At 35.6% G+C, this 141398-nt stretch overlaps 17 protein-coding genes across 20 annotated transcripts in view; 8 read left to right on the forward strand and 9 right to left on the reverse strand.

The window, feature by feature from the left end:
- The first annotated feature begins 7912 nt into the window (after positions 1–7912).
- Positions 7913–11352, forward strand: U2B'' (U2 small nuclear ribonucleoprotein B). Its single transcript, XM_012983710.2, has 5 exons — positions 7913–8100; positions 9438–9610; positions 10077–10161; positions 10627–10709; positions 10806–11352. Exons 1-5 carry the CDS (start codon positions 8028–8030, stop codon positions 11085–11087), a joined length of 696 nt encoding a protein of 231 aa, XP_012839164.1. The 5' UTR covers positions 7913–8027; the 3' UTR covers positions 11088–11352.
- Positions 11353–12634: 1282 nt separating this feature from the next.
- On the forward strand, positions 12635–16291 carry LOC105959576 (cation/H(+) antiporter 15). Of its 2 annotated transcripts, none has more exons than XM_012983722.2 (3): positions 12635–13039; positions 13364–14368; positions 14931–16291. In XM_012983722.2, the coding sequence occupies exons 1-3, from the start codon at positions 12827–12829 to the stop codon at positions 16098–16100; spliced, it is 2388 nt and encodes a 795-aa protein (XP_012839176.2). In that variant the 5' UTR covers positions 12635–12826; the 3' UTR covers positions 16101–16291. The 2 variants fall into 2 exon arrangements, with proteins under 2 accessions (XP_012839176.2, XP_088670101.1); XM_088813975.1 differs by having other exon boundaries at positions 12662–13039; positions 13380–14368.
- Positions 16292–16876: 585 nt separating this feature from the next.
- On the forward strand, positions 16877–20690 carry LOC105959587 (cation/H(+) antiporter 15). Its single transcript, XM_012983733.2, has 3 exons — positions 16877–17337; positions 17796–18797; positions 19294–20690. Exons 1-3 carry the CDS (start codon positions 17134–17136, stop codon positions 20536–20538), a joined length of 2451 nt encoding a protein of 816 aa, XP_012839187.2. The 5' UTR covers positions 16877–17133; the 3' UTR covers positions 20539–20690.
- Positions 20691–22602: 1912 nt separating this feature from the next.
- On the reverse strand, positions 22603–23256 carry LOC105960315 (uncharacterized). The gene has a single exon (XM_012984483.2). The coding sequence runs from the start codon at positions 23252–23254 to the stop codon at positions 22823–22825; it is 432 nt and encodes a 143-aa protein (XP_012839937.1). The 5' UTR covers positions 23255–23256; the 3' UTR covers positions 22603–22822.
- Positions 23257–33596: 10340 nt separating this feature from the next.
- EXO70B1 (exocyst subunit exo70 family protein B1) lies at positions 33597–36112 on the reverse strand. Its single transcript, XM_012983744.2, has one exon. It carries the CDS (start codon positions 35748–35750, stop codon positions 33885–33887), a length of 1866 nt encoding a protein of 621 aa, XP_012839198.2. The 5' UTR covers positions 35751–36112; the 3' UTR covers positions 33597–33884.
- Positions 36113–40023: 3911 nt separating this feature from the next.
- Positions 40024–45437, reverse strand: LOC105959607 (sorting nexin 2B). Its single transcript, XM_012983756.2, has 5 exons — positions 44163–45437; positions 43838–44047; positions 42711–42971; positions 40590–40676; positions 40024–40391 (listed from the first exon to the last, which is right to left on the reverse strand). The coding sequence occupies exons 1-5, from the start codon at positions 45270–45272 to the stop codon at positions 40311–40313; spliced, it is 1749 nt and encodes a 582-aa protein (XP_012839210.2). The 5' UTR covers positions 45273–45437; the 3' UTR covers positions 40024–40310.
- A 5258-nt stretch (positions 45438–50695) lies between these two features.
- Positions 50696–63206, forward strand: LOC105960062 (Tetratricopeptide repeat (TPR)-like superfamily protein). 2 transcript variants are annotated; one of them, XM_088814000.1, is made up of 19 exons: positions 50696–51198; positions 51312–51471; positions 51566–51684; positions 51802–51876; positions 53672–53765; positions 53880–53998; positions 54660–54730; positions 55191–55326; positions 55406–55578; positions 56027–56232; positions 56624–56754; positions 57763–57839; positions 58377–58451; positions 58625–58817; positions 59755–59874; positions 60217–60355; positions 60573–60613; positions 61324–61587; positions 62247–63206. In XM_088814000.1, the coding sequence occupies exons 1-19, from the start codon at positions 51052–51054 to the stop codon at positions 62928–62930; spliced, it is 3024 nt and encodes a 1007-aa protein (XP_088670126.1). In that variant the 5' UTR covers positions 50696–51051; the 3' UTR covers positions 62931–63206. The 2 variants fall into 2 exon arrangements, with proteins under 2 accessions (XP_088670126.1, XP_088670127.1); XM_088814001.1 differs by having other exon boundaries at positions 50790–51198; positions 53672–53802.
- Positions 63207–66046: 2840 nt separating this feature from the next.
- LAC3 (laccase 3) lies at positions 66047–68716 on the forward strand. The gene is made up of 6 exons (XM_012983776.2): positions 66047–66194; positions 66334–66485; positions 66567–66811; positions 66919–67047; positions 67368–68297; positions 68413–68716. The coding sequence occupies exons 1-6, from the start codon at positions 66072–66074 to the stop codon at positions 68541–68543; spliced, it is 1710 nt and encodes a 569-aa protein (XP_012839230.2). The 5' UTR covers positions 66047–66071; the 3' UTR covers positions 68544–68716.
- A 90-nt stretch (positions 68717–68806) lies between these two features.
- CHX25 (cation/H+ exchanger 25) lies at positions 68807–72119 on the reverse strand. The gene is made up of 3 exons (XM_088814002.1): positions 71734–72119; positions 70598–71602; positions 68807–70120 (listed from the first exon to the last, which is right to left on the reverse strand). The coding sequence occupies exons 1-3, from the start codon at positions 71929–71931 to the stop codon at positions 68948–68950; spliced, it is 2376 nt and encodes a 791-aa protein (XP_088670128.1). The 5' UTR covers positions 71932–72119; the 3' UTR covers positions 68807–68947.
- A 6304-nt stretch (positions 72120–78423) lies between these two features.
- On the reverse strand, positions 78424–81283 carry LOC148764962 (uncharacterized). The gene is made up of 2 exons (XM_088814575.1): positions 81026–81283; positions 78424–78911 (listed from the first exon to the last, which is right to left on the reverse strand). Exons 1-2 carry the CDS (start codon positions 81255–81257, stop codon positions 78424–78426), a joined length of 720 nt encoding a protein of 239 aa, XP_088670701.1. The 5' UTR covers positions 81258–81283.
- Positions 81284–90931: 9648 nt separating this feature from the next.
- On the forward strand, positions 90932–95086 carry EMB3147 (Acyl-carrier-protein S-malonyltransferase). Its single transcript, XM_012983788.2, has 10 exons — positions 90932–91617; positions 92148–92233; positions 92761–92827; positions 93332–93474; positions 93599–93647; positions 93754–93891; positions 94001–94081; positions 94170–94346; positions 94609–94695; positions 94782–95086. The coding sequence occupies exons 1-10, from the start codon at positions 91297–91299 to the stop codon at positions 94842–94844; spliced, it is 1212 nt and encodes a 403-aa protein (XP_012839242.1). The 5' UTR covers positions 90932–91296; the 3' UTR covers positions 94845–95086.
- A 212-nt stretch (positions 95087–95298) lies between these two features.
- On the reverse strand, positions 95299–95981 carry LOC105959638 (uncharacterized). The gene has a single exon (XM_012983783.2). The coding sequence runs from the start codon at positions 95921–95923 to the stop codon at positions 95456–95458; it is 468 nt and encodes a 155-aa protein (XP_012839237.2). The 5' UTR covers positions 95924–95981; the 3' UTR covers positions 95299–95455.
- A 9457-nt stretch (positions 95982–105438) lies between these two features.
- On the reverse strand, positions 105439–106721 carry ASL5 (Lateral organ boundaries (LOB) domain family protein). The gene is made up of 2 exons (XM_012988950.2): positions 106456–106721; positions 105439–105894 (listed from the first exon to the last, which is right to left on the reverse strand). The coding sequence occupies exons 1-2, from the start codon at positions 106612–106614 to the stop codon at positions 105439–105441; spliced, it is 615 nt and encodes a 204-aa protein (XP_012844404.2). The 5' UTR covers positions 106615–106721.
- Positions 106722–113568: 6847 nt separating this feature from the next.
- LOC105959652 (protein DOUBLE-STRAND BREAK FORMATION) lies at positions 113569–116773 on the reverse strand. Its single transcript, XM_088813078.1, has 5 exons — positions 116624–116773; positions 116326–116533; positions 115861–116004; positions 114982–115123; positions 113569–114196 (listed from the first exon to the last, which is right to left on the reverse strand). Exons 1-5 carry the CDS (start codon positions 116686–116688, stop codon positions 114024–114026), a joined length of 732 nt encoding a protein of 243 aa, XP_088669204.1. The 5' UTR covers positions 116689–116773; the 3' UTR covers positions 113569–114023.
- Positions 116774–121683: 4910 nt separating this feature from the next.
- TAF15B (TBP-associated factor 15B) lies at positions 121684–125991 on the forward strand. The gene is made up of 6 exons (XM_012983803.2): positions 121684–122075; positions 122208–122316; positions 123356–124007; positions 124205–124355; positions 124445–124523; positions 125516–125991. Exons 1-6 carry the CDS (start codon positions 121862–121864, stop codon positions 125625–125627), a joined length of 1317 nt encoding a protein of 438 aa, XP_012839257.2. The 5' UTR covers positions 121684–121861; the 3' UTR covers positions 125628–125991.
- A 2034-nt stretch (positions 125992–128025) lies between these two features.
- Positions 128026–130439, reverse strand: LOC105959666 (O-Glycosyl hydrolases family 17 protein). Its single transcript, XM_012983808.2, has 2 exons — positions 129910–130439; positions 128026–129220 (listed from the first exon to the last, which is right to left on the reverse strand). The coding sequence occupies exons 1-2, from the start codon at positions 130272–130274 to the stop codon at positions 128101–128103; spliced, it is 1485 nt and encodes a 494-aa protein (XP_012839262.2). The 5' UTR covers positions 130275–130439; the 3' UTR covers positions 128026–128100.
- Positions 130440–138556: 8117 nt separating this feature from the next.
- The window catches only part of UBA1 (ubiquitin-activating enzyme 1), a 6109-nt gene continuing 3267 nt past the window's right edge, over positions 138557–141398 (forward strand). The window contains exons 1-4 of one of the 2 annotated variants that reach the window (XM_012983815.2): positions 138557–138811; positions 139106–139452; positions 139881–140098; positions 140514–141308. In XM_012983815.2, the coding sequence (XP_012839269.2) occupies positions 139122–139452; positions 139881–140098; positions 140514–141308 (1344 nt within the window). In that variant the 5' untranslated portion in view covers positions 138557–138811; positions 139106–139121. Of the gene's footprint in view, positions 138812–139067; positions 139453–139880; positions 140099–140513; positions 141309–141398 lie in introns of those variants that run through there. The other variant, XM_088813077.1, reaches the window with a different exon arrangement.

Genomic DNA, 141398 nt, shown 5'->3' on the forward strand with positions numbered 1-141398 from the left:
AGAATATGTAGTTCTATGAAAGTATATATGTATTAATCTAGGAATGGCAACTTTGAGACTGTTATGAGAGGTTCTATTTATACTGGTACATTATGAGCCCCACGGGTCCCATCTGGCCACGTGGAAGGCTCGTAGTGGTTCACGATGTTGCCGCCCACCTATCATGTCTTGCCAGATGTCCCTTCCCACTAGTCTACGGTCCATTCGCTACCTTTAGATGAGATTAATGCCATTTAGCGAGGTTAAACAACGCACATCCTTTATATGGTGTTAAGTGTATATTTTTACACTTAATCGTACCTTTAAATTGGAGCTTTTGGTGTGTTTTATTGACAATTGGTGCTTAAAATGTTGATTTATTGTGTTTTAGGTACAAATTGAAGAATTGGATAAATGGGGGGTCAAAACTGCAATTTTGGACAAAATATGGGTGAAAAGAGAAGAACTCCGTCCGAGAAATACACAAGGATTTCGGACGGTCGTCCGAATGTTTTCATGAGAGAACAAAGTCTCTGAAATTGAGACTGGAAATCCAGACGGCCGTCCGAGAAGACGTAGAAACGCAGTAAAGGAATTCTAATTACACAAGGAAACTACCTTCTTCTCCAAGTTTTCCACCATATACAAGACCAAGTCAACCACACAATTATGGAGCTATCTTTTACGCAATTTCAAGAGCAAAGAAGCAATAACGAAGAATTCGAAGACTACAAGCATAATTTATCTTTTCATGAATTATTATTTTGTTTTGACTTTAATCATGAGTAGCTAACTCTTTTAATTGGATTTTATTTTGAACGCTATATGGGATTTATGAACCCAATTCTATGATTTTATGCAAGTTTTAATTCCGAATTATTTTTTCTACTTGTTTTATTAAGTGCATGAACTTGATCACCTTATGTGTTTTTATGTTATTGTTAATCGTATGAATCGGAAGATCGGGTTAACAATTAGAACTGTGGTAGAAGAGCCTTTGTGGTATTAACATAGGTATATAATTAATCTCTTAGGTAGCCATTATTGAGATTTGTGCTTAATGTTGTGTTCTAAATTAATTGCGTATGAGTACAATAATTGAATCTAGAGTATTAGAATCGTAATACACGTGGAGCGGGTTATGATTAATTTAGCATCTCAGGTTAATAATCCGAGTTAATTACTTGCATAATTGAAGGAATTGAGGAATTAATAATCACATAGGGGGAAGATTAGAATCCTAACCTTGCTTTCTCTAATTAAATCTTCGTTTTTAAATTGTTTCTTGCTTTTGTTCTTTTTAATTTGCTTTAATTAGTTTAGTTTAATTTAGTTTATTTCCACTAAAGTCTACTGTGTAGGGTGGGCTTGATAGTAATTGGTATAATTTAACATCTAAGATTAGATAAATAAATATTTTATGTGGGATCGATACTTGGACTTAAAAATCTACTTTATTACTTGTACGATCCGTGCACTTGCGTGTAAGTATTTACATCTAACATATGGCGAGGTTATTATACTCTTTCAAAGTTCTAGAGCGAGGTGACGAGGTGACCATGAGATGATTTGGTGGTCGTAGTCTGCAGACTTTCCACCTTATTCATGACACATCTCTTAGGTTGTCATGTTTGTTCCCCAAGTGGGCTCGTAGTCTGCAGACTTTCCACCTTATTCATGACACCTCTCTTAGGTTGTCATGTTTGTTCCCCACGTGTGCAATTACAAGTGGACTCTTTGTTGCTGCTTCTATATTAGTTGAGTCTTGTATTTGTTAAAGACAAACTGGTCCAGACTACTTGGGCCATGCATTTGTTAGAGCCAAACCAGCCTAGATTAAAGATAATAAAAAAGCACCCATACCCTAGCTAGCACTTATGCATCTAGCTAGCTAGCTGGGAGTTGTTGTGCATGATCTGTCTCTCCTTATTTATCTGACCAAAATGTTTAATTGTTTGGAAACAACCAGATATCGCGACGACAATATAAGGAATGAGATTTGGATATTATGCACCCACGTGCAACATACTTCTAACATGGTGGTAAAAAAACGCTCACTCCAAGGTCATCTAATCCATCAATAATGTTGGAAAACTACAATAAAATTACAATAAAATGAAGGCACACTAGGAGTCCTGCAGCCACCTCATAGGCACTCTGTAGCCAGTTCCCCACATATTGACACACAAATACAATTACTGTGTCACCTGCCCATTTACCCCATTCGGAGATTTTTATGGGCCTTAGGTTGCGAAAGAAGGTCAAATAGGAGATAGCTGAAGCATATTTACCCCAACAATCTTAACTTCTTCGGATTGTAAAAATTCAATTTGTGCAACTCTACTGCCGATTTCTCTGCTGACGTCTGTTTCTCTAAAAAACAAACAAATGTCGGTCGGCCACATTGATTGAAATTATAGCAACTAGGAACCAGAGAATATCTTAAAGAAACTGATGTCCTGTCTTTCCTATAAATAGCGTCTATGTTGTAGGGTTCGTCTCAAGCCTACTTTGTAGGTTTTATATGAAATGAAAAAACATATCGGTCCATGACCCAATGTTAAAGGATTCCTTAAGTCAAACTAGTTTCCAAATACATTTACAGTTTACCTTCTCTCTTGCCAGATCACGTGAGGCAATAGATCTTTATAATTAAGAGCATTCACTATCATTATGGGTTGGGTGCTCAGTAGGGGGTGTATGTACCTTACTCTCATTATACTGAGGGTTAGAGTTAGTTATTATACAATGTATACATAGTAATGCATTAAATCGTTATTGAATTATTTTATCAAAAGCCGTTACATATATACTCTAATAACTTTTGACATCATATTAATGAAATCCATGAACCGTGTACTTCAAATGAATATTTTTTGTTTCTTCATTTTTTTGTAGTTTTTATTATGCCCTCTACAATACTAAGTTATTTATATAATGTATACATATTAATGCATTAAGTCGTTATTGAATTGTTCTATAAAAAGCCGTTATGTACATACTCTAATAATTTTTGACGTCATATTAACAAAATTCATGAACCGTGTAATTCAAATGAATGTTTTTTACGTCTTAATTTTTTTTAGCTCCTATTATGCCCTCTATGATAATAAGTTATTATATGATGTAATTATATTAATGCATTAAATCGTTATTGAATTGTTCTATCAAAAGCCTTTACGTACATACTCTAATAACTTTTGACATTATATTAATGAAATTCATGAACCGTGTAATTCAATTGAACATGTTTGTCATTCCATATCATATTTTGAAAGATTAAAAATCAAACGTGAACCTTTCATTGAAATAAATAGTCGTTTCAGAAAGTCTTATTTGATATATTAAAATCCATTGCAAATAAATCATGTATATAATATTATTTTTAGGCAAATATCATCATTTTTAATTTCTCATTTTGCTATTAGAACTTCAAAAGAAAAAAAAAAGTGTGGGTGGAGAGGGGGTTAGAGGAGAAAGAGGAGGAGAAAAATGAATTGATCGTGGGATATAGAGCTATGAAGGCATAATTGTATTATCATAATTTAAGAATAATTATAGATTAAGATTTATCTGAAAATGGAAAACAAATAGACCTTCCTTAATTGTAAATGTCATACGAGGGTGTTTGTAAAATTTCTCTAAAAAAAGGCTAATATGAAGAGAGGTATTAATTATTACATTACTATTTAAATCTTAATTAACACTACGTCCTTAATTACTAGTGCTTTATAATAATTTTAAGGGCTCATTACAAATAAGCTCATCAATGGCTACTTATTTATAAAAGAGATCCAGACAAAAAACTTCTTTATCAATAAGTCCATACATGGTCCAAATTTTTATAAAAGACTAGAATAGCCCATCATACTTTAATATGCTCCAATTTCATCTTTAACTTAATTTAACCTCAATTTGACCCCAAATTTCACAAATTATTCAATTTTGACCCAATTTTTTTTGCCGCCGGTCTCCGGTGTTGACTTTTTAATTTTTTTTTTTCTTTTTTTCTTCTTTCTGTAACATTTTTTTCTTCGTTTAAACAGTAATATTGCTGTGATTGACAGTAATATTAACTATATTACTGTTAAACACAATTAAATTAACTAAACTAAAGTTTAACACAGTAATATTGCTATATTAATCTCTAGCACAGTAATATTAACACAACAAAACTCATTATTATTGTGTAATAGAGTAATATTACTATGTTGACCGTTCAACAAATGTAAACATAATAAAAAGCCAAAAGAATTAATATTACTGTGAGTGATAGTAATATTATTATAACAACGGTAATATTACCGTCAACCACAGTAATATTACAATAATAGACAGTAATATTATTACGTTACTCCGTGAATAACCCAAACGAACAAAAAAATCCAAACAAAATAATAATATTGATGTGATTGACAGCAATATTACTATAACAACATTAATATTACCGTCAACCACAGTAATATTATTGTGTTTACAGTAATATTACAATAATAAACAGTAATACGTTACTCCGTGAATAACTCAAACGAAAACAAAAAACCCAAAAAAATAATAATATTGATGTTGTTGACAGTAATATTATTGCGTTTACAGTTATTTTACTGTCAACGACAGTAATATAATTACGTTGACTTGTCAACAAATCAAACAAAATAAAAAAAATAACAAAAAATAAAAAAATAATAATAACAATACGTTAATTTAGTGTCAACGGCAGAACAATTACATAAATGTATTGTTAATGGCAGTACAATTACGTTAATTAACTGTCATTGACAGTATAATTACGTTAATTTACTGTCAGTGACAGCACAATTACGGTCAACGTTTACCGGCGGATGTAAAAAAAAAAGAATTACAAAAACACTAAACAAAGTCAACGCCGGAGACCGCCGGTCAACATCGGAAACCGGCGAAAAAATCCGGGAGAAAAGAAAAAAAGAAAAGAAAAAAAAATCGAAAAGTCAACGCTGGAATCCGGCGGCAAAAAAAAAAAGTTTGAAAAAAAAAGTTTTTGAAAAAAAAAAAGTCGAATTGAATTTTTGTGGTCAAAATGGGATTTTTGTGGACAAAATTGATTAAATTGGAGTTATAATTAAGAATTAGGTATAATGAATTGGGGGTGATATTGGCATATATATGAATATTTCTTTTATTTATAATAATAATAAATATTAAAGGAATGTACTTATTGGTGGAAGAGATATAACCCCCAAACCTAGAATAATAAAGATGCTTGGTTGAAGACTTATACACAAAAACCCCTAATTTTAATTGATTAGATTTTTACTGAATATTTTTCACATAGCTTGTAAAATATTGATTTTATTCAATAATGTTTTTGATAATATATAAATGACATTTTCAAATCATTATGAACCACGTCCAATGCACATGTCATTTACTAATAATAAATAAAAATAAATAATAATAATAATAATAATAATAATAATAATAATAATAATAATAATAGTAATAATAATAATAATTATTATTATTATTATTATTATTATTATTATTATTATTATTATTATTATTATTATTATTATTATTATTATTATTATTATTATTATTATTATTATTATTATTATTATTATTATTGTTATTGTTATTGTTATTGTTATTGTACAATTATTATTATTATTATTATTATTATTATTATTATTATTATTATTATTATTATTATTATTATTATTATTATTATTATTATTATTATTATTATTATTATTATTATTATTATTATTATTCTTTTTAAAGCTGAAGAACTGGTGCTCAAATGAACAACTAATAAAAGAACTACTCATTAACTTAATTTAAAGTTTAATGTTTTCCTTATAAAACATGATCTCATAATATTTCTTTCAACATTCGATCGATATACCGTTTATTATAATTTATGAAAATATTTGTCGGGATTATTTTTTTAACTCGACGCTGCCGATTAACATAAACATATTGAAAAATAGATTTACCATGATTAATTATATCAATTTCTTTTTACTGGAATAGTAAAACACATACCTCTCGGATAATTTGATGGAAACATATTTAGAAATAAGTTGTTTTGTTATATAAAAACTAATTTTCAAGTGATTTCGTGCGATTTATTTTCTCACTGAAAAACACCAGTATTAAGAAGAATTGTCCTCGTTAAGTTCAAAAATTCCAAACAGGAGAAATTGTGAATGATTTATTATATGGGCAAATGGCAAAAAGGCCCATCACATGGGACTTAAATGCATTTTGATCCACAAAAAAAACAGTCTCTCAATTAAGCCCATCCCCATGTCTGTAATCTAAAATACCTTCAATAATATAATTCTTATCAATTCCACCCATTATGATCTAACTTCCTTAATATTACACATTGACCCCGGATTTAAACAAATATATCACATTAACCCCCAAAACTTTTTTTTTCAGAAAATAATTTTTTTTTCTGAAATGTCCAGATTCCGACGTTGACTTTTTTTTTTTTTTTCCTGAATTTTTTTCCGGTCGGTCAACCACCGTTGACTTTTTTTTTTTTTTGAATTTTTTTTTCTTAGAAGAAAAAATATTTTAGTTAATATTATTACTGTTTTAGCTACTAAATTACTGACTCAGACAGTAATATTACTGTTTGGGACAGTAATATTATGAATATTATTTTTTTCGAACAGTAATATTATGAATATTATTTTTCCGAACAGTAATATTATTAATATTATTGTCTAAGACAGTTAAATTACTGTTGAAGACAGTAATTTAGCATATAAGGCAGTACTATTAATTAAAAAAAAAATTAAGAAAAAAAATGAAAAAAAAGCCAATTAACAGTTAAATTACTGTCTCCGACAGTTAAATAACTACTGGAGACAGTAATTTAGCAAACAATACAGTAATATTAATTAAAAACATTTTTTTTAAGAATAAAAAAGCCAATTAACAGTTAAATTACTGTCTCCGACAGTTAAATAACTACTGGAGACAGTAATTTAGCAAGCGAATACAGTAATATTAATTAAAAATATTTTTTTACGAATAAAAAAGTCAATTAACAGTTAAAATTACTGTCTCCAACAGTTAAATAACTGCTGGAGACAATAATTTAGCAACGAATACAGTAATATTAATTAAAATATTTTTGAAGAAAAAAAAAGTCAATTAACAGCTAAATTACTGTCTCCGGCAGTTAAATAACTGCCGGAGACAGTAATTTAGCAGCCAAGACAGTAATATTAATTAAAAAAAATTTAAGAAAAAAGAAAATTATAAAAAAAAAAAAAAAATTCAACGCCGGAGACCGGCGGTCTCCGGTGGTCAACGCCGGAATCTGGCCGGGAAAAAAACATTTCAGAAAAAAAAAATATTTTCCGAAAAAAAAAATTTGGGGGGTTAATGTGATATATTTGTTTAAATCCGGGGTCAATGTGTAATATTAAGGAAGTTAGAGCATAATGGGTGGAATTGATAAGAATTAGGGTTAAAATTGGGGTCAAAATTGAAATTAGGGTTAAAATTGGTTAATTGATGAAATTGGGCTAAATTGGGGTGTAAATCATGAAATTGGAGTTGAATTGGGTTTCAATGAATTGGGGGTAATTTTGGTATATATAAAAGGATTTTCCTTATTTGCAAATAAGTTTGAATGGGGGTGGATTTATTTGAAAGACAAAAAAGCTGGATGTCCCTATTTTAATTAAGTGCCCTTGTCATGAGCCTATTTGCCATTACCCCTTATTATATTTTGAGGGTGCAAACTACTATTAAATAGTCTTAAGGGTTCAAATTGCCAAAATACAATATTTTTAGGATGTAAAGTGGAAATAAGCCAAAATTGATGTGGCATTATCAGAATTGTAATGAAAGCATAATATCGGCCCATTTAACAGCACATTAATTTGTTGGCCCACTAAATATTATTCGTCCCCACCGCCAAAATTTCTTTCAATTGCTTAATTCGTTTTTCTTCAGTTTCTTTAATTAGGGCAATTCACACACAGTAACACACACACAGACACAGCGGCGGTGAGGTGAATTCGTGGTGGCCAACGGCGGCGAAGATGATTACTACTGATATTCCTCCTAACCAGACAATATACATCAAGAATCTGAACGAGAAAGTCAAAAAAGAAGGTATTATTTTGGTTTTCCAGCTAACAATTAGGGTTCGTACTTGACGTTATAAATATCGAGAATTTATGAGATTATTTCTTCTGATTTGTACTTCTTACTGGGCAGTATTCGGCTGCACGCCAGCGCACGCATTTCGATGTTGTAGGTGTAGGAGTATTAGGTTATAGTAGTTTATGTTGTGCTACAGAAGAATGTGCCATGTTTGTTATGATTTCAGGGAACCACATTCACATAATTCTGGGTTTTCTGCAATAGGGTTTTCTTTTGTTAGAACTAAGTTTATGATTCCGCCATTGAAGTTCGTTGAGTTTTTCGGACCCTGGACATCTTCAGCTGTGTCGTGAAATTGGCCCCTTAAGTTAACTGTACTTCTTCCTTAATAAACAAATAAAGTAAATTGTACTTCGATCTAATGCGGGTGATGTAATCCTTGTGATCAATCTTTTAGCTGATGGAATTCATTATTTTCATATGTTTTGCTTGCTTTGCCATGAAAGCAATATTTAAGAACTGCAGCCACAGATTAAGATTCATGGAGACAAATTGTACTTTTGAGTCACTCATGAAATCAGCTTATTTCCTAGGCTGTGTTTCACTTTGTTCCTATCGCTGATTTGGATTTAATCTTATTTTGTTGATGTTGGTTCTGAAGTGCGAATTTAATTTATTTTTTAATCAGACATACAGCATAATTAGATGTCATTTTTAGGTGGAACATGACTTAATTAAACCCTCACCAATCTCATAGATGATAGTTTCACGATAGTGATATTAGATTGTAAATAGGCCCCGTTGTTATATGTGATAATATCTTCTCTAAGGCCCTTTTTTAAATCGGATTTAATCCTGTTATCCTCTCACTTTTCTTCTTCTCTCCGTTGGCCGCCACGGTACACACCAAATCTGGTAGAGCGGTCACAAATCTCAGCAATATATAATCTGAAATCTCTTGCATATTCACTATCCCTTTAGTTGTTTTGACGAGTACCTTCTTTCTCTTACTTCAACATAATTGGAGGTTTTCATTCTCAAGTTGCCTCTCTTTTCACCCCACTATATATTTCACTCCCATTTGAAATTTGTTGCATTCATTGTTTGTAATTGGTAGTGTAACAACTGTTGCCATACCAATTCCAGACGGCTCTTGTAAGCCAAACTTGCAAGTAGTGCTCTCAAACAACCGGAAATTGATAATTGTCTTTCAAATATATAGATGAAAGACTTCGATTAATAATGTTGTCATTGCTCCAGTGTTAGTGATATGTGATTAATATCTCCAAGATTTATGAATTCTGATGCTAATGGCGACGAATTCGTGTCTTTAATACTTTGGACAGAGTTGAAGAGATCTCTTTATGCATTGTTCTCGCAGTATGGGAGGATTGTGGACATTGTTGCATTGAAAACTGCCAAGCTTCGAGGACAGGCATGGGTTGTATTCAGTGAAGTGACAGCTGCAAGCAATGCTGTACGACAGATGCAGAACTTCCCGTTTTATGACAAACCTATGGTGAGTACTGAGTACGTGTTTGGTTTAATCTGTTCTACATGATATTTAGGTGTGAAACAAGTGCATTTCTTCTCTTTGTTTCTCTCTTTTTACCTTGGATGTGCGTCAGTTTGAGACCAACTTTAGATTCTGGTTGTTAATTATAATCTTTGTTACTATGGAGGTATCATCCACCACTTCCTATTGTGCTTCGTTATTATGTTGTGGAAAAATTAAACTATGCATACTGAGTTTTTTTATGTGAAAAATAATCGGGATACCATTAATTTATATAGATGGAGTTTGTTTCTTAATTTATAAGTTGGTGTATTTTTTCCCCTTCTCTTTATGATTAGTCTTGTATCACATTTTGTATTTCATATGCACTGTATGTGCCGTTTCTTTTGTAGTAATGGATGTTTGATATATGAACTTGTAAATTTCAACTAATAAATGGATCTGATTGTATATTCTTTTTGCAATGCAGAGGATACAATATGCTAAAGGAAAATCAGATTGTGTTGCTAAAGCTGAGGGTACTTATGACAAGAAAAAGAAGCTAGAAGAAAAAGGTGAATATTATGTCACGCTCGGTCAAATTTCTTCCCTTCACTTCTCTATAAAAAAAAATTATGCCACGCCTTTATTGTTTATGTACGAGGCTATGAGCTTATTATTATGACTTCCGAAGATTAGTGGCATGATGCAGTTCACATGGCCTTAAAGCACGTCTAATTAAAGGAATTCAAATTTGCACGAGTCTATAGTGACTTATGTTATCCTTTAGAAACTAGACATGAGTAGGACTTCCTTTATACGGATTGATCCATCTGTTTATGACTTTTGGGTTATCGTATAATCTCAATTTTGGGAAAATAGAAATTTCCGCGAGGCATGATTATGATTGTGAGATGTCGTTATGCACCTAAATCATAGTATTATACGTTCCTTCTGCTGTACTTCATCCCTTTTTTTTTTTTTGTGGAATTAGATTCAATTTTTCTGCATAGACTTATTTCCTTCTGTGGTTGATCCAGTTGAGAAAAAGAAAAACGTTGAAGAAGATCATCAAACTACGAACGCTAATGGTCCCAGAGCCGACACTAACGGAGGCCCATCTGTAAGCCTTGCTATACTTACCTGCCGAATTCATCTCGAGTTCGAAATAGCTTCGATAAGTAACTAATATGCCTTATAAATGATGTATATATCGCAGGCTGGGTCTAGGCAAGGAAAGGCAGGGGTTCAAGAAGCAGTTACCGAGCCGAACAACATACTCTTCATACAAAATCTGCCGTACGAAACAAACAGTATGATGCTTGAATTGCTTTTCAAACAGTACCCCGGTTTTAGAGAGGTTCGTATGGTTGAAGCAAAGCCGGGTATTGCGTTTGTCGAATTCGACGATGATTCCCAGTCTTCAGTCGCCATGCAGGACCTTCAAGGCTTCAAAATCACTGCACAGAATCCCATGGCTATCACTTATGCCAAGAAATAAATATTCTGCTTTTTTATATTTTTTTTTTGGGAAACATGATAATTGTGTATTAGTTCGGGATTCAGTGGTGGTGGTAACACTGTACCCAATTTACATGGACGAGGCGGCAGATTTATTTGTTCCGATAGTGGAGTGTGTCGAAACTGTAGTAGCTCGTGTTTTTTATGATCTGTATTTTCGTGTTGCTGTGATTATTTAACTATCGTTGAACTGACGAGAGAAAATTGAACTGCTTATTAGATGTATGATTAATGAGTTTTCCTAATTTACATGTGGAATTCAGCTGTTTGGAGCCTTGGAGGTATGTAGAATTTCCTAGGGGGGGAAACTATATACAAAATGATTAATGATTGTATTTTTGGCTTCTGTTTTTGCCCTTTTCTCTTGTTAAATCTATAAAAAAACGTGTCATTTTCAAAAGGGAGTTGATAAAATCCATTTTAATTTTATGAATATCGTTTCAATTTTCTGAAGTTGTCTCTCTCTAGGGTATGAAAAATCAATTTTTTGCCTATTCATGCCCAAAACGGGCGTGAAATAGCCTATTTCTGCATGAAACAGACGTCGAAAAATATAACCGATGACTATGTTGGTCGCGTAAACTTCTGGCTTACACGCCCAACATGGGCGTTATTTATTTAATTATCGAATTAAGTAATTTTAATGAGCAAGTAATAACTATTTAATTATTGATAGTTAATTAATTAGTTAATATTTAATAAATATATTTTTGATTAATAATTCTTTAGTAGTTAATAAATAATTATTTAGTAATTAATGAAAAATTAATAATAATTGGTTAATAATTATTTAGTAATTCGTTAACAATTTTTATATTTGTTAATGTTAAAAATGTACTAGTTTTATTTATACACAATTAACAAAAATGCCTTTTCCATGCCCAAACATGGGTGATTTTTCCCGCCAAGTTGGAAGTGTTTAAATGAACGGTTTTCATAAAACTAGTCCCGTAAAAATCATTTTAATTTTCAAAATGGATCTGGCTCGAAAGACGTTGGAAGTATTGGAAAGTAGTAAATAACGCTAAAAATCAAATCAAACGACTCAATTTGCCATCGCATGTTATAAGTTTGTTTGAGTTTGATTTATCAACATAATGAATGGAGTTTAATCACATTTTTTTTGTTTAATAAGTTATGAACCTTGGATTGCAAAAAGTGATAAAATAAGTTTAAAAAAAAAAGTATATGGTACTAGAACTTGAATAGTATTCGACTTGACCGGAATGCTTATCAAACCAAACTCAAAACATAACATTACAAAACTCTGATAAAATGTCAAGAAAACTTGTATGCATTCGAGTCGGCTTGATTCGTTTACATCCCCGATAGAGGAGTAGAGTAAAATGAAGACTAAAATCAAATAAAGTGATTAAAAAAAAAAAATCATGCACTAAATATAGATAATAGATGGGATAAAAGGAGGTCAAATTAATTTTACATTATCCAACATTATCACATTGAATACTAAACCAAAAAGAAAGAAAAAATAAATAAATAATAATAATAATAAATAAAAACATATTTAAACACAAAAGTTGATGGTGTAATTTCCTGCCACAGCATATCAGCATGCATGCTCTCTCTCTCTCTCTCTACAATTTCTCTTCTCCTCCGCCAATCTGTTTTTCTCCGAAATCTGAACAAGGAAACACAATAGCATTCTCCCTCCGTCAATTCATCAAAATCAATTGGGGATAATTGTAAGATTCTAGGGTTATGAACCAGAGTGATAATGGGGATTCCGATCCCTCCGTCGTTTGCTATTACCTCAATCGAATCAACACCAGAGGTTTACCCTTCGGAGAAAATCCTCTCGGCTATTCACTCCCTTCTTTTCTCTTGCAATTTTCCCTTATTTCTATCCTCACTCGTTTCTTTCACTTACTTCTCCGCCCCCTCGGACAGCCCCTCATCGTCTCCCAGATTCTCGTAAGAACCCTAATTTTTTTTATGCTGATTAACTTTTGTTTTAATTTAACCAAAAAATCCCCCTTTTTTGGGGCTCTATTTACATTATCACATCTTGTAATTGCTTCAATTGGGTGTTTGTTTTTGAGATACTTGTATATATGAATTTTATTTGTTTCCTGATTAATTAAATTTATTGCAGTCTATGTTTAATTTATGAAATAAATATGTGGTAAAATTTGATGATTTTTGATAATGTGCATATTGTTGATCAGGGTGGTATATTCTCTTAGGGGCAAAAATTTGGTAGATTTGATAATTCTTGAAAATGTGCATATTGATCAGGCTGGTATATTATTAGGGCCGTCAATGCTGGGCCGAGATGCGTCGTTCTCGGCAAAAGTGTTTCCGACAAAGTCGAGGCTAGTGCTCGATACCGTATCCGTTTTCGGTTTCATGCTCTTTGTTTTCCTAATCGGTGTGAAAATGGACCTGTCCGTTGTTCTGAGATCCGGTAAAAAGGCATTGGCCGTGGGCATTCTAGGTTTCTTCATACCGCTCGTGCTCGCGAGTTTAGTCGCTTTTCTCCTCGACAAATTTCTCGCTCTAGACCACGATATTGCAAGAGCACTCCCCCACGTAGTGCCTATGCTGTCGATGACGGCTTTTCCGGTTATTACATGCTTTCTTGACGAGCTCAAGATTCTCAATTCCGAGATCGGCCGTTTAGCCTCTTCTTCTTCGGTTATCTCCGACGTGTGCCTCTGGTCAATCATGTGCGTGCTTTCATTTGCTGACCTGGCGAGGACGAGTTCGGTGATAGTGATCGTGGGGTCGCTCGTGACATCTGTTCTGTTTTTCACGGTTGTTATATTTGTGATTCGTCCGGCAGCTTTATGGGTGATAAGGCACACACCAGAAACGAGACCTGTGAAGGAGAGGTATATTTTTATAGCCCTTGTGGTATTGATGGTGAGTGGATTTGCGGGTGAAGTTATTGGAATTCACGCCACTACAGCTTCATTGGTCCTGGGCTTGATTGTACCGGACGGGCCCCCCTTGGGTGCGGCCTTGTCTGAGACGCTCGATTGCTTTGTCTCTTTGTTGCTCTTGCCGATTTTTTTCGCTGTTTCTGGATTGAAGGTGGATGTTTTTTGCATACAGAATTGGACAAATATTGGAGTTTTGGAGTTGGTCTTTTTTGTTGCGTTTGTGGGGAAGCTTATCGGTTCGATGTTGCCTCTTATTATTTGTCGGATGCCGTTTCGGGATGCTCTTTCTCTGGGGTTGATTATGAATACGAAAGGAATTGTCGAACTTGCCATCTTAAATGATATCAAGAACAAGAAAGTAAGTCGTGGATATTGAAGTCTATTACTCAATCCGTTTCAAAATAAGTGTCGTTCAAGGTTGATGCACATTAGTTAAAAAAATTACTCCCTCTGTTCCATATTCCATATTATCTGTCGCTTTAGAGAATTGTTTTGTCGCTTTAGAGAATTGTTTTTGTTCCATATCACGCATCACTTTAGAGTTCTAATGAAGCATTAAATGCATGTTTTCCTGTTATACCCTTATTAGTTCAACTCTACTAAACAATAATTATCTTTTATCACCTCATTAAGTAAAGGATATTTTAGTCTTTTTATGTGTGTTTTTTTTTTTTTTTAATAAAATTCAACCATATTTAATAACTTTTTAATATGCGTGTAAAAACCGTAACCGACAGTTATTATGGAACAGATGGAGTATTACCCCTTCATGACTTTTTCGTTTCCTCTTTTATCACTTCATTAATGTTAGGGTAAAAAGTGACACTTATTTTGAAACAGAGGGAGTATGTATGTGTTTTATTTGTGTTGAGTATTGCAGTATTAATGTTTTTCTTTCTTCTCCATATTCGCTTTTGCAGATCGTGAACGACGAAATCTACACCATTATGATAGTTTCCCTGGTCGCTACAACTGGAGTAATTTCCCCAATAGTAAAGTTCCTTTATGACCCTTCGAAGAGGTACATCGCGTACAAGAGACGAACCATTCTCCACTGCAGAGGCAATGACGAGCTCCGCATACTCGCATGCATACACCACCAAGAAAACGTGCACTCCATCATAAGCCTCCTCCAAGCATCGAACATCACAAAAGATTCCCCCATGGATTTGGTGGTCCTCCATCTCGTCAAGCTCATGGGCCGGGCCTCCTCTCTCCTCGTACCGCACCGACAAAAGGACAAGCCCCCTCGCAACCCCACTCAATCGGAGCGTATTTTCAATGCCTTCAAAAAATTTGAAGAGCAAAATCCCGGATTCCTCGACGTGCATTGCTACAAAGGCATCGCTCCTTACATGACAATGCACAACGACGTGTGCTCGTTGGCTCTAGAGAAGAGGACCATCCTTATAATTCTTCCGTTTCACAAGCAATGGAGTTCGGGCGAGACGACCGAGTCTTCCCATGCGCATAGGCATCTAAACAAGAGTGTGCTCGAGAAAGCTCCTTGCTCCGTTGGGATTCTTATCGACCATCGAAGCTTCAAATCTATGCATAAGATGAACGAGCGCTCGACTTTCCGAGTGGTGGTGCTATTTTTCGGAGGGGCGGACGATAGGGAGGCGCTAGCGTACGGTCAACGAATGTCGGACCGGAGTAGCGTGGGGTTGACCGTGGTAAGGTTTGTGAATTCGGGGCCGACGGCGGAGATTGTGGCGGGCACGGAGAGGAGCAAGATGCTCGATTCGGATATTTTGAGAAACTTCAAGAGTAAAACGAAGTACGGTAGTGTGGAGAAAATAGAGTATAGGGAGAAAGTTGTGGGTTGCGGGATGGATGTGATTGTGGTGGCGAAATCGGTGGTGAATTCTTGTAATCTTGTTTTGGTGGGGAGAAGGCATGGTGACTCGACTATTATGCTTCAGCTCGGAAAGTGGAACGAGCGCGGTGATTTGGGGGCGATTGGGGAAATTCTTGCCGCGTCGGAATTAAAAGGGGAGGCTTCGGTTTTGGTGGTGCAGCAGCAGACTAGATTATGGGGGTTGAAAGACCCCGAGGAGTCGACACATTTGCGAAGAATCAAGTTGTAGGTTTTTTGAAAAATAAAATAAAAAATCGAACATTTGAAAAAAAAAAAGAAAGAAAAGGATATATTGTTTGTAAAATGTAATGTTTTCTCTTGTATATTGTAGTGTGGATTAATCAATAGACAGATTCAAGAATTACTACAGGGAGAGCAAATTTTTTAAATATAATCCATGTTTGCAAATTGGATGTTCTAACTTCTATATATTGTGGCTTGTGTAATGTAATTTAAAGAAATTGGATTATCTAAATTTGTTACATACCATAGTTCTCATTATTAAAAAAATAAAAATAAAAATACAGATGAACAAATTAGTCGACCTACTTATTAGTTGACAAAACCTGGTTGACATGTCATTTATGAATTTTGAGATACAGGTACTCAGTGGCGGAACCAGAATTTTATTTTAAGTCTGAGGTGAGTGGCGGAACCAGAATTTTATTTTAAGTCCGAGGCAACTGAATGAGTTAAATAATTTCTATTTTTTTTTGAAAACGAGTTAAATAATTTATAGGGAGGAGCCTAATGCTAATTTTTGTACCCAATTTTTTTTTATATTTTTATATAAATTAATAAAAATTTGAGAAATATTAGGGGTCATGGCCCCTCTTTGCCTTATATTGGCTCCTAATTGAAATTGTAAGGGTCTAATTGGCTAATTGCCATTTTATTAACCAAAATCCATTTGAAGATGATTATTTGAAAATAAAAGGCAAAAAATGAATTAAGCATTAATTAAAATTTGCACATATATTTACAAAACCAAAAGAATAAATACACAAATGAAGGAACCGTTAAAAAAGCGGTTATCCCTCTTGTTGCTCTTGTCCAATGCATTTCCTTCCCTTTCTCATGCACGCACTGCCAACTCTCAATCTTCTCTCTCTCTTTCCTCTCTCTCTCTCTCTCTCTCTCTCTCTCTCTCTCTCTCTCTCTCTCTCTTCTTTCTCTCTCATGTAAATCGATTTGATGATCCAGTGTGTGTAATAATTAAAATAAAAATAAAAATATCGGCCGCCCCTGTATGCTAGGCTAGGATGAATGTTTCTTCTATCCCGGAAGGAACTGTATGCTTTGAGCAGCAACTCCATTGGTCCAGAGGTATCTTTTTCAACGAGAGCCCCTTCTCCTCCAACACTTCTCTTCTCCTCGCCCAGCTTTCTTTTTGTGCTATCGTCACCGCCTCCTTGCACCGCTTGCTTACCCCCCTTGGCCAGAGTGTCTTCGTTTCCCAGATCCTCGTAAGCCCCATTTTTTTTTCTCAATTTATCTGTGTGTGTGTGTGTGTGTGTGTGTGTGTGTGCCCGATTCTTCCGCTTGATAATGTAACTCTTAATTGGGTTTTGTACCGGAACGAGTTTGGGGTTTACGAAACTATATGACGATGGACGGGCGCAAGGTGTTTGTTGAAATTCCTCAATGAACAAAATAATTGTGTCTGATGAGCAATGGTTTAAGTAGCTGAGATTTTGATTTGATTTGCTACTGCTCTAGGGAATGGATACTCTAGTTACTAGTTAGAGATATGCTTTATGATAAATGAGGTTAAATGTGGCCCGAAACGAAAAAAGTATACAAATTAGTCGCTTTCATCAGATGCGTAGTTGAACTTATTGTGATCGATCGGTTTTATTTATTTAAAGCCCTTGAAACGTAGTTTACGTCGCTGTCTAATTGTGTTGCCTTTTGTGATGACCAGGCAGGGGTAATATTGGGACCATCGGTCCTCGGAATCAACTCGGTCTTCAGAGACAAGATTTTCCCAGTATCAAGCTTTTATATAGTCGATACATTTGCGTATTTTGGCGTGATGCTGTTTCTATTCATCATCGGCGTGAAAACCGATCTGAGCGTCATTCAAAAATCGGGGAAGAAGGTAGTTGCTATAGGCATCTGCACATTCTCAATGCCTTTGTTACTCAACTCGTTGCTCGGCAATCTCATGACACATTCCATCCCCATGGAACCGAGACTCCACAGGTCGATAATTTGGATTGCATCTTTTCAAGCCATAAGCTCGTCACACGTCATAGTTTGCCTGTTAGCTGATCTGAACCTTATAAAGTCACATCTGGGAAGGCTAGCCATATCTTCGTCCACGATTAGCGGCATTTGCAGTTCGTTTTGGGCACTCATTGTCTTCACCGGGAAGCAAAGCGTGCACGCGAAGCAGCACACTTTTCTAGCGATGATTTTCTTTATAGTCGTGATGGTGTTTTTCGCACTGTGCATCTTCCGCCCTATAACGCTACGGATGATTAGGCATACGGCCAACACGAAATCGGTCAAAGAGAGCCATATATGCATCATCTTCATCTTTGTAATGGCTTCCGCAATTTACGGGGAGTATTTCGGTCAGCATTTTATATTCGGGCCGGTAATTCTAGGCATGGTAATACCCGACGGACCTCCTTTAGGCTCGGCATTAGTCACTAAGCTCGAGTTTTTTGTCTCCTCTATCATCTTGCCAATCTTTTTCGTTGTTAGTGCTGCAAGGATTGATTTCTCGTTAATATCGATGAGGAACTTTGTCATAATCGAAATCCTGGCATTTTTCGCAACGCTGTGGAAATTAGCCGGGGTCATGTTGCCCGCCCTGTACTGGAAACTGCCGGTGAGCGACGCACTCTACCTCGGCCTTATTTTAAGCAACCAAGGCATCATGGATGTACTAATCTTGGAACGAGCAAAATCTATAGAGGTAATTAAATATAGGGCAAATTGAATTTCAACCCCTGTAAATTTCAAATTTTCGCACTTTCCCCCTATAAATTGAAAAAAAAAAAAGTGAGTGCTCCCTTTCAAAATGTTACACGTTGCCCCGATAGCCGAATTGCGATGGGTTATTCACCGCAGTAAAGTGTTTTTTTATTGCAATTACCCCTTTAAAATGTTATTATTGTTGCACGGTGCCCCTTTCAAATGTTATTTGTATTGCACGTTGCCCCTCTAAAATGTTATTTTGTTGGCCGTTGTCTACTGGAACTTGGGTTTTGGGGCAAATTTCAACCTGAACAATATTTTATAAGGGGTCGTCTCGTTTTTGAATTTTTAGGGAGCAAAGTGCGAATTTGAAAATTTTATAGGGGGCGGGGCGAAGTGTCCATTGATAAGCATCATTTCAAGTACTTTTGTAACACATTATCGTTCAATTTATATGCAAGCTAATTGACATATTTATCCTATTTTTGCTGCAGCTAATTGATACAGAATCATTCACCGTAATGGTTCTGTCAATTTTTCTATTCACCGGAATACTGGCTCCAATAGTTAAATTCTCGTACAGGCCAACAAAGAGATATGTGGTGGCGGCTGGTGAGTGGATGACACTCCAAAACGCGAATCCGAATTCCGAGATCCGAATACTCGCATGCCTCCACTATCAAGAGCACACCCCATGCATAATTAACCTCTTCGAAGCCTCGTATCCAAATCCACTAGCCCCCATTTCCTTCTACGTAGTCCACCTCGTGGAGATAGCGGGCCGAACCGCACCGCTTCTCATGGCCCACCACCCGGGAATGCGGGACCCGTCCGTCCCGAGCGAGTCCGACCACATAATCAACGCCCTCAGATTCTTCGAGCACGAAAACCGAGGCCACGCTTCCGTGTACCCCTTCACCGCCATATCCCCCTACGCCTCCATGCACGAGGACGTGTGCACGTTAGCGGCGGAGAGGAGCGTTTCTATGGTAATCACGCTCTTCCACATACACCATTTGATCCACGTATCCGAAGAGGAGTCCAATGCTATAAGGGTCGTCAACCAAAACATAATCCAAGAATGCCCTTGTTCGGTGGGGGTCTTGATCGACCGTGGGGCAATGAACTGCAGCGCCGCCAGCTTGCTCCACCACGATGTGTACCGTGTGGGGGTGATATTCTTGGGCGGGCCCGACGATAGGGAGGCGTTGGCTTACGCGAGGCGAATGGCTAAACGACCCACCATAAGACTCACGCTCGTCCGATTCGTGGACGAAAGTGGCGGCGGGGCTAACATGAGCACCTCCTATTCGGGCGGGGTGGATGCCGACTTGGACGTGGTGAACGAGTACAAAGATTCTCAGATGACGAACAAACAATGCTTCTATCAGGAGGAGGCGGTGCAGGATAGCGTGGGGGTCGTCGGGGTTATCAGAAGTATGGAGAGCTGTTTTGACCTGATTTTAGTGGGGAGACGACACGAGGATGATTCTCCGTTGTTGGCCGGGTTTCAAGATTGGAACGAGTTCCCGGAGTTGGGGTTTGTCGGGGACATGATTGTGTCGTTGGAGTACAAAGCTTCGGTGTTGGTTGTGCAACAAGCTTTGCCGAATGAGGATTATTTCGATAACCCTCAAAATTTAAGGCAAGATTCTTTTGTAGGAATGGAGATGCCCTTGAATGATAATAGAGTATGGCCTGCACCCAGGGGGCATCAATCCGGTAGTTTAGCCATGTGATTATTGTTTGTAGTTATTTTTTTTTTTTCTTTTTCTTCATGAGGGTTAAAGGTGTATATATTGTTTTAATTTTTGGTGCATATGCTAGATTTTTTTTTTTTTATAAACAAATTGTACAAATTTAGATTTATACTGGAAATTTTTTGGCCCAATTATCTTTATTTATCTATTTGCAACCATCAAATTGCAATTTACATGATAGACTACCGTATATGTATTGGGTAAATTACGGCCACTTCCTGATGCAAGATCAAATTACGAAAAAAATCTTTATTATTTGAATTATTAAAACCACGTCCTCGACTATGAATCTTCTTACACGTCCATCCTGATGGTGTCAAATTCAACATAATCTTCTAGATATCGTCGAATATTCTCTAGTTTGTACTCGTTTTGTGCAAAAATGCAATTTATGATGCAGAACAATCTGATATTTACAAACCAAGAGACATATCTTATTTCAAAATATAAAGCTCGAATGAGGTAAAACGGGTACAAACTAGAGAATATTCCACATAATCTAAAAAAGTTTACTAAATTTGACACTACATGGTGGACACTAAAATAATTCATAGTTAAGAAAATGATTGTAATTATTCAAGCATAAATTTTTTTTTTCCGTAATTTAACATTACCTTAGGGATCGTCGTATTTACGTATTTACAAGATATATATTAGAATAGGTATAATCTACTTGAGTTTATAAAACTAACTTTGAAAATTGAAAATAATATGAAAATTATTCAACCATATATAGATATTAGATATATATAGAAAAAGAAGAGAGAAATGGTAAGTATGAGGTAATGCCAGTAGCAACAGTCCAAAAAGAGGAAACCGTGTGATCCAGATTTAATTAATCCATAACGTGGTGGAACTTAGCTTTTTGGTCTTTGTGTAGGTTGAGCACAAATTATATCCATGTGGCTCCATAATATTTTTTATTTTATATTTATCGTTTTCCAGATTTTTGCCTTTTATTTATTTAATTAATTAATTTTATAATAATAATTATATATAACTTATAATATATTCGGCTCTTTTAAGAATTTAGTTCAACCAAGCTTGGGCAACAATTAGTTTGTCCTCGTTTACTGTTTTTGAATCTCTAAATTTAAATAATATTTTTTAACTATTAAAATTAAACTAGGAAAAAAAATCATCTAAGCTTAATATTTATTCATAGATGTGTTTTGAAATTGAAATTGAGTTTTGAAATTGAAATTGAGTATTTGGGTGGTTTTTGTGTATTATAAACATAACAAATAGTGGAACAATTCGATTTAAGAAAGCTTCACAGATTTAGAAAAACGAGCGTTTGCAGTAGATACTAGTCTGAGTTATACACAAAATTTGATGAATTCGTGTTTTGATGATGCGATACTCTGACAAAAATAAAGATTTGAAAGAAAAAAAAATGGAAGTTGGTGCTAGACTTTAATTTTTATTAAATAAAATATCATACGTTTAGTAAAAGGCTTTCTGCATTTATCTAAGTCCATTTCTAATTTTAATGCTCTTAACTTGTTTATATAACAATTTACAATTGTTTAACCCCTTGCAACATTGTGAATTATGAATTATGAATATTGATTGAAGATGACTGCCAGCTAAACCATTACCCGAGGAATAAGGAAAAAAATTAATTACTTTATTCAAATTATAGATTAGGTGCACCCATCCCGATCCAAAGTCAAAATTAAGTTGGATGACTTAGAATAAAAACAAATAATCAAAGATATAAGAGAATCGATCGAAGTTATGGAAAAAAAATGGTAAATTATGGTTACGTCTGCGTGCGGTAAGGTTCAATTATAAGAAAAATATATTAAAAATGTGTCTCTCGACTTGAAAATATTAGATTATAAAGCATGCAAAATTGTATTTTTGTTCACAAAATAATTATAAACTAGAGAATATTACACGGAATTTAAAAGATTCTATTGTATTTAACACTATAAAAATATACGTGTAAAAAGATTCATAGTTGAATGGTGAATATAGTTACTCAAACAAGAGGGATTCTTTAGTAATTTAATCTTACCTAAGTACCACATTTTACCGTTTTAGAGAAAGTAAATGGACTAAAAATTTAATTCATGGTCTCCAATCATCAACAAGGTGGAAATCTTAAATGAAAACAAAGAAGTGAAAAGAAAAAGAAAAAAAATGAAAATGAATTATCCACAAATTAATTAAAAAAAAAAAAAAAAAGCAATCACCCCATGTAAAAAAATGCGTGAATACTTTGTGAAAAAAATATTCGCGGTAAAAAAAGAAATTGTCACAAATCCTCAGAAATGCTCTCGAGATGAGTCCGCTGAACTTCCGCCGAGACTTTCCGGCGGCGGAACGACCGCGGATTCTTCTCCACCGCCGGGGCAGCAGTAGTACTCTGCTGCTTCGAAGGTTCGTACTTGTTGATCTTACTCTTCTGATCGTGATGGTGAGCGGGCAAAGAAGAGGAAGGTATCAAGAAGTAAATGGAGCCCCGTTTGAGATCGGATTCGGGCGAGAGTATCAGGATCCGGCGGGCCACGCCTTGTGAGGAGCATGGCTTGGTTAGGATGTGATTCGGGTTGTTCTTCAGTACATCGCCTGCGTTGACCCGACCCGATAACTCCTCCACGTGCCCGTTTAAATGAACTATCCGGATCAAGTCTAGCGCTCCGCATGGAAGAACACATGCCAAACAACACCTTAGGCTGTTCCCCATCAATTAAATTCCTCTCGATATATATGATGATTATACGATAATATTGGGTTATAATTACAATATCTCTCTCTCTCTCTTCTATCTTTCTCTCTCTATGTATATTAGTATCTAAATTGTTGATGAGAGGTTTATATATATAGAAACGAAAAACATGGACTCACGGTGTGCAATGATTGATATCCTTTTCGTAGAGTACGTGCTACATAATTATTACCTAGTAGGGATTCAAATTTGTTTTGGTTAATTAAATAGCATATTGTATGTTAACGTAAATTTCGGTCACCCTCTGAGTTAAAGTCAAATTACGGAAAAAAATTCTCATGTTTGAGTAATTATAATTATCCGTCTTAATTATGAATCTTCCTACACGTCCACCCTAATGGTGTCATATACAGTATAATCTTCTAAATTTTGAGGAATGTTCTTTAGTTTGTACTTGTTTTGTGCAAAAATGCAGTTTTTGAGGCACCACAATTTGATATTTACAAGCCGAGAGACATATCTTATGATCATCTTGTCTCAAAATGTGGAGCAAATGAGACAAAAACGGATATGAACTGGAGAATATTCCACATAATGTAGAAGATTCCACTAAATTTGACATCGCAAGGTGAACTTGTGAGAGAACATTCATAATTAAAGGATGGTTGTAATTATCCAAATATGAAGATTTTTTTTTTCTTCGTAATTTGACCTTATCTCAGATGGTAATCGTAATTAACTATATGTATGATATTGGTATGATTTTAACTTATATTATAGGAGAAATATATTTGGAGAAAAGAGAGAATGATATCTCTTACGTATATTAATCATATATATATATATATATATATATATATACATGTAGGAAACCCTAACCTACTACACAAGGTAACCTAATATACAAGGAAACCTAATATACAAGGTAACCTAATAAATAAGAATAATAGTAGATATACGTAATATATATAATATAGATACGCTAATATATATTATGTAAATTTGAAAATTATTTATAAATTAATATCAACTTTTGCATTTACAATAAGTTTGCTATGTACTTCGATCTAAAATAAATTTGACTATTTAAAATCTTTTTATACATTTAAATGGTAATGGACTATCTGTGAATATTCGGATATTGGTGTTAACAATTTTAATATTTCAATTAATTTATTTTAATGAATTATTATATTTTCATATAACATATATAATATATTAAACGATAATAATTCTGATATTTTATTTTTTTTCACGAATATATCTAGTCTGCTACCATCCCTACAAATATCCTTAAGTTTGTTTTAACTATATATCTCGAAAACCATCCGTTTTGGTCGTACTTTCAAGATGCTTTTGCAAGTTGATAGTTCATAATTTAATTAATATTTCCTCAATTAAAATATTGTTTCAACCTTTGTAGTGAATCTTTTTTCTTGTTTTTGAGATGTAGTTAAATTTAAGTTGATGTATTAAAATTTAGGGGAAATTAGTGAAAACATGTTGTTTTGTTATTGTATTGAGATGTTTCCAACCTTTTGAGGAAATTAGTGATAACGCCTTAGTAAAATTTTCGATTAAATTGGACGTAAGTCCACCACTATGTTGCATAGCTGTTTTATTAATAGCCGATTAGAACAATATAATTGACTGAAATACTAAATCGAATATTAGACATGAGAAATAATAAATCGACTATAAGGAAACATAGTTGTTTTATCATTAAACTATCTGGTTTGTTTCATGTAGTTGATTCGAGTTCCGCGAAAAAATCTCAATATCATATTCGCCTAGAAAAAATACAAAAATAGCGTTTCCATTATTGTCAAGAAATTAAGATTTGTAATAATGAGTTTTTAAATAACTTGAACTTATAATCGAGAATGCAACATTTTACTCTCTAATCATGGATTTTAGGGATTGAGTGTATATCCACTTGGTAATTTTCACATATATCATGGGTTTAAATAAACTTGTTAGGTCATTTGGACATGTTAATTAATAGGGGTGAGAATCAAAATGGAATTTTCGAATCCGTCGATTCCGGTCTAAAAGTATCTGAAATTTGAAACTGTATTTTTCATTCTGATTTTCGATTTTTTTGAAACGAAATCTAAGTTGTATATAAAATTAACGGAAATTTTAATTCCAATTCCGATCCGATTTTAATAATAAATATTTTGATTGCTTTTCGAAGTACATAATATAATTTTATAATATATAATTTCATAATATAACTTATTTTATATTTTTTTATGAAAAAGATTAATACCGAAGCATCAAGTAAATTAAAAACTTAGAAAAAATTAATTGGTATCAGAATTTCTCTATTGCATTTTTCTTTATTAAAAAATCTATGTTTCAATTTGTTACGATGTTTCTACGTGTGGTTTTATTTATTGCGTTTTGCCGAACTCTCTTTTGGATTTTCTTACATCTTCCTGCAAAAAAATCGAAAAGAAAATATAGAAACATATTGTGAAAATTCCCTTGATATCTGAATTTGGAACAAGAGTATATAATATAGTTTCCAAAATTTCCAAAATTCTGCTGATTTCGAGTCATTCCGAAATAGGAATGAATTATTGCATTCCGAATTTTTTGAAACGGAAATTGGAACCCATTTTTTACTTACGAACAAAATTGAAAATTTTCCGAAAAATCCATTTCCGATCCATTCCTCCGATTTCCACCCTTATAATTTTAACTTTGTGATATGTGTTTTTGAATGTATTTTTATTTAGAAAAGACACACTTATAATATATATATATTTATATAATATTTAAAGCAAAATTATCTGTCGTAACAATTTTATACAATATTCCATGAAATGGGTCCAGAATATTATTAGATTCTGCACTTTCTTAGTCTTCATACTACCAAAAATCCCAGCTGTCTTTTTTGTCTATGGTTTTTTTTTTTTAATGCACTGAAAGTACTGTTGATAACTCTTTCTTTAATTTGATGCTCATTTAATATTTAATAACATTGTCCATATATATATATATATAATGTAAGTATATGTTATATATATAGGTAAATACACGTTATATTTGATGTATTTTAAGTGAATCATAGTACGGTATTTGTGTACATTTAATTTATACTTCTTGTCTCGCAATTACAAACTCGAAAAAACAATTGTCTTTTGGCACCTCGAACCGCGGGTTTTTGGCCACAGAATCTTACAGATTGTAACACTAATTTTTTATTTTTTTTTTGCTGTTTAAACTAATGACAATTAGTCTTCGATTTTAGTAAAATATATATATATAAAAAAAAAACTATCTTTATAACCAAAGGGCTCGATTTCTGCAGTTTAAGATAATAAAAAACACTGAATGTCGAATCGAATTACCGGTTCGGTAATCGGCACGTACCAAATTTTTGTTTGGTTTGGTTCGGTTCTGGTTGGTTTACCAACCGACCGGATGAACACCCTTGGGTAAATTTGAGACGTAAGGGTGGACGTTTAACAATACATAGTTGAGGGGGTGACTGCAATTATAAAAATATGAGGGTTTTTTCGTAGTTTAAGCAAACGTCTGCGGCGATCATAATTTGCCCGATTTTTTTCTTACTAAAACTTAATGTGGTCTAGTTATCAAGTTTTCCATTCGTTTTTTTTCTTTTCCTTTGTCAACTCTCGATAGAGGTTAGTTAGGAAGACACAAAATAAGGTTGCGTTTGAATTCAAGGATTTGAAATGAATTTGAATACGGAGGATTCGAAATGACTTTAAATGAGAAGACATCTGAAATAAAAAACTGTTCAAAAAACAACTAAATATGAGAGCAATATTTTTGAAGTCCTCAGATTTTGTTGCATTTTGCACCTTTGTTATAAATATTAGCTAACAATCACCGATGATACATTTTTTTTAGCACAAAAACCCCTGAGTGATGCATTTTTAGGGACTGTTTGCTAATAAATTGAATCATAAGGAAGATTTTGTTAATATTTATACTACGGGGAGTTTTTTGACAATTCGGATAAAAATATGGATGTTAGATGCAATAAACCACTAAATACAATGTTTTATGCAAAAAAAATATGGATGTTATGTGCAAAAAAAAAAAAAAAATACTAAACTTCAAATTAAGATTCATGGTTTGGATCCAAATAAGCTACAGATTGAACTTCAAAATTGGCAGTCATTAAAAGAAATGACATTTTTACCCTTCGTAGTGAATTAAATTTTATGAGGACGAAGCTTCTAAGCACTGAACTATAGGATGCACCGTCTGGCGGTGGCAATAATGACATTTTTACCCTTCTTAGTTTATTCATTTTCTTTTAAAATTGAATCATTACCAAAAGATTTTTTTCCAAATATTAAATATTATGCACAATAATTGTTTACATTTTTTAGGGATTATTGCACGAGGTGAGATTGTACCTTAAATCTTAATATAGAGATACAACCACTTCATTAACATGCTAAGTGGGTCTACTAACTAATTAATTTTGAATAATTAATAACTAATTGTTGTTTATATTGGGAATTCCTTTGTTTTTTTTGTTTGATCGTACGCTACTATCATCTTAAACGTACTTGAATAAATGGATAATAATTCACACCCAATCGTGTTTAGACACTCAATTTGCACAAACTACATCAAACATTCATCCTAAGCAATTTATTAAAAATTGCATAACTCCTTTCATTATCATCTCAAATAATACAAGATCTTTTTCAGGGGAAAAAATAAAATTTAATTCCTCATACATATATTTGATAAAAAAATAAAAATCAATTTTCGTTGATTCTGATCTGATTTTTTTTTCTTTTCAAAATGATTTTTGACTTTACCAAATATGTTGCATTGGAATGTATATGTCTATTCTTTTAAATTTTCGATCCAATTTTAATTTTCTAAAATTCCGAATTTCTGGTTTTATTATTCTACTATGTGTATATGATATATTACATTTTTTACTTGATCGGAAATTAATTAAACTTCTACTACATGCTACGTTCAACATTCACGGTATTGGTAACTCCAATGCTAAATATCAAACTTGGATTATCAAATGCTCATTTGATATTTAAGATACTATTTTAAAATACATTTAAAACTCATATGCTCCAACCATGGTAATCAAATTTTATTATCAATTGGAAGTTTTTTGATAATTTTACATGTAATCGCCACATGTCAATTTGTCATTGGTTGGTTAGGTGGTTATTGTTTTGATAACTCAATCTGCAGGAAGTATTTTTAGATTCAGAGTGTTGAAATATCAAAATACAAACTCATTTTAATAACCCCTTTGGAGAACAAAGTTTTTAAATTTTAGGAGTCAAATAGTAGTTAAGAGATTTGATAAATCGTTTAATAACTCCATTGGAGTTGCTCGTTCCTATATTTTCTTTCTATTTTATTTCAACTAATTTTCTATATTCGGTTTTATCATCATGTCTATGATAAATGTCGATTATATAGGTGAGTTGATTTTTTTTTTTAAATTCACACCGAGTCTAGAAAAATTCATGCTATTGATTTTCATAAAAGCCGGGCTATTTTTTTAATATGGAATTTTATAAATAATATTTTAAACAAAAATTATTTTTATTAAGAAAATATACAAAGAGAACGTTAATGAATTTTAGTACTCTCTTCTTCCCATATTATATATCTTTTAAGATGGTTGCGCGGATATTAAAAAACCTAGTAAATATGCATAGATTATACCGAAACTAACATAGTCAATACTAAAATTCCCTTGTCATTAATTATTTTCAATTAACTAATTACGAATGATAAATGACAAATTTGATAAAAATGCAATTAATGCTTTGTTGGAACTCAAAAATGACAAATAATTTGGGACAAAAGAAAAAAAAAAAATGGGACAGAGGGACTACAGAAACTATATAAGTTTTCATATTTTGTTTTTTTTTTTTTTTTGCTTTTAATGGGAAATTTCTAATTATTTTTTGTACCTAAGTTGAAAAATCTAGAGTTGGTAAGATATGAGATTTTGTATATTCATTTAAAATAAAATAAAATGTTACACCAATTTCCCTACTATCATTAATGTTGCCTCATGTTTCAAGAAATTAATCAAGCATGATTCTGTGAAGCACGTCCCAATCTTCAACCTCATTTGGTTTCAATTTTAAAATTAGCTAATTTGTCGTTTCTTGATCTATTGAGAGAGAATTATTAGTGAAACAATGGGTAAATTACAATCAACCCCTGTTGTATGGTCAATTTACGAAAAAAACCCCTTTTGTTTGGATAATTACATCTCCCCTCAACTATGATTTTTTCTTACACCTCCACCCTTATGGTGTCAAACTCAACATAATCATCTAGATTTCGTGAAATGTGCTCTAGTTTGTACTCGTTTTGTATAAAAATACAGTTTATGATGCACCGCAATCTGATATATACAAGCTTAAAAACACATATTATGATCATCTTGCTTCAAAATGTGGAGTTCGAATAGGATAAAACGGGTACAAAAGTGATAATAATTCATATAATCTCGAAAATTCCACTAAATTTGAAACCGCAAGGGTGGACATGTAAAAAGATTTATACTTGAGGGGGTGGTTATAATTATCCAAACAAAAGGGGTTTTTTTGCAATTTGACCATACCTTAAGAGTGATTGTAATTTTACTTATACTTATTAAAATTTTTAATACATGTGCACTAACCCAAAACGACTATTAAAATTGGGGGGGGGGGGGGGTGTTAATTTATTATTGATAAAGAAATCATTTTTTTAATAAAAGTTTGTTTTTTAGAAAATATTTGTGCATTTTTATTAGCTAAAAGTCCATGTGATATTGAGGGTTGTGAATAGTCTAGGCAGTGGCGGAACCAGGTGTGAGAGCGAAATTTTAGATGGGTATACTAAAAGTTTGTAGGGGCGCGACTTGCTCGAGGGTACGTACTGTAGTCGATTTTTTCTAAGGATATTATATATGTAGTGAATTACGTGAATGTGTGATATTGTTACAAAATAAAATAAAAAATCAAATATTGATTAGAAATATAGAATCGAGAATCAAAGTTGAAAGAAAACTAAGTTGACAAAATATAAATATTATTTCTTAAAGTGGCTAATGCATAACAACATATAATTAAAATAATATATTAGTAATTACTAATTAGTAGTAAATAAGCAAAATTATTGGTGGTGGTGGGGGGTCATGGGCCCCTGCCTGCCCACCACTTGTGAGATTTGCAAGCTATTACATTACAGGAGAGTAGATTTTTGTAAAGTTCACTTATATGATTAGCTGTGAATTTCTTCTCGAACACAAATAAAAAAATGTATAATTGATTATGTTAAACAAACACACTCGAAAGCATAATTAGAAAGTATATAAATGTACAATGTCGATGCATAAACGAAATGCAGTGACTTAAAAACACAAGAAACCAATAAAAATACTCGGACATATCCAAATTATCTTTTCGCCTAAGACATATCTTAACTTTCGAAAAAAAGAAATGAAGTATCGAAATAGAAAAATGAATTTTAAGGCATAATAAACGACATTGAATGGTAATGTTTAACGAACTAGTCCAAGGACTTCCAAAAAAAAATAAAAAATTGAATCGATGAACTTTTCTCTAAACCAAAAATAAGAGTATGCTTAGGGCTAATAATGCTTTTCCATCCTACAAACTATTATATAATATTTCATCTTTTTTTAAAACAATTCAAATGCCAACTCTAATTAAGGTGATGTTTGCAAAAATCTATATATATAAGCAAAAGTTCGTGACTTTGAGTTAAGTTAGAATAAATATTTTTAGGGATATTTGCAAATACTAAGGGCAACTCCAACAGTCAAATGCAATTCTATGATTTGCACTTTTTACACATTTTGTGGCCGAAAAGAGAATTCCAACAACATAATGGAAAAATGCAAATTTTAACAAATTGTAAATTTGGTTGTTCAAATTTGGAACACCAAAGTTGAACTTTAACCATTGTGGAAAAATAAAAAAATAATAAAACAACACAACACATTCCTTTTAATTTCCAAATTTATGGATAATTCAAAATTAAAATATGAAAAAATAATAAAATATAATTGTTGTTTAAATTGTAAACAATGTTGTTGGAGTATACAGTTAAAAATGGTAGTGCATAACACTGTACGTGTGCCAATTTAAAGATATGGACAACCAACTTTAAAACGACTGTCGGAGATGGCCTAAGAAAAAATCAACTTTAGTTTTTAGCTTATTTTATGGTGAACTATCTAGGTTGTCCTAATAATTCGAATTTGGATAACAAAATAAGGAAACAACTCCTAGGATGATGTTTCTCAATAAGGGTGGGCATTCGGAGCGGGTCAAGTTTTTCGGGTTATTAGGATTGGGTTATTCAAGTTTTGGCATAGAAATCATTATCCGAACCCGACCGGTTATTTTGGGTAGGGTTCGATTTTTTTTTACAAGAATAATATTGATTTTTGAAATTTAGTAGTGCCATTATGCCATCACCTAGTACAGAGCCATTTATTTTTTATAAATAATAATAAAAGAAGCCCATTTCTTGGGTCCTATGCTCATTTTCTTTGAAAAGAAAAATTCATTTTTTTTTCTACTTTGCGTTTTTCGTTTTGCCTTTTTTATTTTTTTCAGATAATTTGGTAACTTGACAATCGACATATTGACATTTAGTAATTAGTACAATGTCAATTATAATTGACAAACATAAGATGGGCTATGTAAGAAAATTGGATTGGGTTTGAGAGCAAGATAGGCCCTAGAGTCTAGTTTCTCTTTTTCTTTTTTTTTTCTTTTTCTTTTTTATTTAAGCTAGGTACTCGATGGGGTATCCGGATAGGAATACTAATACCCAGATCCGACTAGATTTGTGAGCACCGGGTATCCGAATCCGGCAGAGCCCGGTAAGTTTGAAAATTACCTGATCCGGTCGGATAAAACCTGACAGGGTCGGGTTACAACCCGAATATCCCGATCCAAATGCCACCCCTATTTCTCAAATTATAGTTGTTGACACCAAAATTTTGAGAAAAATCACTAATTAATAACCAAATAATTGGCTATTAAATTGAGTAACAAATGAAAGTCCCTAATATATTTGCACTTTATAAATATGTTAAATTGATTAATTAAAAAATAAATACTTTTTTATTATTAGCTAATTGGGCCAAATATGTCAAATGGCAGGTATCCAAGTTCACCAACCTATGCTACAAATCAAGAAATCCTAGTATGTGCAGATAAAAAGAGACTTCGATGCATGCAATATTCAGACTCACATGGACACATATCAAGCTCTCAACTGAAGTTTCGATTATCCGCCACGATTTCATAACATATTTGAATTTGAGGTGTTTATATTTATTCGATTAAAAAACAAGCTTATTTAGGACAGAAGAATCATGAAATTATTTAGAGAATGCAATCCATTTCGTTTGATTATATGTGTTTCCTATTTTCATGTCTCGTATTTATATTTGGCATCCGCGAAATTTGTGATTAACAATAGTTCAACACTACTTGTTTCTAGAGCGGATGAAGTAAAAATCAATGTCCAATTCTTTAGATAGTATAAGAATTTGTTTGCATAAGTAATGATATTGCATTCCCACTGCAATCACCATTATCACACATAATGGTTATATGTAACTCTATATTTATTATGTTCAAGCTAATGATATTGTAACTCTTGACCTTTGAGTTGTTGTCTTTGCTGTACTATATTATATGTAGTAACACCATGTAATGCTTTGTACACATATCAAGAAGAGAAATACAAACATTCTACATAATTGTTTCAAAATTCATAATTGTTTGTTAAGCTCCTCTGTAACTAATCTCTCAATTTAACCAGGTGAGCAAGCACGAGCTCGAATAATTATACTAAATCGAGTTCTAGCACGAACACGAACACGGACACAAGCTCGACTCAAAATTTTATTATTATATATATGTTTTGCTACTATAAATTATCTTCTATTCATAATTTAAAAAAAAAAAAAAAAAAAAGAATTAACAAAAAAAAATACCAAACTAGTGACTAAGTTTAACCCCTAGATGGTGGGCTTGTTATCCCATTCTCTATCTACACTAGTGTGAATCAATGGGAACCCCATCATCAATAAAATTCCTTACAAATGAAATATGACTGTAGTAGCACTTTCTTGACTGTGTAAGTATATACTTTCTTGATTGTAAGTATATAACAACCAAAGCAGCCTCTCCTATGAAACATCTAATGCTTGTCCAAACTTCTCCTCCAATGCTACCACCTGTTTAAAGTCAATTCCAAACACGAACATGACCGGGTATCCTATGCGCGATAAGTTAAGAGCAGAAACCGATCAAATATTCAAAATCTGAACGACGACTAAACATTTCCGGCAGGCAGAAAATTTCTAATGGTTTTAAGCATATACGAATACGATGAATATTCACCGTTTCTTGAGTTCTAAAGATACAAATCTTACGTGTAAGGCGCGTGTTTCCCAGTTTAAAGCAGAAGGCCATAAATACACACACACACAAACAACAAATCTTTCAAGCCGCTAGCTACACTGTATGATACAAACACACACACACACACACACACACACACTCAAACAAGATTACATGCATACATACATACATACATTGCTTACCAGCTTCCGTCGTCTCTCTCTCTCTCACCTTCTTCCACCCCCACTCCCTTGAAACAGCTCGTTAATCCGAGCCTCGATATCCTCCACTCTATACCTGATATACCTATCCGCGTTCTTGCTAATATCCGGTACACTCTGCAGCCTCGCAATAAAATTACGGTACGCATTACACAAAGCAACCGAAATCGAACTCCTCAACTCCTCCCTCAACTGATCGTCGAATATCACCCACGAGGACTGAGTCTTGCATGTCTCCTCAAAGTAGGAATTGAACAACTTCAGCTTCTCCTTCAAGTTCTTGGACCCCCGATTGGGCGACGCGGAAAAATTGTTGTCCAGTTTGAGAACTCCCAAAACCTTACTCCAAGAACTCCTCTGATAATTCACATGGTACTGCCTCACTTTCGCGGTGTGTTTCTTAACCCAATCGTCGCCTAACAGCACCCCCAAATCGTTGTCTCTCACCTTCTGCACTATGTACCTCCCATTGTTCATCATGAAAACCGAGCACAAAGCGGAATCCCTATAAGTCTTCGACTTTGCCTCCAGATTACTCTCCAACAACTCCATTATCCACTCCATTTGCACCGCTAAACTAGACGACGAGGAATCGTTCCCCTTTCTGTAGTCAAGATTGCTTCCGCCGCTCTCTTCGAATACCTGCTCCAACGTTTGACGGGCCCTACACGCAGCCCGAAGATAATTCATCACGTATCGAGTAATGGGGTGCAATCTTCCTCCAGGAACTGCGTCTTTAGCCGGGTCCCGCCTGATTAAATTCTCCAACTCCATGAATATTCCCCTGATAGATTCCCCGAGTCTCTTCCAAATAGTTACGGCTTCGTTTCTCAGAGACGAACAGTACTGGTCGGAAAAGATTAATTCGATCTCCGGCATCAAGTCCCTCACAGTTTCGTAAACATCGAGCACCTTGAAGAGACGCTCCGGGGCCCGGCTTCCGATTGCGACCGCGTCGGCGAAGTTGAGGAGCTGAATGGTGGAACCCCTGCAGACCTCCATGAAGGAGAGGTCGGCGGCGGAGGATAAGGTGAAGAAGATGCGGTCGCAGAGGCGGCGTTCGCTGGGGAAGAGGATTCGAACACCTAAGTTCATTGCTTTGATCCATTTCTCGATTTCGTCTTCTAGCTGGGTCCACTGCATTCTGTGAACATCGTCGATGCTGAGCTTCGAAAGACCCAGCCTCGAAAAGCTCTCCTCCAGAAAATCCCGCCGGCACGTGCTGTACGCGTGCGAGCACTCCTTCACGTACCCGGCGGCCACCATCCTCTTCGCGATCTCGTGGAGGTCTCTGATGGTGCCGGACGGGAGAGCGTCGATTGTGATGTCGTAGTCGGTTATGGGGTGGGCTACCGGGGTGAGGCTCCCGCCGCCGTCGTCGAAATCGCCGTCGTCGTCGGAGGAGGAGTAGTCGGTGTGGGGGTGAGTTGACTCGGACCGAGTCAGGTCGTACGACTCGGCGCCGCGCTCGACGAGGGTTCGGAACTCGTCCTCGAGGCGGAACATGGACTGCTGGAGGAGATCCTCGGCGCGGTCGAGGCAGGAGGAGATGTTCTTGTCGTCAGCGATTGGGGTCCAATCGCGGACGACGGCGGTCAATTGGTCGACGGAGGCGAGGAAGGAGGCGGAATCGGCGGAGTTGGACCAGATAGGGCGGTCGGCGGAGACGTAGCGGGAGATCTGGCGGTCGAGCGAGTTGAGCGTCTGCTCGACATCGTCGTCGGAGAGCTTCTCGGTGAGCTTCTCGCGGAGGCGGCCGTCGAAGTTGGAGAAGATCTTGAGGATGTCGTCGGTCATGGTGTCCGTGTGGCCGAGGGTCTTCGCTATGTGGCGGGCCACAGCTATGAGCTTCTCCTCGCCGTTGTCCGCCATTGTTAGTTAATCCCGATCGATTGTAGTTTTGCCCTAGAAACACACACGATCAAACCCTCGAGAGAGAGATTTGACGGTGGTTAGGGGCGGCTGCAGAAATTAAGAGACAAGGGATTGGGTGGGGCCCTAGCGGAGAGTGATGGGGGAAACGCGGTTTATGTGACTGATGATAGTGAAACTATAGAGAGAGGAGAGAGATTAGAGAGAGAAAGAGGAGAGAGAAAGAAGAGAGAGAGAGAGAGAGAGAGAGAGAGAGAGAGATAAAGGAAAAGTAAAAAGGGAAAAAAGACGAGTGGGAGTGAATGAGGCAAAGCAGAGATGGTGGTAACGTGAGATCCACTGGTTTTGCCTCTTCTCTCTTTTGCCTTTTTCTTAGTTAAAACGGTTATTTTTTTTAAATATAAATTATTATTTTATAATTATAAGTTTTTTTTTAATTTCTAAAATTTATAAAGAAATTATATTGTTTGAATTCAAATTCTATTGAATTTCCAAGGTGAAAGATGGGTGGAATTTGAAATAAAAAAATATATAGACGCTAATGGTTAGGATTAGTTACAAAATTAAGAATAGTGTTGTATATCGGTCTTTTTTTTTGTTCTTCTTCGGTTTGATGATTGTGGAAACAAAGTATAATAACAACAATATAAAGAGATATAGAGAGAATGCAAATAACAAATTAGTATAGAGAGAAAAATATGGGGGTTATTTTGTACGAAGGAGATATTTCATTATATAGGTGTAAAACTAAAACCAATGTTATTAGAACCGGACCGGACCGGCCGGTCCGACCGGTTCGACCGCGACCCGCCGGAAAACCGGTCCGGTCTAACCCCCAAACCCACATAAATTCAAAACCGGGGTCAACTACCAGAAACTTGATCTGACCGGGTGGAACCTGGGACCCGGCGAACCGGCCGCTGACCCGGGTTCGATTCCTAAACGCTGCTTTTTATATATTTTTTTAATACTTTATCAAAACGACGTCGTTTTGATTATTAGGTTTAAAAAAAAAAAAAAGATTGAATTAAAAAACACATTAAACGTCAACACTCAACAGACTTGTTTGACAAGTCTGTACATCTTCGCCTTCACTATTCCCGCACCCAGCCACCGCCTCCCAATCCTCCAGCCGCCAGCCTTGCCGCAAACCACCAGCCACCGCCGGCCGCCGGAAACCACCAGCCACCGCCGGCCCCGCAACCTGCTGGTACCCTCTTTCGTGTAGATGAATCGTGCAATTTTTAAATTATTTTGTTTAATCATGTGATAATAATTTTGTTTAGATTTCAATTCTTCAAAAAAAAAAATTGTTTAGATGTGAATTTAAAATTTCTATTTACACTTGTAGTTTTTTCACCATTTTATATTTTAAATTTTAATTATGTGATGAGGATGATTTTGATGAGATACATTATTATTATGGATAATTTTTTGGATTGAAGTGAAGTTTTTCATATGTTGTTTAATGTTTTAAATTTTTATTTGGATGTAATTATGTGTATATAAAATTAAAAAATAAATAGAATATATAAAAAAGTAAAAAACCCGGGTTGACCCCGGTTGAACCGGTCCAACCATGACCCGAATACCTCGCCGGTTTAATGTCCGGTCCGGTTCTGATAACATTGACTAAAACCATCGAAAATTACGTAGGAGTTATATCTGCACTAACACACCATATAATAGACATGGATGCTAATGAAAAATTAATAATCATCAAGTGATTATGTTAGAAAATTACACTTTCCATATTATTTACAACCAACATCACAATGTTACAAAAATATGTCAAGAATTATGTCAAGAAATTGCTATTGATCATTTATATAGATTCCAATTTCGTAAAAGTTAATACTCCTATTTGCTATTTCTTACATTGTTTGAGGAAAGTGGAAACCAATGGAAAGACTTGGTTATTTTTTTCTTCTTAAAAGAGAGTCTAAATTTTTAAATAAATTATAGGACAAATGTCACATGTGTTTGTTTTACACTCATTCTTATTAAACCCTTTCTACTATCATTCATATCATTATTCTCTTGCACCAATAGAATTTTCATCCATCAAACCTTGCGGTTAAAATCCAATCATTTATATGTATAGATCCGGACAACAAATATCATCCATTATAATTTGTTAAGAAAGTCCAATCCCCACAAGTTCAATAAAACAAATAGGTTCATGCTCATAATCCACGTTAGAAGGCCCATCCTCGTAAACTGCGTGAACGATGATGACCTTGCGAGCTAATACCGCGCTCTGATCATGGCGAGAGGGCAGTCACATTGATTATTAACAAGTGTATTTGATGCTCGGGCAGGTTCATTAAATGTCATAACACAAGCATTTAGCACATGAGTGTCTGACAACAGTCGAAAAACTTGAAAAGACTATGATTCTTCTGTACCCCTAGAGCATGCCTAGGGGCATGGCTAAAATGGTTATTAGATAATTAGTTAATAATAATAGTCCGAAATATCATGAGACTACAAGCGGAAAGTAAGCAAAAATGTTAATTTGAGTGGCGATTGAGACTGCCCAGCCGATTTTTTGGGCCTTTTGGAATCCGATGAAGGTAACTAACTATAAATATGATTCCATAAAAGGAAGAGTGACTCATATACACAAAGAAGCAAAATCTACTTTTTCAATTATTTATAGAGATTCTTTTAAAAATACATACTGATATCCATTGACTTGATCGTCGAAGTGTTAAACCCAGCGTCAGTCCGATTCTCTTTTTCTATGCAAATCGACCTCAGTTTTACATGGTGTTCAGTAGCCGGTCAAACTCCTTAAAATGGCGTATTCTTTTCGATTTTAAATTCTCTTTAGCAATGAATTTCTCTTTTTTGTTCTCACTTTATATTTAAGTTTTTTTTTTTTTTCATTTACACATATGCCCCACATGCATTGAATTGATATTTTAATATGTTAAAAGGGGTATTTTGGACTTTTCTATTGTAATGAGTACTATTTAATAGAAACATCAATTTTGTGAATTTACCATATGTAAATACTAAATGGATTGACAAAATATTAAAGTTAATTTGGATAATTTATAACTGCTAAAATAAGAAAAACATAAAAAGTCACTAACCCATGATATTAATTGATTTTCAATTAATTAATAGAGATAAAATGGTAAAATTGAAAAAAAAAAAGTGCAATTAATAATTCACTGGAATTGCAACATAATAAATAATTTAAGACAAATAAATATGAAGGAAGGGGTAACAAACCAGCTTTTATCCATCAAAAAAGTCGTTTGTGATCAGAATGAAGCAAAAATGTATTTGTAATTTCCTCGAAATTAAGCTTCTTTGGAAAAATGACATTATTACTGAATAAGATAAACAAATTAAGTAGTCAGTATTTGTTGCTGCCAAGAAATTTCAAAATGCCAACAATTGCGTCGCATTTGGCAAACTAACAATCTAATTGAATGTGTCAACGATTTTGTCCTTGGAATATTCTTTCTAGGTGTTGACTGAGTTGACTCTCATCCGACACCTTTGTTAACGTATGTTACACCCTTAATTTTTCCTGGATTATTTATCATCATAAATGTTTATATATATATATATACAAGCGTCGATGCTTCTCCTTTGTGTATTTTATTACACACAAATATTATATATATATGTAACTATTTGTCCTTTGTGTTACACTCCAAATTAAGAAAAAAAACAAATTATTTTTAGATTTTGATGATAATAAATTTATAATAGCCAAGTGTTAGACACCAACCTTGGACATTTTCAATTTTGGCTTTAATTTAACCTCCTAGTAAAAGGATTTGATCATTTGATCCATTCCCACTGACCAACAAATTGATATTAGTTTATGTCCCTCAAAAGTCAAATGTTAAAAATTCTTTTATCACAAAATATTTTTGGTATTGCTCAATTAAGGACATTTTTTTTTTAATTAGTGAAGAAATCTATAACCAATCATACAGATGTATCGGATAAATCTACACTCTCGTATACGAGAGACGTAAACCACCATAGACTAGCCATTTGTAACAAGCTCCACCTAGCGGGGGATTCGACAATTAGGCACAGTTGAATTAAACAAATTAGTGTATCAAGAACAGAACCAATTAAATTAAACTGTGAACACAACTAGATTAAATTAATTAAGTTGTATATTGATGAAGGTTTCAACTTTTAAGGGAGAAAATTTCAACTTCATAAAGGAATTGGCCATATTTGAATGATTCCCAAACAACAATACTTCAAATTATTTTAAATTCTTAGCTCACATCTGTGAACAAAGTTCCACATATCATTTTCTGTATTGAGGAAACATGTTTACAGGCATTACAATCAAAGCTCTGAGGGTTTACAAACCCTCTCATAAAACCAGAAAATCGAGGATAAAAGAAACATGCCCCCCGAAAAAAGGGGGGCTGATAAGAAGATCTAAAATGGTTCAATAAGTAACCAACTTTACGTATGTTTATTATGAACATTTACTCCCTTTTGCTAGTTCACAAAGTCGAATTAAGAAAACGAAAGGAAAAAAAAAAGTTCAAAACTGCATATTTTTGGCTTCTATGTGCTCTCTTTTGCGTATTTTCGGGTCTCCTCTGCCACTTTAGCCCACTCGTTTCCTATTTTTTCACTATAAGCAACCTGTAAATGCACGATTCGTATTCAAGGACAAGAAGCAGAAAAACAAACAGAATTTAACAGCAGATGATTTTATTCTAGAATTTGTTTTTTGATCACCGGCATTTAATATGACATTTTATAGTGTCGTTATTGGAACTGGCGGAATCAGAAAATAAGAGATATCTGTAGCAGTAAATACGCGGGGAGTAATAAAAGTACCTGATCAACAACGAACCCTTTTAACATTTTAACAAAGTCGGCCTGCTTTTCGCCATCTAGCCTCTGGATTTCAATCCTATTATTTTCCTGTAATCACATCACACTAGATCTATTAGAAAGGACAATCACGAAAAAAACGAGCAATAAGACGAGAATTGTCAGCAGTATGGTTTATTGTAATCTAATCCATTTTCTGCTAATGTTTTTAGCGTTAGCATCAGTTACAATACCAGATAATAAATATTCTAAATATAATGTTCCTCTTCGAGAATCAAATCTTCCTTCTGTAAATAACGAAAGACCCTTTCGATTCAGACTAGCGGATCCTGATCTTTTGCATGTTTAAAACATTAAGAGAATTCTTAAAATAAGCGAAATATAATTCAAAAATGAAAACAAAACAGAAAAGGAAACGTTCACAAGACCAGTTCGCTTTCTAGATACAATCTTTATGTTAATCCTGGCTCTAAAAACGTTCTCTGAGAAAGCATTCTCTGTATCTATCAAGAAGCTGAAACGTTTAGTTTTTTTTTCTTTTTTAGCTGATAGGTAATGATTAAGTTTGCATCTTCATTAGTAAATTGATTGTGGACAAGTGTGTCAATGAATCACAAAAACACGGACGTTTTACAACCAAATAGTTTAATATCTAAGACAAACGTAATCGCAGAACAGAAAACAACTCAAGTTTCTGACAATAATCTTAATCCAACACAAAACTGTAATATAAATATTTTCTGGACTATATTTAGGCAACAGAAAAGAAATGCATATGAAAAGAGTCTAGAAGCAATGTTATGTTACTCTGTAACATTCAGTACCATCCAAAATTGTTTATAATTATTTACTTCACTTCATCTTCAATCACTTATTAGATCAAACTAGATTATAATCATTTCAGTAATATTCGCAGTAGCAATTTTGCATGTTAGAGTAGTGTTCCTTGTAGTTCTTAATCTTGGCAATGAGAGCGAATCGACTTATAATGTCACAGAAGTCAATCTAAGGTAATGATTCTTGTGGTTCTCAAATCATATAAATTTTTGCAGATATGGAAATTCTCACAAAGCCTTTTCTATAGGTAACAAGTAGCATAAACTTTCTATAGCTGGTCCGGTAATCATTGTTTACATCCACATGGATGAAGGGCTTAAGGACAAGTATACTCATGAAGCACCCCAACAGTCAATCAGCAATCTACGAAAAAATAAATTTGAAAGCAGATTTTGCAACAAGGATTTTTCATTACTTGAAAGTACCCATCCTTCAGAATCACCTTAGCAATCCAATGAATTCTCACCTTTTTATTATATAAGACTATCAGATTAACGGGCATACTTGATCTCTAAGGCAACAAAACAAGCATAGAATAGAAAGCACCTCGAGTTTCATACAGCAATCCAACTATCCAAGATTCCAAGTACAAACATAACTGTGCACATTTCTTAAACTATAAAACAGGCTCGAAATAATGATTAACTATATGTAGGACTTGGACTAATAAAATAATTATGTGTGATGCAGTTATACTCTATCCAACTTATAATAAATTCTGCCTGTAAAACAATAAACAAAGTAAATGGTAATCGAGGTTGTCAAATTGGTTGGCAACTATAAACAGTTTGCCACAGAGAAATTATTGGTTTTGAAAGATCAATAACTAGATGAAAACTTCTAGATTAACTATCGAGAATCTTTCAGAAAGAGTTCGTTATTAGATAAATACATGTATAAATGTTGCGCTGCAATTACAAAACATAATAGTCATATATTGAAGACAAGGTCACTGGTGGAGATACATCTCTGGAGGTGCGACATGATTTTATTAAGCATCTTTACGTTTGAAAAACACCAGGAAACAAAATAAGGTGAACTAAGACCTCAATCTAGGAAGTCCAAAATGCTTGAACACTGCTATAGGTACACAATGCAAGTGAAATTGAAATGAAAAATCAAGCAAAAGACCAGAAAATCAGGTATATCACACTATCACACTAAAGAGATAATGCTTCAATCCAAAACCTGAAAATAAGCATCTTTATGAAATTTCAAAGAGACTGGAAAGTGGAAACTATATAAAATCTGGTCTAAACTCTGTTGGTAGTATCAGATAAGTTATACCTTAATCCTCTCGTATTCTCTGATTGCACAGATTTTCGCATCCTCTGTGATCCTAATGGCACCTTTTAGGTCCTCAAGTTTGCGGACCCTTGACTTATCACCACCAAAAATTTTAGATGATGCACCTTCGAGCTTTTCAGTTCTTGAATGCAAGGAAGACAAATCAGATATAAGAGTTTGCACTGTCAATAAAGCACTAGATCGATCAGAGAATGCACTGTGTACAGCTAACATCATGCCCATATATTCGTGTAGTGTATCCTGAAAATACATAAAGAGGAAAGAGAAAATACATAAATTAGTTCGGAAAAATGAAGTAGCTCGATTCGAGAATATAGAAAGAAAACTCAACCCTTTTATAGTGATGCAACTTGCAACATTAATTTATACTCCAAGATATCAGTTAATTTGAATTTATGTTACTCTGTTTGTTTGTCTGACAAAACAAGAAATGACTCCATATGGAAGATAGTTATTGTTTATTAAAAGTCGAAGATCCCAATAAATAAAAAACAGAAAATTAAAACAAGAAACTAGTTTTAAAAGAAAACATATAAAGTGAGAGGACAAAAACAACGTGTCGTTTGAGAACCACCGTAATTTCGGTAGGAACAAAACCTAATACAATGACGGCATGGCATGATAAGTAGATGCACCTATACATATCTCTTCTGGTTGATCACACCATACTCTATTGTGGTAAAATGATCCATACTAGCAAACAATTAGACAGGTGCTACATTTAAATCGGATACATATACATTAAATTATATACCATATATGCACTATCACATAGATATAGAGTCTATTTTTATATGTTTTTGTGTGTCCCTGCCAATAAGAGCATAGAATTAGCTATTTTTAGTTAATCAGTCACAATCGATAAATTTGGGAAGTCCTTTCAAGATTGAGGAGGTAACTACCATTTCTCAATTAGAATTCATAATTAATAGAGCTAACACAATAATTCCATGGAATGTGTTTTCCTACTTAAGGAAAAAGCTACACTTGGACTCAATAAAAATAAATAAATAAAAAATAAAAGGCGAGGCCAGTAATTCCTACGTCTTACTATTGCCAACTTATCATGACAAGAGTAATGACCCAAATGAGAATGCCACACTTACAAAATGCTTCACGGTCTGAGCATTTAATTCTCGATATAATCTGCTTGCTTTGACAGCTGCCGTAGCAACATTTTTCATGTCCGCAGCCCTCGTTCTTTGAGAATTCAGTGCCGCTTGCTCGTTCTCAAACTTTGTTAACTTGATAAAAGCTAGACCTAGTTCTCCCATAGTGTCTCCCATATCTTGCTGTGCTTTCACCAGTGATTCAGCCTATCAGTTCACAGTACAAAATTAAAGAGAATCGCAATCAGAAAAACGGCACTCAACCGGTTAAACTTTTAACTGAAAATTAAGGGCAACAACATGGATTGAATGTCGAAAAAACCTGTTTCGATGCATTAGTGAGTTGCTGCTCAAGATCCCACAACTTCTCCTTCTTCTCCAAGAAATCCTTATCCTCCTCCTCCACAGAAGGCCTCGAATTACCCCAATCATTGACAACAGATTGCTTCAATTCCTTAAAGAACCTCAGCATATCCCTTCCCCCTTTAGCAGAGTGCACTACGTCTTGCGGCTCAATCGCACTGCTCGACTCCCCCAAAAGCTGCTTCGGCAGCCTCACTGCTCCATCAAGCATCCTCGAAGCCACGTCAATGCTAGCTGGCAGCGGCATTCTGTTATCCACTGTCAAAAACGCCCTCAAATCGTCACTTTTCTTAATCACTGGATGCCTCGAAAGCCTCCTCAAGTACTTCTCCAATTCAACTCTCCTCTGCTCCACAAAGTCCTGCTTCTGCATCACCTGGCTCTCGACCACGCTTTTATCCGGCCGTGGTGGGATGAAAAGGCCTCTGTAACCTTCGCCCAGACGATCCGATAGAGTAACCACGTCTTTAAACCGCCTCCTGACGCTGAAATCGGTGCCGCCGTAATCGGGGACATTTGTGCTGGTGGTGATCAGATAGGTGACGTAAGTATTGCCGCCGGGGACAATCGAATTGGAAGACTCCACCTCCTTCTGCGGATTCAAAACGCTGATCCTCAAATACTCGGAACTGGAGGACTGAGATCCGTTCGGCGAAATCGTGGCTTCATCGGAGATATCTCCGGCGCCGTTTGATTCCGGGAATCTGTCCTCGAAGGAGCTGAACATAACGTCGGCGTAGGAGGGGGAATCCAGATGCGGGGTGTGAGTGGGGAAGAGGAGGGGATCGGAGACGGCGGGAGTGGTGGCGATGGACGGCGGAGAAAGGAGGGGATGTTCGGCGGCGGAGGAAGAGAGGGTCGTCATGGCGCTGCGGTAATTGGAATAGGATTTGGAGGTCGAAACGTCGCCGTTCAGGATACTATCGCCGACGCCGTCGCCGTCGAGGGTTAGGGTTTGCATCTGACCAGTGGTGGAGAGGGGGTGGTGGCATTCTTCTTCTTCTTCGTCGTCATCTTCCGGTTTACCCGGTACATGTACATATTGGTGGTGGTTCTCTGAACCCATCATCGCTTTGGCAATTTGGTAAATTTGGGATTTGGATCAAAGACAAAATACAGTAGAATTATTCGATTTTTATAATATGATGAGTTATTTCAACTGTTTTCAGTTCTGCTTCGTCTGCAAATCCAAATGAACAATATTTTATATATTATTCTTTCAGTACTCAAAATTAGTTTTACTGACATAAAATTTAATTTCAATTTATATGTTTTGGGCACTACCTCACTTTTATCTTGGGGTTTTTGTTCGATTTTTTTTTTTTTTCTAATTTTAAATACGATTTGGTCCCCAATAGTTTAGTGCACTCCTTCTGTTAAGTTTTGCTTACAATTAGCTCCCTTACTGTTGAAATGTATGAAATGCCCCTCACTTTAGATTATAATTGCAACACTTAACAAAAATGCTATTTCTCGTAAATTCGTTTCTAATGCAACACGTTTCCAATGCATATTTATTTATTTTCCTCACAAGGTTTTTGAATTTTTTTTTCCACCAAAAAACATTCTACATAATCGTATTTCTACAAACATTTTCCAAAAACGTGTCGTCTCGGACAACGCCAACTTAATATTTGTATCTGTTTATTGCGTAACCAATGTAAGTCACAACCCTATGTATTCCTACGAGAGAAACAAACGACAAGAAAACATAGGAAGAAGAAAAAAGAGAAGAAGAATAAGAACAAAAAAGATGAGGAGGAGATTTTGATATACTACTTCTGCAGTTCGGAGCCGTTGTATACCCTATTTTAAAGGTTTGATTTCGTGTTCTTAACAAATTCGTAGTTGTTGAAACCCTAGCAGCAAGGTAAAATTTGTTATTACGTTGTTGGGGCTTGATACCCTGTTTTTTTTTCTTTGGATTGCACAATTTAGAGGAGTTGCAATGAGGTATTGTGATTCGACAATTTAGCATGTTGTTAGAGTTATGTTTAGTTTCTAGGGTTTAAGTGTTCCTACTGTTTCGACGTAATGAACAGCATTTATATAACAATGTATAATTTTGCAAATTGTTTCAATAATATGATTGTTCTTTAGTATTTGAACTACGTGTGGAGGAAAATGATTTCCTATTATGTTACTATTGTGTTTTTGTTAACTAAAATCATATATGAACAAAGACAACATCGGTTTTTTTTTTTTTTTTTTTTTTTTTGCTGCAAAAATAGGTCCCAAGAAGAAAATCTTAAAAATGCCCAAAATTGGTCATAGTTTTATTGAGGTGCAACAGTTGTCAACCGTTGAAAAGATATCCTCCATAATCAAACGAGTTCGTATTTGGGAAGGATAAAAACAGAGTAGTGATCCCATTTTCTCAAAGGAGTTTTCGATAGTTTTTTGGGATTGCACCAGGAGGGGAATCAAGTTGACATAGATTTTAAGAATGAAGCTTTGCACACTATTAGTCGCCTATGCGGTGGAAACGTCTCAGACTCCAAACGTAACTTACTTTCTATAAAGTTGGAGGATTATGCAGGAGATAACAAAATATTTCGTCGATTTCAATCGAAATATTTCCGAATTTGAAATAATTTTAACCCGAATACTGAAAGTTTCAATTTCCAATTTTCCATTTTTCCGGAATGCAATCTGAATACATAAGATTCCAATTTTCAATCAATTTTAATTTTTGAAAAGTCTAATTATTTATTTCCCGCGAAAATGGCACTTACGATATCAATATTATTAATAATTTTACATTACGAGAGACGACAAAAGTGGATATTTCGAAGGGGGCAACTATTTTAAATCCCAACTTTTGCTTACTTGAATACTACCAAGTTTAAAACCAAAATTGAGTACATATTTATCAGTTTTTTCTTACTTTAATACCAAAATAAAAAGAAAAGTACAAAAATACCCTTTTATACAAAATATCAATTATATCGATTTTTTTTTAAAATTACCTATTCTAAAACCAAATAAAAAAAAAAAGAAAAAAACCCATTGTTGTAAAAAAAAAACCTCCACCATTTCTTCTCCTCTCCAACCCTCGCCGCCGCCGTACGCCGCCGCCGCTTCTTCGTCCATTGTTATCAACCCGCCGCCGCTTCTTCGTCCATTTTTTGTACAAGTAATATTTTTTTTCGAATTTATTTTTTCTTTAATATTTACTTAGGATTTGATTGTTTGATATGGGTAATTAGGATTTGATTGTTTTAGGTAGAAATGATCGTTAATTAGTAATGGGTGCATCTAATTTCAGTCGATTTGAGCATTGATTTGAGATTCGTGGGTCGGTTCTTCGTTCAAAATAATCGACCTGTACATGTCGATTTTTGCAGGATTTTCGACAGATTGATGTCGAAAATTCTACAAAATTCGACATGTAGTTGTCGATTATTTTGATTTTTTGGTAATTCGACATAATGATTTCGACAGTCAACTATCGAAATGTGCTAGCATATTCGACATCTATCTGTCGAATTTTCTACAAAATTTCGACAGCTATCTGTCGAATATTCTAGGTCCGACCCTTCGCCGGACTACATGAATTGGTTCCGACCCAGATGCATGTTACAACTCAGTAGGCATGGAGCCCATCCACCTCGACCCCAGGCGGATCGACCTCGACCACGTGAAGCTCGTCCAGGGGGTGGTACCGATAAGGAGGTCCAACTTTCACAAATTTTGGAGTTGGTGAAGGGTACACTTAGCGGGGTGCGGGGACTTGCGCCATCCGACGCTCATACGGTCATGTGGGGCGGCCCTAAATGATATTGTCAGATTGATCGAGCCGGATGCCCCACTTCCACCTCCATCGAGCTCGTCGGATGCCCCACCACCACCTCCAGCTAACTCGATAGAGCCACTTCCACCGCCATCGACCTCGTCCGATGCCCCACAGGCAGTTGTGAAACGCGTGTTTAGTAGGAAGAAAAAAACACAGGATTAGTCTTGTGTGTTTTAGGCAATTTAGTTGATGGATTGTGTTTTTAGATGGATGTTGTTTTATGGATTCTATTTGATTTACTTGTTTTTTAATTTAGTTTATATGGATTTTGATTGTTTTAAATGAAATTATTTTTGATAATTTAGTTTTATATGGATTCTATTTGATTTACTTGTTTTTTATGTTATATTGCAATATATTTGGGGTTAATTTCACAAAAAAAATAAAAATTTCAAATTATCGAAAAAAAAAATGGAACAGTTTCAATTCGACAGCTAGCTGTCGAATTTAAACTGTTCCATTTTTTTTTCGATAATTTGAAATTTTTATTTTTTTTGTCCAAAAACACTTAGAATATGTTTTTTTATGTTATATTGCAATATATTAGGGGTTAATTTCAAAAATAAAAAAAAATTTGCAAATTATCGAAAAAGAAAAACGGAACAGTTTAAATTCGATAGCTAGCTGTCGAATTTAAACTGTTTCATTTTTTTTTTCGATAATTTGAAATTTTTATTTTTTTTGTCCAAAAACACTTAGAATATGTTTTTTATGTTATATTGCAATATATTTGGGGTTAATTTCACAAAAAAAATAAAAATTTCAAATTATCGAAAAAAAAATATTGGAACAGTTTCAATTCGACAGCTAGCTGTCGAATTTAAACTGTTTCATTTTTTTTTTCGATAATTTGAATTTTTTATTTTTTTTGTCCAAAAACACTTAGAATATGTTTTTTATGTTATATTGCAATATATTTGGGGTTAATTTCACAAAAAAAAAAAAAAAAAACTGCAATTTATAAAAAACACAACACTTAATAACATTGAAACTAGCACCAGTAACTTTACATAGTTTTGTTCGGAGAACTATCACCATTGTCTGATATAGTAATAATCTCGAAACTCTATCGCGTGGCAACATTTTGACCTATTAGTTCTCGGAAAGCTTCACAAACCCATGCCAATAAAGCTTCTTTTGTTGGGAATTTTTCTGACGTGGTAAATGAATGGGTGCAATCGATCTACACAAAAGTGTCGAAAATATAAGACAAGTAAATTTGCAACAGGAACAAAATCGACACCTAAGTGTCGAAATGACCCATATTTTCGACACTTAAGTGTCGAAAATATGGGTCATTTTCGGCACTTAGGTGTCGAAAATTGTAGCAAAATTCGACACTTAGGTGTCGAAAATGAATAAAATATCAATTGTTATGTTTTTCGACACATACATGTCGAAAAATAAGCATATTTTCGACCTGTATGTGTCGAAAATTGATGGCGAATTAAAAAAAAAAAATATCAAAATCGATGTTTTAGCTCAAAAAATACATGAATACATACCTTAATGGGTTCTCCTTGCTTGTAAACTACCATTCTATTGTTATTTGACGCCATTTTGCAAGTTGTGTAAGGTTTTGATTTCTTTTGTTTTGAGGTTTTTTAGGAGGGTTTTTGGGGAGGGAGAAGAAGGAGGTGGAGGAGGTGAGGGGTTTGTGAGTGAGGAGGGAAATGTTTTTCTTAGGGTTTTTAATTATTTGGTATTTAAGAAAGAAAAATAGTATTTGTAATATTTTTTTGGTTTTAATTTTCATTAAGGGCATTAAAGTAATTTACAATTAATTATTTATTTTTTATTTTTTGGTATTCAAGTAAGCAAAAGTTGGGATTTGAAATAGTGATCCCCTATTTCGAATTATGATGAATCATCCGATCATAAAATTTCATAACAAGTTTTTTCATTCCAATATCGAATAAACATTGTTGCAAGTAGGGGTGGGAACGAGCCGAGCTCGAGCCGAGCTCGGCTCTTTTGGCCAGCTCGAGCTCGAGCTCGAGCCCATGTTGCCCAGCTCGAGCTCGAGCTCGAGCTCATCGAGCCAATTTTTTTTGGCTCGAGCTCGAGCTCGAGCCAATTTTGGCGAGCTCGAGCTCGAGCTCGAGCTTATTTAATTTTTTTTTTTATTAAAATCATTTTTTTTATTAAAAATTATTCATAGGAAAATAAAAAAAAATTATAAAATAAATAATGAACTCTAGTTATATATATTTTTTATTTTTTCTATTATTATTATTATTATTATTATTATTATTATTATTATTATTATTATTATTATTATTATTATTATTATTATATTTTATATTATTATGAATTATTTAAGTAATATAGATTTGTTTCTATTTAAATACTAGATATATTTATTATTATAGACTATTTACTATTTAGTTAATAATAATAATAATAATAATAATAATAATAATAATAATAAGAATAAGAATAATATATATATATATATATATATATATATATTAAAAAAAAAAAAAAAAAAAAAAAAAAAAAAAAAGAGAAGGCAGCTCGCGAGCTGCCGAACAACTAATTTTAGGCTCGAGCTCGAGCTCGTCCGAAGCTCGAGCTCGAAAAACCCGAGCTCGAATTCGAGCTTTTTTCGAGCCGGCTCGTCGAGTTCGCGAGCCGGCTCGGCTCGTTTACCACCCCTAGTTGCAAGTAAATAGTTATAGTGTGCAGGTGCTACTAATAATAACAGATTTTAGTCACTACCTTTCTAGAAGTAGAAATTAGAATCTAATAAGGCAACAGAAAAAAGAGAAAAACCAAACCCCAAAAGTCGTACTTAAATACCGAAAATACCCCTGACATGACATGAAATCACAGGCCCACCACAGTGCGCCCGCGGAGAGTACTACTGCTGCTGCTGCTAACGCAACTTTCCTCATCAGCTAGGTCAAAGATTCTCTCCCGCAAACACCGTTTCAGAGTTGCTGCTGCGCGCGTCTGTGGCCCGGCCCGTTTCGATTTTCCGTCGAGGAAAGGAAAAAAAGAGAATCTTGATTTGTATCGGTTTCGAAGATCACTGTTGTTGTTGTACGAAATGGCGTCCAAATTCGGGTTAGCCGGTGGCATCCCGGAGCGGCGGGTCCGACCCATTTGGGACGCCGTCGACTCTCGCCAGTTCAAGAACGCCCTCAAGCTCTGCACCGCACTCTTATCCAAATACCCAAATTCTCCTTACGCACTCGTGAGTACCCCTCCATTGTCGCACTTTTTTTTTTTATTATACTTTTGTGCGAGAAAGATTTCTCTGTTGTTCGTTACTGTTTTTCGGAATCATTTGTTGCTGATTTTGTGCAGGCGCTGAAGGCTTTGACATTGGAAAGGATGGGTAGGAATGAGGAGGCGCTATCTGTTTGTTTAAATGCCAAGGATATTTTGTGCACTAGTGACCCCAATGTCTTCGTCGACGATCTCACCCTCAGCACTTTACAGATTGTTTTCCAGCGACTGGATCACTGTGAGTTTTTCATTCTTCTTCGATTCTTCAGTTAATTAACGGGTGTTCCGTGCTCGGATGAATGTGCATTGATGTATTGGTTGTAAATCGACAGTGGGGATGGCCACGAGTTGTTACGAACACTCTTGTGCAAAATATCCCAACAATTTGGAATTAATGATTGGCCTGTTCAATTGTTACGTGCGAGAGTACTCATTTGTGAAGCAGCAACAGGTTGGTGCAATGAATTCGCTTTGGAAACTTCGGTGCATTCAACGATTATTAATCGCTTATTCTCGTTTATTACTCTTATGTTGTGTTATTTTCTGTTATTTCTTATCCTTATCTTAGATAGCTATTAAGATGTACAAGTCTGCTGGTGAAGAAAGGTTCTTGCTCTGGGCAGTTTGCAGCATCCAGTTGCAGGTTTTTAGTTGCTTGCCCTCCTATATCTCCTCCTCTTTTTATGAATATATGATTTATGACTCCATAGTACTAGAGGAAAACGTGTCACGCTTAAGGTTTGCTTACAGGGACTGATTTGAAATGGTAATAAGGTTAACAAGTTACGTCAAAATGTCGTGTTTTTCTCTCATTCAATTCTTTTGTTGTGTCTGTTTTCTGTTCTGTGTGTTTTCTGCTCTTCTGTTTGAAACCAATAAATGCTGTGTCCGATTGAATGATTTTGAGTTTTTAGAATGACTTGCGTGTAAGCCAACTCCTTTTGTTTTCTAATATAATTTATGTTTTTATATTAAGTGTAGAATTTTTTAAAATGTACAATAAATAAAATTTGTGCTAATAAAATTAAAGAACTTTCACACAAATACACTCCAATTACTGAAGTTTAAAACTACATAAAGATTTCTAATTTTTTAAATTTTATGAAGCTTTTGAATTTTTTTTCTCCTGTAATTTGATCTCTGAATTTTTCATGAACATCATATAATTAATTTTACATTTTGTTGCATTTTTTGTATAGTTATAAAATTTCAATGTTTATAATAAAATACAATTATATAAAGGAAAAATAGGGGAGAGGGTGCGGCAAAACATGGCCGCAATTCGTGGGCATTCTGGCCGCAAGTTATGGGCATTTGCAGCCCGAAATGGCACTTGGGGGGGTGGGGGTGGGTGGGCAAGTAGCATTCCAGTTCTTATAATTCTAAACTAGTGTCGTCATACCTATAAAGACTAGCTGAATAAAAGGGAAATTGGTAAAGACGCCGAAAGAGTTATTTGTTGCATACGGAACATGCGAAGAGCATCACCTGGTAAAGAAATGTTGGCAAATAACTTCACATTATTAAGAATTTTAATTTATACCACTACTGTTCTTTTTGGAAGTAGTATGTGAAACTAACATTAAATTGATGTATGTAACAAGGGGTTCTTATGCTAAAATTTATGGAGCACTTTTTACTATGCGGTAAAAACTTATTTCTGGACTAATTTCAATTGGTAGAAGAAGTCGCACAAGATTTACTATATAGAGATCCCTCTTTTGTGCCATGGTGAATTGGTGATTGCTATTTTTGTGTTGGCTCTAGAAAAGGGGATCATAAGTGAACTGATTTTGTTTTTCTCTTTGTTTCTCTTACTTACAAACCCCCCCCCCCCCCCTGATTGGACTGGTTCATCTTTTCAGGCTATATTATATAAATTATACAAAATGATGAACTTATTGTGCTTATAGATATGGAGAGCAAATTTTTGCTGGTTACTAATTATTACTCGTATGAGGGACTTTGTTTCATAGCAATTTTATTTGAATCTAGATTTGTATATTTATGATAGATTTGAAGCAGAAATAGTCTGCGGATTTTGAGTCCAAGTATTATCGCGTATTGATTCAACTGGAACAAAATCGCTGACATGCTTTCTAACTGTTCAGTATTTCCTCACATTTTAACTTTTGAAAGTATCTGTTTGTATTTGTTCAAAACTGTTATTCAAATATTTAAAGACTATTGAAATAATATTTTTGGCCTTTCATATGTGTACATGAGTATGTAGCATGCACAAAGTTGGTGGGACAAGCCCATACAAATTGACTCATAAGTATGCAGTTATATTTAGCACTGATACCAATTTCCTGAATATGATGATCATGTAAATTTAGACTTTGCTGATCCTTGCCAATGATATAATCTGTTCATAACTATTTACACTTACACTTTGCTGATAATTACATTTTTTATGGTGTTTGATCTGGCTGAAGGTTTGTTGTGGCAATGGGGGGGATAAGCTTTTCCAGTTGGCAGAAGGTTTGCTCAAGAAACATATAACTTCTCACGGTTTGCATGAGCCAGAAGGTGCTTCTTCTTCTTCTTCCTCTTCCGACTGTTTTCAGTAGGTACTTTGAAGGAATGTAGTTCTGGATTTTGGGGGATTGTTTTACCTTCTGAAGCCACTATTATTTGATGCAGCGCTTAGTGTTTATATATCTCTATTGGAGCAACAAGGCAAGTATGGTGATGCATTGGAGATTCTTTCTGGAAGTTTAGGATCTCTTATGTTGATTGAAGTGGACAAACTACGGCTACAGGTACTCCTTAGAATATTACTCTCTAGCAATGTATCTCAATAACAGCCTTCAATATGGTTTGTTTTCACCCCTTACAAGTCCACTACGGTTGCTCTTCAATCTATTTTGCAATTAAGAGCACAAACCGTATATTGAGTAGTTTCTCATGTGAACTTAAGATCATTGGTCTGATAGGTGGAGTGGTGCATGCGAGCACAAACTGTATATTGCGTCAATTGTCATATATTGGTAGTTTGGTCCAACTTTGTTACAATCTAGAAGAAAGAGATTTTAGTTTCAGGCTCTCACCCAAATTCTTCCAATTTTAAAAACACAATTTGTAGTTTGACACATCCTCAGAATTTTTATGAATGATTCACTACCCTTTTTAGGTATGCCCTTCCCTTTTTCATAACTCTATTTATACAGACCCACCAAGGATACTCTCTGCGCAGATGTGTAAATTCCATTTTAAATGGTAAATTATTCCAAGATATGTATGGGGAAGTTTTTAGAATGTTATCGACAACAATGAACTTTGGAGTGGTGCCATCTTTAATATTTCTTTAGATGGTTTAAATATTCTTCATGAATATTATTGTTTGCGTAATTCAATTTAGTTCTCCATGGTAGTTTCTGTTCGTCCTTATTTAAGTTTGTTCCTGTAACTGTAAGTTGACAGGGAAGGCTTCTTGCTAGGGCAGGAGACTATGCTGCTGCAGCTGACATATTTCAGAAAGTTTTAGAATTATGGTATGCCTTTCAAACTTCTATAAAAAATAATATAAAAGCAACCAAGTCTTGGGATTTTATCGATAAAATAAATAATTGGTTTATCTTTATGTTGTTTAGTAAAGATGATGTTGCTGTGGACATATGAACCTTTTTGATATTCTGGAATTTTGTATCATTTTAAATTTTAACCTAACTCTAGTAGACTATTGAATCTTAGTAACAGATTTGTTAAATCCATCATTTTCTAGTTATCTAAGTGTAATAGGTTTTGAGAAGATTTTAGGTATCTTTGCATGTGCAGTATGAAAAGTCACAACTATTATTGTTGAAGCCTCTTCATATGAAGAATGTAAAATAATATGATAACTGCTGTAGGTTTATCTGCTATCTCAATGCTTAATTTCATAGTTTCTATCATTTTTACTGATTTGCTCGATACATATTTGACAATTTTACTTTTTCTTTCTCTGGATTGTAGTCCCGACGACTGGGAAAGTTTACTGCAATACCTTGGCTGTCTGCTGGAGGATGATAGTATCTTGATCAAAGAGACTGATCCCGTCCACACACTAAAATCTATTCAGTCCAAGAATTTGCATATATCAGATGAACTTGTAACTTCTTTAGTTCCCTTCAACTTACTTTACGAATAAACATTCTACAGCATTTGACTGGTTCAACTTCTTTGTGCAGTTTGATTCACGTATGTCAAGTGCAGTGAGATTTGTACAGAAATTAATGGAGACCAATAGTAATTCTGAAAGATGTCCATACTTGGCACATCTTGAAATTGACAGACGAAAGCTTCTGTTTGGGAAAGGTGATGCTGAGAAAGTGGTTGAGGATCTCATTCAATATTTTATCAGGTATATAATACCCTGATAAGTCTACCTTTAGCATTTGGTTCCTTTGTCTTTTCCTTTGTCTTTCATTTTATATTCTCGGAGCACGTCCTTTTTTTTTTCTTCTTGTTTTCATCTCAATCTTGATGTAAAGATCATGAACACATGGCGTTGATCTGTGTTTTACTCGTGCTGACGGTTGGGTTATCAGCCTTTAATTTTTGAAAAAGGGTCGGTGTAGTGATTTTTATCAAATCAGTCTATTCATGAATCATGACATGAAAAATGAGTTCATTTTACAGCACCTACCAAAATCTGTAAACGTATAGCATAAATGGCAAAGAGCTGTAGATGTCTTTCATTACCAGACTACCAGTATATTGAATTTTGATTGCACACATGATCATTACTTGACACTTCTGCATTTTTTCTTTATGATCATACAATCGAACGCTTGTTTATCTGGGTGCAGGTTTGGTCACTTGTCTTGTTTCACTTCAGACGTCGAAATGGTTCTTGAAGTTCTTGATACTAATAAGAAGAGCGAGTTTTTGAAGAAACTAGTGAAGGAAAATGAAGCTAGTAGCACGGATGTGCCAACTAAAGAACTTGGGAAGTCCATAACTGTATTCAAAGTCCAGAACTTAATTGGTGATGTTTTCGCTCTACCAGTGGCTGGTATGCATTCAGTCATTTCATTTTATGACTTGATCTGGTTCACACTTCTGTTAATATAAATCTTGTTGCCCTTTTACCATTTCATCGCAATTGCATTTGTTTCTTCTAGCAGAGATTGCCTCCTTTCACCTCCATTTTATTGGAGCATTTTTTTATAAATCTTAATGATTATGGAATATAAAATATGGATCGTTTTTGTCTTTCTTGCTTCACTAAGTTTTTTCAAAATCCATGATGTCGTTGCTGTTTTTCTTATACTTTATGTAACACTCGTTTACATCATATGTTGTAATTACTTTTTATGGATCTAAGTGCTAATGTGGCAATTCAGTTATATTGACTTGTTATGCATTTCGGGGCCAATTATAATTCTGTTGTATGTTATTGACAGAACTTGAGGACATAGCTGTAAGAATGATTGAAATGTTCTGTAAGAATGTTCCTCTGTCAAAAGAGTTGGATGCGCAAGAGAGTATGTATGGTGAAGAGCTTTTGTCAATGGCATGCAATGTTTTGGTGCAGGTACTGGTTTATGTTCACAAACTTGTATTCATAATCTCATTTATGTGCTCCAATTGCTTTGTATGGCACAACTGGTACAGAAGACTTGTTTATGTTTTTCTTATCCAAAACTTGATAAAGAACAGTGAACTTTTTATGTAATGCATCTTCTCAATTGTGATACTATGTATTTGGTTTAGAGCTTTGCTCAGACAGTTTGAACCTGGATCCCCTTTTATTGCACTTGCTGTATTTTGTCTCACAAGACCTATCACAGCAGATATGCAGCTAATATTCTGACTTCCTATCATATGATTCTCTGTCCTTGCTAATGGTGATATTGCAGACATATTACAGCATGAAACACTTCAAACAAATCCCTATATACTGGTCCTTTGATAGCAAGTTTCAGCAGGAACATAAATAGCTAGAGCGTATTCTTGTCTCCTATTTTGTCCTCCATTTACACAGTTTAACTGATCGTATTGCTAATGGATTTTGAGTTACTCCGGTGCAAGCTTTTATTATGTGGATTATATGTCTGGTGTTCTGCTCTGAAAGTCTTTCAGTTTCTTGTTTTGCTTTGAAATCCGAGATAGAATATGGATGTAGGTATATGTTACTCTTGGGTGGGTTTCATTTGAGAAATCATGCTCTAAGTTGAATTTCATCTTGTTTTTGGGATTTTTGAAACCTAATGCTATATTTTCCTGGATTTGTTTTTTCGTGCTGAAGTTATTCTCGATAATGTCCCCTAATTTGTTTCTCTCACCAATCATTTGGAAAATTTTGCCCCCACTATCACTTTATCATGCCGATTCTCCTATTTGAATACCCCTACCTATATAAATCATGATATAAAATGTAATGTGGAGGAACCACTGTCTCTCTTCAAGTCTAAATTTTATTTTGACAATTGACTTTTTAACTTCTCTATTAAGGTTCTATTTTTAGTTAATTGTATGTGCTCACCTTAGTTCACGAAGAATTATGTTGTTTCAATCCATAATCTTTTTGACTTTGTGGCAGCTTTTCTGGCGTACAAGGGATCTTGGCTATTTGCTGGAGTCGATTATGATTCTGGAATTTGGTTTGACTATCCGAAGGTTTGGCATTTAACTTCGCTGATTATTTGCTGTCAGTGCTTCATGCTATTCCTTTAGACTGTTTGCATGAATGATTGGTTGTTTGCATATTAAGTCAATAGACTCCTGATGCCTTAAGAACGTAGACTTTATATCTCGTTGGTTGTCACATTGCTATATTCCCTTGGAATAATGCTGGAGATCTCCTTGAAGTTTGCATAGAGACCTTACGGATTTTCTTTTATGCCCTGAATTCTTGTACGTCCATAGTACTAGGAAGAAAAATTGTTGAAACAGTGTACTTGTAAGGGTTGCAACAGTTTGGGTTAGTCTGAATGCCAATGGTGTCGGTCATGGTTGTATTTATTTTGGACCTTTTTCTTGTATTGAATGTTAGCAAAGCATGCAGAACTCACCATACTATAAAATGTGTTGTATCTCTCTTGCATTGATGTTTTTCTGAGATAAATGTCATAGCTTTATTCCGAGAATATGTATACAAACAAATTGCTGCTACATCTAAATCTCACAGTTTCTTATTTTCATTGTTTTTTGCAGATATGTGTGGCAATATAAGATTTTGTTGGTCCATCTTTATACTTACTGGAATTCCCTTCCATTAGCTTATGAACGGTAACCAATTCTTCAGCTTTACCAAATTCTATCTCTCGCTCTCTCCCTCTCTGTCAAATCAATAATTCTGCTACTATGTGGCTTGGATGGTTGACCAGAGGGTCCGATTTGAAATCTGTATTGAGTTGTCTGTTTTACTGCACCCTGGTTTTGAGTTTCTTTCTTCTATGTAGTTATAAATCCTTGGATGTGAAGAATATCTTGCTGGAGACAGTATCTCACCACATTTTACCACAAATGTTAGTATCTCCTCTGTGGGCAGATTTAAATGATCTATTGAAGGATTATTTAAAATTTATGGATGATCACTTTCGGGAATCAGCAGATCTTACATTCCTTGCGTATCGACATAGGAACTACTCAAAAGTAAGTTGGATGCTTTTAAAAGTGCTTTATTATATTTAAACTTTTAATATTCTTGAGTGACTTGTCACCGTTCTCTTGGATCTGAAAATATCCTCAAGCCGTATTGAGCTGGCCCATGTATAGAATGGGTAATTTTTATTTTAGAAAAGAAGCTATGGACCTTGGGAACTTAGTATCCATTTATCTGTTTCCTTTCTTTTTTTGAATGAAAATGATTGTTAAATAATTAAGATTGGTATGTGCATCTTCTTTTATCTCTATATTTTAGATGCAAACTCAAAAGATCCCAATTCATTTTCTGGAAATCTAACTCCTATTATACTTGCTTAACATCTCGGGTGGGGATAACTGGCACTGAGTGGAGTTACTGCATCGAATGTTAGAGCACCAAAGGGTGGTGCATGCGGCATTTTATTAACGTGATTTAGTTTCTTGGAACAAACTCCTGAAATTACATGTATTGCTTAAAATATGTTTTGTAGAGGCTCTTTGTAAATCTCCCAGCCCCATGTCATGTTTTCGTAGAGGCTGATGTTCTGTTATAAAATCAAGAAAGGATAATTGCTACACAAAACAGCAACACAGAAACATCTGATAACGTCTCCTCGTGCTGGAGGATCTCTTCCAATTAAGAAACTTCGTCTAGAGATTGGCAAATGCTAGTTGACATTTAGGGGTTCAATATGTGAGTAATATTGTGCCAATGCTTCTTTCTCATGAAATAAATAAACAAGTCTCGTGTCACCAAGTAGCACTTTGTTTGTTATAATAAAACTTGTAGTCTTACATTTTTCCTTGTCAAGGACATAAGCTGATTATAGTCCTTTGCAGTTTAATGATTTGTTACTTTTTATTTTTTTATAGGAGTTTAAGCAACTTTATTAGAATGTGCTGCGTGACAACTTACAAATCCTCTTCTTCGTCTTTGATGTTATAGGTTATTGAATTTGTGCAATTCAAGGAAAGATTGCAGTGTTCCGGTCAGTATATAATGGCAAAGATTGAATCACCCATTTTACAACTAAAGCAGAACTCAAATAATATTACCGAAGAGGAGGTAAATATGTTCTGGCCCTGTGCTTTACCACTTGTTATCTACAAGATTATCTAACTTATATCTTAGCTCCAAATTCTGGGAAGAACTGCTGTTTCCAGATTTGATATGTACGATTTAGCATTCTTCATTCATTCCAATTTAGTGAAAAAAACTTCTATGCCACTAACTAATACTAATCTAAAATCTAATGCAATAGAAAGAACTCTCTTTTCTGTATGCGCTTCAGTTGGCATTGTGGGCTTCACTCTATCGGAAAAGTACAAACAGCTTTCGAGAAAACCTGTTTACTGATCTTTAACTTTTACCCAAATGAGAATATTTCTGAACAAAATTCTTTCTCAGAGCATCCTGGAAAGTTTGAGATGTGGAACTCACTTCATGGAGCTATCAAATGAGATCAGAAGCAAATCATTGACCTTTAATGAGGACCTGAAATTACGACCTTGGTGGACGCCAACTTATGATAAAAATTATCTCTTGGGTTAGTATTCTCCCTTCTAATTGCATAGTTGTAAAAACTTAGATGAAAAAAAACAGATGCCGGTTGCTTTATCCAGGGATTTCTACACCAATAATCTTTCTTAATGCAATTTCTCCAATGGCGTTTATTTGTCCATGTTACCCAATCTTGTCAAAAAGCTATCTTAGTACTTGCTCTATGGTGATAACATCTATTGATAAATGTTCCATGTTTCCAGGACCCTTTGAAGGAGTGTCATATTGTCCTAGAGAAAACATGGTATGGATATTTACCTTTCAACTTATTATTTTGTTGATGACATGTTTTTTCCTGATATAATGGAATTTTCAACGAAACTTTGTTGATTATCTTTTATTGTGTCCATGCGTAACTTATATCACTAAAACTGACCGCCTTTAATTTCATATAAATTCTGTAATTTTCTGAAGTTGTAAAGGATTAGATTTGCTTTACCTTTGTGTGGATCAGCAACTCATGCTTTTGTTAGGCCACAAATAATTCTTATTACTAGTATTAGCATATGCGATGGTAGCCTTGTCTTCAAATTATATGTACTTGAGATATTACCAAGATTTAGTGCTTGTGGAGCTCTACTGGATTTCTTTTTTGGGTTCATAGACACGATTTAAATCTTCTTGTATCTTACCTTCTTCTAGTGGTCGTCTGTGATACTGATCCAGCAAATAAAACAGACTGAAACTTTTTTCATTTTGTTTTTGAAATCTGAATCTTTTCTTATTAAAAAAGATAGAAGAATTTGGCCCGTCGCCAAGGTAATCCGACAATTTATTCAGCTGCTGCTTTTTTCTGCTTTCTTGTTTTGCAGAAGATATTGATTTGTGTGCCTGACATCTTTTGCTAGTCCTCTTCATTGACAGAAACTCCACAATTGATATTATCTTGAGTTGATTAAATAATATGGTTCTGTTTCCAAACTCTGAAATTTGATATACATCACTCTCTCGCAGCATAATCAGATGAAGCAAACAGAATCAAATGTTCTGAAAACCGTTGAGAAAAGATCTCTTCTTCCAAGGATGATCTATTTGTCAATGTATTCTGCTTCAGCCTCGGTGAAGGGAAGTATTGAAGCCAATGGGTCGGTAGTTGATCCGAAATTCTCATCGGAGCTAAAAATGTTACTTGAGCGCTATGCTAAGTTCCTGGAATTTCCCTTCCAAGATGCGATAGAACTTGTCCTTGGGGTTTCAAGTGGCCAGAAGCCCTTTGAGGTATGTTCTTTTTTATTTTATAGAACTTAGTCTTGCATGTTGCATCCCTATACATGAGAAAGAGCAATGGATGCTATCACAGTTGGGTTCTTTACGTTAACAGCTTTTGTTTTGTTTTTCTTTATCTCGTAATAAAACAGAAGAAAAAAAACAGTTGTAAAAGCGAGAGAGATGGAAGAAATGAACAATGTAGAAACTTCAAAGAAATAATTAAGAAACAATGCACAATTAATCATGAACTTTTACTGACGCCTTGGCATTAGCATGACAAAGTATGCCCCTCTCGGAAATTACATTCTCTGTCCCTAAACTTAGTCACTAACAGTAAAACTTTTGGTCCCTCGTGTTTAGAGGGCGACAAAGTACTGGCTAAATTTCATAGTTTGAAACACACCAAGAACTGTTAGCAATTACAATCTAATACCAAATACTACATTATTTTCCGATTTCATTTGCCCCAGTCCCTAATTTCTCTAGATTTATTTACCACCTCCTCAATTGCTAACATTGTTTAAGCATCTTGGGCACTTAGTTAAGAGTATTGGGTCTGGCTTTATTTGATATATTACTTACTATGATCGAAGTCGACAAATTGTTTCTAGTTGTACTATATGCTACGAAGTTCACTAATGATCAGGTAAATTTACACTTGCGCGCAGGTACCAAATTCGGATATCATTGACTGGATGAACTTTGCCGTGTTTTTGAATGCTTGGAATCTATCTTCTCACGAGATTAGTTTTCCCAATGGAAAAGATTCTCCCTCTACTACATGGAATCTTGTAAATACTCTGCTGAGAAAGTATGTCCTCGACAAGATCGAATCTGCGGGGCCCATCATTTCTTCTCCAGGTGGCGATCTTCCATTGCTGGTGCAGCTGGTAACAGAACCCTTAGCTTGGCATGCCCTAGTCATCCACTCTTGCATCCGCTCATTACACCCTTCTGGGAAGAAGAAGAAGAAAGGTGGGCCCGTGGACCAATCAAATTCCCAGCTGTCAAACGAGCTACTAAATTCAATACAGTCTCTTTGTGATACAATTGAGGTGGTCTCGAAATGGTTAAAGGAACAGCTTAAAAAACCCAGCGATGAAAAATTTGAATACATATTTTCCGCGGTTGAGAAAAACGGGCCGGGCAAAGTGTTCAAGACTTTGGAGACTTGTGTCGAACAGATGAAGGGCGTCGAACTTGGTGATAGAATTCTCGAGTCGCTACAGTCGTGGGCTCCTGCTGATGTTGTGAGGAATATTAGCGCGGGGCAAGACGGTTTGCTATCCGAGTTTCTCAAAATTTGTGAACTCAAAATTAAATCTTTGCAGGCGCTTAGACTTCAACTGTAGGTCAAGTGAGTTGAAGAGTCGGTTTCAAGTGAGAACTTAATTATTTTTTCCTGTTATGATGCACAATTTTGTTAGTTCCGTGTTTTTTTTTTCCTTTTCTTTTCCATTTAGGTTTATTTCGATTCATCGGAAGATGCATGGGAAATTGGAGTGTTTTGAGAGAGTTTTTTTCCGGTGTACCATTGATTTTCTCTATTTATATGTTGTATATTAGAATAAAAAAATGTTCTTTGATTAACAATTCTGAAATGTGTTTTGCATATTTTTCACCTAAAAGTTTATAGCTTCCATTAATTAATCTTGAGAAAGAATTTGTTTTAGTTGGTTGGTTGCCTAGTTTATGCAATTATAATCAGTTTATTAGTTATGATAGAGCAGTTGGAATCACCAGACCCTTCCATGTGAGAACTCTCTCCCGGAGCTGAAGAACTAACCACTCCCTCTATTAGAAAGTCGAATTAGCAACTTTTAGTCGAGTTTTCAAGTGGATGAGATCGGTCGAGTGGTCTCGGTTAGAGATGGTATTGCACGTGTTTATCGAACCTCGTAATTTCTATTTTACTATTACTACATTGCATATAAATTGGAGCTCGTTGACTGATTGTATAAATAAGGAGCTATTATAAATAAACTCATCATGTGCTACTTATTCATAAGATGACTATACCAAAATTTCTTTTATAAAAAAATCCAGATGAAATTCAGAGGTGTGTAAAAGACTAAAATGCGCCCTCATATTTTAATATGCTCCAATTTCACCCCTTTTATTCAATTTAACCTCAGTTCGACCCTAAATTCACAAATTATTCAGTTTTGACCCTTAATCAAAATTGACTCCAATTTTTACCGTCGCTGTCGGTCAGCTGCAGTTGATCGCTGTTGATTTTTTTTTTCCTGAACATTTTTTGGCGCCGTAAAAACAGTAATATTATTGTGGTTGACAATATATTAATTATGTTACTGTTTAACACAATCATATTGTTATACTACTATCTACCATTGTAGTATTAACACAACAAAATCACTATGTTACATAATATATTATTTTGTAATGCAATAATATTATTATGTTGATCGATCAACAGAGGAAAACATAGTAAACCGCTAAAAAAAATAATATTTATGTGGTTAACAGTAATATTAGTAATATTACTGCAATAACAATAATATTAGTGTGTTTACAGTAATTTTACTGTCAACCACAATCATATCACAATAGAAGACAATAATATTATTACGTTGATCAGTCAACAAATCAAATAAAATAAAAAAAGGCAATATATAAATAAATAAAATTGATGAGGTTGACAAGAAAATTATTAATATTATTGTGTTTATAATAATTTTTACTGTCAACCACAATAATATTACAATAATAGACAAAATAAAAAATAAAAATGAAAAATATTAATGTGGTTGACATTAATATTATTGTGTTTACATTAATTTTACTGTCAACGGCTGTAATATTACTGTCACCGGTTAGTTGAAAACATATTTTTTTTCTTCAAAAAAACAGTTTGAAAAAAGAAAAAGTCAAAATTGAATTTTTTTGGTCAAAATTGTTGAAATTGAAGTTAAATTGAAGTTACAATTAGGATTTAAAGGGTCTGGGTAATTTTATCATAAACGCTAAATTTACCTTTATTTATAAGACATTAAATTGATGGATTTATTGGCAAAATAAATATAACACCTAAACCTAAAATAATAAAAATGGTTGGCCAATGATGTGTATAAATCCAACTAATAACTCAGTTTTACGTAAATATATTTTAATTATTATGTCAAAAATACCCCTAACAATATATGAAAATAAAAATCTCCAAAAAAATAGCAACTTTGTATAATCTTTAATCAAATTTCTCCCCAAAAGATATGTAATCAGCATTGGCATTCTCCATTTCCAAATCTTCACTTGATTTCAGAAAAACCAAACCGGTCTGGACAAAATTTTTTATCGTCCTTGTCTTGTCATAGCTAAAAACCGTTTGCAGTTTTGAATCTCTGTTTGCAACTGCTTCGTCCCTTCTTTACCATAGCTAGGAATCATTCGCAGTTTGCAGTTTTGAATCTCTGTTTACAATTGGTTCGTCACTGCCCTGCCATAGCTAAGAATCACTCACAGTTTGCAATTTTGAATCTTTGTTTGAAATTGCTTTGTCTCTGCCCTGCCATAGTTAAGAACCATTCACAATTTTAAATTCTCTATTTGCTTGCTTTGTCCTTACCTTGCCATATCTAAGAATCGAATGACACGAATCGTTAGCAGTTTGCAGTTTTGAAATCTCCATAGCTGATAATCGTTTGCTTCGAGCCCAAGAATTGGTTGCAGTGTTCAAATCTTTCCGTTTGTTTTTCACTAGTATTGCTGGTTTGATGGTTTGATTAGAGAGAGAGGGAGAGAGAGATAAAAATTTGTGGAAGAGAGATGGTGTGATATGTGAGATTTGTTTTCTGACTTACGTACCATAAAAAAACAAAGATTAATAGTTACGTAAATAGTTAATAACTTAATACCATAAAAAAAACAAAGATTAATAGTTTTGAGGGTACTTATGTCTAGGATAATTGGGCAAATTACTGCCACCCGCTAAGGTATGCTAAATTACGAAAAAACTCTTCATGTTCTGGTAATTACAACCACTCATTCAACTATGTATTGTCTTACACGTTTATCCTTACGGTGTCAAATTTACCTACTGATACATGGTTGAGGGGTTGGTTGTATTTATCCAAACATGAGAGATTTTTTCGTAATTTAGACTTCCCTCGGGGGATGGCCGTAATTTGCCCTAGGATAATTTGTTAACTGAATTTCAAAAGTTAATGAATTATTAAAAAAAAAAAGAAAAAAAAAAGAAAAAAAGAAGAAGTATCAGTTAACATCAAAAAGTTTTATGCAGTAGATTCAATATTTAATGCAAAATTCCTCTTTAACTATTTCACAAAACAGAACCAACCAGTGGGTGCACCAAATCCTCTATGGTTTTGGTGCACTTTGTTCACCCAAAAAAGTGTAAAGATTCCTAACTTAGTGCGTGTCTGTGTGTTTTCTGTACCCTTAAATCCAATCCAATATAAATGCAACTCCCCCATCACTTACTTCTCATCCAACACAAAATAGTACACACATACACAATGGCTCTTTTCAATGTTATTACCACCATGCAACAATGCAATATTCACTGTTTTGCCATTTTTGTTGCAATGATTCTCTCTCTCTCTTTTGCTTCTGCTGAGACTCATTACCATCAATTTGTTGTATGTCTCTCTCTAAAATCATATCATCACACACACACACATATATATATAGATATATATTCATGTGACCTTATCCATTTTGATCATTGATGTTTTTTTGCATGTGTCTGAAATGTAATTATTACCATCAATCAATCAGGTTGAGGCAGCACCAGTGAAGAGGCTGTGCAAAACCCGCAACATAATCACGGTCAACGGGCAGTTTCCGGGTCCCACTTTGGAGGCGCGCGACGGCGACTCTTTCGTTATCAACGTCGTTAACGCCGCACGCTACAACGTCACTCTCCACTGGTAACTTTTTCCTTCAATCCAAATTTAAAAAAAAAAATCAAACTATTTGTCATTTTTTCATCGGCTCGAAATATCCGACAGGCACGGTATTCGTCAGATGAGAACACCGTGGGCCGACGGACCAGAGTACGTGACTCAGTGTCCGATTCAACCGGGAGCGAGTTACACATACAGGTTCAAGATTGAGAATCAAGAAGGCACCCTTTGGTGGCATGCTCATAGCAAATGGCTTAGAGCTACAGTTTACGGAGCACTCGTCATCTACCCTAAATTGGGTGTTCCGTACCCGTTTCCGATGCCCGAAAGAGAGATACCTATACTCCTCGGTAACCAAAAAAAAATAAAAAAAAAAAGAAAAAAAAAAGAAAACCATTTTTTCACCATATATATTATACTCTCCATTAAAACTGATTAATCTTTTTCCTTCAAACAGGGGAATGGTGGGATAGAGATATCATTAGCGTGTTACGACAGTCGAAATTTACGGGCGCTGCTCCAAATGTATCCGATGCATACACCATCAATGGCCAACCTGGAGATCTCTACAGATGCTCAAAGAAAGGTAGTCTGTTTTAGGCCTCGTTTGGTTCCTAAGATAACATTAATAAGTAATCTTACGAAATCCCGGCCAATTGTATTATTGGATTGGGGGAGGTCCAGTAACTAATCTTCCAATTAGCTTTATTTTTTTCGCATTTGCAGCACAACCCGCAAAATTATTAGACCAACCAAACATCCAATAAAATCCAATTATTTAATTCATCACGACTTATCTTACCAGCCAAACGAGGCCTTAGCATATATATAAATAAATACATACATTAGTCATCCTTTGTTTGAACATTAATAGAATGATATATAACTCTTTTTTTGGTGACTTAGAAACAACAAAATTCAACGTAAGAACGGGGGAGACGGTTCTTCTTCGGATCATCAACGCCGCACTCGATCAAGAACTCTTCTTCACAGTCGCCAACCACATGCTAACCGTGGTTGGGAACGACGCCGCTTACAACAAGCCGTTCCAAACCATGGTTATCATGCTCGGGCCCGGACAAACCACCAACGTCCTTCTCACGGCCAACCAACCCGCGGGCCGTTATTACATAGCCGCACGCGCCTACGCCACCGCTCAAAACGCACCGTTCGACAACACAACCGCCACCGCAATCCTCGAGTACAACAACTTTCTCTCACAAAGACCCTTAATGGCCACACTCCCTCGGTTCAACGACACCGCTACGGCAACCGCATACACAAGCCAAGTAAGGAGCCTATCTTCAGGTAAAGTCTTCACCCGAATCGACGAGAACTTATTCTTCACCGTCGGATTAGGCCTCGTGAACTGCCAACCCGGGCCTAGATGCCAGGGCCCGAACAACACGCGGTTCGCAGCCAGCATGAACAACGTGTCATTTGTTTTCCCAAGAAGGACATCACTACTACAAGCCTACTACCAAAACATAGGTGGGGTCTACACGACGGACTTCCCGCGGGTCCCGCCAGTTGCATTCGACTATACGGGCAACGTGAGCCGCGGGCTGTGGCAGCCCCGTTTCGGGACGAAACTATACAAGCTGAGGTTCGGCTCGAACGTGCAGATTGTTTTGCAGGACACTGCTATTGTCTCGACCGAGGACCATCCGATGCATCTTCATGGATACCATTTCTTTGTTGTGGGCCAGGGATTCGGCAATTTCAACCCGAGAAGAGATACTGCGAGATTCAACCTCGTCGATCCTCCCCTGAGGAACACCATCAATGTACCTGTTGGTGGATGGGCCGTTATTCGATTTGTGGCAGATAATCCAGGTTAGTGAAACTGAAACATATATATTTACGAATAAATTGCATTTATTAATAGGCCTTATCGATATATTTTTGTCGAATTCATTTCGTTTTTTTTTTCTTTTTTTCTTTTTTGCAGGAGTTTGGTTGATGCATTGTCACATAGATTCCCATCTAACTTGGGGCTTAGGTATGGCATTCTTGGTCGAGAACGGAATCGGAGAATTGCAGTCCGTCGCGGCTCCTCCACCCGATCTCCCTCCTTGTTAGATTTTTTTTTTCTTTTCGATTTATCAAGTAATTATTGTATTTATTACTGTTTTCTCCATTCATTTCATTGACAAAAACAAGTCAATAGTTTGTTCATGTTGTATTGTTCTTTTCCTACTTCCATTACCAATGTATCCGAAGGTCTAGAATCGGCCGACAAAGGTCTTTAACGAGGCCACCCTGTATTCGATTTTTATTAATGGAATAGAAGTCGTATTCTGGCAAAAAAAAAAATATTGATCTAGAATCGAACTAACGGGAGATTCTTGAAACGATTTTTACGGTTTCTCTGAACAAAAAGAGCAGAATTGTACATACAATAAAGTAATTTAATGTGTGTGTGTGTAGCTCTAAAATGTGCACAAAAACCTGCATTAGACTTCTTTTTACATGCATACGTAACCCTACTTTGTACAAAACGAAAAACTTCTAACCGGATTATGCGAAGCCTTCTCTTGCCCTCTCAAGATTTGCTGCTGCACAACCAAAACCGAAGCCCTACTCCCGAAATCCAACGAGGCAACATACTCCCCTATAATTCCTAACTCGGCGTTCTCGCTCCAATTCGACAGCCCTTTCAAAAGAACCGGATTTATCCCGTACTTTCTCCCCACGATCCAAAGATCGTACGGCTCATTCTTCATCGCCTGAATAGCATCAATCGTTTCCTCCCCATTCTTCGACACCACCTCTCGATAAACGACGCGTCTGTTCCCTTCATTCTTCACCCAAAACCAAGTCACGAGAGCATCGTCCATCTTCTTCTCCACGTGATTATCCCCTTCGTCCTCGTGCGAGAGAAATCTAATCACCGTTAGTGAAATCCGAGTGTTTCCCGCCATTCGGTCCGCGTAAGAGAGCGCCTCCCTCGCGTCCGCACCGCCCAAGAAAAGGACGACAAAGTGGTGGTCCGTCGAACTTCTCAACACGCCGCCGATTAGGTTTCGGCAAGGGGTCTTGTCCACTAGAATCCCCACCGAGCAAGGCGCGTGCGAGAGCACGTTCGAACTCACGGACTGAAAGCGCTGCCTGTTCATCGTCGTCGCTCTCAGGTTGTCCGCTATTTTCTTGTGGAGCGGTAGAATAATCAGGCACGCCTGCTTCGTGAGCGCCAGCTCGCACACGTCTTGGTACATGCTCCTCTTGGGCGAGATCGCCGTGTACGAATGTATCTTGACGCACCCGTTTCTAGCATCCTCGAATATCTTCAGCGCGTTGCGTATGGAGCTCGACTTCGATCCCTCGTCTCGTTTCTCGTCTTCTTGGTCGTGGTCGATGAACACAGGATTCGCGCGGCCGAGGAGCTCGACCAGGCACAGGGCGTGCACGGAGAGAGGGCTGCTCGACGTCGGATTAAAGAGCTCGAGAAGTTTCATGAGCCCGCTGAGATTCTCTTCGCCGTGAATGCCGGCCACTATGTGGAGCTCGGTGTTGGGAGGCGTGTGCTGGATGTTACGCCTCGTGTCCACCATGTAGGGCCTCGTCGGGTCGTAGATTATGCTGATTAAGGGTGACGCCACAGCGGTCACAGCCAGTGACAGTAGCACAAGAATTGTGAACTCGGGCTGCATTATCATCTGCAGAGATCCACAAGACCGGTTCATGATCGTAACAATAATATAGTTTATTGCATTTAGTACCCATGTGCAATACCAAATTGCTAAAAACCCTCGATACATATTTTTTCAGCAGACAAACCCCTGTAAAATGGTGCATGTAAATTGCTAATAAAATTGAAATTTTGCTAATGTTTGTAATACGATGAGTTTTTTTAACAATTAGAGTGAACACAAGGGGGTGCTAAATGCAGTAAACTCCATAGTAATGTATCGAACAAATAACAAAGCTAAGAAAAACCTCAGCAAAAAATCCAATGTTATTTTATTGGCAAAATCCTCTATGATTCAATTTTTTATAACTAAACTAACCCCTAAAAACTCACTTGTATAATAAGGGGGCTATTTGCTAATATTTATAACATAGGGAGTTCTTTAGCAATTCAATGTAACACAAAGAGGGTACTAAATGCAATAAACTCTTTAAAAAACATTTACCTTAAAATCCATCCAGTGCATAAACAAGAGAAGTTCCACCTCACCCCTTAAACTCATTATCAAGCTGAGGGTGAGACTATCTCGAATCGTCATGCCCAAGAAACGAGAAGTGAAGAGCGTCGACAGCATTTTGACGGCGTAACCAACTAACACCATGTAAAGAAGCGGTTCCAAATGCGACCAATGGCCGCTCATGGAAGAAAGATCGGTAATCATGCCGACATACATAAACGAAAAGGGCATGAGAATATCCATCACAATCGTCTCACTTTTCTCGACAAGAATAGCCCCCAATGGGGGACCGTCTGGTACAGCCAAACCGAGCCACAAAGGCCCGTTGGCTACTGCCAGCCCAAGCATATCCGAGAAAAACCCAACGACCAAAACGCCCCCCAGTATTGCAACCACGTAGATCTGATCCACCGGCTTCCCTTTAGGGGTATTTCGGACAATCCACATCATGGCGTGCCTGAGTCCGACTATGATGAACACCAGCACGACTGCCAATGAAATCATGTACCACAAAGCTGCTATTGCCCTGTGCTCCCCTTGCTTGGACGCCTCGAATATGACGACGCCGTTCATTCCGATCACGTCACTTATTATCGCTGTAGATAGTGCCATTTTCCCGATTTCGGAGCTGAGTAGATTCAGCTCCTTCACTATGCGATAAAGAACGGGGAACGCTGTGATAGCTAGTGAAGAAGTTATCCCGAGTATCGAGGAAGCTTTCGACATCTCTTTGCCCAGAGATTTCCTCACGGCAATCGCAACACCTACGCCGCAACAGAGCGGCACAACTATACCGACTATCGCAATGTACCAATTCTTTTTGTCGGCTTTTCTTATCGTAGATATGTCCATTTTCACCCCGGATATGAAGAGGAAATACATGAATCCCATCACTGCGATATTCTTTATCACATACTCTGCGTTATCCGGAAACATGTACGTCACGAATTTCTTGTCACGACATAATACAGAAGGCCCGAGTATAATGCCACCCTATTAAAAAACCAATCACAGAACAAAAAAAAAAAAAAAAGGATTCATTCCCTTCAGAAGCATACCGTCGAACACGTGGCGGGCGGGTTACAAAAAATCAAGAAAAAAGGAGAAAAGATTATTCAACTTACAATGATCTCCGAGACGACCTTAGGTTGTCGAAGGGGTTTGAGGATAAACCGAATGACACGAGAAATAACGATGAGGAACGAAAGCTCCAACAGGACAAGGGGGAAAGAGAAATCTAATGGATTTAGGCCGTAGAAAATACCGTAGGAATGATCGTTGTGTATCTTCCTACATATAATATAAGTCGAGTTCATCACCATTGCTGGTAAGAATTGATGAAGATTGTTCGTTAATCGAAGAAAGAGTGAAGGAAAAAAAAGAAAAAAAATGAGTGCAGAAGATGGGAGCCATGATTGATTAACGGATGTTGCAAGAAACTAACACAGAGAGGTGCGAAAAGTGTTTGGTTGGACAAGCGGAAATATAGTTGTCTCACTTTTTTAGAGTTAGTTAATGTGGTTACTGGTTACTGTATATATAATGGGGATAATTACACTTTTGGTCCCTCATGTTTGGTCCGATTTCACTTTTGGTCCCCCTTGTTCTAAAGTGAACCAAGTTCACCTCCAAGTTTCAATTTTAAACATTTTTGGTCCCCGCCGTTACATGTCCGTTAGCAAGTAACGGAAAACACTATTTTGGGGGTGAAAATTGAAATTTTAATTTCTTTTGGGGCTGAAAAATAATTATAAATTTACAATAGACTACCTATAAGTTTTAATAATAAAAAAAAGAAATTAACGAAACAAAGTATTTTTTATGATACCTAATATTATTATAATTATACTACTTATAATTAAATTTTTAATAATAAAAAAATTAACTAAACAACTTATTTTTAGTCATACTTAATATTATTTTAAATTATACTACTTATGATAAAAAAAATTAATACAAAAAAAAACAAATTAGCTAAACAAATTATTTTTAATTATACTTAATATTATTACAGTTATACTACTTATATTAATTTTTAAGAATAAAAAAATAAATTTACCTAAACAAGTTATTTTTAATTATACTTAATATTATTTTTAATTATACTACTTATAATAAAAAAATAAAAAAAAAAGAAATTAGCTAAACAAATTGTTTATAATTATACTTAATATTATTATAATTATACTACTTATAATTAGATTTTTAATAATAAAAAAAGAAATGAATTAAATATATTAATATGTATTATACTTAATATTAGTTTTAATTATACTAATTATGATTATTTTTTTAATAATAAAAAAAAAATTAACTAAATAAATTTCATTATGCTCAATATTATTAAAGATTTAATTATAAATAGTCTATTTTAAATTTCTAATTATTTTTCAGCCCCAAAACAATTTAAAATTTTAATTTTGGCCCCAAAATAGTGTTTTCCGTTACTTGCTAACGGATATGTAACGGCGGGGACCAAAAGTATTTAAAATTTAAACTTGGAGGTGAACTTTGTTCACTTTGGAACTAGGGGGACCAAAAGTGAAATTGGACTAAACATGAGGGACCAAAAGTGTAATTATCCCATATATAATCAGTTTAATTTTTTTTTTTTTTTTTTTTATGTTTTTTTTTAAATGCAGAAATGACCAATTAAATTGTTTTGTATATTTGTTCAAATAAAAATAAATTTATTAATAATTTGTTTTGTACTTTGTATGTCAAAAATTGGTAATTAGTATAAAGCCAAATTACGGCCACCGCCAAAGGTATGGCCAAATTATGAAGAAAAACCCTCTTGTTTGGGTAATTACAACCCCCCTCTTTTAAATATTTTTACAAAAAAAATATGTAATTCGGTTATTTATCGAACAAAATCGTATATTTAGTTTGGTAAACGGTATGAAATGTTGGAGTACCAAAATTTTGGTTCGGTTTCACCAAATTAACATCCCTAAATTTACCTCTGGAGGGGTCTTTTCGTAAGATAATGCATAGTTGAGGGGGTGGCTGCAATTACCCAAACAAAAGGAGGGTTTTCGTAATTTGACAATAACTCAGGGAGTGGCCGTAATTTGCCCTTAGTATAATGATAAAATTAATGGCTAATCATTTTAGAAAAAAAATTAAAATAAAAATTAGTTTCCTTTCGAAACATGATGATGCGCTCGTTAACAATTAAAGTGTTTTAGAGAAGAAAATGCGATGAAGAGGCTGAGATATCACGGCGTAAGGCGAACGAGACTGCATTGTGGTAAAATAAAACGCCATTTTTATTATTTTACATGCGAAAGAGCAAAATTATTTTCCTAATACTATTAATTTTCTTATTTTGTTTCTTTAAGAGATGTCTATGTAATGATTTCAAAATAGGAGAGGTATCTATTTATTAAGATCTAACCTTGGGGATGACAATGTAATTTACTTACTATTTGCTAAGAGGTAAAATTTAAATTTCAAAAAATTCAATGGTCAAATGAATTAATTGTTAACTAATATCAACCTCAATAGAGGTACGCGTAACTTTTTAATTTTCAAATTAGATGAGGTCTAGCTGTAATTGCACCTAATGTCAGGAGAAAATATGCAATTTTACCCTTATAGATATCCCTAATTTGCAAAATTAAAAAAGAGCAACTCCAATGCAAAATATCAAAATTGAATTATCAAATACTCATTTGATAATTAAAATAATATTTTAATATTCATTTATAGTTTATCTACTCCAACCATGATTATCAAAATTAATAATCAATTGGAAGATTTTTAGTGGTTTTATTTGCATTTGCCACGTGTCATTTTATGATTGAACGTTTAGGTGGTTAATTTTTTGATTACTCAATTTCCAGGATGTATTTTTACATGCAAAGAGGTAGAATATCAAAATACTTACCCATTTTAATACCCCCATTGGAGTAAAAAAAATTAATTTTGGGATATCAAAAAGGTGGTTTATGGGTTTGATAATCCATTTGATACTCCCATTGGAATTGCTCTAACCAATAAAATATGCATCATCTAACAATTTCTCCTTATGTCAATATTAAGTTAATATCTTTTAGATTCTAAGGTCTCGTTTGGTTACCATCTTCTTGATAAAATCTTACAATATATGATTCAAATCTTATGATTCGATTTATGTACTCATCGATTCAAATTTTAGAATAAGATCTTAAATGTCACAAAACCATAATTGAATTTGTTAAATTTGGCAATATTATGACTCGATTTTTATGCTTAGGATTTTTGAGATTTAAGAAAATTTATTATATTTTGAGAAAAAAAAATGATTAGAAAGAAAATTATTAGAGTAAGTTAAGTATGATAGATCAACATGATATTTATTCACACTAGTTGGTACCTAGCCTTTACCAATAGGGTAATGGTCTAGGGTTCGAGTCCCCCCCTCCCCTACTTCCCCTTGTAATGGACTTGAATTTACTCAAAAAAAAAAAACATGATATTTATTCACACTACGGTTAATCAAAATACATTTCGAATTTCTCGTTAACACTTTATGTTGGATTTTCGGGCGAATTGCATTTAGGCCCATAGGTTCAGACTTAATTGCACATATATCCGGACCAAAAAAAAGTCTATACTCTTGTAGTTTTTCAAAAATACTCCTCAAAATATAATTTACATCAATTCCATCCATAAAACCATAACTTAAGTAATATTGCAATTGACCCTTGATTTTAACAATATGTCACATTTTCACAATTTTTTGAATTTGTTTTTTTATGAATTCATTTTTTTCCAAACACTGACTACCATTGATTTTTTTTTTTTTTTTTGATTTTTTTTTTCTGATTGTGGACCACCGGTCTGGCGTTGTCCTTTTTTTTCCTTGAACCTTTTTTCTCGTCGTTGACAGGCTGTGGTCAAAACCGCCCTAACTTTATCTTTTTTTTTTTTTTTTTTGAACGACCAACACATTAATATTACTGTAGAACACAATAATATAACCTTGCAGTAATATTATTGTTAAAACAATAATATTAACATTGTAATATTACTCTTAACAATAATATTAGTGTTTGAGATAGTGATATTACAGTCCAACACAATTTCTGTTACTGTTTTAACAACAATACTACTATCTGAGATAGTAATATGCAAGTTGACATAATAATACTACTATTAAAATAATAATGTTACTGTTAACACAATAATATTATTGAATAGTGATCAATGCAGGCCAACACAGTCGTGAAAAGATTTATTTTGGAGAAAAGAAAAAAAAATCAAGAAGTCAACAACAGAGACTAGCATTGACCGTCGGTCAACAACGATCGCGATAAAAAAAATTCGGAAAACAAAATTTCGGGAAAAAAAGTCAACGCCTAAGACCGACGGTCAACAACGGTTGACTGCCGATCAACAGTGGGTGACCGGCGGTGACGGTCAAAATTGAGATTAAAATTATGTTAGAGGTTAAAATTGGTTAATTGATGAATTGGCTAAATTATGATTTAAATCATGAAATTAAGAATAAATAAGTGTTTCAAAAATAATATTTTACTATAATGTTTATTTGATTAGTTTAGAGATCATATCACTATTTTGAAACATCCAAAAAATTATTTTCATACATAAAACCCCTCAAATCTATTGACTTTTAAATTAAATGGGTGATTTATGGTGTCCATCTTTACTACTATTAAATTGGAACAAATTTGTTTGATAAAGCGGTAGAAGAGAGCTTTCAAAAGCTTTATTAGCTTTTGTGTGTATTAGTCAGCTTCTGCTTCACTTTAACGTGCAATTTCATTGAACGGATACATGTTAGAATGTAGTATCCTATAGGCGGCCGACACGATTGGAACCGTTCTGCATATCACCATTTGAGAATGAGTCTTGAAATTCGTCTTAAGAGAGCGACTTAGAGCGTACCTCACCTTGCCCAATTTTATAATCAATCGTCAAAGTGTAGCCGTGAAAATTAGGTTTTTGCCTGAAATTGTGCATATATGGGTGGAAATTGGAATGGAATTTTTGAATTCAGCCAATCCCGATCCAAAAATGTCCAAATGTGGAAAAATCCGAAGTTCTAATTTCCGGTTCTTCCGAATTTATTTGGAAAGGAATTGGAAGGGTATATAAAATTACCGAAAATTCCAATTTTCAATCCAAATTTATTGATGATAATTTCTATGGCTTTTCGAAATATATAATATAATTTATGATATATTTTATAATTACAGAATATAACTTATGTTATATTTTATATGAAAAACATAAATACCAAACGGTCAAGTAAATTAAAACCTTAGAAAATATTAATTGATATTAGAAACTTTATGTTGCTATTTTTCGTTATAAGAAATTTTATATTTCAATTTCTTGTTCCTTCATGTGTTTTTATTTTTTGTGTCTTGTCGAGCTCTCTTTTTGATTTTCTTGCATTTTCCTTGCAAAGTTTCAAAAAGGATAGAAGAAGGGAGATGAGATCTCAAGCTTATTTTTTCTTGAATGTAATCTATTTTATTTGGTTTTCCGTAGATTTATTTCACTTAATTATGAATAAGTTGTGACATTTTTAGTACTTCAAATTAAAAATGCACATGTTTCGTGTGGGTTCACTGTATTACTTGTCAACAATATTAATATGTGTACTTTCATGTTTGAATTTTATCAAATAAGTTTTTGACGCCATTGATCGAGAACAATTATAAATCTTTAGGAAATTATGCATTACGCGGCAAAAAATGTGCTATATATCGATGATAAGCAAAATCTATGTACATAAAGTTTCTCGCATCCACACATTACAAGTATCATGTATTTCGCACGACAATTGTGCGACCGATTTTGATTTTAGAAAAACCGGATTTTAAATGAATAAAGTAATTTATGTCGTTAATTATTAACAAAACAATAGATCTCGTCTAACGAAAAATAAATAAAACAAAGTGGTACGGGCTAGATTGCCCCAAAGGCCCAAATAATAAAATCCTACATTGAAGCCCAAATACAACCAAGTCCACTACAAAACGGCTTATATACACTCCATAAAGCCCCTCCCACGTGCTATAGATAGACAATAGATGTGATCATATTTTGGCTATGAGACAAAGATGGAAAGCTTATATAATGACATGGATTGGGGAAGGGCCCACCTGTGATTTAAAAGGAAGCGATCACACCCGCGAGCCATCCCCATTTGAATTAACCTAACTCGCAAGTAACGAGAATGTTCACCTTTAGAAGACGAGCAGCCAGCACACCCAAGTGTGAATATGACAAGAGACAGAAAGAGACCCCACCTCTTTGTCCCCAAGATAGGTATGAAATATAGTTTCAGGGCATCTTTGGATGGGTGGTTTGGATAGATAGCTATGGATGAGATATTGTATACTGGGATTAAATTGTTGATTCACAGTGAATAATCCATTATTTGGTTCGAGTTACGGGGGAAAAATTAATAATACCTGCAATAATAATATCATGTTTGTTTGGGTGATAACACTGTTTTCTATGGATTTTTTAGGTAAATTACTGGTTTGCCCCTTTTAATACATTTATTAATTAATCGATTCTCCCTCTACCAATACATCTCCCTCTTCTTCATTTATATTTGGGTACAATCTTCTGCGGAAGAAATCCTAAATTCTCCAATAATTTGCTTTTTTTTTTTTTTTTTTTTTTTTTACTTTTTCTTTTCTCAGGATCACAATTATATATAAGCTGGTGTATGTTCATATCTCGTAATAAGCTACAACAGCGTTAATTCTCAAAAGAATTCGCGTAACAAAGTCGTTGAGGAATTCAGTTCATATGAGATGCAGCACGATGTCTCTGATTGCGGCAATTTAAAAGATCTTCAATTGAAAAGCCGCTGAGGAATTCAAGTAAATAATTATCCCTAAAAAATAGAAAAAAATTAAATGAAAATTTAAAATCAGTAAACTGTAAACATACCCATGAGAATCAATTACATTCGTGGAAAGCTTCATCTTCCGAGTAGAACCAGCATACAATTCCTCCAAGCTACACATGAGCGCGTTCTCCACCAGCGTCGCCTTCCTGGATCCTCTGTCACCGCCGCCGCCAGGAAATTCTCTAGCTCCATCGCCGTTCATCGTCATGCTCCTAAAATACCCATATTTCATGGCTCCATTATTGCTGCTACTAGCAGTATTACCAGCGGCGTTCCCGTTATTGCTCTCCCTAAAAATCTCGGCATAAATATAGTCGGCATTCCTCGGATTGAATCGGAAATTAGGGTTCGGATGCTGGTGGTGGTTGTTGTAATAGAAACTCTGGTTCTGGGCGCGAGAGTTGCGGCGGGGGGGGGGGATTGGCCCGATTTGAGGCCCTCTTAGCCGTAGAGATCGTAGATCTGGCGCTTCTGAGGATCACTGAGTACATCGCAGGCTTTGGAAATCTGCTTGAATTTGGGCTCGGACTCCTATTAGTTGGCGTTTTTGTCGGGATGCCAAATCATGGCGAGGCGGCGGTAGGCTTTCTTCAAGTCTTCGTCGCTGGCATTGCGGTTCGCTGTTAGGATGTTGTAGTAATCATTCCCCATATTTGGGTTCCAATTTGAGGGGGGATTTGGTCCGATTTGAGGACCTCTTCGCCCGATTTGAGGCCCTCTTCGCCGTAGAGATCGTAGATCTGGCGCTTCCGAGGGTCGCTGAGTACATCGTAGGCTTCGGAAATGTGCTTGAATTTGACATCGAACTCCTGCTTGTTGGCGTTTTTGTCGGGATGCCAAATCATGGCGAGACGGCGGTAGGATTTCTTCAAGTCTTCGTCGCAGGCGTTGCGGTTCACTTTCAGGATATTGTAGTACTCAATCCCCATATCTGGGTTCCGATTCCGATTGTTGAAATTGGGGCTTTTTTTTTTTTTTTTTTTTTGTAATTCCTGTTACGGGAAGTGATTGATTGCAGATGTGAGAGGAGGAGGGCGGTGGTGGTGGGCGGGGTCCGATTTGAGGTCCTCTTCGCCGTAGAGATCATAGATCTGGCACTTCTGAGGGCCGCCGAGTACATCGTAGGCTTCGGAAATCTGCTTGAATTTGGCCTCGGCCTCTTGCTTGTTGGCGTTTTTGTCAGGATGCCAAATCATGGCGAGGCGGCGGTAGGCTTTCTTCAAGTCTTCGTCGCTGGCGTTGCGGTTCACTGTCAGGATGTTGTAGTAATCAATCCCCATATCTGGGTTCCGATTTGAGAGGGGAATTGGCCCGATTTGAGGCCCTCTTCGCCGTAGAGATCGTAGATCTGGCGCTTCTGAGGGTCGGTGAGTACATCGTAGGCTTCGGAAATCTGCTTGAATTTGGCCTGGGCCTCCTTGTTGGCGTTTTTGTCGGGATGCCAAATCATGGCGAGGCGCCGGTAGGCTTTCTTCAAGTCTTCGTCGCTGGCGCTGCGGTTCACTTTCAGGATGTTGTAGTAATTAATCCCCATATCTGGGTTCCGATTCCGATTGTTGAAATTTGGGCTCTTTTTTTTTTAGTTCCTGTTACGGGAAGTGATTGATTACAGATGTGAGAGGAGGAGGGCCGTGGTGGTGGGCGGGGCCTGATTTGAGGCCCTCTTCGCTGTAGAGATCGTAGATCTGGCGCTTCTGAGAGTCGCTGAGTACATCGTAGGCTTCGGAAATCTGCTTGAATTTGGCCTCGGCCTCTTGCTTGTTGGCGTTTTTGTCAGGATGCCAAATCATGGCGAGGCGGCGGTAGGCTTTCTTCAAGTCTTCGTCGCTGGCGTTGCGGTTCACTGTCAGGATGTTGTAGTAATAATTCCCCATATTTGGGTTCGATTTGAGGGGGGAATTGGCCCGATTTGAGGCCCTCTTCGCCCAATTTGAGGCCCTCTTCGCCGTAGAGATCGTAGATCTGGCGCTTCTGAGGGTCACTGAGTACATCGTAGGCTTCGGAAATCTTCTTGAATTTGGCCTGGGCGTCCTGCTTGTTGGCGTTTTTGTCGGGATGCCAACTCATGGCGAGGCGCCGGTAGGCTTTCTTCAAGTCTTCGTCGCTGGCGTTGCGGTTCACTTTCAGGATGTTGTAGTACTAAATCCCCATATCTGGGTTCCGATTCCGATTGTTGAAATTGGGGCTTTTTTTTTCATAATTCCTGTTACGGGAAGTGATTGATTGCAGATGTGAGAGGAGGGCGGTGGTGGTGGGCGGGGACCGATTTGAGGCCCTCTTCGCCGTAGAGATCAGAGATCTGGCGCTTCTGAGGGCCGCCGAGTACATCGTAGGCTTCAGAAATCTGCTTGAATTTGGCCCCAGCCTCTTGCTTGTTGGCGTTTTTGTCAGGATGCCAAATCATGGCGAGGCGGCGGTAGGCTTTCTTCAAGTCTTCGTCGCTGGCGTTGCGGTTCACTGTCAGGATGTTGTAGTAATCAATCCCCATATATGGGTTCCGATTTGAGGGGGGAATTGGCCCGATTTGAGGCCCTCTTTGCCCGATTTGAGGCCCTTTTCTCCGTAGAGATCGTAGATCTGGCGCTTCTGAGGGTCGCTGAGTACATCGTAGGCTTCGGAAATCTGCTTGAATTTGGCCTGGGCCTCCTGCTTGTTGGCGTTTTTGTCGGGATGCCAAATCATGGCGAGGCGCCGGTAGGCTTTCTTCAAGTCTTCGTCGCTGGCGTTGCGGTTCACTTTCAGGATGTTGTAGTAATTAATCCCCATATCTGGGTTCCGATTCCGATTGTTGAAATTTGGGCTCTTTTTTTTTTAGTTCCTGTTACGGGAAGTTATTGATTACAGATGTGAGAGGAGGAGGGCCGTGGTGGTGGGCGGGGCCCGATTTGAGGCCCTCTTCGCCGTAGAGATCGTAGATCTGGCGCTTCTGAGAGTCGCTGAGTATATCGTAGGCTTCGGAAATCTGCTTGAATTTGGCCTCGGCCTCCTGCTTGTTGGCGTTTTTGTCATGATGCCAAATCATGGCGAGGCGGCGGTAAGCTTTCTTCAAGTCTTCGTCGCTGACGTTGCGGTTCACTTTCAGGATGTTGTAGTAATCAATCCCCATATCTAGGTTCCGATTCCGATTGTTGAAATTGGGGCTCTTTTTTTTTTTTTTTAATTCCTGTTACAGGAAGTGCTTGATTGTAGATGTGAGAGGAGGAGGGCGGTGGTGGTGGGCGAGGCTGCGGTGGTTGAAATTTAGAGTAGTTGAGAAATTGGGTTTGAACAAGGAAGGTGGTGACGAGGTATGTGACTGGGAAGGAGGAAGAATGTGGGGTTATTTTTTTTTAATTTTGTTCATATGAGTTTTTACCTGGAAAAAAACTAGGGCACGATGCAAGAAAGGGGAAGATGAAAATTGTAGTATTTATAACGATTAATTTTGTAATTGATGTATTTTCGAAGGATATTTTCGACGTTACACATGGGTTACAAAAGGGGATTCAATATGTGACAACTAGTCAAGCCATCTTTGGCCTGACTAATAATAATTCGAATGGGGTATTAAATGGGTTGGCCCAACAGTCAAGGATGGTTAACTCAAGCAAACCAAATGTCGTACAAAACGGTAGAACCCATCTCATCCCTTGTAATACCCCAACCAAAGAGGCCCTCAAGGTATAAGGGAAAAATTGACTGGTATTCCTAGTACACCTTATTTTTACAACACCATTTAAAATACGCATATATTATTTCCCCACAATTTCGACTTACTTGACCGTCGGAGTGCTTATATTGTCGGGAAATCCTTCCACGACACACCTTTTTTGCAGGTCTCTTGGGAGTACGTGGGTTTTTTCTTTGGTCCTTCCTATTTCCAGGCTTGTCCCATTCATTTATCTTGGGTTATCGATATAGGCCAGATCACAAAGCGAATTTACACAATAAAATAAATGAGGACTTTGTTATACGGGTGTGCGCGGATCGGTACGGTTCGATTGTTTCAATAAACCAAATACGTACCGATAATATCGTTCTTTCATATTTTAAGAACCGAATATGTCGGTTTTTTTCGGTTCGATGTTAATCGGTTTTTCGATTTTTGGTTAATGGTTTCCGTATCAATACGGTTTATTTTGAATTTCGATTTCGTCTATTTGTTCGAAACGGTTTGGCATAAAATCGATATATTTGGACTTTCATTATATTTATTTGAGAAAACTAATAAATAACAATCGAAAATTAACTAATAAAAAATACGTGACAACCAAAAATTAATTAATAGAAAAACATGTCACATGGAGGCGCTCGAAAGAAGAGGCATGCTAGGGTAAGTATTTATACTATATATCAAAAAAACTTCATTTTGTATAAATAGATTCGGTTCGGTAAATCGGTTCTGTAATTTTTTTATTCCCCATACACAAACTGATATTTTCGGTTTTAAATTCTTTTTTTACCGTATATGCGGTTTTAAGTCATAACGGTACATATCGACTCGATTTTTTCGATTTTCGGTTTCTCAATTTTTCTGCTCACCCTAACTCTTAGATGTTTGCCCAATAAAAAAATGATTATTAATTTAAGCTAAACATTTTTCATTGTTCCCTTTGGTTTAACTTCATCATTACCAAAACATGTTTTCCAAACTAATTGAATGAATGCGTTTCCAGTAAAATTTTTATAACTTAATACTCGATAAATTAATAATTTTGCTTAAATAATATATTTTTGCGAGACTAGGTGAAAACGTATTAAATTATTAATTCATTAATCCAATAATTCCCTAAAATAATAAAATTTTACTAATTCCAACTATTTAATTTATGGAGATTTAACTGTATATACTTACGCAATCCCATAATAAAATAAAGTTTATAGAGAGGCAAAGAAGAATAGTTAAATTTGATGATGGTGCTTGTCTCTGTGCAACCACATTGTGCACTACTAACATATAATCATAACATAGTGTCATTACAGTAACACAAGATTTGGGTGTCTTGTGAAACAGTTAACTTTGTTTCTTTGTTTGCATACAATTAGGCACATTGTGTACCCTAAAGCAACATCATATTCTGTAAAATTATGATCCAACAAATTATGATGTTACACGTAAATCCCATTAGTTTCCAAATCCATATTTATGCTATAAAGTTGAGATGTAAATTTTTCGAAAGGCCAAATTACGAAAATCTCCCTGATGTAAGGTCTATATTTTGACGAATAAAAATCAGAGAAATTTTCGTAATTAGACTTTGCCCTAGGGGGTTTCTTGTAATTTAACTTTTTTATATGATACGATACGACCCTTTCGAACACTCTTTTCCGCGGTGGTATCTTTGAAATTTTATTTAATTATTTCTTTTGTGCCATTTTTTTTGAATTTATGTTGCTAAAAATAATTAATAATTAAATAGACGTTTTGTTTACATAATAATAAAAACATAAGTAATTTTATTTTATGTGCACTACTTAAAATAAAACAAACACAGTAAGGAAATAATTTGAAGAAGTAAAAAAACAGTACTACAATTTTGGTATGCTCTACTTGGAGAGTCATTTATCAAATCTCCAACTTTGGAGAGTCGTAAATAGGGGTGTAAAAACCGAACTTAGTAAGCTCAAGTTCGAGCTCAAACCAAATTTATTTAGCTCAAACTCGAAAATAATTTCTTCAGTTCGAGCTCAAACTCATTTTTTTATACTCTCCATTTAATGATATTTGTTACTTTAAAGAAATTTTATTGTTCCATATTATTTGTCATTATTTACATGTTTTTAAATTATGTAAGTATTAACTCTTCAACATTATCCCTGCATTAATTACTAAAAAAGGGTATTTCGGTCTAGCAATTTTTTTTTCATAAATTCAAGACTTATTTATTAACATTCTTAATACTTGCGCAAAGGTGAAAAAAGACCGTTGAACGAAGGGAGTATATATTAATAAAAAATATTTATTTTATAGAAAAAGTTTACAAAATACAAAATGAACTGAAATTTAATTTAATTTTTCAACGTATTCTTTTTATATAATAAGAAAAAATACCGAGGAATCAATTCACGAGCTTATGAACAAATAAAATGGATTCAATATCGTACTTGTTAGAAAGCTCGAGCTCGTGACCACATATTAAAAAAAAAGAAAAAAAAAATATATATATATATATATATTGGAAAAGAGGAGTCAACATCGAGAGCTGTAGAAATTCATGGGTCATAATTAAAAAGCCTGCAGAAAAATTTAAGTCGATCGAAAGCAATTAATATAATAAAAACATAGCCCATAACTACACTTAAAGGCCTTCTGTTGCAGACTACACCAATAATAATAGCTACCCTCCCCCACCATCAAACAATTGCCTTACCTGTAACTTCTTTTATTGCCTCTTTTATTCCCTCATATTTCTGAATTTTTATTAACCACATTATTTTTTTTCTAAAAATACATTTTTATTCAGAAAAATATAATTAATTAATTTATGTATATATATATATAAGTATACGTACACTTTTACACCCCACCACATGTTACCAACTCATGAACATGAATATCTAGGAATAAGAATAAGAATGATTGTCCCGACCAAATTTTACTTGAGGTAAATGCATAACTATTTCTTTTACTCCCTTCCCCCTGAAGTAAGCCTAATTATGAAAATTTCCCTTCTATTTGAGTAATTATAATCACCTCCCTCAACTATGTATTGTTTTACGCATCCATCCCTACGGCACATAAGAGTTTTTTCGTAATTTAACCATACTTATTTCCTAACAAAAAATGCAGAAAATGGTTAAATATATACTCTTATCTTTTAATTATATATCTGATTGATTTTCTTTCAAATAGTTAAGAGTGAACTATATAATAATAAAATTAAGAAAATTGTAATTAATGTATCATTGGAATTTAATAGTAAAGTGACAATTCAAAACAAAAAATATTCTCTAAACCTAAACCGACAAATACTTTTAACACGTAGTGAGTATTTATTTTAATTGCTAAAAAAGGTCCTCATGTTATTTTTTATTATCATAAAATCCCCTATGTTATTTTGCCAAGTGAAAATTAACTAGCAATTAACGTACATCAGTAGAAATTGTTAAATTCCTACATTTGTCTAAATACTTTTACTGTCATAATTGTGATGATAAAAATGTATATTTATTACAGTCAAAAAAATATTATTTATTACTTTTTAAGTACATTCATTTTTTGAATTTTCGTAAATTTTGTATAATGTTTATGTTTTGCAAAATTCATATAAATTTCTTGTATTTAGTTTTTATTTTATAAAGATTGTGTAATTTTTGGTTTCTTTTTAAAAAATCATAAATTATTCACTAAATTTATGCCTTTTTAGAAAGAAAAATAGAAAACATATCTTCTTTGATCTTTGAAGAAGTACAGGTATCTTTTTAGATTTTTACTATATATGTTTCCAAAAAAAATTGCACTGTTAAAAAATTAAATATTTTAATATGATTTTTAGAGTTTCTGTAATATCGTTTATTGTAAAAAAAAAAAAAAAAAAACATGTTTTGTATATATATAAATGTTTTAGAAATAAAATTATTCCTGTACTACCCCTTTCCCTTTATTATTTCACCAATAATTCTCTTTCTCGAGAGATTTCAAATCCATAGCTCTCAATTGTGGACGCTAGGGTAGTTGTGTTTTTGTTAAAAAAATAAAATAAAGAGTATTAAGGCTAATTAATTTGTGAAAAATACATTAAATGCATTTAAATTTGACAAATAATTTGTAATAAAAAAATATTGCTACAATAATATTTGGCAGAGGAGATGGGAGTCTGAAATAGTAATTAATGAGAAGCACGCTAGAGAGAGAGAGAGCATGAATGAAAATCAAGAAACAAAGAAATAATTATAAAACAAAACAAGAAACAAAGAAATTAGGGGGGAGAGAGAGAGAGAGAGAGAGAATGAATCGAAAAACACACACACTGAGGTATATAGAGAAGAGAATATTCGATTAGGAACCAAAGCAACAAGCATTAATATATTAAAACCATAATTAACTGCCCATATATATTTGTTTGGACATAAAATATATATGTTAATGATAATTAATAAATGGTAGGAAAAAAAAAAAACCCTCGGTGGATGAATTGGGGGTAGCAAGAAGGAACCATGAAACTCAGGATGGATAGCTCCAACATCTATATATATAATTGCATAGAAACGACGTGGTGCTATCCCTCCTGAGCTTTACGGATCATTCTATACTGTGAATTTCATATTTGACCAACATCATTTATATATGTATATATGTATGTATATTTGTTGACTGACCATCTCTCTCTCTAGGATTTTTAATGGCTGTGTGAAGAAATGAAAAGGCTGAGGAGTGTATTTATAGGAGGAAGACTGGACTGGACAGTGAAAGGCATAATATGGACCAATTTAAGACATTTTTTGGTATTTTATCTTTATATATACTTTATTTTCTATATATATATATATATATATATATATATATATATATATATATATATATTTTTTGTTTCTTGAATTTTGTTTCTTGGGCATACTAACATGCACATATGTACTATTTTCTTGGCAAATGCTTATTGAATAATGGACTTGGTCTAATGCATATATAAGAAAAACATATCTTGTGATTTCTCCACAATTTTCATGATTATGATAATTAGGCTATTCTTTTGGACTACAAAAATTGGGAATATTTTTTGGTGGTATGAATAGCTTCTTAATTAAGTCCCATATGTCTTGTTACCATGTTTGTTCTATTCATTATAGTGTTGTCTTGTCCTGTATTATTGTAATATAATTATTTAGCGTATATCAAGGGTTTGAATGTAATGTATATTTTAACATAGATAAAGAATGAGTGTAAGAAACACACTTTGGAATTTTGATCGGCTATTTTTTTAGGGTAATTGCAAAAAAACATATAGCAAGAGCATTTAATTAAAAAATAAACATTTTACTTGATCCAGACCAGAAAGAGGCTGAAGGATAAAAAGCCCACTTACTAAAGAGATTGGCCCTTTAAAGTCCATTCAAAGTACAGCCCAAGGTCGGTGCCCACATAGAAAGTTTTTCCTCGGCAACATCGCAGTTTTTCGAGTGATGCAAGACGTTCGGAAGAAAACTATGACGACCAAGTGCGGTGCATTAATGACCATGACAGGTACGGAAGGAAGGAATGATGGTCTCGCCGGGCTCGTCTGTTAGACGCGTCCGCGTATTTAATGTGCTCACACTAGCATTAATGGTGGAATGACTACCTGATAGGAGGCGATAGGGTGACCATGTTCGATTAGGTGAGAATGATCTTCCGTACTACTAGGAGCCGACTGAAAGCTGATATGGGATGGTAGTGGGTGCGGCGGCAGGTATATGCTCGGCCCGGTTTCAGGAAATGCTGAAAAGCCGACTGAATAAGTACTATAAATAGGTATAATTCCTCACCAGAAGAAGGTAAGGTTTGTCGGATAAAGATCACACATACATCACAATTCATCCTCACATACACTTTTATCTCTACAAACTTAGTCGTCGGAGTGCTAACTCCGATATCTGTGCAGGTGTTCTTTGCTTAACGATGTGCCTAATTAAGCTTTAATCCAAAAGGCCCAAGAGGCTCATTCAAAGGACAAGCCCAACACAAAGGCCGTTAATTATGAACTTCATAAGAAGTTTATGGGAAGAAATCTAATGTTTTTTGTCCCACATTGGTTATCTACACGAAAACCATACAAAACTCCACCTATAAATATGTACTATCAATCACATAACAAGGTACGCACTATTTAGGCAATTAATTAACATTAATTGTTTATATTGTGATAGTTTTCTGACTTGAGCGTCGGAGGATAATCACCCGGCCACCCCCGGCGTGTCACCTAGTGTTTTCAATTGTTTTGTAGGTTAACGAGTGGAGCGATCCCTTCGACTACCTTGGACGCGTGGCAAGAACTCTCGGCATTCCTGATATTGGGCTTCAAGATTCCTGAACTTAGAAGACTTGTGGGCTTCAAGATCATTGGGCTGACCCAACATTTTGGAGCAGCATCACTTAACAATTAGGAACGTTCCAGAAGCTTGCATGTCTAAAGCCCATTACAATGTTACAAAAGCCCATCCAGTAGAAGTGTCATAGGGAACAAATCATTATTTTTCTTTGTTGCATGCTGCACGAACATTTCTTGAAGGTGAAGAGTCCCCGTATCCGATACCTGGACACTCGGACACGTCCGGGCACGACTCGAACACCCATGTCGGGCAGTGTCGTAATTTCGCTAAAAGTAGGACATCTGTGTCGGACAGTGTCTGCAACTTTAAAAAAGTTGGGATATGACTCTTATGTTTTAAGAGAATGCACTAATAAAAAATACGCATTTTCTTTTCTCTGTAACAAATATTTCCTCTTTCTTCTATGAGAGTCCACTTGAAAGTCCAAAACTCTAGCGACAACGGCGACCAAGATCACATGCAACAAGGGCGAGCGGTTCTCTATGCGATTTGGCGACTTATAAATATATTTTTACAATTTATATATGTACCCCTGTATTTTTATAATTTTATAAAGATACCCTGTATTTTTTATATCTATGCGTATCCTCGCGTGTCCGTATCCTAGTTTTTTGAAATACCGTATCACCGTGTCCGTATCCGTGTCCCTGCAGCATAGGTTGCAACTATATCCATATATCCAAACTTCATTTGCAATTAAGGAAAACTCTATTATATCTACCAAAATTACCCCAACTCATTAAAATCGTAATTCACACTCAATTTCATAATTCAAACCCTAATTTAGTCCCAGTTTCACCAATTAATGAATTTGGACCCCAAACCCATTTTTGACCGTCACCGTCAGTGATCGCTGGTCAACCGCCATTGACCGCCTGTCTCCGGCATTGATTTTTTTTTTTTGGTGTTTAACTCTTGTCAGTAATATTACAGTCTTAGCCGACAATATTAATGTCTCAAATAGTAATTTTACTTTCTGAGACAGTAATATTACTATCTTAGACTGCAATATTAGTGTCTCATACAGTAATTTAACTCATGTTTTAGACAATAAGGCTGCACTCATACAGTAATATTTTTGTCTTACTGTCTCAGACAATAATTTTACTGTCTCAGTGCAATATTACTGAGACAGTAATATTACCGTCTCAGGTAATTTTACTATCTGAAACAGTAATATCATGTGTTTGCTGTAAAAAAAAATTGAAAGATAAAAGTTAAAAAATATTTAATATTATTGTGTAAGACAGTAAGATTACTGTGGGTTTAGCGGTCGGAAAAAAAGGCAAAATTCATAAAAAAAAATAAAAAAAAAAAATCAATGCTGGAAACCGATAAAAAAAAATCAACGCCGGAAAAAAAATTGGGAAAAAAGATTCAAAAAAAAAGTCAACATGAGTTTGTGGCCCAAAAAAAAGTTAAGAGAAAAAAATTTAAAAATATTATGAAAATTGGGTTAATGTGATATATTTGTTAAAATCTAGGATTAAGATGTAATATTTGTTAAGTTGGGACATTATGGAAGAAATTGATATAAATTATATTGCGATTGCGAAAGAGTATTTTAGACAAAAGATAATTGAATGATTTTTTTTTTTGTAAGATTTATGGTCTAAATAGGAGCGCAAATAAATACTTCCTCATGAGAAATTCATATTATTAAGAGAGGATGACAAAAAGGGTAAATTTTTTGCTTTTGAGAGGAAAATAAAATATGAAAATCGACATTCAAGTTAAAAAATAACATGGATACATAATTTAATGTGTTCTTCTTTCATATAAATTACCGTTTTGTTTTCTCGCTACTCCATTACGTAAATTGTTTAAGGTTTTGATTTCTTTGAAGTTTTTTTAAGAGTTTGCAAAGAAGAAGAGGGATAAGGGTGTTGGTGAATAAGGAGAGAGTTTTGTGCGAGTAATCTTAAACAAAGATTTAATTTTTATTTGTTATTTTTTCTGTTTGTGAGATACAGATTTTTATTAAGAATATTAATGGTATTATTGGATTCATTACCTATTTTGTGTTGTAGTGTATTAACGTGGAAGGAATTGGTTTTTATTTTAGCCACCCATTTGATAAAGAACGTTAAATAAATGATTAGTTATGATCCATGTTTTGAAAATCGAATCGGACCCGTAATTGGGTCACGGTTCGACCAGGTCTTTGATTAATTATTATTCATAAATACTTAAATTGTTATAAATTAAATATAAATAATCATATATACTAAAACAAACACAGCACTTCAATTTATAAAATTTTGCTAAAATAAATAATTAAACTATATTAATTAGTTCACCACTGTTCTAGAGTCATATAATATTATTTTTCTAATAACCCCACCGACTCTCTCTCTCTCTTATTTGGGCAACAAAATCAAGATAAGAATAAAATAATGATTAATCCTCAAATTGAGATCCTACACCGGGTGAAATACACCGGGTAGATCTTTACCATTCATATACACACAAACACACCCACACCCACATTGGTATGTGTAGATCAACGGTAAAAAATCACCCGGTGTAACCTTCACCGGGTGTAGGATAGATAAAACGAAAATGGAAGACCCACTTCCCCTCCCCTCTTCATTTGTTTTTGGCATTTAACCCGGGTTTCTGGCTCTGCCGGGGTTTTGCACTGAGTCGGACCGGATCAGGCTCCGGTTCCCGATCCAACCGGTCCGGTTTTCAAAACATTAGTTAGGATAGGTGTTAGGACTAGTAGTACCGTCGACTGGCGAGATTTCTGAAGCGAGTGTTCTTGGTTAACTCCGCCAAACATCACCTTAATTTATTAATGCATGCAAGAACAACACTTGTTTTCCACCACTACACCGCCATTAATCAGCTAATTCGATTCAATCCAATCGCCAAATTCTCCCCTCTCTCTACAGCCATGGCTTCTTCGATCGTACTTCCGTCGATCTCTCTCGCCACCAAATCCCTCAGAAGCTCCAGCTGTTTGGGTTACAAAAATGAGATTCGAATGGCTCCCCGGTTGAATTTGGAGAAATCTAGGGTTTTCATGAGCGTCGCCGTCGGATCGGAGGCGGTTGTTGTCGACGATGCGTTGTTCAAGGACTACACCCCTTCTTCCGCTTTCCTCTTTCCCGGTCAGGTCAGATTCTGATTTTCTTTTTTTTTTCTTTAATTGGTTGTTAATTTAGTACAGATACGCTCAATGAAGCTGATTGGATTGCTGGTGATGTTTTACAGCTTTGTGTTGCTGTTTAAATTGCAGATTATTGCTTAATTTTTGCACAATTGTTTGTTCATTTTAGGGCGAATTTAAGCCCAATGTTGCTCATTGAATTGCCGAAGATTGATTGTTTTATCCATTCATGATTTTGCTGATTCAGTTGCCTGTTTTTGTGGAGGAAAATCAGTTTCGTAATTGCTGGATTTGCTTCGTGTAGTTTGTTCCTTAACTTCACTTCATTTGCCAAATTAGTTCTATTCAAGGTTTTAATACTTCCGAGTTCATGAATTTCGTAATTCGACTATCTTGAGTTATAATGTTGTATTAAATTGGTTTTAACTTTTAACATTGGAACATAAGAAAAGAATTTCTGTTTAGTTATTGGTTATTATGTTTATGGCATCTCTTGATAATTCGATTTAAATGTATCTATACTTCACTTTCTGAAGGGTGCACAAACTGTTGGAATGGGTGTGGAAGCTCAAAAAGTACCTGCTGCAGCTGAATTGTACAAGAGAGCCAATGATATCTTGGGGTAGATTCAACACTATACTATAAGATTTGCTCGTTTTAAGCTGACTTTTAATTGGCTACATGAATGTGCTTATGTAAACTTCGATTGTTCTTTATATTTCATTCCCCAGCGGAAGTTGTGGAAATGTATCTCGTTTTAAAATTATATATTAAGTGAACTTTCAAGATTGTGCAACTTTTGTTAGTCTTCAGTAAAATTTGGTTCTTTAACTTATTCTTGATTGATTACCTTTACCCTCCGTCTTTTCATGGCAATGTCGAAATATAGGAGAGTTAGGTGAATAGTATATAGTTAACATTTCCTAAAAGCATATCGTGAAATATGTACAGTGAGGTTTCATGAAAATATGAGGACGTCGATTGAGATATTCATGCTAATGAGACTGTGTCATGTTAAATGGTTGTATCTGCATTTAGTGTGATTTTCCCCTAATTTTTCCATTTGAATTAGTTTCATGATTATTTTTATTTTTTTTATTTGTATCGTCATTAAATATCCAATGTCTGCATTCTGTTTTATGACTCCAGGTTCGACCTTTTGGATATTTGTGTTAATGGACCAAAAGAGAAGCTTGATTCCACTGTTCTAAGCCAGGTATGCTACTGTATGAGTTGTAATGTTTGCTTACTGCATAATTTTTTTTTTATATTATGCATAAACAACACAAATAAATTATCATCATTAAGGCCTAACAGTAACTGGCATAATTTCCTACCACTTATAAATTATGGAAATATGATTCGTCTTGCCTTCAATTTAGTATTAGGCTTACAGTAACTAAGAAGCAAAAAATGGTGCCCTAAAATTGTGGTTTTTTAAGTCATAGCAGAAATGTTGGAGGATATCTAATTGATTACTAAATGCATCGAAACAAAAATCATATTGCAGAATTATTTCATTCTGAAATACCATCCATGATTGTGTGTGTGAGGGAAGAAACATTATGCGATCAATAGGCACATATTTGCAATAATAGATTGCTGATTTTGGCACAAAGTGTTAACCACATTCTTATTATATGTTTGCCGAGCCAAGGACTTGCATTCTACTAAAAAAGGGGAATTGTTGACTTATATATACTCTGAATTCGTTTTCCAGCCAGCTATCTATGTTACAAGTTTAGCTGCAGTTGAGGTGCTCCGAGCTCGTGATGGAGGCCAGCAAATAATTGATTCTGTCGACGTAACTTGTGGTTTAAGTTTAGGAGAATATACTGCCCTTGCATTTGCTGAAGCTTTCAGGTGAACTTTCAACTTAGTCGTAGTTTTTTGTTTACACTATTTCTTTCAGTCCATTTTCTGATAGTTTATGATATCATTTTGTTCTGTCTGATAATATCTATATATATTTTTTCCCATCATGCAGCTTTGAGGATGGGCTGAAGCTAGTCAAGTTAAGGGGTGAAGCGATGCAGGTACCATCCACGATTTTCTAACTTGTAGATATGCAAAGTTATTATCATATAATTCCTTGTAAAATTCTTGTAAAATTGAAATAACGCTTCTGCTAAATATCACTAGGATGCTGCTAATGCTGCCAAAAGTGCGATGGTTAGTATTATTGGACTTGATTCTGCTAAAGTCCAACTGCTTTGTGATGCCGCCAATGAAGAAGTAGATGAAGCTAATAAAGTTCAAATTGCAAATTTCTTGTGCACGGTAAGTTTATTTATTTCTAATCCGACATCAGGACTTAAACATTTTTTTTCTGTACAATAATTTAGCGAGCACTTTTATTAATTAAACCATTTGCATCACGTTCTTGTAGGGAAACTATGCTGTGTCTGGGGGGCTTAAAGGAATAGAAGCAGTTGAAGCAAAGGCAAAATCATTTAAGGCTCGAATGACAGTAAGTCCTATTATTTTGTCTCTTGCGCAATTTTCTGCTCTCAACAAATTTTTGTGCTTCGACTTTTAAGAGCATAATGTTTACTTAGGTTCGGCTAGCTGTAGCTGGTGCTTTCCACACTGGTTTTATGGAGCCCGCTGTGTCAAGACTAGAAGCTGTTTTGGCGTCAACTGTAATCAGACCGCCGAGAATTCCAGTTATATCCAACGTTGATGCACAACCACATGCAGATCCAGATACTATCAAGAAAATACTAGCTCGCCAGGTAATCACTGGCTTGCGCTTGGTCCACTAAGGCCTTGTTTGGTTTCAAGATATGATTAGCCACGATAAGTTAAAGGATGGTCTAATAACACAGTTCACCCAATAAGCCACGATAGTTGCAGACCGGTCAAAAAAGTTATCGCACTAACCAAACTATCCTATAAGACCTAATTCATGTATTTAAGCGTGAGACGAAACGAGGCCTAAATAAAGTCGGACTGTTTTTTTAATCTTAAATGACTCATGTTAATCTGCAATTTCAGGTGACTTCTCCAGTTCAATGGGAGACAACGGTGAAGACTTTGTTAAGCAAAGGGTTGAAGAAGAGCTACGAATTAGGACCTGGAAAGGTAGAAAAATGAATTTCTATGTTTTAAAGACCGAATATTTTATTTCTTCAATACTCACTCAGCCTGTTTTGTTCTTGATGTTTTAGGTCATAGCCGGGATCGTCAAACGGATGGATAAAAGTGCTGAAATTGAGAATATTGGTGCCTGAGCACCATCTTCAGAGTTGCTAATTTAATAGCATTTTGTCCATTGCTTGTTTTGGCAAAATCTTTCGTCTTAGGCAAACTGCTTCTGATAGAGCCAATAGGAGCTTCGTTTATCGTTGTTTATTACAGGGTTATGTCGTTAAAAAACTAAGCAGATGTATCTGAAGTTTCAATTTTGAGCACCAAATATGTAATGACTAAATCGAAAGGAGTAATAAAATGCAATTGTAGCCGTTATTTTGGAGATTTGAGTACGTAAGCTCGACATTCTGGCATTGTTACGATCACCGAATCTGGCCATGGAATTCAATTAAGTTATTTTGGTGTTTATTCTTGTAAATTAAAAAAATCTTTATAACATTCAAATATTGTAATCCAAATAATTTCAGTTCAACATGGTTTAGTATTGCTCCTCTCTTAAAAAATAAAAATAAAAACAACGCAATTCGTTCATCATTCAATTCAACAACATACCCATTTCATAAATAAATACAATAAAAGCAACAAGAAATCCAATTAGCAAATCGCAACAAATTTTGGGGGAATTTGAAATACAGAAGCAATTAGACATTTCATCATACAACTGATGGGCATGGAAAATTTTCAACAATACTTATGGATCAGTTGCTGCAGATGATGATGATGGCCTCCTCAATCTCATGAGGCGATCGATCCACTGGTCATCGGGAACCTGACCAGCCCAGTCGGGGGCAGCAGCGCCGCCTCCGCCGCCGCTGCCGCCAAAAGAGATCCCGCGCATGGCGTCCATCACTCTGACGGCGTTCTCCTCCGTCAGTGGAGCGGAGCGCCGCCTCTCGTCTTCTCTGAATGCCCTCTCTATCGCGCTCTCCGATTCAGTCGCCTCCTCCTCTTCGTCTTCTTCTTCGTCGGTCAGATCGAGTGACGATAGTCCGTTCTCCACCCAGCCATTCGGGAGGCGATCGGAAGCATTTGTTTCTTCATCGTCTTCTCCGTCGGCGGTAGATATTGGCTGGTAGTATTCCGATGAATCGTCGGAATTCGATTCGGAATCGCTTTCGTAGGCACCGTTATGCGCCTCAGAAGCTGCCGCTGCATTCATTTTTTCTTTTCGCAGCCAAAATCCCTTCAAACCCAATTCCGTATTTCCCCTTCGGCATTTCTTTTATATTTATAATAATTATGAAATGTTATTTGCGGTCACAAAATTGCTATTCGCTGTTTATAAGAAAACCCCCAAAAACTTTTACAGATATCAAAAAACCCCCCAAAACTGCAAATAGCCAAAAAAAAAAAAAAAATCGAAAATTCGAAATCAAGCTTGAAGAAGGGTTGGGCTTCGATTTTTTGATGTAATTTCGACTCTTTTATGTGTAATATGCATTGGGTAGGTCGATTAGGGAACCAATTTCATGTTGAAAAGCCCTACAAATCGATTTGTAGGGCTTTTTTTTTCGCAAAAAAATTCGGGCTTTTGTACACGCCTTGGGCGCCCCCATCTTGGGCGTTCGAACATTTAAAAAAAAAATATTTTTTTTTTTGCACTGGACGCCCAACTCGGGCGCCCAAATGCAGTTTGCACGCCCAACTTGGGCGTGCACGGCATGAATGGGCGCCCAAGTAGGGCTTTTACGCATTTTGAGGGGGTTTTGGGATTTTTTTGGGAAGTTTTGGGGTTTTAGTGAAATAAAGTGTTTTTGGGGGGTTTTGTTAGCAATTTTCAAACCGCAAAAAGCAATTCCCTTATAATTTCAATTAGTTTTTTTTTTTTTTTTTTTTTTTGAGTAAATTCAAGTTCATTACATTGGAAAAATTCCAATTTCTTTCGAAGTAAAAAATAGATTCCAATTTCCTTCGAAAAACTCGAAATGCAAAAATTCCGTTAATTTATAATCTTTTGTTCCAAATTCGGATATAATGAAAATTTTCGCAATATTTTTCTATCTTTAAAAAAAGTTGCATGAAAATGCAAGAGAATTCAAAAGAACAAATGTGTGAACAATAAATTGAAACATAGATTTTCTAATAAGAAGAAAAAAATGTAACATAAAATTTTTGATGCCAATTAATATTTTCTAAGCTTTTAATTTACTTGGCCCTTCGATATTTATATTTTTCATATAAAATATAATATAAGTTATATTATGGAATTACAAAATATATTATATGTTTCGACAAACCATAGAAATATTCGAAACTAAAATCGAAATTTCCGGTAATATTATATACCATTCCAATCCCATTCCAAATAAATTCGGAAGAATCGAAAATCAGAACTTCAAAAATCGGAATGAAAAATACGGTTCCAAATTAGGATATTTTCAAATCAGAATTGCGCAATTCTTAAATTTCATTCCGATTTCCACCCCTACTTGGGTCAAAGACTTTTAATCAAGATTTATTATTTGAATTTGAAACGAAATTATTAAATAATAAATATCGATATTATCCTAAGATCCAATCAATTTTTTTCATAATCACTTTAGAAACTTAAAATTTAGGGGTCTTATGATATAGGTCCTTCATGACAAAACTAATTAGAACTAAATGACAAGCCAAATAAAACTTTTGTTTCACATTCTTTATTAAATTTATTCCAAAAATGCCCATCCACACAAAAATTCGAATTTGTATTAAGTAAAATTCAAACAACATTTATCTTTTTATTATGCATTTAATATCTTCATTTTTTTCATATAATAATATATTTTATTTTATTTTTACCGACTTGTTCATCTTTATTTTTTGTATTTCACTCTAGTATTTTTTACATTATTATAAGTAACTTATTTTTTAACATTTTATTGAAAATCACGGAAAAGTAATTTTTCGATTTTTGTCAAATAATACAGCAGATTATAAAAAAATACTATGGTGTACTATGGTATACTATGGTACGCTATGTTATGGCATACTATGGTATACTATGGTATACTATTCCGAACTCTATCATTCAACTATTCTCAGTCGCCGCCAAACCCTAACTTCCAACATCTTCCAGCCATTGTTAAATCATAGCATCCAACAAAATCCAGCCGCCGTCAAATCCTATCTGCAAAAACCTAGTCGTCCACCGTACCAACCCTAGCTGCCGACCAAATTAAACTCTAGCCGTCGACCAAATTAAACCCTAGCCGCCATAGCCGTCGACCAAATTAAACCCTAGCCGTCGACCAAATTAAACCCTAGACGCTATAGCCGTCGACCAAATTAAACCCTAGCCGCCAACCAAATTAAATCCTAGCCGTCGACCAAATTAAAACCTAGTCGCCATAGTCACCACCATCCGCCATAGATTTGACCTCCACCACCATAGTTGTCACCTCTTGCCTCCATAATCATCCCCTTATTGTCGCCGCGTCCACCACCATATTTGCGCAATAGCCATCGCCCCCTCAACAATTGAGTGAATTGATGGAGAGGAGAGCGAGAGAAGTAGAGAGAGAGAGAGAGAGAGAGAGAGAGAGAGAGAGAGAGAGAGAGAGAGAGAGAGAGAGAGAGAGAGAGAGAGAGAGAGAGAGAGAGAGAGAGAGAGAGAGAGAGGGAGAGAGAGAGAGAGAGAGAGAGAGAAAGTGAAGAAATAAGAAAAATAGATCTGAGAAACGTGACTTTAGAATTTATGGATTTAGATTGAGGGTAAATTTTGGATTAAAAAATAAAGGATGTGGGTAATATTTATTTTTGTAAAAAGAATTTAGTTCATAAAAAAATATTAGGGTTGTATCATACATCTGATTATATTTCCAACTAGGGACCTCTAGCATATGAACCTAAAATTTAAGCAGCTTATAATTCATCCTACAAATTTGTTTCATAAATTGTAATTTTCTTACTCATATATTCAGGTTAATTTCATACAAGTGAACTGTAATTCAGCCCACAATTTTATTTTATAAAATTCTGATTTTTTTTTTCTTTCTTTCTGCATGCAAGTAATTAATTATCATCTCTTTATCTTACCCCTCTTGTCCAAAGTGTTTATAAAACAAACTGAAATGCTATTCATAGAACAACTTTTACCAGTTTGCAGTGCGACTTTATTTCATTTGTAACTTTTCTTCAAAAAGTTCAACATCCTCTCAAACCCTATCCAAGGTCCTTCGAATTCCTGCGGATTAAACGAGCAATTCAACAACAATTTAAGGTAAAATTCGAACTCGAAATCGTTAACCCAATGTTTTATAGTAGTATATTAACAAATTTCGTCGAAAATCTATACGTTTTCAGTATTTTGAAAAAATTCGAAATTTTTCGGAAAAAAATTGTGTTTCGTGTAAGAACTCACGAAATTAAAGAGCTAATTTCGTGATTTTTTCCACGAAATTAGCTTAATTGTTTGTGTTCCTTACGTTTCGTGCAAAATCATACGAAACAAAAGCTTACATTTCGTGAGATTTCTCACGAAATGTAAGCTTTTGTTTCGTATGATTTTGCACGAAACATATGTATTTTGGCAGTTTTACTGTTATTTCGTGGAAAACAATACGAAATTAGTGCTTGTATTTCGTGAACACAAACACGAAATGTAAGCATTAATTTTGTGTGTTTGTCCACAAAATAACTGCATTCATTTTTTTTATGATTTGTTTTATTTATTATTATTATTTAGACTGACGTTAATAGTGTTTTATTTAACAGATGGCAGGCAAAGGGAAATCAAAGGCAATTATGTGAGCAGTTCGCGAAGAGGCTGAACATCAAGAGCGCGAGCGCATGACTATGTCTACACGACGTAGGCGAGAGGCTGAGAGAGCTGCTGAAGCCAGATCATCGATTCCACATCCCGATATTGGGTCTTCTCGTGCTATGGAGGAGGAGGATGTGGACCCTGTTCACGAGACTAAGGTTGTAGCTCGTGGAGGTCGTGGAGGCCGGGGACGGGGTTGTGGAGGTCGTGGTGGTCGAGCTCATACTCGAGTCAATCCGGATGTGCTAGATGGTCCATTCCCCGGTGGCCCGCGGGATCCGTCTTTGATTTCGAGTTTCAAGTCGCACGTTGCGACATATATTTGGAGGGCAGAAGTAAGTTAATTACTTCTTTTAATTTTAATATTATAATTTTTGTATCTTATATTAAAATACTTTTATAAATTAATTAATATGTTTTCTAAATAAATGATTACAGGAACGTCCGGTTGGACGAGTTGAGTCCCGTATCAACTCCCTTAACCAATTCAACTACGAGAAGATAGCAGCTGCCCTAGAAGACATAGATGTATCCATAGACAAGCATTTTCTGCGGATGACCGGTTTGTATCCCCTAGCCCGATGTTATTTACCGGACCTAGATGCTCCACTGTTGTTTGCATTCGTGGAGCGGTGGCAGCCGGAGACGAACAGCTTCCATATGCCGTGGGGAGAGATGACTATCACTCTCCACGATGTCCAGTTGATTCTAGGTGCCAATGTGGAGGGACGGGTGGTCGCGCCTAGGTACGACGAGGTCATCGAGCGGACAAACTGCGTGTATTTGCTGTGCGAGGTATTAAACCTCGAGTTTGAGGAGATTGACGAGTCATGGAAGCATGGGGGCCCCACATGGAGGATGATACAGGGACAGTTGTTGATGCCCGATACGACCATGAGACGCCGAGTTCAGATATACCTGGTGTTTCTCCTCGAATCGATTTTATTCCCCGACAAGACATGTGATTGGGTGAAGCCGTGGTATATGCACGTGCTCGAGGATTCGGTGCTTGGTGAGGTCGGCACGTATTCGTGGGGTTCGGCCTGTTTGGTCAATCTATACAGGGAGTTGGGTACATGCAGCCCAGCACAGTCGAGGAGCTTGGCGGGTTGCACCACCCTTCTTCAGGTAAATTTTAATATATTGTGTACTTATTTTGTTCATTTTAATATATTTTAATAAATTTTAACATCTTTAAATAAAATATTGCAGTGCTGGATATACGAGTATTTCCCGAGATTCCAGCCGCCGGAGGAGAGCGAGCAGTACCGCGAGTTTCAGCCTCGATGCAAGAGGTGGAACGCGCTGCCAAAAGCGGGCACGCTCGAGCATATTCGAGGTTTACTTGACAATATGACAGCGGATGTTGTAAGTCTTTTATATTTATGTATTTATATTTTTTTAAATATGAATGTTTTGGTTTATGTTTGTAGTTTGTTTAAATATAAATTTTTCGGTTTATGTTTGTAGTTTGTTTAAATATGAATTTTTGATTTATGTATTTATATTGTTTTCTGTTTAGGTCGAGTGGCTACCGTATGGTCGAGATATACACGAGAGTATCCCTCGTACGTTGTATCATGGCACAATCCAGTACATGTGGATCGTAGAGCCGTATATGCCTGATCGTTGCGTCTGACAGTTCGGGTGGGTTCAGGATATTCCGCGCGGCTTGATTCCATCGATGGAGCCATGTTCACGCGGTCCCAAATGAGGTACATCGTACAAAGTTAACTACCCATTTCCGGGTGGGATGTGGGACATGGTCCAGCTCATTCCATTCGTGCCAGCGTATACAAGACGGCACGACAACGGGGGGAAGTCGACGAGCACTATATGGAGTGGTACAACGATCGGACTCATCTGAAGATCAACAACCCCGACGTAGGCCCGGCTCCAGTGCATCGAGAAAATATGAGGCCACCAGATCAGCCGGCTTATTACCAGATAGTACGTGCATTGTACCCGATCACCAGGACCATTGGACATGACTGGATGCAGCGGTTTGCCGATCTACGTGCCGATCTTGGAGATATTATGCAGCCCGCCGCCCGATATATTGGCATCAACCATGGCAACGACAACGACGATGACGACGATGACGACGACGATCATGAGGTGCAGCCGCCGAGGAGAGCGAGGCGGTAGTTTATCGATTTTTTTTGCCAGTTATGTATTTTTATGAACTATTTAATTTTAAAGTTTATTTTTATTATTATTATTAGGACTATGCATTTTTATTGTCATCAAGTGTTCGTGCTCTTTAGAACGGTGGCTTCAAAAATTTAATTTTTTTTTTCGCAAATTGGCTAGATCTAATCCTAAACATGTGTTTTTACCTAAATTGTAGATAAAACTAATTAAAAGTAGTGGGATATTGAAAAATTACCGGAATCGAGCCTCGTTTGCTACGGATTCAAGTCGAATTTTTTTTCAAAATTCGATGTCTTGAGAAAGTTTGGAAGTAGGAGAGAGAATTTCAAAAAAAATAAATAAAAAAGATTATGCTTTATTCAGTAAAAGCCCCGGCAAATAGCAACACCCAAAAAATATCATGTCCTTTTTTTTGACTAAAAAAATGTCATATCATATCATTAAAGTTAAAGTTTTACTATTAAATGTATTAATAGAGGAGGTAAGTGTTAAATTCGATACTTCAAGGGTGCAAATTATATCTAACCCATAACTAAATGAGATATTCTAAGAAGTTTATGTAAATCTTTCAAACCTGGTAACAACTTCCTATATATTTCAGGATTATTACAATTTTCGTCCCTATATTGTATCATTGAAACGATTTTGGTTCCCAACATGTCAGGCCCACAAAATTAGTCCCTAAACTCACCACTTTTGGAAGATTTTGGTTCGGCCGTTAAATTGTATGGTTAAGTTGGACGGATTTGTCACATGCGACGCACGTGACGTCGTCCATTTGGCTGTTAGTTGTCCAGCTGGACCGTACCCAGTGTCAACTTGGCCGATGAAACGTGATGTGGAGCGACCCGTCGATCTCCTCCCCAATTTTTATTCTAAAATTCCTAAATTTCCATATCCCCAATGAACCCGTAAATCCAATAAATTCCCATTTTGAATCCTTCAATTGAGGTGAAATTTAGAAATAGCACAATCGTCTTCGCAAGGTTTTGAATGTCTGTGGAGTAAACAATTACAAACGTTTTGAACAATTTTTTATTTTGATAATTTGTTTAGATGCGGTGTTGATTTCACCTCAATGTGTTTGACGTAGCATAAAACCCATTGAGAGAGCAATACGAAAATTTGGTATACGGGATTGAGAAATTGGGAACTTGAGAGAGTGATTGAAAAATTGGGGATCTAATTTTCGTAGGGTTGATGGGATTAGGAAATTGGGTTAGATAGAGAGGAGGGAATAATATGAGGTGGACTCGGTGTTGTCCAGCTAGACAACTAACAACCAAATGGACGATACGTGCGCCGCACGTGACAAATCCGTCCAACTTAACCATAAAATTTGACGGTTGAACCAATATTGTGTAAAAGTGGTGAGTTTATGGACTAATTTCGTGGGGGTGATGATTTAGGGACCAAAATCGTTTTAGTGGTAAAATATAAGGAAAAAAGGTATAATTATCCCACATATTTCTTACAAGATTCATATTTACAAGTGCTATACTTTTGATGTTTTTTTAAGCTGAGAAATGAAAGGACATTTTTTTAATTTAAATAATGAAAATATCACCAATTCACCGTCTCTTCTGAAACACTGCCGCACGAACCGACATGCGACAATGTGGCAGCAATTTCACTAGCAAGAGTAGAAACAAATACCCACCACCTTTTTTCCATTGCCGCCTAAGCATTGCTGTCATCTCCATCCCCTTCTCAATCAAATATGTTGTCCCGATGATGGAAGGTAAAATTAATCTTAAAATTCCGTATGACACTCAATCCTCTGTAAATTTTAACAAATCAATCAGATTTTTGCCGAGTCATCATATCACCAAGTTGGATCGTCAACTCGCCATTTCAATTGCTAACGTCGTTGGAGGTTAATATACGGTCTCAAACAAGCTTCTCGTCAATGGTTTATTAAACTTCCCACTGCTCTCAAAGGCGCCAAATTCAAACAATCAAAGGCCGATTATTCTTTATTCGTCCGATCCCAAAATGGTAAATTCACCGCCCTTCTCATTTATGTGGATGATGTAATCCTAGCTGGAAACAATCTGCAAGATATTGAAGAAACCAAGTCATTTTTGAGCGATCAATTTAAGTTGAAGGACCTTGGGCAGTTGAAGTTTTTTCTTGGGATAGAGGTTGCACGATCCAACAAAGGCATTGTCCTTTTGGCAAAGAAAATCTGCTCTCGAAATTCTTGAAGATGTGGGATATCTAGCGGCAAAACCAGTCACTTCTCCTATGGAACAAAACTTATCACTCAGCAAATTTGATGGTGATGAAATTAGTGACCCTCCTTCATATCGCAGGCTTGTTGGGCGACTAATCTATTTGACTATCTCACGACCTGACTTAGCGTACCCAGTTCACGTGTTAAGTCAATTTATCGATAAGCCACGAGTTCCACATCTAGAAGCAGCTCATCGCGTGTTACACTATCTGAAGCAAACAACCGGCCAAGGAATTATTCTTCCCATAAATATTCCGATTCAATTAAATGCCTTTTGTGATGCGGATTGGGCTAGATGTCGAGATACAAGAAGGTCTGTTACAGGGTACTGCATATTCCTTGGAAATTCATTGATTTCTTGGAAAACCAACAAGCAAACTACAGTGTCACGGTCTAGCGCAGAAGTCGAATACCGATCAATGGCCACAACATGCTGTGAGATTACTTGGTTGAAATTTATTCTAAAAGACTTGGGTATACATCATTCACAACCTGCCAACCTATATTGTGATAATCAAGCTGCATTACATATTGCTTCGAACCCGGTTTTTCACGAGCAAACGAAACACATAGAAATTGATTGTCACCATGTAAGGGAAAAGGTCCAAAAAGGAGTGCTCAAGGTGAAACACATATCTACGTCACAACAATTTGCTGACATCTTTACGAAACCATTAAGCTCCCCACATTTTTTCTCATATGTTGAACAAATTAGGAATTATCAACGTACATTTCAAACTTGAGGGGGAGTGTTAAGGAATGAAATCAACGCACTAAGTTTGGGATCTCTCAATCTCTCCGCGGCCGCCAATCTATGTGGTTTGTTTGCATATATATAATATTGTATATAGGCAATAATATCATACATATGATTTAGTTTAGGCCTTAATTTACGTCAGGAGTATGTATATATACTCTCTTCCTCTTTCAATTGAAATATAAGAAAAACTGATTTCTTCTTTATATATATATATATATATATATATATATATATATATATATATATATATATATATATATATATACTATACTATTAGTGAGAAAAATGATAGGTGTGTATGTTATTATGTTTAGATCAATTATATAAAACTACATAGTATATTTCACCTTATGTAAACAGTAAATTCTATAAAACCCTTCATCAACCCATACAAACAATAAGTCAATAGTTAATTAGATGGTTTTAATTTGTCAAACTTTGTTTTCAAGCGCCCATGTGAGATCAGTAGCATATATATATATATATATATATATATATATATATATATATATATATATATATATATATATATATATATATATATATATATATATATATATATATATATATAGATATATATATCTTCTAGAAAACACGCCCACACTCCCACGCAAAGAAAAATATATAAAAAATACAAAAGGGAGAAAAAACATGGAAGTCAATACATAGTAGTTGAGTAAAAGCAGGAAATAAACTAAACTCGATTATATAATTAATTAAGCTAGGTAATTAATTTAGCTGCTAATAATACAATTAACTAGACAAAAATTAGAATAACAATCAAGTCCAAAGGGACTCCCTCTTGAGAGGGTCTTGCATTACATTATTGGTAGAAGAAGAAGAAGTAGAATTATTAGCAAAGCTAAGGTAGTACTGTTGGAGATTATTATTATTGTTATTAATATTAATGTTATTATTAATATTAATTAAGTTGTTATTGTTGTAATTAGTGGAAAAGAGAAGGTGTGATTTGTCACTAATAATTATATCATCTAATTGAGGGCAATTAGCTGCAGGCAAAAGAGGCACAATCATGTGATTATCATCATGATTTTGCTGCATCTGAATGCAAAGTATCTCGGCTTGAGCCACCGCAAGTTGCATCTGAAGTTGCGATACTTGATTCTGCAAGTACGATATTGCCCCTACGCACCCATACACCGGATCTCTCATCCTTGCATTCGCTTCGTATACTAAACTGCTCACTGCATCCCCTCTTTGTTGCACCGGAAGCTCCTGCATAACAAAAAAAATATTATTATTATTATTATTATTATTATTATTATTATTATTATTATTATTATTATTATTATTATTATTATTATTATTATTATTATTATTATTATTATTATTATTATTATTATTATTGTTGTTGTTGTTGTTGTTTTTCCGAAAATGTCAACCAAAAATAATTGAGTGTTACTAACCTTTCGGTATGGTGAACGAAAAATGTGTAAAAGTTAAATATATCGCCGACCAACCAACTCATATTTAAAAAGTACTTAAGCGCGTTGTTACATATAAATGGTCATTTTTTATGTATATTACAACTCTAAACAGATGTTTCGATTTATCATGCTTATAATCGTGTATTTCTAGCTAGACCAGAACCTCATTAGGAGAGCTGGTACCTAGACTTTATCATATTAGGGTCAAATATAATCTTGCGCCTCCTCTACTTCCCAATTTGTAACAAGACTTGAATTTATTTTTATTTTTTTAAAGAAAAGAAAAATGTATATCTAGCTAGGGTTTCTTGAATATTTGTTTGTAGAAATAAAGAAAGAAAGAATATACCTGAAGCATCTTGCTGATATTGCTAGCACCGAAAAACTTATGAACAATGGCGAACTTATGAGGGTCGTCGGGCGGAAAGTAAGGGGCGAATACGCAGTCCTTTGCGCAGCGCCGTCTAAGCAGTTTGCAGGATGCACATGGCGAAGTTCCTCCTGCCATTTTCTTTCTCTTCTCTTCTTTTTTTTTTTTTTCTTTTTTTTTTTATGTAGCTAGTAGTAAAAAATGTCAAGGAAAACTGATTTTTTTTTTCCTTTGCAGTGTGTAAGAGAAGAAGTATAGTTTGGAAGAAAGTGTGTGAGAATGGAGAAACCTATTTATAATGGTGGAGATAGCTTAATTATTTAATTAGTCCACCATATAAATATATATAATGGATCCATAATAAAATATATATTATAAACAATACTTAAGTAAGGACTATATGCATGTTAGACTAATTAAATGTCACTGTTCTAGCCTAGTGTGCCATATATCTATAATATATATTTAATATTTCAAATTTCAGAAACTTTGTTTTTACAATTTGCCCTTGGTTGATTAGAGAGCATATATACCACTATTATACCATCTTGATAGGACTATTTTGGTAAATTTAGGACAAAGACCATGTATCGTAATTCATCATAAGGGGTTGACCACCGCCACGGTTTACTATCTAGTTTTCCATATTGCTCAAAATTGACTTTTTTTTTCCAGTGATATTCTCTTTTTTTTCTAGTTAATTGTTGTTTTTTAGTTTTACACAAGTATTAAGAATGCAGTAGATGTGTCTTGATTTTAGAAAGAATACATTATAAATACTAAAATAACATTGATTATTTAATGATTTGATAAGAGAGAGTTACTTAATACTTAGAGTTTAATTAATAAAATTAAAACCGAAAAAAAAAAGTACATTTAATGCAATATATTGGAAGTCTAAAGTGGTAAATAATATGAAACAAAATTATTTTAAGAAAAAAGAGAGACCTGTTATGAAAAAGATGAAGAAGTATATAATTTATTTATTTTGTAACAAAGGAACCCACAATCAATTATATAGGTGCACAGTGCAGTACTGGATAAACCCGTAACAAACTATATAAATAGTGTACAAATTTGTCAATAGCAATAGCAAGTGAGGGAGAAGAAAGAAAGAAAAAATAAAAATAAATGTTAATTGAAGATGCAAATAATAATATTTGTTTAAAGAATAAGAAAGACAAAAGCAATAAATGTTGGTGGGAAGAACTAGGGTTAGGGTTTTAGTAAATTGGGTTACTGTAGCATGAAACGATGCGCAGCGGAAGACCCGAAACCCGAACCGAGGGGAGAGATAATATGGGTTCAACGTGAATGTTTGTTGGATGACATTGATTAATTAATTCACATGGAAACATATCAAACATTTTCATTTTTTTGGAGTTAACACATAACATATCATATATGTACATGTATTTTCTATTTTTTAGTTATGAAAGAATAAAGATATTTGATTATTTGGTCAATATTCTTTTGTTAAATGTTGCAAGTGTACAAAACCAAATGATATATCATGATAAAATATAGAAGAAGGATGGGGAAGGAGAAGAGAAGATTTTAGAGAGATAAATATTTTTAATTATGTGCATGATTTGGTAAAAATAGTGTGGGATTTAGCATTTCGGTAAAATATAATGGGTAAGTATACATAGATTAATGGTTATCACTTATGATAAGTTCTTCATTTGATTTATTGAACGAGTTGAATATATTTTCCTTATTTTTATTTTAAAAAATGGTATAATATAATCATGACACTGTTCAAACTTTGCTTATGTATGAACTAATTAAGATTGTTTGGCTAAGGTCTTCAAATTATCTTAAAAGATGTTTAATATATTCTTCAAATCATCTTTTACGACGTTTTAATAACTTATAAGCTGTTAAACATTGTTTGGTACATTTTTCTGGATTATAAAAATATAAAAATAAGTTATTAAAAATATTTCTATGTTCTTTTTAGAATATATATAATATTTTACGATATATTTTGTAATTGTGATAATATAACTTAATTATGTTATATTTTATATGAAAAAATATAAATATTGAAGGGTTAAAGTAAATTAAAACCTTAGAAAAGATTAATTGGTATCATAAACGTTATGTTGCATTTTTCCTTATATGAAATTTTATCTTTCAATTTGTTGTTCCTACGTGTGGTTTTATTTATTGGTTTTTGTCGAACTCTCTTTTGGATTTTCTTGCATTTTCCTGCAAAATTTTGAAAAAGATTGAAAAATATTGTCAAAATTCCCATTAATGTAACAAGAGATTATAAATTAATGTAATCTCCAAAATTCCGCCGATTCCCCAGCATTTCAAAATCAAAATGAATTTTTTGCATTCTAATTTTTTTAGAAAGGAAATTGGAACTCATTTTTTTTTCCCAAAAAAAATTGGAAATTTTTCGAAAAAACCATTTTCGATCCATTTCGTCCGATTTCCACACCTAATTAAGTCAAACTCATAACTTAACTTAAATATAAAACAAAATTTGTATATGTATATATTACTCCTATATATCTAGGTGTGCAAATCTAGCGGAATGGATTGAAAATGATTTTTTCGGAAAATTTTAATTTTTTTCAAAAGTAAGAAAAGAGTCGAATTTCTGTTTCAAAAAATCGGGATTTCGGAATGCCTCGAAATCGGCGAAATTTTGAAAATTTCGGAAATTACACTAGTTTATAATCTCTCATTTCAAATTTGGATATAATGTGAGTTTTCACAATATTTGCAGGGAAATGCAAGAAAATTCAAAATAGGGATACAGCGCAATAAATAAAACATTTAGGAACAACAAATTTAAACAGAGATTTTCTAATAAGGAAAAATTCAACAGAGTTTTTGATATCAATTAATTTTTTATAAGATTTTAATTTACTTGACCTTTCGATATTTATATTGTTCTCATAAAATATAACATTAGTTATATTATGGAATTACGAAATATATCATAAAATTATATCTTATTTGAAAAAACAATCTAAATATTCGGAACTAAAATCAGATCGGAAATCGAAATTTCCAGTACTTTTATATACAATTTTGATTCCATTCCAAAAAAATCGAAAATCGCAGTGAAAAATACAGTTCCTAATTCGAATATTTTCAAATCAAAATTGGTTGGATTCGTAGATACCATTCTGATTTCCAACCCTATTCCTATCAATAAAAAAAGATTAATTAGGACAATTAAGGGAACCGACATTGCGACATGAGACTGAAATCTAAGCAAAGTACAAACTTCAAAAGACCCAAAAAAAATGAGAAATAAATGCAGTCATATATACAAAAATTGAAGGATCATCACATCATCACATGCAGTAAGATTTTAACAAAAATAATAATAATAAACAAATAAATAAATAAATAAAAAGAACATATTATATTCTCCATCATTAATTAAATTTGTCATCATCTAGTGTTAATTAAATCACGAGGTTTTCTGAACCTCTACGATACTCTAAATACTATTACTACAACAATTTGTTTTTTTGGAAAAACCAACTTAAATATATTACAAATTAAAAAACACTTAATTAGATTGGATTCCCTGAAGCTCGCATTTAATGCTCATCACATGATTCCAAGCTTCTAATTAGTATATATATATATATATATATATATATATATATATATATGATGTTTTAATAATGTTCCAAGGAAAACAGCTCTCTTTAATTTCCCCACCACTCTAATTAATCTTCAATATAATATATTACTTATTCGTTAATATTTTCAAGTTCACTGTCACTTTCAAATAAATAAAAAATAAAAAATTCAAGTTATCTATTATTTTATAATTTCAATGATGCACTATTTTTTTTTTTCAAAATTTGCCCCTATATCTGATAAAGTATTTCAAACATAATTGTCTCGTAGAAAATAAATAATTAATGATAAAGAGAACTAGCGAAAAAGAGGGAGTGACAACACTTAATACATTCACTAAACCGTCAACCCCGTAAGGATGACTTAGCAATTGGAGCAAGTGAGCATGTGTCAACTGACCCAACTTTGAATTTGATTGTTAACGGTCGCTAGCTGGAGCTTGTCACACATGATTAGCACGAGAGTGTAGAGTTACTCAACGCACCTATATGATTGTCTGTGAACAGTTGCTCCCTTCAACTCCTTAAAATCTTGAATTTAGTATATTTATTTCACTTGTAAATTCTTTATTTTTCACAATTTGCATGAAATGCATGCCATATTTGTACTTTTACAGGACAATTAGCAAAAAAACAAAAATAAAAACAAAAAATGTGGGGTAGACAACATAAAATCCCCGTATGTTAAGACAAACCTGCATCGAATTCCCTATATTCTATTTATTGTGTTAAACCCCTTTGTGTTTTATTTTTTCTTGCATGAAATTCCCATTTTCGTTAATAGTAAACACCATTAACTATAAAGGAGATTTTATGCAAGTTTTTAGTAACATAGGGGGGATTTGGTGCATAATTTTGCAACACAAGGTAGTCTATGCAAAATTAAAGATTTCTAAAAAACATCCACCACATCTATCAAGATTTCTGTTTTTAATATTGCAAATAAATAAATGTGTTCGACTTAATTTGAGAAAATAATATGAGTTTTAAACGAATAATTTAATTTTGCATAAAATCCCCTTATATTGTATAAAATATGCACCCAATCCCCCTCTATTATGAAAAAATGCATAAAATCTCCTCTACAGTTAACGGTGTTAACTAATAACGGAAAAGGGGATTTCGTGCAATGTAAAATGAAACACAAGAGAGTTTTATACAAGAAAAGAAATACATAGGGATTTGGTTCAGGTTTTCCTTAACAGAGGGGTTATGTTGTTTATCCAAAAATGTGCTTGGATGAAAAAGAAAAAAAAAATTGTTAGAGTAATTTATCCGAATTTGTTATGACATATCACATAATAAATAATAAATATAATTACATTAGGTAATGAATATACCGGTTTTGTAGATGTTACACCAGATGAAATCCACTAGACAATCATGCACCATTGTTTACACACAATAACACACATCTATGTATATCTTTGCTTAATGGATAGTTATTTGTATAGATCCATAGTACAAAATCACCCAATATTTTTCATCAGGTGTATCATCTCATAGACGTTACGATCAATTTAATTACATATGAGATTTTGAGCAGTTTAATATAGTAGGAATGGGACCCTACTATATATTGTTGAATTATACATTCTAAGGGGTGTATGTATGTATGTATGTATGTATTAAACGCGTATTTTCGGTGCCAAAGAAAAATTCAAGTTTCAAGCCCCTACGCTCTTACTCTACTCCTTAGGGAGAAGAGGCGGTGTGTGTGTGTGTGTGTGTGTGTGGACAGGGAAGAGAAGCTTGTAAACAGATAGTTTAATAATGTGTGTGGAAGTGTGTGTTTGTTTTTCTTGATTAATTAATTGTAATTAATGAATAAATTATGGTGAAAAACACAGACATCTTCACCGTCTTAAGACAAAATGACCTCTCCAATGCATTCTACATTTAATGCTCTTAGTGATATGGAAGATTCCATTTTTGGGATGTGGATGTTTTTTTTCAAACACCAACCTTTGACAATTCCAATTTTCTACGGTCAACTTCTTAGGGTTATTTTAGTCATTTTTACACATGTATGACAGGATACAGCTCAGAAAAAAAAAAATTCACCAACTAGCATAGAACAAAATCCAAACAAAAATCTAAATAGTTTTTATCTATTTTTTTTTTTTTTTTTGTTTTCTTTTGGTTTTTAAGAAATTCAAATTTTGTTACAAATCTATCTGCTCGTATGATCTAAATAATGGATAGTGATTATATATTTTCATATTTGGTTAAGACCATTGAATATATATCATCTAATGAATTCGAACCTCCTTTGAAAATAGAGCACTCCACAATTTCCTAGATTTTTGTTTTCTTATGCAAATAAGTCTTAAACTTCAAAATTCTATTATAATCTGTCTTCGTCCCATCAAATTAAGCGTGTTGGTTTTGAAGAATTAAATTAATGAGTTGTAAAAGTGAATTAACTTAGTAAACAAAATTCATAGTGAAATTTGAATTAAACCTCATAGTAAAATTCACATATAAAATGTATTTTTATCATACCGAGACTTGTTGTAGTCGACAAATGTGTTAGTGTAGTTCCTACAGTTCGGGTTTTCACAAGTCCGGTGAAGTCAGCGGTCTATGGATTCAATTCGGAACGTACGTCAATTCGATGCTACTAATTATAAAATGACAACCCGGGAAAGGGATAAACACGATGATTGACCTACAAGACCGAGAGGCTGGGCAAGAAAGCATATTCGCATAGGCACGTGATGGAGGCAGTGCCTAGCTGCAATGGGAACATTTCTTAACTCTAAATTAATTAACTGCAGATTCCCTGTCACAATTTAGAGAATCAAATAATAGAAAATGTTGGTGCATTTATGGCGGCCTGGTGTGCTAGTTTCATATTGTAGGATAGGATCTGAAAACAAGATAATCAAAATTTCCAGCCACGAATCGAATGAACAAAGAATCTTTCTCTGAACAACTGAATTTTCAATCCATTTAAGTTTATCTTGTTTGGTTCCCAGGATAAAATTAGCCAAAATCAAATTATATATAATCTTGCAAGGAAGTTATGATACATAATAATTCCGGGCCGGCCAGAAAAAAAACCAAAAAAAAAATTTTATTGCACTATCGTAATTCATGACTTATCTTACTAACCAAATAAGAACTAAAGGCTATCAGTTTATATTGAGTACCACTAGTATTCTCAGGTAATCGAATAATTTGTGGATATTCTCTCTTCCAGTACTCACCACCAGCCAAAAATGAGATCACGAACATGAAATATTCCCCAATAAGCCGCCCAACAAGCAATAATTTGAGTAATAACTATTAAGTAATATACCCCCTAAACTAACGTCCATTTTGCCCTTTGCCCCCCGAACCGTGTTTTTGTTGCACGGTGCCCAAAAAGTGGCATTTTCGGGCAATTTGGGGATCTTGTGCATGCACTATTCACGCGAGTTAAGCAGTGGCAAAAATTCTTCTGAGGAAGTTTTAATACAAAATTCCCCAATAAGCCGCCAAAAAAATAGCTCATTCTTTCCATAATTCCAGGCCGGCCAAAAAAAACAATTATTACACTAATCGTGACTTATCTTACTAACCAAATGAGAACTAAAGGCTATTGGTTTATATTGAGTACTAGTATTCTTGGGTACTCAAAAAATCTGTGAATATTCTCTATTACAGTACTCACCAGCCAAATATGAGATCACGAACATGAAATATTCATCGTGGTCCTTGATTCAGAAAAGAAAACAAGCACTCTGCTTAAGAGAACAACTTATCACACGATGGCGAATTTTCATGTCCGTTAGATGAGTTGATTAGCTAATTAGTGGTAAAAAGTGGACATAAGTCCAACTATAATCATTGTAAAGAGATAAAGCACTTGATATATGTGTGTGTGTATATGTATATATATAATATATATGTATATGTATATGGGGGAGCAAACTCTTGCCTTCGTCAGGACAACTGTGGTAGACATTGATAGTCATGCAATTTTCGCAAATTACGCTTCACGATCCCACTCCTAAACCGAGAACTTCCCGAACTTTTTGGTTCAATAGAGGGGACTAACTTTTGAGTACTCTCCGTAACGTTTTTTTGCTTCAGGTATGCTTCGGCCTGTGCCTGGACTGACTCATCACAAACACCAAAATACAGCAAGGTTGAATCAAATGTCACCTAGCTCCCCCGGCTAAATAAGTCAATTTACTTTTACTGTATTACACTCTTAGAAAAAACAATACAAATCGTCAAGAGCTATGCAAACAATACTAATCTTGTTCGGAAAGAGAAGTGTAAAAACTTTGAAAAGCTAAAACAGCAAAAACATCGTTTTCTGGCTAATAATGAGCAAAATTTCACCATGCATCCCAATTTAGTTTTTCACATGAGCATGCTGCCATGCCTAACACGAATCATTGAATATTTGCATAATTGCAATAGTTAGCCAACAAAGCTTTCACTTTCACTAAATCCAACACTCGTCACTCAGATAAGCAAAACTACCTATCGGAACTTCCAGCCATAGTAGCTGCCAATATTTACATGTGCTTTATCTACTCAAGCATCTTGCAAAGCCCATTAGCCTATGGATCTTTCTTTGAAAAATCCTATAAATCTTCATCCTATTATCGACCATTAAAAATGCATCGAACGTCCACATCAAAATCCTAGCTACTGGAATCAAATAGCAGCTCATTTAACAAATTGACATTTTTGCACTTCAAGCAACTCAATTATTTTTGGGGAGCTATCTACACATACATTCAGTACTTTAAGTAACCGTCAGTGTAACCACTATCCGATATCATATGACTCTAAACACAGATACGAACACCAAAAACAGATCCTATGTTTGACCGCCATAAATTGAATTTACTGATGTTTTAAGAATTAAGAAAATCAGAACACATACCAGAACGTGAAGAAATTGTGAGTAGAGCGGCATCCTTTAATATCTTGATTTTCTTGAGAGCAATGACGTCGTGGAAGAAATGATCATGTTTGGGATGAGCCGCACGGTTTTCCTTGGAGGGCATAAGTGCCTTTTCACATGCCTTGATCAGAAAATAAACAGCAGAAACCTAAGATTAATCACTTTGGCAATGCAATTTCACAGGAAAAGGGATGAAAGGTTATACGAGACAGTCAGTCACAGAAACAAAACTCAGAAGAATGTCCAAAGTTAAACAGCAAATCCCGAACTGGTTTTTCAGTATCTAAGTGCAATTTGAAGAAAAAGATAACTACTTTCTGTTAACTGGTTTTCACTAACTAAAAACTTTCATATTTTGTACTAAACTTAAGATTACGAGTTTGAATAGAGGAACACGAGAGCTAAAATATAATCCTAATGCTAGACTTGTTATAACTAAGAAACTTTTGTTGACAGTAACAAGGCAACAACATGTGCGATAACCAAGCAGTCCACCTGGCATAATATTACGGTCGTGTTATACAACTCTCCATTAAATTGACTCTTGTAAGGAACTCACTAGTTTTCAGACCGATATTACTGTATGAGATTTGGTTTAAAATGTATTAGCAGAACAGAAGCACATCCAAGCATTTGAAGAGAACATTTTGCATATTAGATCAGTTTAGATAGAAACATTATACAAAGATGCTAAAGGAGACTAAATTTCTTCACATCCACATCAGCGATCAACCTAGGAGATTTCAAAATTCGCGAGACTAAAATTTCGGATGCACGTGCTTGCAAATCGATGTCAGTATCCAAATGAAATAATCAAATTAAACAAACGTCACTGGCAGTTAAGACTTCGAGGTATACCTGAATTGCAATGGAATGGAATCCATTTTCAAGTGAATGCTCAACGAAGGTGAGCCATTCTTTACACATTACTTGAAGCCCGGGGTTAGTGGTCGTCTTTTCTTCTCTCATAACCAGTGCCTCGTATCTCAAGGCCAAGCAACTCTGTCAAAAACCAATTGCAGATTCCTCAGTGCCCGAATTAAAAAAAAATGTTATCAAACAAACTTCGTGTAAGCACGTAAGCCTCTCTTCAGATTAAGATCAAGCAGACAGCATTATTTTGCAAACAAAATTTATAGTTACAGATATTACATAAATTTCCGCAATTCGATATTTCGTATTTTCAGGCGAAAATCGAACAGATGCCAAGCAAATTCTCAGAGAAATACATCTTTAAACGAAGAGATAACGCCGTAATAAAAAATCGAAAGGGCTTTCAAATAATATCTAGAATTAGAAAAAACAATGGATAGAGCTTAATACCTCGACATCACCAATTACAGCAAAAACACGAATCAGAAAATCAGTACACATAAGCTTAATCTCAACAGATTCATCGGCGATTTCTCGGAAAATGAGAAGAGATTCATCTCTCATGAACTGTTTCAGAGCAGATCCAACTCCAATCAGTGACCGTACATCTTTCGATACCAGAATCGAATCCAAAATTCGAACAGTTACATCATCAAAACTGGGAAAAAAAAATTAACAAATTTATTAAATATTAATGATATGCAATCAAATTGAATGTGAAGAATCGGGATGCAGAAATTTTTCTAACCTTCGGTTCTGGATTCGAGAGCGGAAGAGGGAAATTTGCTGCGCGAGTGAGGCAGGGTTGGACATTTGACAAAAGCGCTGGGCGGTTGAAAATTTTGAAGCGCCTTGGTTTATATAACCTGCATTACCGGGATCATCTCAATTCTGAATCCTAGAGAGATGGAAATTGGAGGGGGAATTACGCTAAATGGTCCTTCAAGTTTGGGCCGATTCCACATTCAGCCCCCCTGTTTCCAAACTCGACAAATTACACCCTAATGCTCCAATTTTTATAACAGATTTAGTTCGCCTGTTACCCAGACGTTTGAAAATTGACGGAATCAGTTCTCCCAAATCAGGCTTAATTACGTTAAATATCACGCGCTTTGCACGTGAGCCCCAAATATAACCAATTTAGGGTAATTGTATTAGGGATTGGAGGTTGAGCTCATTTTCTTTCCCGGTTTCCCATTTCTTCTCCTTTACTTCTCCAAAATTCTCCTTTTGCGGTGCAACCCTAATTCATCGATACACCTTCATGCTTTCATCAAAACACACCCGTCATGGCCAATCGTCCTACCAATTCAATTCGAACAATTAAAACATGAGGTTTCTTCCACGCGGAGGAACTGTTGCATGTGGCTGTGGAAATGAGCTGTTACACGTGACCAATTAGTTAGGTTTCTTATGTGGTTATATGTATCCAAAAAGTGAGTTTGGGTGGGCTCGTGCAACTTTTTTTAGTTAAGGTGGCAAAACGCGAAAACGAGCAAAGTACAGGTGGCAAAATGTTTTTAACCCTAAAACTTATGTACATATCTCTTAACATCTTTTTTCTTATACCAAATTATTGGGATGTGAAGCCCATGAGCCAATGAAAATTGGTCGTTCTTCGGGTCGCCGAGACATACACTCGGGTATGTGCTTCGACACTGTGAACAGTTGGGTTGTGACCCATTTCTCCTTCTTCTGCAAATCGGGGGGCGAGGGGTACAAATTACCCCTGTCCCCCTGCATTCTTGCGACCTTTATAGCTTTCTGCATTCTCCCTCAACTGTCGAAGCTCGCATTGCATAACTTCGATTCGCCACTCTTCCGCCCATAGTTCTTCCTCCATTTGACGCAATTTTCCTTGTTGTTTGGTGATCTGTGCAGCAAGGTGTCCCTCATCCCTCTCTAGTTCCGGATCCCTGACGGGATAGCCTCGAACATATTCAGAGTTAGTCTCCCCAAAATTACATTGTATGTGGACGGGGTGTTCATCAACAAGAAACGTATTGTGTGGGTCTGAGTCAAAGGCCTCATTCCCAGGGTGATCTGCAAGGTTACCTTGCCAATCGCCTCCTCCACCTCGCCTGAAAATTCGTAGACCGGGGTGCGTACCGGAGTAACCTTCAAATCCCCCAGACAATCTTTATGCAAAATATCCACCGAACTACCATTATCGATAAACACTCGAGATACATCTTATCCCATGATGTGAGCTGTAATTACTAGGGCGTTATTTTGGGGGTGAATCACACCTCGCTTGTCTTCTTCGCCGAAATGGATTGCCGGCGAGCTTTCTTGGACTTGGTGTACTCGTTCCCCCTGGAACAGGATTTGCTGTCGATCTAGAATCCTTCTTCCAACCCCTATGGGAATCTCAATCAGTAGGACCTTCAACGATCATTCTAATGTGGTTCATCGGCCTATCCGGGATCTTTGCCGCCAAGCTGGAGGATCCAGAATATGATCCTCCCCTCGCATCCTAACGAATCTCTTTAATATGTTCCAACGAGCTAACCTTTCCAGCTCATTCTTCAAGTGGCTGCATTCATCTACAATGGACGTATTTGTTATGATATCGACAGTAGCCCCCTACATTAGGACCTTTGGGGGGCGTTCTTTGGTATGTCGTCGGCCATTGAATGCCGGGCCCTCCTTATATCGCCATCAGTACCAAGGTTGGCGTCTTACTAAGGATGGTGTAATTAGTGTACCGAGGGTCTCCTGTATTCTTGTGCTGGTACCTCGCAAATGGGAGCACGTCGACCGGCTCTCTATCCCGAGGCGCAACCCTTGTCAGGGCGCGCTGGGAGGACACCACTTTTACGTCTTCCTCCTTCTTCTTCCTCGCCTCTTTCATAGTAATGTATTTTTCAGTTCGCTTTAGAAGCTCATCGTATGCCGATGGCGGTCGTTTTGCGAGCAATCTAAAGAGCTCGCCATTCTTCAGACTCTGCATCAAGGCGTTAATGAGCACATCTTGTGAAAGGCCATGTACCTCCCTATTGGCACTTGTGAGTCGACGCACAGAACTTCTTAAGGATTCATGTTCCTTCTGCCAAACACTAAAAAGCGTGAGGGCGGACTTCTTCTGCTTCTTAGAGCTGGCGAAGTGATTTAACAACATAGAACTGAATATTTCAAAATCTCGCTCCGAGCCTTCTGATAATTGGCCAAACCAGAGTTGAGCTGCTTCTCGCAACGTGGTTACAAAGGCATGGCACATGATTCCGTTTGAAAATCGATGTAGATAAGACGTGGTCTGGAATCTACTCACATGATCCCAAGGATCAGTCGTCCCATTATATGTGAGGTGTTCAAGGGCCCGAACTCCTATCGACAAGTCGCAAGCCATGATTCCTGCCAAAAATGGATTGGCCCACTGTTGTTGCTGAAGCGGAACGAGCAAGCTTGTAGAAGGACCTACGATTAATCTCGCTTCCTAAGTGACTATCATTGGGGCCGAGCTTCGGGGTGGGCGAGTTTTTACTGTCTTTCGACTCACCCGATCTTGTTGTACGGCTTGGTTGATTAACCGTTGAATTTCTTCCATCGTAAATGATAGAGGAGTTTTAGGGGCTTCGCTAGGCGGCGCCATTTGTACCACAAACATTGCTGGTGTCGGGGGATCTTCACGCTGGGGTGTCGACGACTCCACTTCTAAGAAACGAGCTTCCAAATTTTCCTTTGTCGTTGTCATTTTGTACCTGTAAATTCAAGAATAAAGAAATAAAATAATAAAGAACTCACATTTATAACTCATATGTTCCTATAGAGGGTGCCATTTGATGTGGCCGATTTGGTCACATAAGATTTGGGCTTTTATTTATATGGATGTTTAGGTTGTATAGGCTATTTAGGGTCTTAATGGGCTTACATAGTAATACCTTTTTCCAGAGACATAAGCCTTCAATAGGTATATGTGTGTGTGTCCTAATAACAAAAAAATGAAACGTAGAACAGTTTGGCCAGAATTGGAACTCTGGTGAATAAGTTGATCGGAATTTTATTAATTCGGAGAGCAAAAATACATGTATGAACTCTTGTGTGTTTTTCTCTCTAAAAATGGCAACCCTTTTTCTACCCTAAAATGCCATATTTATAATAGGAAATAATGGGCTTCTTCTTACCACGTGGAACATTTCATAGGCTCATATCGCCGCCAAACTACTACCCTACTTTGTCATGTGGACAGTTGTCATTGGTTCTTTTACCTGTTGTACCAGTCTGCCGAATGTCTTCTTCATGCCAGTCCTATGGACGAGGTACGTAAAAGACTCCATACGAGATGTAAATTTACCTCGCTGCCTAAGCGATGTGACTTTCAAATGAGGAGAGGTTATTCCCTTGCCAAACATTCTCTTTCGGGTTGTCTTATCTGTCTCATCTATGGCCCAACGTAAAGGTGACTACGACTGGACTTTTCTTTGGACTTATGAACTTTTATTCCTTTAAGTTGGGTCTTAACTAAACTAGGTCCATTCATATTCTAGTAGAGGTAAAATGGCCCGGATCACCGTGCATCACACGAGAAGAATTGCTAGTAAAATATAAAGTCAGACTATTAGTAATATTAAGGCTGCCAAACCAAAGGTGACCTGACAGGATAACTTATTCAATATATTTTTACGTTAACATTTCTAGGGATAATTAGTGAAAACCTCCCAACTCATTTATTTATATTAAGGTGGATATAACACCCTTTTCATTATTAGTGAAACCCCCCTTATTTGATAATTTAAATTAATATTTAAACTATCAATATGTGTTATATCTATATTACCCTTCAGTTATCTTAAACCTATTCTTAATCAAATCTCAATCGTGTCGTTCCTTTTCATGCACCCATATCTGCCGCTGCTTATCTCTCCCTCAACCCTAAAAAAATCTCCATTACCTCCGACGAGTTTGACGAAACGAATCCATTTTCGTTTGTTAGTGTTCTTATTTCTCTGCCGCCGCCAACTCTCCCGCTTCCCGTATCTCTATTTTTCTGTTACAGAGTCGCGGACTCGGCCTTCATCGTCGCAAAAAATCATCGTCTTCGCCTTGAGTGGGCGTTGAATAAACGACATCAGAAAATTTGTTCTATTTACGTAAGCATTGATTGGTTGGAGCGGAGCCTTTTGTTCTTGAGGAGAGTACGCAGGTTGCCATTGTGAGAGATGATGAGTTCTTGAAAATGAATCTAGTTAGTAGAGAAGGGGGTCCGATGAGATTTTTGGATATAAAAATTAGGTGAGCTGTACAAGGTTAAAATTTTGTTGTTGTTGTTGTTGTTAAGAAAAAAAGAAAAGAAAAAAGATCAAGTAATTGGTAATGTGAGTGAATAGTGGGAGGGTAAATTTGGAATAAAAAACATAACTGGATCTACTAGTAATAAGGAAAATGTGGGTGGATCCATTCTCATTAAAAAAATACTAGAAGGGGTTCTCACTAATAGCCCCAAATTTCTAACAATGTTTCTGAGCAGTAATTGTAATTATCGATACTAAATATACTTTAAAAGTTATTTTAGCATAATTTATGGGTATAAGTGTAATTTATCCTTAAAAAAAAAAGCCAATGACCGACCTCTTGAGTCCTTGACATTTGAAAGCCTAATAGAAAAACAGAACTAATCATCCAACACGGACGGATTTAAAAAAAAAAAAATAAAGAAAGAAAAAAATATATTACAAAAACGTCAGTTGGCTGCCCAACGTTAATTACTTTTTTTTTTTTTTTTTAAGAAAACGTAATTACTTTTGTATATAGAAAAATTTTAGGGGGTGACAAGACCAATTTAATTGGCTAACACACAGATTTATGATGTGCGCGACCACAGCGGAACACTCCATCTAATCGAATTCCAAAAAGTAAAAAATATCTTCGCCCTACAGACGGTATAAGGGGTGTTTCCCTAAACCTAGTTGTGTTTTCTCCATGCCCTTTTTTATACTCTCTTTTGAGGAGTGAATTTTCAGTTCTTTTTCTGTGTTGCCCTAGCACGATGTCTGGTATGTACGGTCAAGAAGGCGGAGGCGGTGGCGGAGGTTACGGCGGTGGTGGTGGATACGGCGGCGGCGGTGGTGGTGGTGGTAGGGGCGGTTATGGCGGAAATAGTGGCGGCGGAGGATACGGCAACCAGGGAGGCGGTGGTGGAGGCTATGGTGGAAGAGGAGGAGGAGGTAGCGGCGGCGGCGGCGGATACGCCGGTAGTAGAGGTACTTAGGGTTTAATATTTGTCTGTGCTGCGTTACTTTTTTTCTACAAATCTTAATTTGAAGATGTTCGATGCTATGTTTTTGTGGTTTCTCGAGAACTTTCTGATATGAGATCCTTTACTTTGTTTGTAGGAAGTGGTGGCGGTGGTGGTGGATACCAAGGAGATCGCGGCGGCGGCAGAGGAGGTGGCCGAGGTGGTGGAAGTGGCAGGGAAGGCGATTGGCGCTGCCCTGATCCAAGGTAACTAGCTTGTTTGCAGATCTGAACTTCGTCCTGTTAATTATTATAAAATATAATATTGTCTCCACATGATATTGAGGAATGGAGATAAAATTGGGTATGAATCTCATTTTATTGTGAAAAGCTCACATACATTCTATTTTTCCATTAAAGTATATTTATTTAAGTGAACTCCAGAAGGTGTTTAATAGCAAGTGAACAATGTTGTTTCGTAGAAGACTGGAGTAAATTTATTTCCACACGTGAGAATAGGAATAAAAATAGTCCTTTCGATTTTGTTTGGTGACGTGCCTTTTCAGGGAGCAACGCTATTTGTCAAATTTCAGTTCCAGTACTTGTCGAGAACGGATTTTGTTTTTCTAACAGAGTCGAGACAAGATTGTTAAAGATACAAATGGTCATATAATGACAAATACTGTATAAATAGTTAACCAAATAACCAAATATTTCCACGAGGATATTAGTATAACAATGTACCTATTAAATTGGTGCCTGAAATTAAATGATGAACATTGCAATTAAATGGGAAGTGTTTGGATTTTGTTTCAAATGCAACTGATCTGAGATCTAGGAACTATTTGTTTTTTCACAAGGAATTAAATCAAATTACTTTCATGCTTCTGGTGGTAAGATTAAATTCTGGTTTATTTTCTGCCTTATATGTTATGTCTGTTTCGGATGACAAAAGGGTTTTATCGAGGGTTTTGAAATTATTGGATTTACCATATTTTGAGTTCACTAACAATTTGAACTTAGATACAAACACACTGATAATGTGATGCGTTTATGTATACAACCTTCATATTTTATGACATTTTTATTTATTTATGTGTATATTGGAACCCAATGTGTAGCTTAGCGCCTACACATGGATTTCTCTAAGAAGGTTAAAAGGTAGTTTTATATTTGAGTTTCTTTATCTGTTGGCTGTACTTGTTGCGCATGATTAGATTTCTGACTATAAAGATCGAAAAGTTGTTCAGTTATTTGAGTTCTTTTATCTATTGGCGGTAATTGATTATGGCATATTTTAATTTAGTTGTGGGAATGTGAACTTTGCCCGGCGATCCGAGTGTAACAAGTGTGGTACACCATCTCCAGCTGGTGGCGAAGACCGTGGCGGTAGAGGTGGTGATGACCGTGGCGGTAGAGGCGGCGGTGGTGGTCATAGCAGAAGTTATGAGAACAATCGAGGTGGCAGTGGCCGTAATGGTAATGGTTATGATGGTGGTAATGGTAGTGGTGGTTCTTATGGTGGTGGTAGCCAAGGAAGGGATGATGGTGGTTATAGACAGGCTCCTCCAGTTGCTCCGTCTTATGGAGGTGGTGGTGGAAGCTATGCACCGCCTCCTAATGCATATGGTACAACTGACGCGGTTCCTCCCCCTACAAGCTATACAGGTGGGCCTGGTTCATATCCTCCATCGTATGGTGCCCCTGCTGGGTATGGAGGTGATAAGCTTGGTGATAGTCGTGGTGGTGGACGAGGTGGCCCACCTGGTGGTTATGGTGGAGGTCCTAGAAGCACAGGCGGTCATGGTGGTGGTTCTCCGGTGGAGTCTACTGAAAAGGTGAAGCAGTGTGACGAAAGCTGTGGAGATACATGTGATAACTCAAGGATTTATATATCGAATTTGCCGCCAGATGTCACTGTTGACGAGCTTAGGGAGCTTTTTGGGAGCATTGGCCAAGTAAATACAACTTCCTTCGTTCTTTGAATTATTTTTTGTTAATAAATATATGCATATATGAGCGGAGTTTGTACAGTCGTTTGAAATGATGGTCAAATTATGTGCTTTTGTGTATGAGGCCATCTATATTTCATGTAGAGCCTAGTACCTTTTTTCTGCACTAAAAATCATTATTATTATTTATACTTGGTTTGTAGGTTGCAAGAATCAAGCAGAAGCGAGGTTACAAGGATCAGTGGCCCTGGAGCATCAAAATATATACAGATGAACAAGGAAAAAACAAAGGAGATGCAGTTTTATCTTATGAAGATCCATCTGCTGCACATTCAGCTGGTGGTTTTTTCAATAGTATGTTCTTGATTCAGATAAGCTCATGAAGTTGAGTATTTTGATGCCTTTTTTTTTTTTCAAGTAGTTAACTTGGTTTTTTCTTACAGTGCACGACATGAGAGGGCACAAAATAACTGTGTCGATGGCTGAGAAATCTGCTCCAAAAGCTGCTACGTACGGTTCTGGGTAAGCCAATCTTTCTGTTTCCCTTACCCTTTTGTTTTCTGTCTCTTCTTTAGGTTGTTTGTTCTGTAGGCACTGACATTGGTTGATTTTTATTTTGATGTGCGCTAAATTGTATTATATGTGTTATTTACTGCCATGTATTATAAAGTGAGCTGAATAATGGTTGCTTTCAACTCTGGTAAGAGTTTAATATAATTGAGAAATGTAATGAATGGTAGGATTTATGCTTACTTGGTACATTAGAGGATGCGAACAATAGGGCATGGGTCAAAGATTTTTTTTATTTATGACTCCATTGGCGATATACATACTTGCGTGTTAGCAAATTAGTTTGATATACGCGTGTTTTTAAAATAGGAAATTGGAGATCTTCGAACAGCATGGTAGTGAATTTTTTAGAGATATGCATAGGAAGTATGTGTATGCTAGCAGTACAAGAAGAATAAGGATATGGTTACTTATTTTTCGTTTCTGCTTGTCTATTGTCTCTTTTTGGGTTGGAACCACTTAAGAAAAAGCCGTAAGTTAGGTGTTTAAAATCTTTACATTGTTAATAGTGCTGGACTGAATTTTAGCAATTTGGATTCACCAGCTTCCATTATCACTCTTTGTTATAACCATCTCATAGATCCACTTTTGCTTCTTTAAGTGGGTGGATTCAATTATCCTTTTTTTAGATTATGAATAACTTTTGCTTTTCAATGTCTCATAATCATTTGATTCTTACTTACATGTATCTTCCCTCGGTATTTTGAAGCAATCTCGTCATGGTTTTTATGTGTTAGTTGGAGGATAAGCTTATTTTTTTACAGATGGTACTTTAAATCAGCTCATATGACTGTGCAACGAGATTTACATTCAAGCAATTTGAATTGCATTTTCGGCATTCAAACTTTATGTAAATCTTGAAATAATCTGTAATTGTTTTCGTTGTATTTTTGGAATTTATATTATCCCAAGTGTATGTGTATTGATTAATTGCTTATTTACAGCGGCGGTGGTGGTAGAGGCAACTATGGGGGACGAAGAGACAACAATAGAGACGGTGGTTCTTCAGGTCCAGATAGACATTATAATAGCGGAAACCGTTCGCGTCCATACTAAACTCTTCGAGAAGGGCTAAATATATGTACTATTGTTTGTGGTGGGAGAGTTTTTTTTTTATAGTTTTATTCCATTAGCGGATTTGTTCTCTAACAGGAGACGAGTGGTAGGTTGTTCATTACACCGAGCAATATTCCCTTTTTCTCTGTTTTTATACCTTTTCGTTAGCACTTGGTGGGGACTGTGGGGTGTTACTCACATGGCTTGGGATTGATTGATTCGAGCTGTGTGAATGTTTTTATAGAGGGAAGTGGATAATCCGAATTGCTGCTAAAGGTAGGTTGAAATTGTCAGGTGAGTGTTGCTTTCTTTCTAAAGTTCCGTTGATTACTTTTTTTCTATAACGGAGTTGCATCTTTGTGAATTTATTTTCATGATTACTTCTCATGCCCACTTTTTTTGCTTGATAGAAACATGTTGTCGTAAAGTCTCGGTACACAGATGATTCATTTTAATCCTTTGATTTTATTATTCGTCTATGTGTAGGTAGGTTTTTCTTGCTTTGAGTAGTATTTTATTATTTCCCGTTTCGACTTAGTTTATGCAGGAACTTGGTAAGCTTCCTTTGGTACAAGTAACTTTTTCTTTAATTGCCGAGTAAAGGCTTTTAAACGGTTATCTATTTGGGTTAAAATGATGTGCATTTCTCTAGTTCGGTAGATTTTAGGATCCATAATTTCTTCATATAAGTATATTGGTTGTAGAGTTATTGGGTAGCTCAACTGGAAAGTAAAATATATTGCTAGTCTTACTTGAAAACTCGGGTTTCATGTGGAGCTTCATTGAACCTTTCGTCTAGTGAGATGGAGATTCTGCCCAGTTACCTAAAACTATAAACTCTCCTCGACGAAGAAAAACCTATTGCAGCTGGTAATCGATCCATCATGCACTGCTGGAGTTTTTCTTGGTCCAATTAATGTGTTCAACTCAAATAAAGTTGCCGTTTCTGTCTTGTTATGTGATGAAAAAAGAAAAGGGACTGGTTACGAGGCTTTTAGCTTGTTTTTTTTTTGTTATTTGTTAGGACTTTAAAACTTTTTGCAACTTGCTGTAAATGTGTTTGAACAACTTTCCTCGGATGATTTTCCGTGCTATATATAACACGGATCCTACCAAAGGATATCTAAATCTCTATAATAAACATAATCTCTATAATGAATCTCGAAGATTGAGAGGTTATGCTCTCTGCTTTGTGATTGTTTAAAAGTAATGAATCTTTCTTTATTCTGTTTCACGTGAAAAGGGGGAGTGAATGTCTTCTGATGGAAATTAGACGCAAGTATGGACTAAAAATTGAGGAAATAAAGAATGCATAAATTTGAAACTACAACAACCACATTTTGCAAAAATCATTTGAACTTAAAGAAAAGGGTAATAATATTAATGTTTAATAATTAATTGAGGAGACAAGAAGATTAACTATATTCTTGAAATTTCTTGATCAATTGGGTTATTAAATACAGGTTGACATTTATTAGATTACAATCTTACTCGACTTGTACCGACCCTCATTAGGAGAAGTGGTACATATTTTCTACTATTAGAGTAAGAGGGCTCCGTCTGTTTTGAAATTCCATTCTTAAAGTGAAGCTCCTTCACTAATCATTAAGAATTATTGCAACTCAGAAAGAATTATTGCAACTCGAAGGAAAGGTATTTTAAAAGACTATTTTTAGTGATATAAACAATCTATTCAATTTTAAACTATACAAGTTTTCAATATTTTATAAGTTATAAGATGCTTAAGAACTTACAAGTTCTGTTGAATTGAATTTTTTTTTTCGAAAAATCTTTAAAAAATAAAATAAAATAAGTTGATGAATAGCTGATAAGATTTTCTTTTCAAAAAAATAAATATAAACCACAATATAACATAATTTTGCTCTAGCATATTGAGTTTTCCTGCAGTCGTAGCACCAGCAAATGGTATACACTGCAAGTAAGCTAACTATTTTCTTTCACTGGCATTTTTTGTTTCACAAGATACGATTGATATCATCAAGGTTTTACGTAAGTAGTATTGGACTCGAGTTTGTTTATGTGCGTTTGTTGAAATGGCTGCTCAAAAGATGGCGGCATTCAAAATGGATACTTCATATTCTTCGAAGTACTACAAGTGTAAGTTTTGGTGTGCTTACACGAAGTATATCCAAGAGGCAAGAAGCCTGAAACGTATTTCGACATAGCTCATTCTCTTGAATTTGTCGATAAAAAAACCTATCATACACGTGGATTATATACTCGCTCTACATCAAGTTCTTCACATTGGACTTAAACTAACCCCGACCGCCTGTAACGATGACAAGTGCCACTATTTTGGAAGACTAAATTACGAATTTAACCACATGCATCCTTAAAACTACTACATTGGAAACGAAGAATAGCTACTACCGGTACAAAAACAAAAACTATTAACCATTGAACATCAAAGAAACATCACACGAATTTCTCATGTATCTAACAGAAACATCTCTTACAATCTTTCTGAAAATAACCACAATACCATGGTTATTGCTGGCAATATTATCCAACAGAAAACCGAAGATCTATGCAAAGCCGAAAGTGCAGAAGAAGTCCTGAGTCCAATAGAAAACCTGCAAGCATCATCCGATGGATCAACACTAGTAATCAATCCCAACCCTCCAAAATCACAGCTCTCCGAATTCTGATCTCGCTGCTGATAGTAACTATTGAACGCGTACGAAATATTCCCCGGCCAACTCAGGTTAAAGCACGACCCGCCCAACGACAACGCAGTACAGTCAGCAGCACCACACGCCTCCAAGGCAAGCGCACTCGCATTCGACAAGTCTTTATTGTTGTTCACCACACACCATTTCGAAGATAGGTACTGAACATCTCTCGCATTCGCCAAATTCTTCGAACCCTGCCCCAAATCGACTTGGTACTTTGCTTGTCCGTCGAATGTGAACACGCCCCAGTGCCTCTCAAAATTTCCAGTTGATATGTTTCTCTGATCTTCGTCTAATAAGCTCAAAATGTAGATTTCTGTAGGCAAATCTTGATTGTTCGAGGGTTTGGCTGATTTGCTGTGGAGGTGGTTGATTAAGCCTTTTGTGAATTCTTCGGCGAGTGACGAGGTGGCGTTTGGGGATCCGTCTGTGGGCCAGCCGATTTGACCGATGACTATTTCCATTTGGGGGAATCCGGAATTAGACAGTGAAGAAACAACTGTGTTGTAGCTCAAGTCGAAGAGGTTTTTGTAGGTTTTACGAGTGCTGTTTTTGGCATGTGGGGTTTGTCTGAAAAGCGCAAAGTCGAGAGAGAGGTTCTTGTTTTTTATGTAGCTTTGGAAAGGGGAAACAGTTACGAAAAAGGGGGATTGGTGTTTGTTGAGGAATGTGACGAGTTCGAGCATGGTTTTGTTGACATCGGGCCTGAAACGGGATTTTGATAGCGGATTGGAATCTGATGTGAAAGCGTCAAAACTGCATGGAGTTACGACTTTAACCCTTTCGGATAATTTAGCCTTGAATAGAGCTGCTTGGATATTTGTAGCTGCTCCGACGAGAAAGGGGTGGAATTGGTCACCGTAAGTTTGGAGGAAAGGCTCTTCTCCCACAGCAACATAACTACGCCAATTGATAGACAGACAATCAGTCAAAAACCAATCCATTAAACTTAAGAAATCGTACTAAACCTAAAGAAAAGAGACTAAATACAGAGTGAAGAACTTGCATAACTAATACGTGACAAATACAGTTAATTAAACCACTATAAATTAATACAGTCGGGATTAGCAAAATTCTATTAAATTAGTGAAATATTAATTTATCGAACTAATAATTTAATACATTTTTATTGAGTCGGGACATGGAGAAATTATTATTTAACCGAGGTTATTAATTTATCAACTATTAATTTATCGAGGTTCTACTGTATATACAAACTAAAAAATACGTGATATCAACCAAATGAATGAACTGATGCATCTATACAGATACGAGAAACCGAAAAGCAAAGTAAGAATACATTAACAAAAATATCTTCATCAGCTCAAGAAATAAAAAGGGGGAAATGCCTAAATTCTTCATGAAAATCGAAATTCTTGAAGATTTTTTATTTTTTAATTTTTTTTCATTCTTAGTTTGTTTCTACGGTGAGAGAATCCTACAGTACTCTTAAAATTCTCAGTGATGCATATTTTTCGGCCTAATTATTTCATTTCAGTCACTAAGTTCACTGTAACAACACAGAAATCAAAATCGGAAATTGCACGAAAATGAAAGCACGAAAGGCGGAGATTAATCGAAAGACGTACTCAACGAGAACCCTGGAGGCGCCGTCGGAGACAAAGCGGGTGAGATTATCGTGGACCCAGCTCTCGGCGGCCTTGAGGGAGGAGTTGAGGCCGCGGAGCATGGAATTGGGAATGCCGACGGTGACGCGGATGTTGGAGCCGGAGAGGGACTGGAGGATGAGCGGGTCGGCGTCGGAGAGCTTCACCTTGGCGATGCCGTTGGATTTCAGCAGCTCCACCACTTTGTGCGGCGGCAGAGGGTGCGACGCCGCCGTGCCCCAGTTGACGCCAATTCCTTCGGCATTTGGTAGAGAGAGAAGAGATGCGACCAATAATAGGGAGATGAACCGGGGAATGGGTGTGGATTTGAGGTATTGTGAAGGCATTTCCGGTGGTGGTGGACAGCGGAGCTGCGCTGGAGTGGCGGTGGTGCTAGCTGGTTGGGCGCTACATGGTTTAATATGTGGGGTATCAAATAATGTTTTATTTTACCTTTCTCGCGACAAAGATTATGTTCCCAATTAAATTTATATTGTTTAGTGCTCATTATTCAAAAGAAAAATATTAAATAATCTAATAAAACCTCGTTTGGTCGAAGAGATTAGTATAATTAACTACATAACGAGATTTTATTTGATGTTTCTATTCCAATAATTTGCCAGGTCGATCCGCAAATATTATGTTATCATGTCTTTTAGGCATAATTTTTTATCATGTCCACAGCGGGGTAATCATGTATCCTTATTTTGCACTGATTTATTGGTAATATATGCTCCCTTGCGTTTGGATATATAACAATACTGTTTTTGTTTAAATCATATGATAATTGTGTGCCTGTGAATTGGATAGTTATATTGTTATAACAATCATTACATAAAAAAGAATGAGAATTTTTATTAGACGTTCGACTAATTTGTAAAGCAACTCATTAAGCAGTAATGGTTCATTAATTCTAACCAACAATATCAAGCAAGCTGTTGAAATTGTATATTAATTCAGCTAATAATGTGTGCATCCTTTGGTAAAATGACATTATATTAAAATGATTATCAGGGTACTGCTTGTTCGAGCTTCTATTGGTATGATCATGAGATGTGTCAAAGATCGAAAGCGATAATCTCTGGTTTGATCAAGAGAATAAATACATTGGAACCACAAATTCCATTGCAGATTCAAGTTTTCTTAAACAAAATAACAGATTTGGAAGCCCAACTGAAGTTGAAGAGTGAGAATAAGGAGATGAGTAAGTCATACCATCTGTCAACTAGTTGGGCGCTTGCAATGGTTGTTAGTGTCTTAGTTTTGTATTCATTGTTTTCGTAGTAAGTTTTATTTAACTGTATTTTGCAAATAAATGGTGAACCAGCGGTTCTTATATTGACCATAAGTGTTTTTTTTCCATTTCGTTATTCAGCTATGAGGTTCGTTCGATTAACTATTACCCAGTGTTGTAACTGTTATCGGTATGATGTAGTTATGAATTGTAAACCGACCTAACAATGGTTTTGCTTTTCCATTTCCATTGAGAGCTGCAAGTGTTTAGTAAACATTGTTTCCATTAACTATGGTTTCGCTTTTCCATTTTCATGAATTGGTACAACTGTTTACCAAAAGTAAAATTTGAGTGTTTTCTACTCTGTATGAATAATAAGTTAGTACATTTTGAATGCAATAAATTATATGCAATTTATCTTACTTTGGGTACATATATTTTATTAAAACAGTTAAATAGTTACCGAAAATATATTTTCAAAAACTAAGACATAATCAATTGGAGATACAAGAAATACATAAAAGTGGTTAATCATTAATATCCGATTGAAAATCGGGAATCGTAGTCCCATGCAACAACTTACCCTACGAAATACCGTGCGTACATATGTGAAGATTTGGGAACTTAGTCCCGAACAAAAGACACAAACTTACTAATAACTTAGGTAAATATCAACCCACTGCAGTTACAAAATAAGATTAACTAATGTACACAAAACGTGGGATTAATCAGGGACAACCGATCCATCGACATCAGAATTACCAGCATTATCATGATGATCGCTGATACTCACAGCTGGTTCATCGTCTTCATTTGGCTCTCCAACGTTTCCAATGTTCGGAACTTCGTGATCCGGGAATACAACTGGTTCGGCTTCTACTGGACCGTCACTTCCATCATCTTCGTCATCTTCATCAAGCACCAGTGGGTTAGTCGGGCTGAATCCCATTATCCCATCAAAGTTGCATGCCGGTGCTTGTTTGCATTCAAACCAAACTTGCACTCTTCGAACAACGGAAACCCGTTAATCCTAAACATCATCTCTTCCTCCGTCTCCTATATATTATATGGAAGACAAATTAAATTATATTGTAACTAACAAACGAGTACACTACATTTAAGCACATTTATTAAAGACTTACTCGCCGATTCCATGGCTAAAAACTCCTATCCAAAGTGATATTTTTTGTACGATGGTGGAACATCACACCATCCGTCGCAATATAACTCTTAATGACAAAAACCGGTTTCGAAACCAATCCATTATGCACTTTATGGCAATTTCATCGAAGTTTTTTCCGAAATGGAAGTTCATTAGCAGATACACTTCCAAGGGGAGATCTTCATACGCCTCGTTGTTACGCAGAGTTTCCATGGACCGAGAAACTTCGGCAAATGATTCCATTAAAAAATCATTGTATTCGAAGGGCCAGCTGAGAGTGTTAAGCCTAGCCAACATCCTCTGATTACGGATTTTTGGCCAGGACATGATCCTACAAACATTGAACAAGAATGACATTACAAAACTTTAGAATTTACATCTACAAATATGCACCATAAAATCGATATTGCAAACCTTGGTACAACCTAACCTTAGTTGGTCAGACGAAGAGTTTTTAGGGTTAGAAAAATGAATAATTGAGATTTAAAATAAATTATCTTAACCACCTCACTATCTTGCATTTATAATCAAATTTATAATGTTATGATTTGTGCTGTCCAATAGCCGCTCATGCCAACCAATCGACGGCTGAGATGCTACAAATGCACTCAGCATTCTTTTACACGTGATGTTGCATATAATAATGCTTCCCAACTTCGAAAACTTAACCAACCAATTCGTATTTAATGTTTATACCTATTACACTACATGCCCTCCCACTTGTATATTCATTTTTTTCTGCACATTTCAAATTGTACCAGTGTCATTCAATTTCAACTTTTCCATTGCACAATCTAATTATGAAGAAAATTGCACCGAACAGATAATTAATTTTTCTTACGCTTACCGCCCTTATGGAGAACCAAAATACGTGGCTCTAAAGTGTATCTTTGGCTCCGAACCCGTCCACAATCCTAACGGTGACGACCATATCATTGTGGTATTGTCTGATGGCGAACGATCTAATGGCATATTAAATGAAGTGGATGCAACTCACGTAGCAGAGGAAAATCGAGTCGGAATTAATGCTCAAGCATTTGAAAATGTGGCTGAACAAGAATTTGCAAATGTCTCCCATAACCCCCCTATTTCGGTAATTAACATTTCTTCGGGTACGTCGGATAATGTCGATTTTGACACGATGAACTACCTTAACTATGTGTCCAATTCTGAGGGTTCAAGAGACACGGAACTAAGCACGGCTAACTCACACTTCGTGGACGAACCATCGATAGTAGGGAACTCTATTTTGCGTTCAAGGGCGAAAAACATAAAAAATTTCAACCCATTGGGTACTCCAAAAAGCTCAACGGCTTCTAACATGCTACAATTCGCTGGGTTTTATACCCCCGAATGAATTAAAATTGCTTGGTTTCGGTTGTATACGTTTTGTATGCAAGGTTGTGTTTCTGTCGTTCAAGAAAATACTTTCTTTTGTGCACGTACGTTCTTGTGCATATAAGATAATTCGAGTGGTTAAGGTTTGTTTGAAATATGGTTACATCCCATTAGGTATGAATGCAGTGTTGTGCATTTGTAGTTTTTGTTTATTCACGGTGGTGATAGTAATGTTGTCACTTGGTAGGTATTCATTTGTTCTGCTTATGTTTTGCTAGTTATTGTTCCCTATTGTAAAATACGCGGATCCATTTACCAAACCAATTAACATTTTTTTTGCTTTCATAGAAGTAAAAAAAATTAACATATGAAACTAGGGGATACAATTGCTAGCAACTGAGAATCTAATACATGGAAAAATAAATGTTTATAAATTAAAATAATTGGTCATCGAGGTTCGTCAAAAACAGTAGCACCAAATGGTGTTACTGAACCTTTATAACATAGTACACAAACTATTTATAATCGTACATAACGAAATTAAATAACTTATAAAACATCAGTCATTAATCAACCAAAAAACAAACATATAGAACAAGGTTTGCAATATGTCAACTGTGTAGTACCTAATAATGACCCTCTATGATTAGATGCACCATATTTGCCTTCTGCTCATCAGTCAAACAAAAGAAAATATCCAGGTCCTTGCTATTATCGCAGATTATGGAAGTTACTTTTAGTCTTTGCTCAAATGTAAAATACTCTATGTTTTGTAGGGCGTCAAAAACTTGTTTTCTAGCCGTCTAAACATTTTAATATGTTACTCTAGTATACATACATACCCGTAGGGACCCGTAACCCGTTTTTCCTAGTTACCACGTCATGAAGTATTCTACTATCTGCAGCCGAACCTTCCCACCCAGTAAGTAAGTAAATAAAGTTCATGTTATTATCGTAGACGACTAGGACATTCAATGATACTTTGCCTTTGCGATTTCTATATCTTGGTTTATCAAGGTAAGGGACGCGACATTCTATGTACGTCCCATGAAGTGCCCCATGACAACCCTAACAGTTGTAATAAAAGAATTACATGCATTGGTAATAATTTAATCTTACTTGTAATTTAACTACAATTATAAGGTATGGTCATGCACATAGGGCCGTTTCACCTGGAAGTATGAATAACGCTCGTTATCCGAGTTTTCGTCGACGGGTTTCGGTGAAATCAAAAGCATCTCATGTAGTTTTAACAAAGGCAAAAAGGACCCGATTAAAATGCTTGCTAACTGTATAACCCGATCTTTTGAAATGACTACGCATGGCAACATTCTTTGTGTGGTGTGCCAAAATCTGAAGAAACATCGCAACTTGCTCGGGATGCTAACATTTCTATTCAGTCTAAGACCACCAACATTTTCTAAAACATAACACAAGCGATAAAATATTTGAATGTTCATTCTCAGATTATCACGACACATAACATCATCAAATCCAACAATTGAACGCAAATAATCAAGTTTCGAAGGGGTTCTGCCTATCAAACTATAAGATCGATTGTTATTTGATTGCGAGTCACTCAAACGACGACGGTTAAACTGCCTAAGTATGCGTATAGATATTTGTTGGGAATCGGACACGTGTACGCAGCGGAAAACAAAAATTTTATGCGAATTAAACAACTTTAAAACACATAAACACATGCCCGATAATTGAAAACAATTAATTGCGTACCTTTGCGCTTCCAGCGAAATTAAAAACAACATACATGCTTAATTATTCAACCGAATTTAAATCAATTAGCATGCTCGCGTTTAAATCAAATAATCATGCTCGCAATAAATAAACGATTTCATGTAGTAACATAAAATCATACAAGAACGAACATAAACATTCTATTTAAACGTAAACGAATCAAAGAACAATGAATTCGTGAGTTTACCTCTTGAAGCGTGAGGTAGGCGCACTAAGCAAAACGAGATTTCTACGGAAACCAATCCGTACAATCCGGGGCAGCAGCGGTGGAGCGGCAGCAGCGGCAAGACGAGCCACGGCGGCGCGTGTGACTCACGCGCGGTCTTCAGGCGGCGCGTGGGGATGCGTGCCGCTTCGGCTCGTGTGCTACTCATCGATTCTTCGATCTTCGATCTTCCTCCTCTCGTATTTCACCTCGTATACTTCGATCTACTAAACACGTGGCACTAGACACGTAATAGTTAGAAAAATGGAAGAAAAAAAAAGAAGGAAAGGAATACCGAAAGGGATCGGCCAATGGATGGCCGATTCCGGCAATGTTCCGGCGACGACGGCAGGGTGGCCGCAGGAGATGGCCGAGATAGAGAGAGAGGGAGCGGCTACGGTTAGGGTTTTCTTGTGTTTTTTTTGTGCATGACCTATAAATCAAGTATTTATAGTGTCTTGCATAAAACCCTAACGGGCTTAAGTTGGACAGGGCCCAACAACTTAAGCTCGTTAGTTCTTTTACTTGATCGTCTCTCTCAATTCAATGATCGAAAAATTGTAACGATTACATTTTCGGAATCATTATAATGTCCTCGTCATTACGAGTGCCAACTCTCGATTTCCAACTTTCCAAAAGTGGAAACCCTAATTCTGTGCAGTTTCTAAATTTGGAAACTTCCCGATTTAGAAACTCCACTAATACGTTTGCCTATTCTTTTCCTTTTCTTATTCTCATTCATAATTCCAAATTACAAATGTTGGACCCAATCATATTGACTTCCAATCATGCAAAGATAAACCATTTTATCTCTGACCGTTTATTCAGAGATCTCACGTGCACGAGCAGTGTGACCCTCGATGGTTCAGGTGTAAGCTAGCCGTGGGCCCACAACCCTTTGTGGTCAAAACTCGTCCCTTAGAGTTACGATTAAGATGAAGCTCGTTTCACCTTAATCACCCAATGAATCAAAATTGGCGTCTAGCAACTACGCGTCATGATTCCCTAGATACAAATGAAGTGCCTGCAAGAACCTTCAGATATAGTTAACGTACAGTACGGTCCCTTCGATTCATATGTCCCGATTGAACTAGAGGCATTGGTTCGTCGAGACCTCTTTATTTGTTCAATGACGGTGCGATCGTTCTAAGTGTTGTAATTGTTACGTGCATGACTTAGAGAATCGAATTCTCTAATCATCACTTAGTCAGCTCTAGCCAGAGACTTAGAATGATTACAAACTTTCAGAACACAGAGGACATCCATGACTATTCTAGAGATCGAATCCCCGACTATAATGCACAGACCTCCCACTAGATTTTAGACTGCACGAACACTGGCCCTTGGGATGGTCCTCGGTGGAACTCAGGGAAAGGTCACGATACAGCTGGTCCTCTAGTGAAGTCACGGTGATGTCTAGGTCATAAGGACTAATGGTGTACAACTATACCATAGATATCTCTACTCGATTATTGAGAACCACTTAGAGATTTCTAGGGTGAGTGAGTTCAGTGAACTCGTCAACTTATGAGCACCCACTTATGCATGCCGATATCACAATACCGTCTACTGATGAGATGCAGCACACATACACTAAGTGCTAGTCTCTTAACGGGAAATGCCGATATCCTCATTGGTGGCGTAACCCTTCGACTAGGAACAAGTTTAACAGTTATAATACTTAAGTAAATATCTCACGATCCTAATAATCAATTAATAGTACTTGTAATAACTGTAAGGACTATATCTATGCTTGTGACAAAGGGACAAAGATATAGAATGCCAAGTTGTTTTATCATTAATACGAATAAAGGTTCGTTTATTACCATAATAAATACGAAAGACCACATGCACATGTTGGCTTGTTGATCACCTACTCTAACAATATTAAGAAAAATAGCCTCAAATTAAACATTAGCTGATGCAACACAACTTCAACATATTGCTCTTGTTTCGACAAAGTCATCGCAAGGCGACAAGTTCCTACAATATGCTCACAAAAATCATTCAAAATATATAAGGAAAATGACATCGACAACAAATCTTATACGACAGAATACACAATATTAGGAAAAAAAATCACCCAAATTCGGTTTGGTATATTTACGCACAAATGTTACAAATTAGGCTAAATACATAATGTATTTTTAAAACTGTAATAAAATACAAACTACACACAATAAATAAATCAGAACTGAGTACATACCCGACGGATTGATTTAATTCGATGAACCCGGTGTTCTGCAAGAGGATATTTGTATACAATTTTACCAAATCAGCTGATGCAGAATATGAACAAACGACCACCTTAAATTGGTAATCATGTTAGACGGATTTATGAAGTAGTGTGACTAATTAAAACAGGAGACATGATGAACACGAAAATAAAATTTGTAACAAATTAAACCGATTAGCCGGAGCAGAAGAATAACGACATCACTAACGCAGGCGATCTTCAGTGACTGGGTAATGGTGCCATTTGCCTAACGAAAGTAAATAGTTCAGATGATATGCGTATTTGTAAGATTGAGTTGTAAAAAATCGAACCTCAAAATGGTGCAGAAGATGCAAAATTTACCTTTAATTGAAATTAGGGTTTACTGATGTCAGGAGAGAGGGATTTTTTTATAAGGAAATTTGGTTTTTATATGAAAGAATTCAGTAATTAACTAAGTCATGTAAGGGCAAAAAAGACCTTGCACAACCCATTACATGATGGGATTAAATGATGACGAATTGTCAAGCGAATATTGACGTGACTGTGAATAATTCGATTGGGGGATAGAAATCATAGGCCCAGTTATCAAGCCTTCACCAAACCGCCGAAACAGCAAACACGAAGATATTAACACCAAGATATTAACAGTCCCGTCGAGCCTAATAATGCAAACCAAAGAGGCCCTAAAAGCACTATCTATCATTACACTCTAAATTTCAAAACAAAATAGAAAGTGTCCAAAAGAAGGTTACAAAAAGCCCATCAGCCCAACACATTTTCCTTTGTCCGGCTTTGGAAGGAAGCCATTGATAAAGCTAAAAGCCCCCTCTTTTCTTCCTCCCCCGCATAGAATTTCTCGAGAAAAAGCCCACACACACACACACAACACACACAATTTCTATATTCATTTTTCTGCAGTCTCGAACATTCTGACTGGGTGTTCTCATTCCTTTCTCTCCGCACCTGTAATCGGTAAGATCATTCCCCACTCCACCTCTCTCTCTTAGGGATTCGATTCTACTGTGTTTTTTTTTTTTATAAATATAATCTTCAATCGCTTTTCAAAATGGCTTCACTTTTCACCGCTCAATTCGTGGGCAAAGGGTTTTTATTCTTCGTAATCGTCGCCGCCGCAATTGCAGTTTTCCTACAGGCGCCGATCTATTCCAATTCGTTTTTGTATTTGAATAATAGCTTTCGTTTCGAAATTTTGATATATATTTCGCTGATTTTGTTGATTTTGATGGTAATTCGGCTTGTTTTTAGCAACTTGCTGCACTATATGCTTCCCAGAAAGAGACCAGGGGAAGGCGAGGCTGTAAACGAACCCGATTCCCAGAACTCTGTTAAGAAGCATCGGATTATTTCCTCCGCAGAGAGCGAGAATACCGGGGAGACCGCTACACTCGGCGTGGGAGATAGTTTCAGTAAGAGAAGCACAGACTGTGAGGAAGCCACGATTACCGAAATGGCCTTCGATAATGGAACTCCTTGCGATATCGATGAGGATTTGCACAGTCGGCAGCTTGCAGTTTATGGGAGGGAGACGATGAGGCGGCTTTTTGCGTCTAACGTTCTTGTGTCTGGAATGCAGGGCCTTGGGGTTGAGATTGGTATGGACAAATTTTCCCACTTTCGGATGCACTTAAATAATATTTTCTCTGATTGTTTTGGTGGTGTATATGTATGTAGACTTGCATTTCTTATCGGCTTTTCTGTAATTTGTGAGCTATGAATCAATTTGAGTTGTCAATCTGATTCAAGATGCAGTTAATGAAATAAGAAGTATAACATATGCAGTTGATGGTATTTATTTCCATTCCGTTTGGACCTTTTGCCTGTGGTTTCGTCATATTAGCAGTCATTTTTTAGTTTATATTGGTTTTGGAATATTAGTTTGCAAATTTTGAGGGTAATATTTAGATAGTGAAGCATTTATCTTCTTATCAACTGGTTTTGCTGATAATATGAATCTTATTTGCTTGAATAAGTACTCTTGAGGTGTGAGTTTAACATATCTGATTTTTGTAAACTCTTGCAGCGAAGAACCTTATTCTTGCTGGAGTAAAGTCTGTGACGTTGCATGATGAAGGGACGGTGGAGATGTGGGATATGTCTAGTAACTTTGTTTTCTCGGAAAAGGATTTGGGTAAGAACAGGGCACTCGCTTCAATTCAGAAGCTACAAGAACTCAATAATGCTGTAGCTATCTCGACTTTGACTACAAAGTTGACTAAAGAACAACTTTCTGACTTCCAGGTAATTTTATTCAAATTTTTTTCATTTAAAATTGCAGTACTGCACAGACTCATAACCATTCAAAGACGAAAAACATTCCCCGTGTTCTATATTTCCCTTGCATCAATAACACATCAGCCCGCAGATATTGTGCAATAATAGTATGAACAATTTATAAGATAATTGGTCCAATTGGCTGGTGCCTGCTTTATCATAAGGTCAAGTATCTTATCCGTGCATGTTCTGACAGCTAGCTTTCATGCATGCTTAGCATTTACTCTATCCTAACCATTTAACGAAGTCGAAATCAAGCAATTGCTTGTGTACTTTGGCAACTATTCGGAGCTCAATCTTTGCTAATATTTACGAAATTGCATGCATTTTGTAGATGTTGCAGTATTACTAATAAACATGAATGCATCTGTTATGAATGCAGGCTGTGGTTTTTACCGACATCAATTTGGAGAGTGCCATTGAGTTCAATGACTACTGCCACAACCACCAGCCTCCTATTGCTTTCATTAAGGCAGAAGTGAGAGGCCTTTTTGGTAGTATTTTTTGTGATTTCGGACCCGAGTTCACAGTCTTTGATGTCGATGGTAATGAGCCTCATACAGGCATCATTGCATCTATCGGTAATGACAACCCTGCTCTTGTGTCGTGTGTGGATGATGAAAGGCTGGAGTTTGAGGATGGGGATTTGGTTGTGTTCTCAGAAATCCGGGGAATGACAGAACTGAATGATGGAAAGCCAAGAAAGATTAAAAATGCACGGCCTTACTCTTTCACCCTTGAGGAAGATACAACTAACTTTGGTGCATATGAGAGAGGTGGAATCGTAACTCAGGTTAAGCAGCCGAAGGTTTTGAAGTTCAAGCCACTGAGGGAAGCCATCAAAGATCCCGGTGATTTCCTTCTTTCTGATTTTTCTAAGTTTGACAGACCGCCTCTCTTGCATTTGGCATTTCAATCGCTAGATAAGTTTGTGGCTGAGTTGGGGCGCTTCCCGGTTGCTGGTTCTGAAGAGGACGCTCAAAAGTTGATATCTATAACCACTGATCTTAATGAGAGCTTAGGTGAAGGAAAACTGGATGACATTAATCCAAAACTTCTGCGACACTTTGCTTTTGGGGCCCGAGCTGTACTCAATCCTATGGCTGCCATGTTTGGTGGCATTGTGGGGCAGGAGGTTATGAAAGCATGCTCTGGGAAGTTTCATCCTCTTTTTCAGGTGATTATTATTTCTCATTCTAATTTTCTTCACGCTATTTCTTTTTCCACCTTCGTGTTCGCCCTTTCTCTTATTGCATTTCGTCCCTCT

This window comes from Erythranthe guttata, chromosome 14 (genome assembly GCF_056151865.1).
Source record: "Erythranthe guttata isolate IM_541 chromosome 14, IM_541, whole genome shotgun sequence".
NCBI classification, from domain to species: domain Eukaryota; kingdom Viridiplantae; phylum Streptophyta; class Magnoliopsida; order Lamiales; family Phrymaceae; genus Erythranthe; species Erythranthe guttata.

What these genes read in the sequence shown, in the direction of transcription:
- U2B'' (XM_012983710.2), top strand. Translation starts at nt 8,028, where the DNA reads ATGATTACTACTGATATTCCTCCTAACCAGACAATATACATCAAGAAT. An exon ending in CGAGAAAGTCAAAAAAGAAG is followed by an intron (nt 8,101 to 9,437) that starts GTATTATTTTGG and finishes TACTTTGGACAG; the next exon opens with AGTTGAAGAGATCTCTTTAT. An exon ending in CGTTTTATGACAAACCTATG is followed by an intron (nt 9,611 to 10,076) that starts GTGAGTACTGAG and finishes TTTGCAATGCAG; the next exon opens with AGGATACAATATGCTAAAGG.
- LOC105959576 (XM_012983722.2), top strand. Translation starts at nt 12,827, where the DNA reads ATGAACCAGAGTGATAATGGGGATTCCGATCCCTCCGTCGTTTGCTAT. An exon ending in TCATCGTCTCCCAGATTCTC is followed by an intron (nt 13,040 to 13,363) that starts GTAAGAACCCTA and finishes CATATTGATCAG; the next exon opens with GCTGGTATATTATTAGGGCC. An exon ending in ATGATATCAAGAACAAGAAA is followed by an intron (nt 14,369 to 14,930) that starts GTAAGTCGTGGA and finishes TCGCTTTTGCAG; the next exon opens with ATCGTGAACGACGAAATCTA.
- LOC105959587 (XM_012983733.2), top strand. Translation starts at nt 17,134, where the DNA reads ATGAATGTTTCTTCTATCCCGGAAGGAACTGTATGCTTTGAGCAGCAA. An exon ending in TCTTCGTTTCCCAGATCCTC is followed by an intron (nt 17,338 to 17,795) that starts GTAAGCCCCATT and finishes TGTGATGACCAG; the next exon opens with GCAGGGGTAATATTGGGACC. An exon ending in AACGAGCAAAATCTATAGAG is followed by an intron (nt 18,798 to 19,293) that starts GTAATTAAATAT and finishes TTTTTGCTGCAG; the next exon opens with CTAATTGATACAGAATCATT.
- LOC105960315 (XM_012984483.2), bottom strand. Translation starts at nt 23,254, where the DNA reads ATGGGGAACAGCCTAAGGTGTTGTTTGGCATGTGTTCTTCCATGCGGA.
- EXO70B1 (XM_012983744.2), bottom strand. Translation starts at nt 35,750, where the DNA reads ATGGCGGACAACGGCGAGGAGAAGCTCATAGCTGTGGCCCGCCACATA.
- LOC105959607 (XM_012983756.2), bottom strand. Translation starts at nt 45,272, where the DNA reads ATGATGGGTTCAGAGAACCACCACCAATATGTACATGTACCGGGTAAA. An exon ending in CTCAGACCGTGAAGCATTTT is followed by an intron (nt 42,972 to 43,837) that starts GTAAGTGTGGCA and finishes ATGTATTTTCAG; the next exon opens with GATACACTACACGAATATAT. An exon ending in GAGAATACGAGAGGATTAAG is followed by an intron (nt 40,677 to 42,710) that starts GTATAACTTATC and finishes ATGTGATTACAG; the next exon opens with GAAAATAATAGGATTGAAAT.
- LOC105960062 (XM_088814000.1), top strand. Translation starts at nt 51,052, where the DNA reads ATGGCGTCCAAATTCGGGTTAGCCGGTGGCATCCCGGAGCGGCGGGTC. An exon ending in TTTGCAGCATCCAGTTGCAG is followed by an intron (nt 51,877 to 53,671) that starts GTTTTTAGTTGC and finishes ATCTGGCTGAAG; the next exon opens with GTTTGTTGTGGCAATGGGGG. An exon ending in TTTCGCTCTACCAGTGGCTG is followed by an intron (nt 56,233 to 56,623) that starts GTATGCATTCAG and finishes TGTTATTGACAG; the next exon opens with AACTTGAGGACATAGCTGTA.
- LAC3 (XM_012983776.2), top strand. Translation starts at nt 66,072, where the DNA reads ATGGCTCTTTTCAATGTTATTACCACCATGCAACAATGCAATATTCAC. An exon ending in AGAGATACCTATACTCCTCG is followed by an intron (nt 66,812 to 66,918) that starts GTAACCAAAAAA and finishes TCCTTCAAACAG; the next exon opens with GGGAATGGTGGGATAGAGAT. An exon ending in CTACAGATGCTCAAAGAAAG is followed by an intron (nt 67,048 to 67,367) that starts GTAGTCTGTTTT and finishes TTGGTGACTTAG; the next exon opens with AAACAACAAAATTCAACGTA.
- CHX25 (XM_088814002.1), bottom strand. Translation starts at nt 71,931, where the DNA reads ATGGTGATGAACTCGACTTATATTATATGTAGGAAGATACACAACGAT. An exon ending in AGGTCGTCTCGGAGATCATT is followed by an intron (nt 71,603 to 71,733) that starts GTAAGTTGAATA and finishes GTTTTTTAATAG; the next exon opens with GGTGGCATTATACTCGGGCC. An exon ending in TGCACTGGATGGATTTTAAG is followed by an intron (nt 70,121 to 70,597) that starts GTAAATGTTTTT and finishes GGATCTCTGCAG; the next exon opens with ATGATAATGCAGCCCGAGTT.
- LOC148764962 (XM_088814575.1), bottom strand. Translation starts at nt 81,257, where the DNA reads ATGGGGATTAATTACTACAACATCCTGAAAGTGAACCGCAACGCCAGC. An exon ending in GGGCCTCAAATCGGGCAAAG is followed by an intron (nt 78,912 to 81,025) that starts AGGGCCTCAAAT and finishes AAATCGGGCCAA; the next exon opens with TCCCCCCCCCCCGCCGCAAC.
- EMB3147 (XM_012983788.2), top strand. Translation starts at nt 91,297, where the DNA reads ATGCATGCAAGAACAACACTTGTTTTCCACCACTACACCGCCATTAAT. An exon ending in AGAGCCAATGATATCTTGGG is followed by an intron (nt 92,234 to 92,760) that starts GTAGATTCAACA and finishes TTATGACTCCAG; the next exon opens with GTTCGACCTTTTGGATATTT. An exon ending in CATTTAAGGCTCGAATGACA is followed by an intron (nt 94,082 to 94,169) that starts GTAAGTCCTATT and finishes ATGTTTACTTAG; the next exon opens with GTTCGGCTAGCTGTAGCTGG.
- LOC105959638 (XM_012983783.2), bottom strand. Translation starts at nt 95,923, where the DNA reads ATGAATGCAGCGGCAGCTTCTGAGGCGCATAACGGTGCCTACGAAAGC.
- ASL5 (XM_012988950.2), bottom strand. Translation starts at nt 106,614, where the DNA reads ATGGCAGGAGGAACTTCGCCATGTGCATCCTGCAAACTGCTTAGACGG. An exon ending in ATATCAGCAAGATGCTTCAG is followed by an intron (nt 105,895 to 106,455) that starts GTATATTCTTTC and finishes TTTGTTATGCAG; the next exon opens with GAGCTTCCGGTGCAACAAAG.
- LOC105959652 (XM_088813078.1), bottom strand. Translation starts at nt 116,688, where the DNA reads ATGTCCAACCCTGCCTCACTCGCGCAGCAAATTTCCCTCTTCCGCTCT. An exon ending in CTGTAATTGGTGATGTCGAG is followed by an intron (nt 116,005 to 116,325) that starts GTATTAAGCTCT and finishes GGTTTTTGACAG; the next exon opens with AGTTGCTTGGCCTTGAGATA. An exon ending in CACAATTTCTTCACGTTCTG is followed by an intron (nt 114,197 to 114,981) that starts GTATGTGTTCTG and finishes GTGATGAGTCAG; the next exon opens with TCCAGGCACAGGCCGAAGCA.
- TAF15B (XM_012983803.2), top strand. Translation starts at nt 121,862, where the DNA reads ATGTCTGGTATGTACGGTCAAGAAGGCGGAGGCGGTGGCGGAGGTTAC. An exon ending in TGGCGCTGCCCTGATCCAAG is followed by an intron (nt 122,317 to 123,355) that starts GTAACTAGCTTG and finishes ATTTTAATTTAG; the next exon opens with TTGTGGGAATGTGAACTTTG. An exon ending in AGCTGGTGGTTTTTTCAATA is followed by an intron (nt 124,356 to 124,444) that starts GTATGTTCTTGA and finishes TTTTTCTTACAG; the next exon opens with TGCACGACATGAGAGGGCAC.
- LOC105959666 (XM_012983808.2), bottom strand. Translation starts at nt 130,274, where the DNA reads ATGCCTTCACAATACCTCAAATCCACACCCATTCCCCGGTTCATCTCC. An exon ending in GCCTCCAGGGTTCTCGTTGA is followed by an intron (nt 129,221 to 129,909) that starts GTACGTCTTTCG and finishes CAATTGGCGTAG; the next exon opens with TTATGTTGCTGTGGGAGAAG.